The following is a 138761-nucleotide window of genomic DNA, read 5'->3' on the forward strand; positions in this document are numbered from 1 at the left end:
CTGTCACTACTATCCATAAATTGAACACTAGAGTGGCTAGTCTAACCAAGTAAATAGATCAAATAGCTAACCTTCACAACAAGTGTGCACTTGGGGTCAGCTAACAAATTCCGTGTATGGATGGCCAGTGGTAAAAATGAAAATATTGGGTCTGCAAATAAATATAAAGTACATATGACAATATATTGTAATAGACATGAACACAGTCAAATGCTTAAGTAAAAGCACAAATGAAATATTAAAGGGCTAAAAGTCAACCAATATAACAAAACTTCTATACAAAATCATGTGGAAAAGCCGATGACTTACGCCCAGAAGAATCAGGTGCAAAATCTACAAGGGACCCAAATGGATAACCTTCCTGCCGGTGGTGCATTTGAGACATTACAGTGCAAAGATATGCAACTCTGGCCTTAAATGAGAAAGCAAAACATTTTTAAAATTACTTTAAAAAAAAAAGAAATAAAAAGACAAAAGAGCCACTACTAATCAAATACACCAAAGTCAGCTGCTTCAAAAAGTAACACCACACACATTCCAGATGTTCACATACCTGCTCCATCAGATTGCGAACTGCTAAGGCTGGTCGAGGTAAACCATAAGCTGAGGTTGCACTCTGCACACCACCAGATATTGGGGTTCTAAAAAGTCCAGCTCTTGTTCCCCCACCTGTTCCTGTTCCTGTTCCACTTCCAATTCCATGAGGAGAGGGTAGAAGAGGAGCCTCCAACTTTAATATTTTATCAGCATCCTTTTCATTACTATGACAGTGATTTGAATTACCCTTTCAAAAAATGAGAGAGGCCATCACTACCAAGCCATTAGCGATTTGATACAGATATTAACTGTCTATATCATAGGAAAGAAAATATTGCAGGTACAAAATAGGCATACAACAGATCAAGAACATCATCCATGTACGCAACACACACAGCCTCCAAAATCTCTTGCATTCTTGAGAAAAAGATAAATTTCAGAATGTCGTGCAATCTAAAACTTAAAGTTTCCTCAAATGATCTCCAAGTTTCACAGACGATAGAAGCATAGGAGGGAAAGACTAAACAGTTTACGCTAAGACTTCTTCCTCAGTATCTCTATTGGCACCATATGAGCTTATATTCAATGAGGATCTTTATCTATAAACTAAGCTTTCAGACAAGTAGTAAATATAACATAATATCATAGCCAGCTTGACCAAGAAGTCTTTCATTTGAATCCCGTTGTTATATGAATTAAATTATAATAAAGGTGTTTGGTCCATGTGAGGGAGCATATTATAGCTTATGTACTATTTGTTGGGGCATTTTCTATTAACTTAAGCTTTTAGGTCAAGTGATAACTACAAATTTAAAATAATATCAAAAAGTATAGTAAACAAATTATCTTCCGAAATGGTTTCTCTCAATGTTCTTATTTAGGTTTAGAATACTTTATTATTGTGATAGCTGGTATAGAAAGAACATAGCCATCCCCTACCAGAACGTAAACACATGCCCAACAGGCAACAAAAGCAATAAAGTGGCAATGAATCACTTATATTTAGAGCACAGAATCAGATAAAACAAATTATTTGATAGACTAAACACATTCTGGAACAGAAATTCTTCATAGAAACATATCTCTTCATCAAGGAAGCAGATGCAAGAATCTGGAAACAAGGGACTTGAAACACTGAAAGACCAGCAAGGCTTCTAGGTCAAACTAAAAGTGGTCAGGCAAACTACAGATGATGGTACAAACTGAAACACTGAAATGGAATTTAAAATAAAACAAAATCAACAAGGAGAAGAAGCAAATGCTTAAACTATTAATAAATCGTTATAACTGTGAAACCATATGGTCAACAGTAAGCCACCAAGTGAAGTGGGAAACAGCAGCAGATAAAATTATCAATCAATTCATCACCAACATACCATATTGAACCCATTTTACAATTATGTTAATGTCCGTATGACACAACTGTCCCTCCATCATTGAATCTCGCATAACTCTATATCAGAGGACATTACTTTTAAAACAAGAGATTTCTGTCTAATCTGGTTTGTCTCCAGTCAACCAAGTAAATACTATCTTGCAAAGGAACAAGCTTAATAATATGGTTGCTATCATCAACAAATATCAAAATAAACATTGAAAAATGATATAAAACCAACTGCATACCTCTTCCTAATATCCAGCAAATATCAATCATATTTTAATCAGCATTCTTTATAAATAATTTGAGAGCAAGTGATTTCAACTAAAACTGCTTCAATTAAAGCACTTATAAGCATTTTCCAGCAAAAACTTATCTCGTATTTTTCTCACTGAAAAAATGCATTATTAAATAACGCATGTAGAATATGGTTATTCTTAATGATTGAAACTATTTTATAGAGCTTGCTCGTTGCAAGATATGATACCTCCTTATAATACCCAAGAAATTTCAGGCTATTTTAGTACCATGAGGGCTCCTCTGAACTAAAACAGCTTTCTAGAAAGGCACTTAAAAGCATTTTCCAGTAACATACTGTAAAGTACTTTTTCTTGAACATATGCATTCTTAAGGAATGCCTAATAAATTGCCTCGCCACTCCAGAGAGCATTTAATTGACTATTTATCCCAAAAGCACTTCATCCAAACAATACATAATTAATACAAAACGCATGTAATAAGTACTGGAAGACCTTTCAATGGTATCAAAAGCACTCCAAATCCCCAAACACACTATAACTTATTTTTCTAGCAATGAAAAAGTAAACTTTAAACTTCTTCCGCTCCTATGTTAAGAATAAGACAAACATGCAAGTGATGGTTCACACAGAACTGAAACATTAATCCATATCTCAGAGTTCTCCAATTAATTGAAAAAAAATCCCTATATATCACTCTTATTGAAGATTCACTGATCAAAACAATCAAAGAATAGTCAAGTACCTGCGACAAAGAGTCGCTATCTCCAGAAACTAAGCCGAACACATTATTCACAGGCTTCTCGTCTTCACTTTCACCAGGCACTTGACGCGCTAAAGCATGAATGCGGAGCCCAACACCGCCAAAATTAGAGCTACTTTCAGCGAATTTAATATACCCAATTCGCTTATTGGTTGCTAGGTTGGAGAAGGAATAAGCAGAAGAAGGAGGTAAAGCAGTTTTGAGGAGCGAAGTGGAAAGCGACTCCATCGAAATAGGAGGGATTTTTTAACGGATTTTACTGCTAGGTTGAGGTTATTTTCATTCTTTTCTTATCAATATTAATATGGCAGTTAATATAAATAGTAAATAAGAATATACACATTAGGCAATAAAAAGTTATAATTTTGATTTTGTTGATGTTTAATTATTAATTTTTTAAAATAAAAATATTTTAATTTTCAATTAATATAATATATAATATTTCACTATTAAACTTTTGAATCATTCAATTCAACCTTATGAGATTGGTTATTAAATTTATGATTTGATTTATTTAGTATAACCGATTTTGAATAAAAAAAGATAGTATAATTTGAATGAGATTCTTTATTAAAAAATAATATTTAATCAGTTTTAAATAAAATAATATCTTATTATTTTTTATTATATATAAATAAATATAATAATTATTTATAATTATTCATTTTTATCGGATCTAATAATAAATAATACTTATTAATGTTCTAATATAATACCTGAATCAGATGTACCTTTAAGGATTGTTTGTCAATTTTTTTGTTCATTTGATAAATATTTTTAGAATTAAACCGGATATTAACTTAATGAAACGGATAGTTTGATCTAATTAACTATAAGAGAGTTTAATTGATAATAGTTAAAATAATTTTATATAATTAATTATTAAATATATCATTTAAATTATTATATAATAAAAATTAATTTAATTTAATAATATACATATTCAAAATTTACAAATGGGATTTTGGACTTAAATCTTAATAATAATTTTTTTTTTAAATTCAACTTATTGAATCAAACCTACATTTTTATCTAATTCAATTGATTTTACAGTGTATTTGTCTTTCTGGCTTTTTCTTTTTTATACAGAAGAAAAGATTCTTTAAAATTCATATTTATATTTAAAATGTAAGATAATGATAAATAAACTTCTTGTTATTATCTATTTCTCGTGATAGATAGTGTATTCAATTTCCACAGTGATATATCTATTTCTCGTGACTTTCTCGGTGATTTCAATCAATTTTTAGCCATTAAAATGGGGAAAAGTTTAGTACATTGTTGCGTACCACGTTTAACCTTTTTTTTTTTTTAAATATTTCATATGTTTTAAATAACAATCTTTCAATTGAGATTTTGTGTAAACTAGATTGAATCATATGCAATTTTCATGAGATTTGTTAATGATTTTGTATTTAAATCAGTTTAAAATAAATTATTGTTGAAATTATATTTACAAATAAGAGATTTTGAGCGATTTGATAATAAACAAAGATTAAAGGCTTTTTTTATATTTGACAAAAACCCCGTGATCTATATGTGTAGTTATTAAATTTTTTCTATATACAAATCGTTTAATATTCACCATTCTAAAGGGTTTTGATATTCACTACGTGAATCATGCAAGATAAGGATTCTGTTTATTTTACGATACATGTGTTTTATTTAATATAGACAACATGCATAATGGGTTTTTTTTTTTTTTTAACATTAGGGTTATCAATATTTTCTGTTTTTAGGGTAATAGAACTATTGATACCAATTATCTTAGGTTATTGATAATTTTTCAACATGTACTTAAATTCCGTTTTAGAGGAGTTGAAATTCGACGAAATTATGAAAGGTAGTTACAACAAACTTCGATAAAGAGTTATGATTCATGTAAATACAGTTTATTTGACTATATATCCTATATATCATACACGTACTAAGCATATTGAGATAAATTTATATTTCGTTCGAAAAAAGACAATCAATGGTTCTATACATATTTTGCACATTCCCTCTCTAGGTTGCATATACTTTTACTGAAAGTCTTGTTTGTCTCTGGCTTCCATGAATTGCACAACAGGCTTCACTCAAAACCCTTACATTTTGTTTAAACAAGCATTTTAGAGTTATGAGACAGGTTAGAGTTTGACAAATGTACATCTAATATTACTTAATGTGTATCTTGTATTAGTTACGTATACTTAGAAAAACAAGCCATACTTGTACATAACTCTATTATATAAATTATATACACACTCATAGTATAGGGGCAATTATACTTTTGCACCAACTTCCCTTAGAAGAACTCAAAAACTCTTCATCCCAATCAAAATATCGTTACCCTTAGGCCTCCGAGATTTGGCATTTAACGTTAGATTAGCATATGATTATTGATAAAATGGTGAAATTTAAATTATTAAGCCTATGGCTTATGAACCCAATTTATATTTAGTGAAACTATACGTATAAATAATGTGTATAACTTTATTACAAAAAAATGACGTATTATTATATGATTATGTGTTATTTTATTTTTAATTTAAAATTATTTAATCGTATAATAATATATAATTATTTATATATAAAATTATACATATTATTTATATACATGATATCACTTTTTATGATTTCCTTGATTAGGTTTGACTTGGGCATTTACATCCTTGCTTTAACTTACCATTTTGCAGAAATCAAGATGATATATAACTAAGTCATTTTGCATAAATATATTGAGGTCCCGTTTTAATTATGACAAAACATGGAAAATAATAATAATAATAATAAAAAATAAAAATCTTATTTAGATTGTAGAATAATGTGGCTCTAGACCATGGTCCATGGAAACAATATTCAAAATTAGGTAAATAAATTAATATTCTGAAGTCTAGAAGAAGAAATAGTCCAAAATGATTTTTAAAAAAAAAGAAAAAGCAAGGAAAAGTCCTTTAAGCCGGCCATGAAAAGAAGCCTAGGACCCAAGCAAAAAATAAATAAATAAAAATTACAACAACCAATAGAAAAGAGGCAGCTTAAAATTCTTAACCTGTGAAGGTCTCTTTCAAAAGGCCTGCTGTCAACTGCTCAATATTTCTCTGCCTTTATTTTGCTTTGATTTCAAGTTAGCTTGATTTGGTAATTGGTTGGTACCTCCAAATTTCTCCTCACCACCTTTTTCAATTGTCTAGCATCTCTTCTTTTTGCCAGTATTGGGACATCTAAAGTAAGGAGGTAACATATAAGTTTATATTTATCGATAATATTATCTAATATAATAAATTGAAATTAATTATTAAATTTAAAATTTTAATTATTTAATATATTTAGTTTAACCCTAGATAAATGGTAGACATTTAAAAGAAAAAAAAAAAAACCATATCTTGTTTTTATAATTTGGAAGATAAACAAGGGGAATTTTTGAAAGCTCAGGTGCTCTCAATTCAAATGATCTTATTGCATGCATGTATGTATGAAGTTAATTAATGTTGATATGTTCCTGTAGATGGACAGCAACCCAAAAATATTAAATACAATTTTATTTGTATTGTTTAATTCCTTTCCTTTCATATGTTTTTGTCCACCTTGAGCTTCTTTTCTTGACTCTGTTAGTCTGTTATGAAATAAATCTGTTGAACAGTAATCTCCCTCTTCTTCCTCATACAGCTCTCGGCAGTTTCCACTGTGCGTGCTAAATTTTTCCATGATCATCAACACTTGACTTATCAAATGAGGCTGTTCAGAACAAATTCTTCAAAACTTCTTTCTATATCAACTCACCGCTTATGGGTTCTTGTTTTCATAATCACTTTGATTCTTCTTGCAGCTTTGTCAAGATCAAAATTTGGTGACAAATTTGCAGGTTATGGGTTTAAGTCTCAAGCACCAACAAGAGTTCCGTCAAAGAGCATCGGCTATCCTCCGGTTTTTGCGTATTGGATTTGTGGAAGTAAGGGAGATGGGAAGAGGATATTGAGGCTTTTGAAGGCGATTTATCATCCGAGAAATCAGTACTTGCTGCAGCTGGATGCGGGTTCGTCTGAGATTGAGAGGGCGGGGTTGGCCCTGTCTGTGGAATCTGAAAATGTTTTTAAAACTTTTGGGAATGTTGATGTTGTCGGAGAAAGTTATCCCCTTGACAAAATGGGATCTTCTGCTCTTTCTGCGGTTCTTCATGCTGCTGCTTTGCTTCTCAAGATTGGCCCTGATTGGGACTGGTTTATTCCATTGAGTGCTTCTGATTATCCTCTTATAACCCAAGATGGTAATGCTCTTCAATCAAACTACTTGTGTGATTTCATTGTCGGATATTAAAAGTCAAATTGTTTTGATTAATTTGCCTATGATATTTCCAAAAGAGTTGCTTAAATCTTTGGGTTTGTGCCTACTGATTTATCAGTTGCTTGTTTAGAAATCTTACAACTTATTCATCCAAACCAAGTTGAACAATCTTGTAAATTGAGTTTCTGTAAAAGCATCTTGTGTTGGCATTGTGTTGTTTGCTTTGGCATTAGATTTCGCAGGTGTGTTAAACAATGCTAATTTGACAGAAAATGGAAGTAATTTTAGTGATGGATGTGGTATACTAAGTTTTATTAATTGTTGATGATAATGATTGCCTGAAAATGTATGGTGTATTTGCAGATCTACTTCATGCTTTCACTTTCTTGCCGAGGGAGCTCAACTTTATTGATTATGCTTCTAACACTGGCTGGAAGGAGTAAGGAAATTGAACTGTCATTTATGCTTATTATTATTTTCTAACTTCTCTATATTTTCTTGGTCAAATGAAGAGTTAAAGCTGATAGATTAGTCCATCGAGATCATTAAATTATGCAATGCATGCTTTACTTCTCGTAGATGATAGCGAAATCCAATTGGAAACTGGAAAGAGATCTTCACTTGCGAAATTTCAAAGAAGAGACTTTTATGATCAACTTTGAAACATGTGAAATTGATTTGATAGTGAGCTAAACCTTTCTGCATATTTGCAATACAGACTAATCTTATCTCAGTTTTATTGTCACTTCTCTCTGAAACTTAATGACCATGGAACTTATTTCGTTGCAGGCGGCTAAAGATTAACCAAATTGTTATAGATCCCAATTTATATTATCGAGAGAATACTCCACTTATGTATGCAGTTGAAATGCGAACAACCCCAGATGCCTTCAAGATCTTCGGAGGTCAGTCTCCTTTCAATTTTGGATGTTTTTCAATAGCATAATTTCATATGATTCTATACTGAGCATTGGAACTAGTTTCTTTACCATATAAAGTCACACATTTTAATTCTTAGAAGTCATATTTCGTTACAAGTTTGACAATTCACATGAATGGAGCTGGATTTTGAGATTGAGACTCTTGAATGGCACAATGTCAAAATCAACAAGTACAGGTGCTAAAGTATGAAAAATGTAGATATTATTGTGCTCTAGGTAGATTAGGGCAGTTTTAACGATTTCAGTGTGATGTTTCATTTTTCAAACTCTTGATTCAATAATGTTACCCCTATCTAAATCTTCGTTCAATGATGTTCCCCCTATCTGTTGTCATCTAGGTAGATCTATTGTCAATTTTTTTCTTTGGTAGATCTTCTAATTATCTTTCTATGTTTGTCGAAAGGTTCTCCTTGGACAATTCTCACCAGACCTTTCCTAGAGCATTGTGTCCAAGGATGGGAAAATTTCCCAAGAAAGCTGCTAATGTTCTTGACAAATGTACCATTTCCGCTCGAATCTTACTTCCACACAGTCATATGCAACACTCCAGAGTTCCAAAACACCACAGTAAACAATGATCTAAGATTCATGGTCTGGGACAACCCCACACTGACTGGAGAACCCCAAATTCTAAAGCTCCCTCAATATGAGACAATGGTAACAAGTGGAGCAGCCTTTGCTAGACGATTCGAAGAAGGTGATCTGGTGCTTGAAAAGATCGATCAAATCATCCTCAATCGCTCTGCCAATGGAGTTGTTCCTGGAAAATGGTGCTTATCAGGCCCAAGTAAGAATAACACTGATCAGGAAGAATTATGTTCAACCTGGGGAAGTAACATAGATGCTGTGAAGCCAAGGTCTAATGGAATGAAGCTAAGGGCTTTACTTTCGAAACTTGCCATTAATGGAAGTGTAAGAACTAGCCAATGCTTAGAACAGTGACAGAATTGAGATGTTCCTGGAATGAGAGAAAAGTGATTAGGAAATGTTTTGTTTGTAAATTTCAACTTCCACAAATTGAAAGCTCATTTCCGTGGCGAGAAACTTGAGATTGAAGATCTTTGTAGCACACATGTAGGTCTAAATTCATTGACAAAATACACAAAATACATTTGAGAGATTGTGAAAATGCAATTCCATTTTTCTTGTTAATTAATAGAAATATATCATAATTGAAATTTGTTCTCTCATTTTCTCTTTCTCAAACAACTAAAATCAAATACAAAACAAGAAACCCACAATCCAAAAATTAAAAAAGAAAAATCAATAAGTTGAGAAAATTTTATAATGGTCTCTTTGTTTTATATTAGATGATTTCATGAATAAATGCAATAAACCCACAAAATATAATAATTCATAATTTAGAAATAGAGATTTAGCAACTCTCACATAATAATGTCAAGAAAAAAATTGATGCAAGAGAAACATACAATCATAATATTGATCTTATAATAATTAGCTCTCATATGGAAATCTGACAAATAAATTACACTTATTTTAGTCCCATCAAATCAATTAAACCTAAAAATAAGGCAGGAAACATTGTGATAATTCTTCCTGTAAATAGTTTTTTTTCTTTTTTTATAAAAAAATGTTAATTATAATATTGAGATTAAATATTGTGTGGAATAAAAAATTTCCAGCCAACCACCAAAGAAATGAATGAAGCCCAAACACATCACCAAATCCCATCGCCAAGAGTGCACTTCTTGTTAAGCTGCCCTACAAACCCACCAAAATCTGACAATAATAATTAACAATGATGCTCAACCCTTAACAATAATGCATGCATGTGTATAAATCAAGCAACTCTATCAGACAAAAACAGAAAAGCCTATATATATTTGATAGAACGAGCTCTCAGTCACACCAACCACAACCACCTTTTCCCACCCTCCCTCATTAACCTTTTCAATCTTCTATATATGACAAAAGTTACCACTGTAATATTACTATTTTCAGTATGATTACTAGTATTAAGAATGGTTGGGTTTAAATGGCAATTTTTTTTTTAATAAATTCTAACTCCCATTTCTAGAATTGGTAAACACTAAAAAATTTGTCTTCCACAATTTTCACTATAAATAATAAAATAATATCTCAAATTTTACCAATGTTTGTTAAGATAATAAAATTATGTGTACTTATTTTTTATATATAATTTGTGTATACAGATAATATGTTATTATATAATTAAATAATTTTGAATTAAAGATAAAATAACACTTAATCATACATAACAGATCAACTATACATATGAATTATATACTAAAAATAAGTACATATAACATTACTTTTGTTAAAAGGTTCAGGTTCAAAAGAAAAACAAAATAACTTTAAACTAGTTAAAAAAACTAATAGAATATTAAAGTTTTTAATGAAAAAGGTTTGAGTAAATAAAGAAGATTTAAGTTCAAATATCTGTCACTTAAATCAACTTAGTGATTTTTACTATCCATACTATTGTTTGATTTCTTTTTTAATCAAGTTTTGGTTTTTTAAAATAATATGAGGCTTTATATTTATTTGTAATATTTAATTTAAATCTATTTAGTGTTATATCTTCCTATATTTAAACACATATTATTTTATGTTTTATATTTGTAGAGGAAATGGCATAGATTAATTCAGGGATTTAATTTGCTCCCTAGCCTAGGTAGAACAATTTTCCACCCAAGGTTTTTTGCAAATATATTGTTCCACTATAAGTTTAAAAAGTCAAATTTTCACCTATCACCGTATTCTATTAGGGAAGTTTGTAAATTGACAGGCTAGGGTAATTGAAAAGACGAAAATAAATTTTATTATCTTTGGAATTTTTACTTAACAGTTAACATGTATAACAATTTGCCCCCATTTTTTAAAAGTTGTTTTCCACCAATGGTTTATATTATTTTTAGAGTTAATAATTATAAAAAAATTAAATTAAAAATCATAAAAATTCGCAAGCAACTTCCGCGGTTGGCAAACTAGCCAAGTGCAATTCTAACTATGTCACATCCAAGATGATGCAATTTGGTCGAAATCACACTAAAACACACTAAGAAGATGTGACTTGACTTAATTCATATTGTTTCAATTACAATTTTAACATAAATTGCACCGAGATGATGTAATTTGGCTTGAATCTCACAATCTTGAGTGTGATTTTAGCCAAATTGCATTGGAATTATGCAATTCAAGTTTGATTTAGTAGGATAACACTAGGGTTAGATTCGAATCGAGTTCATTCGAACTCAAACTCAAGTTCAGTTCGAATGAACCCGAAACGAGCTAACCCTATTCTAGTTTGGTCAAGCTTGAGTTACTCGCTAAATTTTTCAATTAAAATTTTGATATAAAACAACGTCGTTTTAATAATGAAAAACGAGCTAAATTGAGTTCGAATTTGGTTTTCACGAGCTCGAACAGTTATATATAAATCGGATTGAGTTTGAGCTCGATTCGATTTGAATCTAACCCTAGATAACATCATCTTATAGATAGTTTTGGTCATGTCACCATATTAGGTGCAATTAACTCTCTCTCTCTCTCTCTCTCTCTATATATATATATATATATATATATATATATATGGAGTAATAAAGAACCTTACTTGAATCCAACTGTTTTTAAAGCGAAAACATCGGTAATTAATTATAAAAGCCTAGAATTGATGAATTAATGAGGTATGACTGGTTACTACTACCACTCCTATCTGAATCCTACAAAAGATTCACGAAAAAAATAAGATAGGTATGAGTAATGGTAGCAATTATTTCTCCTACCATCCTTCTTACCTACGATTTTATCATTTTTAAAACAAATTTCAAGCAAAACATTATACTTGCAACTAAAATGCACAATAATGATAAAAAAATTAATGAAAGAACAAAATCAAAATTAGAGTTATTTATAATATGAGCAAATCATGCATAGCTTGTTTATTTTTAAAATTTTGGATTTAATTATTTAAAAATATAGGAAACAACATAATGAAACACTTAGTTATTTGCATTAATATGAATTTATTGATAATTTTTTTTATTTTTAATTGAATTTTAAATGAAATTATGAATGAAGAAGAAAATGTGTGACTAAAATTTATTTAAGGTTTGATGAGGATAAAAAGTGCACTATTTTAATCTTGTTAACTATATTTGTGTAATTTTTAGAGTATTATAAATCGATATAATTAGGTTATTGTAAATAATAAGCAATAAACAATTTTTTTAAATTTATATAAAAATAATATTATATATAAATAAATAATATAAAATTTTATAAATAATTTAATATATTAATATTTAATTAAACTATTTTAAAATAAAATAAAAAATAAATAATTATATCATTTAATAATAAATTATTATTTTATATTATAAATCAATATTTATAAAATAATTTTATTAGAATAAAATTTTGAAGCAAAACCAAGTCAGAAATAATTCCTTTCACAACTTCCTCGTGAAACAAGTCAACAACCACCAGCGCTGGATACTGCGTGGTCTAGTAGAAGCCGTCAGCTCCAACCTCCAAATGTCTGCCACGCGTCAATCAAGCCTTGGTGTTGATTTCTTTTTTAAAATTCTTCTGCCGTTGATCCAGTGTGTGGCTAAAATTTAAAATAATGGTCATATCTGTCGGCATATATTCTGCCACGTCATCGAAAGTGTCGTTTGGCCCCAATATAATGATCATCTCGACTCCCGTGTGAAGGTATGGTTGTTTTTGATCGTTGAAACAGAAACAAGACAAAAGTGAGCTATTTTTAATATACCATAATACCCTCACTTGCTATAAAAAAAAAATAGATTTTAAAGTTTTGTTATTTTTATCTAAAATTTTTAAAAACTTATATTATCATTTCGCAAAATGCATTTTATGAGTAACAATAATTTATATTTTATACGGACAGATTTTTATTAATTGAAAGGAAGACTAATCATAATAAATTGTGAAACAAAAGTAAATCCTTATGAAAAATTTAAATTATTTGAGCTTTAATTTTGAAAATAACAAAATATAACTACCATATTTTGCTTTTCAAACAAAATGGCAGGGTTAATTTGGGAAAACAAGAAAGAGGTTATACGAATCGGTGAAAAACAGTTGTCCCGTATGTCCGAGGCTAGCAACATGACACGGTGTCACGATCTGGAAGTTTGGATGATGGTGACGCGATAAAATTGGCCACCTGTTAGTTTTTAAAAGTCATTTCAAATTCTTGGTCGAGAATCGGGGCAGTGGCTGTGACTATACGGGACTTCATGCAATTGGTAGATGCAGAAGATATTTTGTGAGACTCACCACATATTTATTCTTTAATATTTTATCTTCCAGCTGTTTTGCGCTCTCCCCTTCTTTTTTTTTTTAAAATTTTTAAGTCCCCATTATTTTATCTTTTTAGAAAGTTTATACCCAAGTTAAGTTTTCTTGCATGAAAACCCCTTATTTGAAAGACTTAGAATCTAGTGTAAAAAAATTAAACTAAAATTGTGGAGTGAGTATAGTGATTATTAAAATTCAACTCTAAGAGATGACTGAATCAGTAACATGTTGCATCCGTCCTGCATAAGACTTTCTTTTCTTGATAGTTATTAAACCGTGTATTTATGCATTACATTTGTTTAATATAATCGTTTATCTGATATTTTTTTAGTAAACATGTGGCTCAAAATAAATATAGAAAATAAGAAGGATCATAATGCAAAAGGGGTTGAAGAGAAGAGGATTTAAGAGAATTTCGAGGGAAGCGAGGTTTTTGTGGACAGGCGATGCACATCAGAAAACGAGGCTGAGCATATATAGCCAGCCGATAACTTCCCTCGTTCATTTTCTCCATTTCTTTTCCATCCAAGTCCTCTTAAGTCTGATCAGCCACAAAACTAAATCCCATTTCCTCCCTCTTTTTCTACTTATCCTCTTAACATTTATTAATCCTCAAATCTCTCCCCCTCTCCCTTTCCAAATCTTTTTCTTTCTTCCCATTCATCCACTCCCTATAATACCATAGAATCTCATGACCTCCCTTTGATCTCTCTTCCCTTCATTCTTCCTTCTTCAGTTCTTTCCATCCCATATATTATTATTACTTAACCATACGTTTTTCTGCTCTCTTTTATCCTTTCTAAGAATCAATCAACAATGAAAGAAGCCAAACTAACTCAAAGTTGTGAGCTTTGCCACCAAGAAGCCTCTCTCTACTGCGACTCCGACTCCGCCTTTCTTTGCTCAACATGCGACGCTCGGGTTCATGAAGCTAACTTTCTCGTCGCTCGCCATGTTCGTCAGACTCTGTGCTGCAAATGCCAGTGCTTAACTGGAAACTTCATCTCTGGTGCGAGATCCCGTTCGCCTTTGAACCACATATGCCAATCTTGTTTTCAAGAAAACACATTTCATTCAAAAACGATTACTACTACTTCGTCTTCTTCGTCGGATTGTATCTCTAGCACTGAAAGTTCTGCGAAGAAGATCGAATCCTATCATAAAGTAAAGCGACTTAACAAGATCAGCTCTTCTTCGAGTACTGTATCAGATGTTTCGCGCGAAATTTTCGATTTGCCGGCGAGATTTCTCGGGAAGGAGAGGGAGAGAGATACGTCCAAGGCGAAGGGTATTTTTCTAATATGGTGTAAGTGGCTGGGGCAAAATAGTAATTGCGATGTTGTTTCTTCCGCTTGTCGGGCGTTTGAGTTGTGCTTGGAGACGTTAACGGTGTTGCCGAAAAGGGTGAGCTTAGCAGCGTCGTTTTGGGTAGCGTTGAGAATGTCTGGTGGGAGTAGATCGATGGGCACGTGGCAGAATCTCAGAAGGCTTGAGGAGGTCTCTAAAGTGCCGGCTAATTTGATTGTGGCCGTCGAAAGGAAGCTCGCACGTGTGATGAGAGTAAGGAGGAGAGCAGGGCATGATTTAGAAGAAGGTTGGGCTGAATGCAATGCTTGAGTGGTACGTGGGAAAATTAAGGGCAATTTTCAAAATCCGGTAAAAAATATGATTTTGAAGGATGTGATTTTAACAAAATTGAACATAAAACTTAGTGATGTACTAAATTAATTGAACATTAATGATAGTGGGAGTTATTTTGTTGGATATAGATTAATTATTTTGTCTATATAGTTTTTGTTTTTTTAGTAAATGTATAAAATTATTGTGTCTATATGAGTATTTCTTATTCAATAAAAATATGTTTACTTATTTTTTTATACTATTTAAATATACAAATAAATATTATATAATTAAATAATTTTAAATTAAAAATAAGGTTAAAAGATTTATTTCCACCTAAGATTTGATGAAATTCCAAACTCACACTTTATTAGCTTTTAAAAAGACCCAAATACCCAATTTTTTGGTAAAATTTACTGTTATAATTAAGAAAAAAATTATTATTTAACTAAAAGATAAAAAAAACTGAAACTTTATTATATTTTCTCTTTTTATTTAAAAATTTAATAATTTTATTTCACTCAAATTTTAAAAAATAATCATTTTTTCTTTAAGGTTTATATTTTTTAGATGTATTTTCTCATCCATATCGACATTTTGAAGACATTTTAGATGATAATGAAAAGCCAAATTGACATTTTGAAGACACTTCAAACGTCGATCTTTGATCAGATAAAAATGATCTGATCGAAAAGATAAAGATGATATTTTATCATTTTTGTTGGTGCTTTGTTGTCTTTTGATGAAACCCAAGCAACAATGGTTAATCTTCTTATTCAGGGAACACTTTTTTGTCTTCCAATCTTCGACAACAAGAATGGTGGTTACTAATGTTTAGTTAAGATTTTCTTTTAACAAAATGTTAGGCTATTTAATTAAGTTAATTACTCACATAGATATTCAATTAAAATTAATTTATATTATTTTTTTAATAAAAAAATACATTGAATTAATAATAATGATGATAATTCAAAGGCCAAAAGACTAGTTCCGCCCCAGGTACATTGAAAGCCTAGTGATTATTTTTTATTTTTAAAAATTTAAATATTAATTTATGAGTAAAATTTTATTAAAAAATTTAATTAAAATTAAAGATAAAATTGTTATTTAATAAAAAAAATTTTAAAAATATAAAATTCATTACATTTTCTCTCTAAATTTTAAAAACTAATACTTCACCTCTACATAAAGTTTTTAAACTTCAAAAAATAATATTTTCACCTCTCGAACTTAAGGTTTTTCTCGTCTCTACTCTGACCACCTGTGATGGTATTTTTAATCCTAATCTGTAAAAAAGAGTCTAACTATTTCTCTCTAAGCCACGACACCCCACGATATCGTCTGAATGACACAGGTGTCGTTGTCCAGACAAAGGGTTGATGAGTGACTCTTCGTCTGGATGTCATCGTTAAGATAAAAATTTTTTGGATTTTCAGATTATTTTTATTGATTCGTGGTTGAAGAGGAGAGGGAGAGAGGATGGTTGACTATAAGAGAAAAGAGAAAAAAAAAACTCTGAAAGAGAAATTGTCATTTTTTAAACTTTGAACAAAATTTTGGAAGAAAAATTATGAGAATTTTAATTTAAGGAAGAAAAATTTGATAAAAATTTAATTTATAAATTTTTTTATTAAATAATAATTTTATGACTAACCTAATGAAGATTATTAACAAAAATTATTTTAGGGATAAATATTTGGGTTTTACGAAAACTAAAGATAAAACTTCAAAAGTTTACCATACTTTTGGTGGGAATAAGTCTTTTGGCCTAATTCAAATTACGAAGCTGAATGCGAAAGCGCATCTATTTTTACCTGTCCGTCCAACGGTAAAAATCACGAAGCGGCCCACCCGAGTTCCGCCTCGAAACATTCCAGTCCCCTACTGTGCCCCAAAAATTGTACACGATAGGCACAGCGTGAAGACAAAGTCCGAGTCCAATGGAGAGTGGCCCAACCGAGTTCCGGCTTGTTTGCTCCGCCGCAGTCGCAAGATCGGAGTCCACCATCAGCCGCCTCGAGTCTCAAACGGGAGCCAAAATCCGCGTACTTGACGACCCTTCTCGTGAAGATTGTATAATTGTGATAACTCTGGACCCCGCGGCCAATAAAGATAATCACAATGTTAACAGAGAAGGGGAAGAAGAGTCGTGGACGGCGGAGCAAAGGGCACTCGTGAGGGTGTATGAGAGAATGGTGAAGGGCGAGGTTGGACAGAAGGATGAACAAGTGGAAGAAGTGACTTGTAAGATGATAATGGGAAGAGCGGTTGGTAAAGTTGTGGAGAAGATTGAGATTGAGAGTGGAGGTGCTGTTCACGTTAGGGTTTTAGCTAAAGATCAAATACCCGGTTCGGGTTCGGGAGCTGAAGAATTGATTCAGGTGAATTGGTCAACCTTTAGTATAATAATGCTTCTTTACTTTTAGGCTGCAGTAAAGATTATATTTGTAACATACATTAGGAATTTCATCGCCGTTAGATCAAACATTCAAAGAAAGAAACGGGTATCTTCATAAATACAGAAATTTCGGTTGTTTTAGGAAGTGAAATGAAGATAATATGATTGAGTAATGGGTGGAAAAGTTGAATGGATGGCAATTTAATGAAGCTGAGAAACTATATTTTCCGCCTAACTTATGGATGTATATGAACTTTTCAATTTGTTTCTTGTTAGTTTCAGGCATGTGTTAGGAGGGACAGCTTTGATAGGAGTTCCATCTGTTGACAGAAGGTAGATGTTCGGATAGGTTTGAGGTGATGCTCAGCAACAATTAACAATAAATTCTGTACTAGAAAATTCCTTGTATGGTAGAATGACCTCTAGTTATGGACTTTACAAGGAAAGAGAGAATGGTTAATTGGACTTGCTGCATTGGTATTTTTATGTATTGCTTGATTTGTCATGTTACTTAGTTCTATGTATTTGAAATTTGTAACGTTTTAATTCTCGCCATTAAGGTATAGTTACGTGGACATCTTGTCTTGCAGATAACGGGAAGTTTTCCAGCTGTAAAGAAAGCGCTCTTGTCTGCTTCAAGTTTTGTCCAAGATAGCCTTAGAGTAGATGCAGCCAACACTAATTTAACAAAACCTCCAGGCATGGCCCACCATGGAAATCCTATGGCTGCGCCAGTGGAGCCATTTCATCAGAGAGGTTATGCTCCTGGTTTTCATTCGAGAGGCTATTCTTCCAGTACAGGGCATGAGACTGTTGGAGCACACAACAGAATGTATTTTGAAGAGGATGTTGTCTTTAAGCTGTTGTGCCATCTTGACAAAGTTGGCAGTTTGATAGGGAAAGGTGGCTCTATAGTTCGAACTTTTCAAAATGAAACCGGTGCATCAATCAAGATTGCAGATGTTGTGCCCGATTCCGATGAGCGGGTGGTGTTGATATCTGCACGAGAGGTATGAGAACTTAACTGTTTGGTACGCTGTGGAGAGATGCAATGTGGTTGTATTTTTGCGGATTAGGGAGTTTTTGCATTCTATTACTAATTCAAAAAATTTTGGAACTTTTGGCCGAATTTCTGGTAAAAAAGTGGGAATTCTGTCATAGTCGGAATGATTAGCCATTAATCAAGTCTTCAAAACTGTTCCTGCATGATATCTTTCTTTGTTGCCCTCTGAGTATAACTTTGTTCATTGGTTTAGTCTTTGAGGAATTAGGATGTTATAGTGCCATTGATCTCATTTGGTGGTTTGTAAATCATGTATATGTGATGGGGAGTTGGGATCTAATTAATCATCCAACATATCACACTTAGTTTCTGGATCAGTCCTGATAATGGTACATGGATTTTGCTCTTGGAGCATGCCACCTCTTCTTTCTCTGAGCATCAAATACTTTTCATACAACATCATATCATGATTTTTAAATTGTTGATTTTATAAATGATCAAGATATCTTATGGTATTTCAAATTTTGAATCTAACTATCAATTTTTGTGCACGGTTTCACCTGTTGCAGAATTCAGAGATGAGACACTCTCCTGCTCAGGATGCTGTTATGCGTGTGCATTCTAGAATTGCTGAGATTGGTTTTGAACCTGGTAATGCTGTTGTTGCTCGGCTTCTTGTACACTCACAGCAGATTGGTTGTTTGTTGGGTAGAGGAGGGTACATCATTTCTGAGATGAGGAGAGCTACTGGTGCTAGCATACGTGTATTTACAAGGGAACAAGCTCCAAAATGTGGTTCTCCTAATGATGAAGTTGTTCAGGTGATTAATTTTTAGGGTCATTGCTCTGCTAGCTGTTTAGTTATCAGTTTTTTATGTCTTTAATAGCATAATAAATTCTGAGCTACTGGTTTTCCTTTCCTTTTGATCGTATTACTTCACTTCTACTCGCTCTTCCTGCCTGGTAGTGTTGGGCTAGATTTATGTACAGTTCAATGACCATTTTTGGGAACTAGCTTGTACCTATAGATTTGAAATCAGACTAGCCAGTTGGACCGGTTCAACTGAGACCCAGAGGTAAATATGCTGATGTCAGCATATTTTTTGCAAAAGTTGGGACTGAACCTGAGTCCCAGCATTTGCTAGGCATGGAGCAGCACAGACCACATGTTTCATTTATGATGTATTGCAAATATATATATATATATATATATATATATATACACACACAGTGTTGTGGTGACATCAGCAACATAGTTTTTGCAAATTTTTTTTTTAGAATAGCATTATGTGTACAAACAATGGGAGCAAACTTGTATACAAACGATGATATATAAGTATGTGATTGAATATTATTTTATCTTTAATTCAAAATCACCAAATCACATAGTGACATGCCATTGTTTGTGCATACGTTTGTCTTTATTGTTTGTACACATGGTTTTATTGTTTTCATAAATGCTAACCCAAGTTCCAACATTTGTGGGGTGTGCAGCAGCATCATCAGACCACATTGCTTATACCCTCATAGATTGTGATTGTTTGGCTTTACCCGCTGTTTTATATCACCCCTGGCTGAATGTGAATTATCCTGGATTATAGTCTCATTTTCCTGAAACAGTGCTGTAGTCATATGATTGGGTGAATATATCCGGAGGCTTAATTCTTTCATTTTCACTTTTGTAAATGAACATCTATTTGACAGTGGCCAATGTAGCAGTGTAGTAGATGTCTCACTTGTTAGGTTTGAAAAAAAATCATAGTGTTGTATCATACTTGCTTATATTTTGAAGAATAAGGTATTATAATTGATTTGAGAGAATCATATTGTTTCTTGGAATATTTTGTGTCATCTTATGCTCTATGAACAAAATGTGAAATTTTCATCAACTGATACAATTAAGACTGAATTTGCTCTCCCATTATCCAAAGAGCCTCTGTTAGGATGTTAAAGGATTGTTCTTTTTGTCAGGTTATTGGCAACTTCCATTCAGTGCAGGATGCCTTATTTCACATAACAAGCAGACTGCGGGAGACCATATTCCCTATGAAACCACACTTCCCAAATAATGGCCCACCCTACTTGCCTCCTTTTCCAGAAATGCCTCCTCCATTCAGGCCAAGACATAACCCAGCATCCCCAGGTTCATATCCTTCTCCGGTTGGACCTTTCCATGGCATTGACTGTTCCCAGCCCATGGATTGCCAGCCAGCATTTTCACATGGTATGGATCATATGGGCCCACCTAATTTTGATCGATTTCCCTATCCATATGGCAGTGGGAGAATGGGACACGGTCATACATTTGATAGGCCACCATCACCAAGATCTTGGGGTCCTCAGGTTGACATCTTGAACTTGGGAATTCATAAATTGGTTACTTAAACTTAATTATGCTTCTACTGTTTATTTCGTTTTTCTATTAAAATTATCATCCTAATGATACATACATGGGTTTGTTTCAGGCAGGTAGCAGTGGGAATCATAGAGGAGTTGATGTTGCTTCTGGATATACAGCGAGAAATGTGTCTCACCCAGGGTAATCCTTTCTCCAATCGGATAAGATAATTTCTAACTTTTGCCTTTGCATTATCAACATAATTGATTTGATTTTAACTGTCATCATATGCTTTATCTGCCTATCATCTTATATGCACGCGCGTGCGTGTGTGTACATATACATATACATATACATATACATATACATATACATATACATATACATATACATATACATATACATATACATACATATATATACATATATATACATATACATATACATACATATATATACATATATATACATATACATATACATACATATATATATATATATATATATTTGTAATGCTTTTACGTAATCATGATCATTGGATTGTCATTATGTGCCTATTTTTATGATTTTTGGCTATTTCTATTCATAGTAGTGGAAATCATGCACCAATGTTGACAAGCACTACTGTGGAGGTTGTGATTCCTCAAGCATACATGGCCTATGTTTATGGAGAGAACAACAGTAACCTGGGTCATATAAGGCAGGTTAGTAGACTTGTCGATTTCATTAATTCTGTTCCCCAAAGTTTCAACAAAAATATCAAATCAACTAAATTCTCATTTTGACCCAATACTATGTTTCAGATCTCAAATGCGAATGTAGTTGTTAATGATCCGAAACCCGGGGCTTCAGAAGTTGTGGTTGTAGTGTCTGGGACACCAGACCAAATGCGTGCTGCACAGAGTCTTATTCAAGCCTTCATCCTTTGCGGACTAACATCGTAACAGTTTCATTTGTCAAGGAGCAACCGATATCAAAGCTTGTAACCTTCAATCAGAGAAAAAGAAAAGGTCTATAACACCATCTGTATAACCATCATAAATTTGGTCTTTACTTTGGCTCCGTAGTTTCATAAATTTTGTCTTCATTTTAGTTCTGTAGTCTCAGTATTTTGGTTGGTGTTCACAATTGTTGTTCAGAGGGTTTGTGGTTTTGTGTAAATAGAAATGAGAAAATTAGTCTAAAGAAATTTTATAAGGTTAATAAACAGGCATTAGCGGTTAATAATATAAATATTATTTTTTAAATAAATAAAAAGTTTATTTGTTTATTTATATGGATTTGTGATCATAATAAATTGATCTTTTACATTGACTTATGGAGTTCATGGTTTTCACCATCTTGCATTTCTCATATCATCTAGTCCTCTGAATTCAAAAAGTTTATTTGTTTATTTATATGGATTTGTGATCATAATAAATTGATCTTTTACATTGACTTATAGAGTTCATGGTTTTCACCATCTTGCATTTCTCATATCATCTAGTCCTCTGAATTCAAAATTGCTTCTTGTTAGTTATAGATTACTGAATCATTGTTTACTTGAACAATTGCTTAGAGTTGATCTTGAATAAGACTCTGACCTTATAACATTATAATGATGTGATAGGACTTTGGACTTTTCATTTATTCAGGCAAGATTACCTTTTTTCTTTTAAAACTGATAAAAATAAAGTTATCTTGATTGAATATTTTATTATTTGGAATGATTGGTTGGCGGAAGGATTTATTCTTATTTAAAGATTATTGATCTTTTAAGTTTTTATTTTTTAATTTTAAAAATTTTATTTATTACCTATAAATAATTGAAGTTACAAAAATTTTAACCCTTTAAAATTTTATTTTATTTTTTCTTTAAATTCTAAAAGATAATAAAGCAAATTTAAAAAAATCATATTTTCTTTTTTAGGGGTTATCTTTAATATCTGGTAATTTTCTTCGACGCCATCATTAGTTATCTCTCCTTTCTAACAATTCTCTTTTTTTTAGTTGGTTACTTCAACAAAACTCTAACCTTTTTAATGTTATGTGATATTGTCTAAGAAGATGAATTATTTTTCCAAATAACAAAGACAAAAGTGATGATCTCATCTTTGTTTTGAAAGATGATGAGATTGACGATCTTGTATTCATCATCAAGGAAGACAAGATTGAGGATCTTGTCTTTGTCATCTAGAAAACCTATTCATCTTCTCAAACCAAGTTGTACGATATTAGAGAGGTTAAAGTTTCGTTAAAGCAAACCACTAGAGAAAGGGAAATCATGTGAAGGGGGAAATGACCAGCGTGACGTCGAAGAGAGTGGTCAGATATTGAAGATAACCTTAAAAAGAGAAATGTGATTTTTTAAAATTTAGTTTATAGGAGAAAATTGTTAATATTTAAAATTTAAAGAAAAAAAAGATAAAATTTTAGTTTATTTTTAATATTATATATAAAATGATGATTTTATCTTTAAAATTAGTAAATTTAATAGTTTATAATTAATAAAAAAGATTTTTAAAATTAATATGTAAAAAAGTTAAGAATGGCTCAGAGTAAGCCCATTGGCCTGGTTGTTTTGTTAAATTAACACGGTAGGATTATTTTCACAATAATTTGTGAAATGGATATAATTCGGTTCGGCCAAAATATCCAATGGTGCAGCATTTACCCAACGCTAAGATATTTGCATTGTAGCATTGACTTGACGGCTTAAAAATGGAACAGAAACCGAAAGAAAAACATTGTTGATGATTACATGTCAACTTTTGATTGGCTCGTCGATCTCACCTCTCAACTTGATCCAAGACCAAAACCAAACATTAGTCCCCCGTAAATTTGCGTCGTCTCCGTTTCTTCCTCATATCTGCGCGCTTCAACCGAGCCAACCAACCTAAACGCTGTGTTTCTCCATCCGTACTATGATCATAAGCGCAAAAAATTTCTCCGTTCTTTCATAATTCTTCTTGCAGATCCTACATTTTCTGTTTTGTTTTTGTTTTCTCGGTAGATCCGATCGGATGGCGAGGAGCAGATCATCATCTTCTTCTTCCAAGTGGAGATACTGGAATCCTTCTTATTATCTCAAGAGACCGAAGCGTCTGGCTATGGTTTTGATTATCTTCGTTTCTGCTACTTTATTTGTTTGGGATCGTCAAACTCTTGTGAGAGAACACCAGGTACTTTTTAAGATTTTTTCTATTAAATTATAAGTTGTATTTTAAATTTATATAATGTTTGTTTTTGTGCGACTTGTTGTGGTGCATTTTTGTTTGGGCTTTTGTTAATTACGCAATTTTTATGAATCATGATTCTGATTATGATAATTTGGTAGTAGTTGTCGTTCTTGTCAATGAATTTAGAGTTTTAATTATACTGAAAAGTTTTGACATGTCGCCTAGGATCACGCACAAGTATTATAGACATTGTAGAGAATCTGATTGAAAATTTATAGATGCGATCATGACTGTGAGTGTAATTGTTCCGGGAGTTCACGTTGGTTCCCTGTAGATTCGTAGATTGAACGATCAAATTCCACCACAGTGGCAAATGTGGATTCTCGGAACATTCAATTTGAGATGGGAAGATCAAAATATGCTGAGAACACATTGGATATAGAGGTATCAGAACCTCTTTAGTTTCTTTATAGGAGATATGGACATAAAGGAAACCAAAGTGAGCTATGACTAAAGTGCAATGTTGTAAACACAAGGAGCAACACAAGAGGGGATAAAGGAGGAAAAAAAAAATAGGTAGAATTTTCAACCAAACCTGCAATTTTGTCCCTTGAATGAACTTAAGAAACTGGTAAAAAAAGGATATAAGCTAGAGGGAAACTAACTACCGGAGGATTTTTCTAAAATATCAGTCTTCAGATGCAAAGAAGACACTGAATACCTTTAAAGCTTCAGTTTTCCTCTCTCCTCAAAGTTTACCATCCACTGTGACAATTGTTTTATGCATAATCCAAAAGAGATTGGTGGATTTTGGAGAGATTTGGGAGAAGCAAGATGAAGAGAGAAGAGGGAGGGCGAGATAGAATGAGAAGTCTTTCACTCCACCGTTTTAACTGTCATGTTGATTATATCTTTATTATTATTATTTTTTTTACATTACCATTTTCTAAATATGTGCATCTTCATCAATGCCCTGACGAAGTTAAGACTATATATTCCTTAAAATTTTTAATTTTCTTAATACTATTATTTTTTAAAATGTGAAACAGAAAATATTGGTATTAAGTGAGAAGGATTCAAGAGGTAGTGAACAAACTGACCATAGGCGAACCAAAAAAAAAAATCTTTGCTACCCAACTTAGAGATCTAGATACTTAAACTCTCAAATGTGCAGTTAAGTAAACTTTAGACACATTTTGTTTTAGGGTTACTGGAACAGCAAGTTGAAGACCAGAGTTATAATCTAGAAAATTGCCTTTATTAGAGTTTAGATTTCATCATTGAGTGCTTTCCTTATTGTAATGATTATTCATATGTTGTTAGAACCATGTCAATCAAGGGGTCTTATGCTTGAAATACTCTATTGATTTTGTTTGACTAGGAGCATGCATTGTTTTTGGATCTACTTAACAAGCCTGTTATCATGCATCTGAAAGGGCATTGTAAAATTTGAATACTATTGTTTGATTCTTTCTTAAAAGCTTAAGTTCAATTTAGCAGTAAATTTTTACTCTACAATCTTTTATTTTTCTTCCAGAAGTTTTATTGTTAGTTTACTGTTTAAGTAACAAACTTCTTTCTCACTTGCAGGTTGAAGTTTCAAAGTTAAATGAAGAAGTTACACAATTGCAGAATTTGGTTGGTGATCTTTTTTCATTATCTTACTTAGCATTCTCCATGTGAATTTTCTTCTTAGTGTGGATTATATGATATGTCACACCACATCTTTTGGAAAGGTCATTTGTAGGCGTGAAAACAACTGATTTTTCTCACAGTTATCGCTGGGTATTCTACAACTACTGTTATCTATATATAATGAGTAATATATTTGTTGTAGAGGCCAGTGTTTTCTGTTTGATAAGTTGAAATCTACAATAGAAGGCTCTCTAAAGATGGGCAAGCCTGATTACATTTTACAATGAGAAGCTTTCAAGGTTGCCTAACTGTTGATTGGATGAATTTTTTGTTCTTTCAGCTGGAAGATTTAAAGGATAGTACCGGCAGTGCAGTTGGTAACATTGGGAATAATAAACATGGTAAGAGCCCAGGTGACAAGGTTTTTGAAGATGATCCAACTGATATTCAGCGAAGAGACAAAGTAAAAGAAGCTATGATTCATGCATGGAGTTCATATGAGAAGTATGCATGGGGTCAAGATGAACTTCAGGTATGTTTGAACATATCATATTTTTATATATTCCACTCATCAACATTTTTTTGATTTTTATGTCTTACTACCAGTGATATATGATCCAGATCAACATGGATTATCAGTTTTAAACTTTGTTACTACACAATGTGTCTTTTCTTTCTGAAAATTAGTTGCAATGCTCTTAGCTTTGACTTAATGTTTGACATACCAAGCCTTATTTTTACGGTTTGCAATAAAAAAATAATAGTTTTTAATGAGAAACTCAAAAAAAAATTACTCGACCCAAATGCCTTTGAAACTTTGATTTTGATGAACTATTAGCATTTTAATGGAATCCTGAAAATGACTTCTTGTCAACAAAAATTGGATGGATCCGAGCAGAGCATCTTGACATCAATTTTTTTTTAGTTGGTCCTTTTTTGTATGAGCAATATGATAGTATTATTTGTTTTAAATAGGGAGGAGCACCACTCTAGAAAACTTGCTTTTATGCACAATACTTGTGTGCTTAGATTGAATTTTTCTTTCTAGAATTTGGTCTAGGTGATAGAATTTCTGCTTTGACTTATGCCTGGCTTGATGCATTTGCTTTTGTCTATGGTTGGACCGACCAAATGGACTGAATGTTTGGCTTAGTTCTGTTCTTATAAAACAATCAACTTTTTAATTTATTTCTTTGTTCTATGGTTGTATTCTATGCTTGTTTTGTGATCAAATTTTCTTTAAGGTCAGAGAAATTGAATTTAAAACAAGATACACCCTGTTTTCTGACTAAGCTTAATATTTAAATTTTGGAATTTAGTTCCCCCTTTTTTCTCAGTTAGGAGATGTAACTAGATTGTATTGACATTAGGAAGTAAGAAAGTGCAAAGGTGGATCAGATGCTTATTATAAAGGCTGGATCTCCCTCAAAAGGAGAAAAAAAAGAACTATATCAAAGACCTATGAAAGTGTTGTTGTAATCTGTGCAAAAATAATTTAGGGCGTTGTGATATTCTGATTGACTTATAACCCCTAAAAGAAAGATACAAAATCAGACCTGAATTTATGATAAATAAAGAAAAGAAGTTTTATCCTTAATTTTTTATCTATCAAACTGTACAAGTCCTAATGTATTCTTTTAATTATTATATTATCATGTTAACAGCCACAAACAAAGAATGGTGTCAATAGCTTTGGTGGTCTTGGAGCAACACTTATAGACGCCCTTGATACTCTATATATAATGGGTCTAGATGAACAGTTCCAAAGAGCTAGAGAGTGAGTTTCACTTTCTTTAATTTCTGTTTAATTTCCGTGCATGTATTTTTATTTCTTTCAGTGTTCCCATTGCATTATGCTCCAATTTTTTCAAAATCTTCAAAGCAGTCATGTTTATCTCTGGCTTTCTAAAGTTAAGTTTTTGATGGGATGTACTAAAGTAGTTTTTGCCTTTGCTCCTTTTCAGGGCAATTTTATTTGGTTGTTAATTAAAATTATACTAGTTTACCGTGTGGCTGAAATTATCTCATTTGTATTAGAAAGTAGCAATGTGGTTCAGCCAATGAGAGTCACTGAAAATCACAGCCTCATGAATTTTAACTGTACACTTCAGATTATTCTGGTGAATCAAATTTTCCTTCATATACTTATTCTGAGGCTGATGATTTTGATTAGAAACTGACTAATGATTTCAGCACTGCCTATCATTTACCTTTTTTTTTTTTTTGCTTTTTTTTCCTCTAGAAATCCAGTAAATTGCTAGAAATTTAAGTTTTGCACAATTTAAAACACTGTCTTCTACTTCCATTGTCTTGGTTGAAGGGAATTTCTTACAAACAGTTCCTTGGTTACTTGGGTAAGGGAGCTCATTGTTTTATAAATAATTAAGGGATCCTTGAATCAGTGGATCTGTTTCATTTTGTTAACTCTTTAATTAGATTGTTTCTTCTTCAACCTGGATGCATCCTACATTCTCGCTGTTTAGCTTAATCACTTTTCAGGAGCTTATTGTCCATCTAACATATCAGTGCTCTATTAAACTTGGCATTTTATCATGTCAATTTTTTCATAGGATAGTTGTTTCTTGTCCTCTAGTTGAGATATTTTGCGAGCTACCGCCTATTGTTTCTGTTTTGCATCCTTTATCTTTTCCGCATTTTTTTCTTGTGATTTTTGATAGTGTTTCCTTGCAAGTTCACATGTTTCTGGTCGTTTTATTCCATATTGCGACCAAAAAATCTTAAGAGAAACCATTTTATGAGACATAAATCTATTTAGTGTATACTATGACTGGTATGAGTTTATGAATAAATTGGTTTCACTTTTTCTTTCGCTGGTCTATTTGATGCTATTCCAAATGCAGTTATGAGAGGTTATTATAATTTCTTAAATAGCAATTAATCACCATTAAAGAAATTGGATGGCAAGACCTTGTTGTTCCTAAGGTGTTATATTTTGAATTTATGTGATCTATACTCCGTTTCTATGTTTCTTCCATTTTTTTGGATATTTAATTAATGTTTCTTATATTTGATTTTTGGCTTCACAATTGGTATCATACCTCCAACTCATCTCAGCAGAACACAGTTTCGCTTCCAGCACAACCTGGCTTCTCTTCTTATTAATTTTGATTGTTCAATATCTAATCACTAATTATGTTGGCTTTTTTCTTTTTGATTTTCCTATTCACATTTTCCCCAAAATTTTTCATATTTGTTGATGTATATATAGTGCCATCTAGTTCTGATAACTCTGAATTGTGCATATTGATAAATGAAATCTTATTCAATTTACAATGCCCTTCTTTGCAGTTGGGTTGCAAACTCATTGGACTTTAACAAGGATCATGAAGCTAGTGTTTTTGAGACAACCATAAGGTTGCATTACCAGGTTTAATTCATAGTTGATTTTTGTTGAAACGACTGTTAGGGCTATGTTGCTTCTAGAATTAATCTAGGGAAGAAACTGGTGCTTTCCTTTTACTGACACATTCTTATTCTGGTTATTCCTGATTCAGAGTTGTTGGTGGACTTCTTAGTGCATATGATTTGTCACAGGACAAAGTTTTCCTTGAGAAGGCTAGAGATATTGCAGATAGATTGTTGCCTGCGTGGAATACTCTTTCAGGAATTCCTTATAACATTATTAATTTGGCCCATGGAAATCCACATAACCCTTCATGGACTGGAGTAAGTTGTCAATTTTTAAATTCAACTTATCACTTCATGTTGAACTTGGGATTATAATTTGAGTTGATATGGTTTATCTTTATCTTTTTTGGTAAGTGGTTTATCTTTATCTTCTAGATAAGAGCTTAGTATTGACGCTTCTTTACCCTAAGATACCTTTTTAACTTTATAGCAGTCTATATTTTTCTTGAAACTTTGCAAAAATATTATATTTTGTATGTCACATTTTCAGTTGATTGGTTATCCAGTAAGTAAAATTACTAGACCTGAGACTATTTTCATAATTCACTTCATTGTAACTTACAGAGTTGTCTATATTAGTCTTAAAGTACACCATTCTGTCCTCTGTGGCAGCTCTATTATCTAAGACATGCTTCTATGATTGTTGATTTGACTGTTTATACTTTCTTTCCTTTTCCTTAGGGTGATAGCATTCTAGCAGATTCTGGCACAGAACAGGTGGAATTCATTGCTCTTTCACAAAGGACAGGAGACCCAAAGTATCAGCAGAAGGTATATTCCTCTTTTGCTTATATGAAAATGTGTGATGGGATGTAAAGCTGTTCACATAATGTCTATCATCCAGAAATTATTGTCAATCAATGATGTCCTTAGTTTCCACACAAGGAGTTAGCTTATTGATTGGTTGCCACAAATGTTTCAGGCGGAGAGGGTTATAGAGCAGCTTAGTAAAACCTTCCCTGCTGATGGTTTGCTGCCTATCTATATTGATCCTGAGATGGGAGGTAGATCGCGCTCGACCATAACCTTTGGTGCTATGGGGGATAGGTATTGACCACTTGTTTATATTTTCCTGTGAGATATTTGTTGGGCTCACATTCTATTAACTTTGACCTTCATCTACTCACTATGTTCATAGCTTGATGCAAGCGAATGAGTATAATTTAGCATGTTTGCTTGAATTTGTGGCTAATTGCAGCTTTTATGAATATTTACTCAAAGTTTGGATACAAGGGAACAAAACTTCAGCTGTGAAACCTTACAGGTGAGGAGGTGTAGTGAGCATGTATCTATACATGGTTGGTTCTGCTTATCTGTTATGCGCCAATCTTTTACTGTTTGCATGTTATATCTTAATATGATAGCCAAGAAAGTCACATTCTTGTAAAAATGTCTTGAATAGCTGAATTCAAGAATAATATTGGAAAAAAAAACTAATACATCTTTCTTTCTTCTTCTTCTCCTTCTTCTTTTCTTTTCTTTTCTTTTTTTTTGGATTATAAGAGGCCATGAAACATTCTGGAATTTGTTTGTCTGTGTTTTTTCTTTTTTTAAAACGTTATTGGCCTCATGCTTTGGTAGTTATCACCTTTGATGAAGCCAACATCATCAGGAGTCTATTGAATGCATTATTATTGTGGTGATTTTTGCAATGGTGGCTTCCTCTTTATAATTCTGATATGTTAGTGATAGAATTTCTGAAAAAATTCATACGATAAGTTGGTATACAAGGCAGATATAATAAAGACTTTTCTAGCAAGAAATAGCACAGACTGCTCAAAGAAAGAATGGTAACACTGCAGAATTGATTTTATATGTTAAGATCCAATTTTTTTAGATTCTTCATGTTCTTGAAACTTTAGAATCTTCTCACTCTCTCTATCTCTGAAGTATTCAAAAATTTTATGTTCCTAAATTTCATGGTCTCAAAGTTGTTCTTGTCAAACTTGGATACAGGGACATGTGGGAGACATCAATGAAAGGTCTATTAAGCTTGATCAGGAGAACAACACCATCATCTTTTGCATACATTTGTGAGAAGAACGGGGAGTCATTGACAGATAAGGTAACGTTCATTTCTTATCACTATTGTGGGGCTGTATTATTGTATTACTAAGTAATGCCGAGTGAAGTTGTGATCCTACATATATATGCAGATGGACGAATTAGCATGCTTTGCTCCAGGAATGTTGGCTTTAGGATCATTTGGTTATGGGCCTGGTGAATCTGAGAAGTTTCTTTCACTGGCAGAAGAGGTATTCACAATGTCCCACATAACTTACATCCTAAACTTCTGTCTTTTGATTTTAAGTAAATATATTAAATATCACCAAAAAGACATGGCATAACCCTCTCAAGCAAATAGTGTTATTCCAGGAAAAAAAGCACTTGCAGAAAAGTGGATTGAAAATCTTCAAGTTTGAAAATTCTTTGAAAGAAAAAGAATAAGAAAAAAATTACTTGTTTCTTCAATTCAAATTAGTGGTGATTGAAATAGAATTGTGTTCTCCAAATTTAAGCTCCCTTTTGAGTCTTTGGCTCTATATTTGAAATTTGGTGAACTGATGATCACATATGGTCTCTATTCTGTTTGGGAAGAATCATCCAAGGAGAGCAATTAAGCTACTGATAGTAAATTCGTAAGTTTGTTAAGCATATATGAGCAAGGGTATGTGTAAGTGCTCATGCTTTTGTTTTTTTCATTTTCATTTTTTATTTTTTATTGTGGACAATTCTTCTGTGGAAACCAATATGATTTAATGGGCCTTATATTGGATCGTACATATATAAACTGTCAACTTTAATTTAAATTGTTGGATTTTGACCTGAACCTAAACTTATCTTGAGCATAAAAAATATGCTTTACAGAGATTAGTCTTATTTGAAATGTATTTTTCAGTTCATCTTTCTTTGATTAATTAGATGTGAGAAAACACAGAATCCAAACTCTTGAGTTTAAACCAACTTTAATCTAGATTGCTGAATGACCCAACCTTGAAGTATTGTATAGTTATTTGTACCTTCTTTGGACTGCAGAAACTATGGATGATTCAAGAGATCCAACTAGGCTTTTAACTGGATTTTTCCCCCTTGTTTCCAGCTTGCTTGGACATGTTATAACTTCTACCAATCAACACCAACAAAATTGGCTGGAGAAAATTATTTTTTTCATTCTGGGGAGGTTAGTTATCGCCATTCTCAGATATACAGTGAGTTAAATCCAGATGCCTAACAGTGTTCCATGCATCATGTTTTCAGGACATGACTGTAGGTACATCATGGAACATCTTGAGACCTGAGACGGTTGAATCACTTTTTTACCTGTGGCGTTTAACTGGCAATACAACATACAAAGAGTGGGGTTGGAATATATTTCAAGCATTTGAAAAGAACTCCCGCATAGAATCTGGATATGTTGGATTGAAGGATGTAAGCTTATCTCAACATGCATCATTACATCATATCATAGTTTTCTATATATATATGTGTGTGTCTGTGTCTGTGTGTGTGTGCGTGTGCGCGCTTCACGAAATATCCATTATTAATGTGACAATACGAAAGCTAGTGATGCTCTTTAGAAAATGGGCATTGACCATTCACTTAAGCACCTCGGTACTGCTGGATGTATTTTTTCTTTTGCTTTCATTAGTGGTAAAAAGTGGATTTCACTAATTATCCAGTCCATGTAAGAGGTGGTTATACTATGATTGAGAATTTGTCTTTTTTAGTAACAAGCTAGTGTTAATTGTCTATGGTAGTTTTTTTTTTTTTTTAAAAAACCAGATAACCCTGCCTGACTTCATTGGATAGGTAAACTTCGCAGTAATTGAACTCATAACCACTACATTGGATAATTGGGCAGGAGGATTCTGTCATGTAGTTTTACTTTATTTCCTGATGATTAACTGACCTAATTAAAAGTGACTTTTGTACATTCTTTTCTGCAAGACTTAAGATTTGTCAGAGGTATCGTTCTCAACCCTTTTGCCGTCACACCTAGGATTGCCAATGGGAAATGTGTCCAATTCTCCTACACCGAGTCATAAACCCATTGTTTTCTTGTGACTTGAAATTGTTGGCCCATGACTTGGCATAAAGATTGTGACTGCCATCTAATTGGATTTTGTTGATGGAGATTGAATTTCTCATGCTATATACTGCTAAATATGTTTTTGATTTACCATAATTTTTGTGTTCCCAGGTTAATACTGGAGTCAAAGACAACATGATGCAGAGCTTCTTTCTTGCAGAGACACTAAAATATCTGTATCTTCTTTTCTCACCCCCCACTGTGATACCATTAGATGAGTGGGTTTTTAATACAGAGGCCCACCCAATTAGAATTGTGACCCGGAATGATGGAGAAAGATTTGTAGAGTCGAACATGCAACATAAACCACCGAATTTGAGGCTACAAGGCAGGAAGGAAGGTCGTCGTGGAGACGAATAGGATTTGCTTCCTGTTAAATGTTTTCTGCTGAACTAATTTTATAATTTTACAGTCAGATTACCGGAAAGCAAAAGACTTAGATGTTATCATTTTTGAAGCAGACTGAGAGCCAGAGGAGTCTGCTGTTCTTTTTCTGCAAATAAGATTTAACAACAGATTTCAGCAGAAAATGTTGTATTCTATAGGAAAATATGGTATACGTTGAAGGTGATGGATATGTAGCTTAGGATGTAGATTACTTACAATGGCATATTATTTAACAGGAATTGGGATTTGATCCACCCTGTCAACCACGAGTTGATTAAAAAGTGTAATCTATTTTTGGAAGCACATTTTGATGCCTTAGCTTCAATATTATTTCCTGAAATATGTCTGCTTTTATCTTCTACTAATGAGCACTTGGATCACTTTTCAAGTTTAAGAATATGTCAGCTCTCAGTTCACGCTGTGGTATGGCCGGTCTCTGACCTCTTCATGGATTTCTTTAATGCAACTAACTTCACAGCTGAAATCGGTTTTTGCTGCACAAGATTGTGGACTTTAGTTAGTTTCGGTGTTCTGATTTTCTTGAGGCTGTGTATGAGTAAAAAACATCTAAATCGGATTTTGCTCATACCAGTTTACAGGAATTGGGTTCAAATGTTTGTTTGGCCTGTACATGCTCTGCAAGTTTTCAGGCTCATGCATCAAATTGCTTAAACCGAGATTTCAAGATGAAGTTTTTACCATTCTAATTGTCATTCAAGTGTTTAGGAAATCGTTCAATTTATGATCTTAAAATACCGGTGGAGAATTCTTCTATATATTGAATTTTAATACCAGTTGCGATTCAAACAATAAAAAAGATCTATTTTTGTTTAATTCAATTATCTAAAAGGAAAATCATATACTTTAAACTGCTTTCTATTACATAAAATTAAATTTGAAATCATCGAAAATGTCAAAGGATGGGCTGAATTTAAGAGCAGCCCACACAGAGTCATGATTTTTCAACTCTTGCTCAGTCATGTCGCAGCTCTGACTAGAGTGAATATTCGTTCAACCATTATAATTCTCTTCCTCTTCCGTCCATTTCTCTTTTATTTCAATTCAATTTTCTTTGATGAACTGGAAAATAACATTGGTTCTGATTTGATGCAATCATCTTACCGTCTCGTCTCTCGCCTTCTTCACCATCACTCCAGTAAACGCGGCGTCGTTTTAAGCCCTTCTTTCTCCTTCGATGTCTTGGAAAAACACTCCCTCAACAATGACAACTTTCATTTGTTCAGCCCTGCCACTCTACTCCGAGGTCCTTGCTCCCTTCATTGCTCTAAACGCTTCGTTTTGTTAGGTTTTGTTTCTTTCGAGAATGGTAGTCGTCATTACCGATCACAACGTCAGTATCGTCAGTTCTTTTCTTATCGCAGTAAGTTTGCTACTTTTTTATTTTTTATTTTTTAAAAAAACCATATTTTGAGGACATATTTGATTAGACTGACCGTGTTTGTTATTGGAGATTTTTTTACTAGGGCAAAACAAGTGAAGAAGATCGAGTTTAGTGATGAACACAGGTGTGGCCACTTTATTTGGATTTTTTTAACCTTTACTTAAATTACTTTTTTCTCTTATGTGTTTCCCATCAAATTTTGCTCCTTTTTGCACTCTTGACATGGCTTGAATATGTAAGTTAATGCATTATGTGAAAATGTTAAAACTGGGGATAGAAAAATAAAACCAGGTTTAGGGATGGTAAATGTGGTTTAAATGAGTTCTGAGTATTAGACTAGTGTTTTTGTAACTTATATTAATTGTAATTGAGTGCCTTTAAGCGTTGTAATATTGATTAACACTTGATAGAATAAGAGTTTTGAAGAAGATAGAGTGGTAGACATATTTTTTTTTTAAGAAAAAAGCTCTATCTATTCCAGAAGTGTTAGATGGAAGGTACTCTGCCTGTAGTCCTTGATGAATTGCTGTTTTCGTCAATTAACAAGTAGAATAGTGGGAACTGTGCATGTAATAAATATAATTTCAATCAAACATCAACTTTAAGAGTAAGGACAGAATGCTGAACTTCATCTGTATAATGGGCTGGAAAACAGTTAGTTGCCGTATTTGATATGGCTATAATAACATTAGCAACTCTAACAGGGTAAAATGGTTTGCATTATCAATCTTAGCCAATTGATTCTAGTATAACGCTCTTTCTGAAATATTTTGGGAGAGGCATTTGTACTGACGAATTATGCAAGTCAACTTGTAAGGATAATGGTTTTCGTGGCATTACTTTTTAAGGAAGCCTAGTTAAATAGTATCCTTAAATGGTTTAGTCACATGATAAAGGAAAATATGTTATGGGAGTAGATACTTTTCCTTCAGAACCTAAATCCAATGCAATATAATGCATTTATGCTGACAAATGAGCGAAAGAATCAATCTATACATGTTCTCAGAAAGAACTGAAAAAGAACCACTGTAGTAAGTATAAAGAAGATATGGATTTACTGTCATGAACAAAGTTTTGACCAATCAAATTCTGTGTTATAGTTAAGATCAGAGGTGCTTCTTCTGTGCCTGTGTTAGTTTTTCCTCCATTAAATGTATAGAAGGCTGGTAAATTTAGCATCTCTGTCTCACCATCTGATCCATCCATCATTTTGTTGTCTCCATTAAATTCCATTTCAGTCATAGAGCTGTTAAAACTGCATTGTGGTGCAACTTTCTTGTCTTCTCTCTCAAGTTTGGTGTCTGGCTAACAACCTCTAGCCATGTTATGCTGGCTGAAGTAGTGCACTCAGTTGCAGATTTTGCTAATCAGGTACCTTTGTTCATGGTGGCCAGAAATGGTGAATTTAATTTGCTTTCTTGCTTTAACTTTAGCTGAATATGTCGTTATTTAATGCAGAGAAACTAATTCATTGACATTGTAGGTGCTTCTAGCTTATGGTTTGAATAGCTCAAGGCGTGCACCTGATGCGCTCCATCCGTGAGTTTTCCTTAGCATAGACTTGCTGCACTTCCCATCTTTTCAAGCTTTCAGTCATATGCATCAAATCATTTTTATGTTTCAGATGTACATATTTATATTTTGATTTAAAAAATTTTGTTTAAAAATTACTGAATTTCTGGGAGTCTTTTTGGAAAAGTTTGTTTGTTTCTTGAATCACCTACTTGATATATTCATTGCGTAAACTGGTATTGATTCTAGAACACTCACTTCAGCCGTTTGATTTATTAATTGGCTGCTATTCTAGTAAAGAATGGAAATATGTCTATTGTTGTCATATAATTTGCTATTAGGCAAATTTGTGGACAAATCCAGAAACATTTATGTTCATGGACAATGATTTATGCTTTTCTTGTTGAATTTTTGCACTCTTTAAGTTACATTCATGCTTAGAGTGAAAAATTGGTTCTGTTCTTTTTGTTTTATAGATGCACTGAATTAAAATTTTCTCCTTGTTTTACAGTTATGGCTATTCTAAAGAAAGATTCGTTTGGTCTTTGATATCTGCTGTCGGTATATTTTGTCTGGGTTCCGGTGCTACAATTGTCCATGGAATTCAGAACTTGTGGACCTCACATGTAACTGAACCAAATTACATTATCCAAAATTTTAAATCTTCTTTTCCATATTTGTGATGCTTAGACTGGCCAACTTCAACTGTAATTCTTATATTTGACTGTGTGTGCGTTTTCAGCCCCCTCCAAATATTCAGTATGCAGCTTTGGTGATTGGTGGTTCATTTATCATGGAAGGTATAACCCGTTTTGTTTAGGTTAATAAATTAATCTTAACATATTGTAACTTCAAAGGTTTTATTGCTTTCCTTGTATACATACATCTGGCATTCATACAGGGGCTTCTCTGGTAGTTGCTATACAAGCTGTCAAGAAAGGAGCAGCTGCAGAGGGAATGACAGTGAGAGACTATGTTTGGCGTGGTCATGATCCCACATCTGTTGCTGTCATGACAGAGGTATTGATTGTGCCTTTGGTTGTAGGAACTAGCTAAGTAAATTTGGGATTGAATGTTGAACAATTATGGAAATTCATTAATTTGACTGTTGGTTTGAGTTTCATTGTCTGCCTCCTTCATTATCATTGGCACCATTGCTTGATTTATTAATGCAAGGTGACAGAAAATTAGAGTTGACAGATGGAAAAAAAATTAAGAGAGAGAAAGAAAGAAAATACAAAAAAACATTAAGGGAAGAGATGAGAGTTTTAGTAGAAGCAATTGTAAATTCAATGTTGTTTAATTACTAAACATTGAAAACAAGATGAATTTTAATGGTATGCTCATTGTCATTTGAAAATAAGAAATTATTTAAATCCAAATACAGACAAAATGAATTCAAGGTTGTATTTGAAAAATTAGATGAAAAACACAGAACTCATTTTCCAAACACTAGTTAAATTAAAAAGATAATTTAAAAGATGTGATGTGCACTTATAAAATCTTGGATTTGGAGTACACACAAACTTTCTTTACCTATCCAAAATACTAGTATAGACATGTTTCACAGTTTATTGTTTCCCAATTATGCTACCAGATAAGTTCATCTATTTTTGAAAATGCAAAATTCATCTTAGTATTTTTTTTCTTTAAATTTCTATTTCAGTTGTCTTTCTAAATATTTGGATTAAGATCTCTGTCTTTATTTTATTATTAATTTTCCATCATGATTTAATTCTTGTAAATCTGTGACTAAAAATGTAGTTCTTGCTTCATTACTAATTATATAAAGTTTCTTCCATCTTTAATATCATATGTTTTAGTGATGGTTAGAATTATTTTATTAATTAAGGCCAATTGATATATGCCTAATCAAGTGTTTTTATGATTTGTTATTTTTCATAAAATTGGATATAGTGAATACTAAGAAATTATACCTTAGGCTGAACAGGAAATGACATAAGATTATTAAATTATAAAGTCTAACAAGCTGAGTATTAATTTCCTAATAGTCATCCTAATTAATTAGTAACTAGAATATAAAGAGTTAAAGAAACATAGATTCACTACTCAATCTATTATTAATTTGTTTTTAGTTTATTATTTGTTATTGGATTTTGTTTATTATTAGTTGTCAATTTTTAGTTTTAGTACTTAGATTTAAATTTTGTAAGAGCAATTTATCTTCAATTAAAATTAAGTCTTGTAAATTAGGTTAGTACAAGTTTTTTATATATATTTCCATTGATTAGCAATGACTGTAGGTTCAACCTAGTTTACATCTGATCTGTACTCTAATATAGATTCTTGCACTTGCAAGTTTGTTTAAACCAACAAGAAATTTGTATTCTGATTACCCATCTGAAACTTGACTTCTCCTTTTTTTGGGCTGCTGTATTCCTATGTATTTGACTTGGATTTTCGGCTTTATTCATGCTTCCCAAATCATTTACCTAAACAAAAATAAAGCTTTCATTAAATAACATCATTAACAAATTAAATTTAAGGGTAACAAATATAATATAAAATGTACTCAACAAGAACTCTGAGAGATTTGATATAATTTTATCTTCTTGCTCTCTCTATACTAAGTTTGTGCAAGCATAATCATCTTTCAATTATTTATCTGTGTGAACTGTTTTATCACTGTGGATGCCCTTATGCATTCTATTATTTTTATTGCAATTGCTACATTTTGATTATCTACTGGTGGGGTGCTCTTTATTTATGTACGATTTTATTGTACAGGATGGTGCTGCGGTTACTGGCCTTGTTATAGCAGGAGCATCATTAATTGCAGTTAATACCACAGGAAATGCAATTTATGACCCAATTGGTTCGATCATAGTTGGCAACCTTCTTGGAATGGTACACATTATTTCTTGCCCACCAATTTTAGGCAGGTCTAAGATTACCTTAAGACTTTTTCCAAACAAATAATTTGAATGCTTTTGACCTATTATGATATAAGAGGTCAATATACAGATTATTTGTCTTAATAAATTATGAACACTTGAAGTTGCCATCTCATGCAAAAAAAGAGAGAGTAATTTGGAATGCAGCTTACTATGACTATCCATTGTGCTTGGAGGTTTCAACACTAGTTTATACAAATTTCAGCTCTGATTTACTGCTTTTCATAAAATATAGGAGTTTTTCATGTGATTATAGGCTAATTTTTTGGAAGCACTGGGTGGCAATAGAAGATGAAGATCTATTGTGGTGTTTTTGCTAATTCCTAGATTTTTTATGACAAAGAAATTTGAATTATGGCAAATATCTAAGCATCAAGTAGATGTAAACATTTGGCTATTGTGATAGTAAGTGAACAGTATTTTTATGCAGGTGGCTATATTTCTCATTCAAAGGAATCGGCATGCTTTAATTGGTAGGGCAATGGATGACCATGATATGGAAAAGGTCCTCGATTTCTTGAAAAATGACCCGGTATAATCTTTTAGATGACCCTACATTTTCCTTTTGAGTCCACGATTCCCAAGTTGATGATTCTGGCATGCTGGTAGGTTGTGGATTCTCTATATGATTGCAAAAGCGAGGTGATTGGACCTGGATTCTTTAGATTCAAGGCTGAAATAGGTGACATTCTTGCATATCCTATTCTTCTTGAATCTTTCTTGGGGCTTGGATTAAAATTTCCAAACTAAATTTTGTATAACCATCTATGTTTCTCTTGTTGTGGAAAAGAAAATATTCATCAGCATGTGCGGTTTTCCTGGTGTTAACTTATATATCTACTGAGATTAATTAAGAATCCATTGCTATATTATAAAGACATAACAAATTTCTGAATATCATCAATTCCATATCTTTTCTATTGGATCTGGTCTATTTTCTCCATATTGTGTAGTTTGAGGGTTTGTTTTGTCAAATGTAGTGTGTTGACTCCTAGGTTTCCGAATGAGAATAAAACATTGATCGGTTGCAATGCCGGACTCTTCATAGTGTTGGTTTTTAATTTTGAATGAGTATAATATGCCTTGCTGGTATATTAATTTATGTGATGACTGCTGGCTGGATGAAACAGATTTCAATGGAGTGATTTTGGTACAGAACTATCTAAGTAGGACTGGACGTGAAGAATGGGCCAGACAGGTTAATTATCTTAATCTATACTCTTTTCTTCAATGAAATTTTTGTGATATAATAGATTATTCATCAAATTTACTACCTGCATGTTAGAGATAGATACACAATTCCACACTGTCGTAAGTATTATGATATGAACCTCTAATTGTTGGACATTTTGTGTGTGCATTAATTTATAATTGTATACAGTATACATTTCTGAATATTCATCCATATCTAGCTGATTTGAACTGACGATGCACAGTTTCGCGAAGCTGCTAAGAATAAGGATGATCGTGAGTTGCTTAAAGTCATGTCAAACTATGGTATGCATTACAATGTGTGACTTAAATAGTTTATTTGACTTAAACACATTAAACAACTAGGAGTTCTTGGTACAGGTGAGGAGGTGGTTACAGCTTTAGGTAGTGAAGTTGATAGGCTGGAAAAGGAGATCCAAGAACTTGTTCCTGGTATTCGGCATGTGGATATTGAAGCACACAACCCCGTGGACCTATCTTCATAATATGGTATTCTCTTTGTTTGAGCAGTATATTATGCGGCATTCTTTCTTTGCATAATTAAGGATAATCATCAACTGCTGCAACTTTTTTTTCGCCATTAAGTCTATACCATACGCATGGAAAGGTTGACAGTAGATTCAAAATCTGTACTATGAAAACAACTTTGGTGGGTTTCATATGTTTAGTAGTATTTTCCTGGTCTTGACATTGTTTCAAATTTGGAGAGAAGTTGGGGCAATCAAAATAGATGGATTATTTGCTATATGAACATAAGCTTGATGGCTTTTTAAACATTGCGCCTTGAGATTTGTAGCCATGAGATTGAAAAATAAAAATTCCATGGCTCAAAGATGAACCTCTGATTACTTGATATTCAAGGAAGTCTTGCCTCGGTCTATCATATAATTTCTTCATGGAACACACTTTTCCAGGCTTTAATATTCGTTTACTTGATCTATTCTTGTTTGATTCTTCATAATATATATAAATTTAAGCATTTGGGAAGGGAAGAAGCAAATTACTTGAGCTTTCAGTCTTTAGTTTGACCAGTTCCAGAATTGTTGGACAAGTTATGCTGAAAACCTCAACTTCTTCTGAGCTACATATATAACCTGAAATATTTGCTTCAGAATTTCTTCGTTCAAATTTACAACTATAAACCAATCTTTAACTTGAGCAGAACGAGTCGAAAGAAAAGTCTTTAGTAATTAAGTTAGGCGGTGTGATATTATATATTTATTATTAATAAAATTAGGAATAAAAATAGCAATGTTCCCTGGAAACACCTAACATTAGACAAAATTATAGTGGCCCTTCAATGAAACAACAAGGGTAGTTACTATATACATACATTTGAAAAGTTTTTAGATTTATTTTTCCAAGTCAATAGAGGAAATGTTTCTCTTAAAATCAATCGCGAATTTACTTGATTTTGCTGTGCAAATTGCATTACACTCGGTACAATTTTTGTTGATTCTGAAAAGGTAAAAAGACAATTTTACCCAAGTACTTTATATTGAAACAATTTTATTAAAAAAATAGAAGAAACAATACAAGAAGTGTCGTGTTCCGGGAGTTTACGCGTTGCTTGCTATGTGAAAAAGCTGCCGCAATCGAAATAGTAGTCAGTCAACGCAAAGACTTTTGACCCATTTCCATTCTTCTTCCTTGTAAACTTCGTTGTAATTGTAAACGCATCCGTCTTCCAATTTCTTTCATTTCTAATCAAAATGAGGACCCAGCTGTGCTTATTAACGAAAATCTGAAATTTCAGAGAAGGTGCAACTTTGTATACCATATAAGGGAACATGGTATTTTTGAGACAGAATGCAGAGTTTGGTTTAGAAATAATGAGTGTGTTATCAATTTTTGATCTTCAAGAAAAGGTAATACGAGGAAAAGGAGCAAATGCAGCATGTCCATATTGCGGAGGACCTGTGCTAGCCATGGATTTTGATGCTTATTTAAGGTTTTGTTTTTTCCCCATTTCTCACAAAGTCAAGAGGAAGTTCTACTGCACCATTTGCTCTAGACGTCTCTTCCCTGCACCATGATTATATACATACAAATACATTATTGCCTCTAACGGGGCTTCTAAATTGTCCAAGACATCTATTTCTTTGCATGTTTGATTGTCATTTACTCAACCAATGAGTGTATTACTATTATCAACTTCTGTTTGTACCTGCTCGGGAAATGGATGCAACCACTTAATAAATAAAAAAGGTTATAAATATGATCTTTTTTTTTTTTTGGGATAACTAGATATCTTATTTATAGTAGTTAAATAAATAAATTCAAAATATAGTGATTGAATATACAACTACTGTTTCATTCATCAATGTCTTATTGTTACATATAGTATGCATGTGACTATATCTTATTATTTTAAAATGCATACATTTTTTTTTATAAGATTAGTACCTTATAAATGTGTAAATTTAAACCAAAAATATAAATGGATAAATACTATATAAACTATGAATGTTATTAAACTTGAACTTAATGGATAAATACTAAATATCAAATTCCTAACATATTACAAGTTTTAGTTTCAAGTTGTGACTTCCATACAGCTCCTCTAGGAAGCACAAATCTCAACTCTCACTCGAGCTTAAAGAGAGCTCTTCATCTTTCAATTATTTATAAAATTATCTAGGGTATGTTTTTTGGTGTATAAAGAGTGAGATAGAGACAGTCACATTTAAAAATTAGTATAAGATTATCAGAGTCTTTTAAACTCAAAAATTAAGATTTAAAATCTGGTTGCTAAAGAACCTAAAGGACACTAGAACAAACACCTTAATAACCCTAAATGGCAAGACATGAAAAACGCTAATTCATTCTTCGGATGAGCTCATTGATGTAATTCTCCCTGTTACCAGCATCGCCTCCTTCGACATAGTGGTTCCTCTTCTTCTTCAAACCACCCAAAGGTGCCTTCAGCTTGAATGGCCATAGGAAGTTATTAGCCTCCTTAAAGTGGGATCCAACTGTCATAATCTCATGGATCAGATCCTCCATGCAGATGATTCCATACTTGCCCAGAGCCTGACACATTATAAAATGTCAGTAACAGCCATACATTTGTCACAGTTTGGCACTTAAAATAAAAAAACAAAGAATAACACCACTAGCAACATAAAAAAGCACAAACCTGCTCAACAATTGAGTTATCAGTTAATGCAATCCTTTGCTTGTTCAGCTTACCATATCCCCTCTTGTAAATCAATTCCCTAACACTCTTCAAATTGGGGTATCTAAAACCATGCAGCTCCAATATATTAGACAAAAGGGACAATCCAGTTTTAAAAAAACAAAATTAAATATATACAGACATGTAGACCTGACCATGATTCATGAACCAGCAGTTCCGGTTCGAAACCGCACAGTTTAAAAAAATAGGAACCCAAACTGCAACCGATATTGAACCGTCAATTCCGATTGTTCTAAATCATGGCCCTGATTTATTTTTTTAATTAATAATTATAAATATAAAAAACTTGGACTTAATTTTTCAATTAAACTTCCTAGATATACTCTTGGAGTTTAGAAGAATCAAAGTTTACGTAGTTCTCTTACCTTCACGTATTCGATAGTTGACAATACCCCCTTACCTTATCATTCACCTTCGTTTTCTCGACTATTGATTCTTGTCATCAAACTATCCATAATTAAATTTAGGAGCTCTCCATTAAAGTCCATTGTTATATTTTTGTTGGCATAATTTGGCTTTTGTCCAATCGTCCACGCATATTTAGGTTTCACCTCAGAGCTTGAAATTTATATAATCACTACTTTTGAGTTTAGTGATAACAATGTAGGTAAAAACTTTCCATTTCTAAAATGGTAGAGTTGACATTCAACCACCTTTCCAACATTATCAGCTATTGCTAAGACATCAATTGTTGCAGTGGAACCAACTTTTAGTCAAAGGGCCAATATATTGAACGAGAGACGATCAAGTTTGACTCTCAAATCTATTAAAGCCCAAATATGCGTGAACGATTAGACAATAGTCGAATTCCACCAATAAGATATAAAAATGGACTTCAATAAAAAACCCCTTGATTTAACTACAGATAGTTCAATAATGAAAACCAATAGTCAAGAAAGCAAAGGTAAATGATAAGGTAAGAAAATACTATGTGCTATCGAATACCCGAAAGTAAGAGAACTATGTAAACTTTGATTCTTCTAAATTTCAAGAGGATATATAGGAAGCTTAATTGAAAAATTAAGTCCAAACCTTTTTTTTAAATTCTTTAATTTTTAATTATTACAATTATTAATTAAAAAAATAATAATTGTTGCTAATCTGATTCAAGGGTCAAATTGGCTCGTGGCGAGAACCATAGACATGGAAGACAATTCAATTTTAAAAAACAAAATCATAAAAAAATAAAATCATGAGAAATAAAAGTGTGACATACCCGTAAGTCACGTAAGGTTCAACCCTGTGCAGCATGTTCATTGTTGCTTTGTTCACTTTAAGAAAAACTCCATTGAATATCTGTATCAGGCAAAGAAGACATTTCATTACACTCTGTATAGAAGTTGTGTGTGCTAAACAAGCATATACAACTAAATGACTTATATATCATGGTAAGCCAACATCTAAACCATCAATAATTCAACTAAAGCTTCAGACTAACAGCAAGAAATAAAACTCATCACAAACTAAATGATTTTACATTATTTTATATACTTTATATTCGGTTGTTTATTTGTCTTCTTAAACAAGCACCATACTTGAAATCCATAATCTCAATAACTAATATTATGTTGAGTAAGAATCTGGCAAGCTACCTGTCTCAAACGCAAGAGCTGCAAGATCTTTCTTGTCTTAGGGTGCATGGCATTGATACTGCCAGTTGCAAAAGCATACATATTATACATTAGAAGAAACATAGAGTATCCAAAATTGAAGTACTACAAATAAGAAGCAATATACAACATAACCAAATCAACCCCAACACAAACACTAAAACATACCCACGAATGCGAATTATAAACAGAAGCTTAGCTTCAGGGTCAACATAGAAGCCTCCCTTCAACTTGGCTTCACGCTTCAATTGAATTAGCTCTTTTTCCTGTAAAATCAAAAGAAAATCTTAATTACTAGAAAAATCATCAAAGCAAAGACATACAAATAATAGTTAAGAAGGCCCCAATGAGAACCTGTTCTGCATACTCCTTTGCATAAAGCTTAGCCCTATTAAAGATCAGCTTCCTGTTCTCAGAATTTTTTTTCTTGGTAGCTTCAAGCTCCTGCTTCTTTACAAGAGCCCATTCCTCATTCCTCCTCTGCTTCTTCAATACTGACTCTGGGATCACTACTTTGGCTTCTTCACCCATCTCTGCAAATATAATAGAGATTAATAATTAAGCTCTACATTCACTAAGTAAAACAAATGCAAACCATCTCACACAAAAGTAAGACATATAAACATAGACAAGCAAATAAATTATCATAATATTGATAATCAAATTACCATTATCTCCCACAAAAATGTGAGTTTCTTTTCCCAAGTTTCTTAGCATCTTAACAGAAGACTCTTAGAAACCAGTTATAGAGGACTCGGCAAACATCATACTCATCCAAAATAAAGACAAGCACGCATACGAGAAGAATTAGTCCCACTACTCTGAAGTTGAAAATAACCGATTAAAAAATGAAGATGGATCAGAACATTGGCTTGGATTCTCCGATAGAGAAAAATCGCACATTTTAATCATCGTCGATAATCTGGGGAAAAAATCATCCCTTCCATCTTCACCATAATCTACACCCATCATATTTAGCTATAAAATTTCAATTCAAAAATCACACCAACAAATGACAATAATGCATATATGAAAAATTCGCAATTCATTAACGCAACTACGACTTCAAGAGATAATAATTTTTTTCTTCTTTTTATAAATATATAGGTTCATAGACTACCGCCTTATTTCATGCTAATCTTTACAAACTAACCAAAACAATAAAACCCAGATATAAGTAAACATATTTAAATAACAAATTATAACAACATAATGAGAAATCGAAAAACTCACTAGTTGTTCAGTGTGTAAGCTCAAGGTGGAAACGGATCAAGAGGAAAGGCCGGCCGCAAAAGAGTTATATAAAGGAAGGGCGTGGCATAGGTAGGGTTTTTTTAGGCCAAAAAACTATGTCCCACCAAAAATTTGATGAACTACTGATGTTGATCTTAAAGTTTGAAAAAGCAAATATCCCACCCACCAGGTAAATTTGTTAACAAAATATGTTAAATTTTTATAAAATTACTAGATAAAAACCCTCAAACTAAATAATACTTTGCTACAAAAATTTTTTAATATAATTTTTTAAAATAACAATTGTACTCTTTCAAAACGCAGCAAACTAGTGGTAGAAATATCATATTATCAAATATTGGAGTTATAGTTATATTTTCAAAGTATATAAAGTGAATATGATAATTTTTAAAATAAAATAGAAAAAAAAATTAATTACCTCTCATAAATTTTTCAAAAATTATATTTATAATTTTATAATATTATTCACAATTTAGTTTGATAAGGTGTCATTTTAATATTTTAAATTTTAGATATGAAATAACACTTAATTATATATTTATTATAATATTTTAGATAAATGACATAAATATTTTTGAATTATTAAACTAACGGTTGGATTTGACAAACAGGTGAAAAATTAGTTTTTTCAAATTCAAAAGAGGGGATATCATTTCATCAAATGTTGGGTGGTAAATAAGTATTTGGCAATTTTATTTAGTAGGGTTACTGTTTACATGCAGGGATAGTATTTACCTCTATAACGGGTATTTGATAATATTTTATTACAAAAATAAAAAAATTAGTTTAAAAATATATTAATTAGAAGATTACTGGTATAAATAAATACTATGTTTAATAAAATTTGATAGGTATAAATAATTATTATGTTTGGTTAAAGGTAATAAAAGAATATTAGTAAATTATTTTATTTATATGTCATTGAATATAATTATTTCTAAATATTTTTATATTATTGGTTATATTAATTAAAAATAAATTTATTTTTTCTCAAGAATTAATAAATTATAATATAATTATAATAAAATCAAGATTACCTTGATAATCTTTTAATACCTAAAGTAAATATGATAATTAGATTATTATCTATATTATTTGTCATGTCAACATTAATAATTGAAGATTACCGTAATATTTTATTACTGACAAACCAAACAAGGTAATATAAATAATAAAAGATATATTACTATAGTAATTTTTTAATCTCTGAAACCAAACGACACCTTAGAGTGACTATAATATCATTTAAGTCCTTACCATTTATTTTATTTTTTAAATTTTGTATGAATCCCAGCGGTTTCATAAAAGGAAATATCCCATAAGAGTTCAATACTATCAGAAGTCCCCCTACTTTTTAGTGAGCGGTTGTTGTACTGTTAGAATTGATGACATCATAATACCATATTAAGCTTCTACCATTTTCCCCATTTTAGAAACATTACCATATATTAATAATCTTAATTCCAAAATCATCAATGTGATATCAAGGCTCATTACTCCCTGTTATAAGCAGAGTTATATGTATGAATTTATAGGAGTAACGGATCAAGATAAATAGGAATCATAACAGAAAAAAGAAATTTTAGCATCACAGCAACCATAGATATAATATCTCTATATAGAGAGAGTCTGAAATTGAAGTCGTATTTCCAGAATAATATAAAATTTTTAATTGCATCGCAACTTCCATTGTCTAAGAAAATCAGCATTCAACTCAAAGATGAAGAGATTCAAAATCTGATTGCTTCCGGTCGTACCAGTAATGAAACAAAATAACCTCAAGGAGACTAAAACAAACACCTTAATAACACTAAATGAGAAAATACGAAAAACTCTAATTCATTCTTCGGATGAGCTCATTGATGTAATTCTCCCTGTTACCAGCATCACCTCCTTCAACATAGTGGTTCCTCTTCTTCTTCAAACCACCCAAAGGTGCCTTCAGCTTGAATGGCCATAGGAAGTTATTAGCTTCCTTAAAGTGAGGTCCAACTGTCAAAATCTCATGGATCAGATCTTCCATGCAGATAATTCCATGCTTGCCCAGAGCCTGATACATAATAAAATGTTAGTAAGAGCCATAAAATTGCCACAGATTAAAACTTAAAGAAGGTAAAGAATAGCATCACCAGCAACATAAAAAAGCACAAACCTGCTCGACAATTGTGTTATCAGTCAATGCAATTCTTTGCTTGTTCAGCTTACCATATCCCCTCTTGTAAATCAATTCCCTAACACTCTTCAAATTGGGGTATCTAAAAACACGCAGCTCTAATAAATTAGATAAAGAAGACAATAGTTTTAATGAAACAAACTCAAATATATAAAGGCATGAAAGACAATTCAATTTTAAAAGATCATGAAAGATAAAATAGTGACATACCCATAAGTCACGTAAGGTTCAACCCTGTGCAGCATGTTCATTGTTGCTTTGTTCACTTTTAGAAAAACTCCATTGAATATCTGTATCAGGCAAAGAAGATATTTCATTACAATCCATATAGAATTTATGTGTGTAAACATGTGTATACAACTAAATGACTTATCGATAATTCAACTAAAGCTTCAGACAAACAACAAAAAACAAAACTCATTACATAATAAATGATTTTGCATTATTTTGTATACTTTATATACGGTTGTTTAACAAAGTTTTCTTATCCATTAAATTCAATTATTATACAACCCTAATAAAGTTGCATCTGCGGATATAACAATTCACCTAAAATTGGCTAGCAATAAATTTTTTCAATAAAAATGACAATTTCTCTTCTAGAACAAACACCACACTTGAAATCCATATTCTCCCTACTCCTATTATTTTGAGTGAGAATTTGGCAAGCTACCTGTCTCAATCGCAAGAGCTGCAAGATCTTTCTTGTCTTAGGGTGCATGGCATTGATACTGCAAGTTGCAAAAGCATACACATTATACATTAGAAGAAACATAGAGTATCCAAAATTGAAGTATTACAAATAAGAAGCAATATACAACATAACCAAATCAACCCCAACACAAACACTAAAACATACCCACGAATGCGAATGATAAACAGAAGCTTAGCTTCAGGGTCAACATAGAAGCCTCCCTTCAACTTGGCTTCACGCTTCAATTGAATTAGCTCTTTTTCCTGTAAAATCAAAAGAAAATCTTAATTACTAGAAAAATCATCAAAGGAAAGACATACAAATAATAGTTAAGAAGGGCCCAATGAGAACCTGTTCTGCATACTCCTTTGCGTAAAGCTTGGCCCTATTAAAGATCAGCTTCCTGTTCTCACAATTTTTTTTCTTGGTAGCTTCAAGCTCCTGCTTCTTTACAAGAGCCCATTCCTCATTCCTCTTCTGCTTCTTCAATACTGACTCTGGGATCACTACTTTGGCTTCTTCACTCATCTCTGCAACTATAATAGAGATTAATAATTAAGCTCTACATTCACTAAGTAAAACAAATGCAAACCATCTCAGACAAAAGTAAGACATAGAAACATAGACAAGGAAATAAATTATCATTATCTCCCACAAAAATGTGAGTTATTTTTCCCATGTTTCTTAGCATCTTAACAGAAGACTCTTAGAAACCAGTTATAGAGGACTCAGCAAATATCATACTCATCAAAAATAAAGACAAGCACGCATACGAGAAGAATTAGTCCCACTACTCTTAAGTTGAAAATAACCGATTAAAAAATGAAGATGGATCAGAACATTGGCTCGGATTCTCCAATAGAGAAAAATCGCACATTTTAATCATCTTCGATAATCTGGGGAAAAAATCATCCCTTCCATCTTCACCATAGTCTTCCTCCATCATATTTAGCCATAGAATTTGGATTCAAAAAGCACACTAACAAATGACAATAATGCATATGAGAAAATTCCTCAATTCATAAACATAACTACTCCGATATAAATAAGTTCATAGACAACCGCTTTACTTTCATGCTAATCTTTACAAACTACCGAAAACAATCGCCGTATTTCAAAAAACAAAAAACACCCAGATTTAAATATAACTATTAAAAGGCATTGAAAACATATTAAAAACAACAAATTATAACAACAAAGTGTTGTATGACTCACTGGTTGTTCAAAGTGTGAGCCAAGGGTGGAAACGAAGCACGAGGGAACGCCGACTGAAAAAGAGTCAGATAATGAAGGGAATAACAGTAATAGGGTTTTATGAAGTAGGGTTTCCGTGTAGGTAACGGCTGCGATTTACTCTCTCAGTTACAGTAGATCTGGACCGTTCATTTGAGTGTTCACTGTGAGTATAATATAATTTCAGCTTTTTTTTTTAATTCTCAAAATTATTTCGCAACCCCTAAGGTTTCGTAATAGGAAAAATACCCTAAGAGTTCAAAAATATCATAAGTCCCCCGGTTGTTAGTGAGCCGTTATTCGATTATGATAGCATCATATTCCCATATTAACCTTCTACCATTCACCCCATTTTAGAAATATTCCCACATGTATTCACCCTTACTTTGGCGATGATGCAGCTTGCATTAGTTCATGTTATAGGCGAGTTGCATGTATGACCACCATATGAGAGGGTGATTGAACAATATTACGTCGTGGCATCAAGTTATTGAACAAAAAATATTTATTTATTATTTGAAGAATTCATTACCGTAACGTGAATTATTAGTATAAACTACGATGATGAGTGGTACATGTTAAAAACGACATACCACTATATCTATAAGCACAAATTTGGTTAAATATTAAATTTATTTTTTTATCATTTAAACTACTCTTAGAGATAGTTTTATTAAAAATTTTTTTTATTATAGATCTTAAAATGTTGGAAGAATAACAACCAATACTAAGAATTAGGAAACCAGGAAAGCTCAAGATTAGCACTTAGTGGGCTTTTTAGACGAACAGACTAACTAAATCAGACTAAGCCCATTCTTGCTTGAAATATCCATAACTTGATTGATCCAAACCTATGGCATATAAGAGAAATTCCCCTCTTACCTTCAAATTTTTTCACTGTTAAAAGTGGACCAATATTTTCAAATAATTTTTATGAAAATATTAAAATACCCTTATTAAGCTAGGGATAAAAAGATTGAAACACCATTGATTTAAGATAAAAGAGCAAACAGAACAATAAAACATATTTGTTATTTTCTCTTATCGATATGATTTATTGTAATAAAGTAGAGGATGAAATTTTTTCATGTTGCGTATTTGCAAACTTTTAAGCCCTAAAATGATAATTTGAGTAGTAAAAGAGAATATTTCATATATAAAAAAATATGAGTTTAAATATTATCTTAAAATATATCTAAATCAAATTTTTAATTTAAAATTTACTTTACTTGGAATGGTTGGTTTTACTCTGAAAAGATGATTCGATTTGAGCAAAATTTCTCATTACAAAAAAAAAAAATTCACGTTTTTTTGTGAGATTCTTTTTTTCTATTTTAAAAGGCAAAATTGATAAATCAACAATAATTGACTTAAAAAAATATATAATATGTGCAATCTTATTAGATTGCTTAATATATATTTTCTCTTTTTTTAAAGTTTTGATGCAAAATAAAATTTTGGAAAGTGTTATGCAATGTTTTTAAAAATTTTGTGCAGTATTTTTTAAAATTTTAATATGACCTTTAATAGTATTAAAAATGACAAGTTACATTCTAAAAAAACTAAATACATTCAAAATTTTAAAGTTAGTTAAAGTTTGGTTATTTTTTAAATGTCTAAGCGATAAATTCGTAATCTGAAAATAATATATTAGTAATTTAACATGTATATTAAGTGTTAATGGTAGTTTTAGAATTTCAATATAATAGCAAAATAATTATTTTTATGAAAACTAAACAAAATTTACTAACAAAAATGAATAATGTGTAAAAATTTGATTTTGCAAAACTTAAAAAATAAAAAATTATTATTTCATCGAACCTTGGGCAAAAAAAACTCATTTGGCCTTATAGTTTATACTTTATCCCACCAATTAATACATTATTATCATCTCTTTTTTTTTTTTTTAAACACAATGAACCACATTCATGATTCATGATAAATATATTGATGAAAGAAATTATTTATAAATGGTATATATAAATAATGAAAAAATTATGACCTTACTCTCTTTAAAAACGAGATAAAAATTCCCATGAATTACATGCTATACCCATTTTCATAATATTTGTGTTAAAGCAAAGAATTTCATGAAATATTGATAATATAAGTTTAAGAGTGCCTTAAAAATTAGTAAAAGAATTGATAAAATTATTTAAATTTATTATTTATATCAAATTAGTTATGAAATTGATAAATATTTATTTATTAATAAAAAGATGTCATGAATAAGACTTATCTGCTAGAGTTTTATAGAATCGAGAAGAAACTGTAAAAGCAAAACCAGGCTTTTATGATAGCAGTTAGGGCTAGATTCGAACCAAACCTATTTGAATTCGAATTTGAGCTTGACTCGAACGAACTCGAAACGAGCCAATCTTATACAAGCTCGAGCTATACGTCAAATTTTTTAATTAAAATTTTTGATACAAAATGATATCGTTTTGATCAATATGTATTAAAACGATATCATTTTAATAACGAAAAATGAATCAAACTGAATTCAAACTGAGTTTGAGTTTGGCTTTCACGAGCTTGAGTTCGAACTTAAGCTTAGCTATATGTAAACCAAATTGAATTTGAGTTCAATTCTGTTTGAATCTAACCCTAATAACAACTTTGAGTTATAATGGATATTGACAGTAGAAATCAAGATTAAACGGTCACTAGATTTGTTTCATACAACTCTAATATAATTTAAATTCAGATAATTTTGTTTTATTTTCAAAAGTTTAATTTTGTTTCAAGTATTTCTTTACTTTTATTTCATTCATAAAAAATCTGGTGTTATTATTCAGTATATTTTTATCTTGATTATTATCTTAAATAATAAATGGATAAATACTAAAAAACGAATAAATAAAATTCTTTTAATAAAGTATTCAACTTTAAATAATTATCCATGCGAAAAGAATTAATTGATTTTGAATATCTTCTATTAAGCATATATGAAGGCAATCATAGGCACCTTTGACAAAAAAATTCTTTTTTTTTTTCATTCTTATTTTAATATTTTAAATATATGTCTATATGGGGCAAAATTGATTGAATAATATATGGTTTATCTTAACAGTTCTATACATTGATAAAGGATTGGGTTATTTCTATTAATGAGTTCTTAATTATACTTATTTTGAAGTTGGAATGATTTTTTTATTCTAAGTTACATTTTGCACAACAACGATCGAGTAATGAATTATCCAGAAAATTCACATTTTGATAGAAAGAAAAAACCACAAATTTATTAAAATTTTAGAATTACCCGATTTAGAATATTAATTTATTCATATATAGAAGTTGAGATTCAAATTATATGATCCAAAATATGGTCAATTTAGGGCTACTATAAAACAAAGTGCAATGCTATGTATATGTTTATACAATTTTATATATATATATATATATATATATATATATATATATATATATATATATATGATGTGTTCTTATGTGATTAGTGTTACTTTATTTTTAATTTAGAATTATCAAATTATATGATGATATATTATTTATATTTTTAATTATATACATTTTTAATTATATACTCAAATTTCAAAAGTAAAATAAGTATTACTTGACTGCAACTATAGTCCGCCCAAGTCATTTTTAATATTAGATTTTGATGTGTTTTGAACGTAAATTGAGTTTCAAGAAATGTAGGTGTCTTAATATTTTTAAAACATGTATTACACTAGCCCTTTTTTTTTTTTTTTTTTTAGTAAATGAAAGGATCATAAAACAAATATAAGATTGGTTACTATAATATTTACAAGTCCTTAGCCAACATGACCAAAGTTATGTTTAATGTCAACAAATAATTATAGAGAATATGACTTAAATAGTAAGTGGAAACTATTATATGCGTCATCAAGGGTTGAAAATTATTTTTGAATCAAAACTTAGGTAAGAAAATGCAATTCACTCTCTAATAACATAACAAAAATGTACTAGTATGGTTGTGCAATCATTTTTTTTTTTTTCTGGTAACAAGAAAACTCATTTGAACTAGATTATCATATTAGGTCAAAACCAACTATACTAAGTAAAACAAACCTCTAAGTCTAGTAACAGACTTTACAACCATTGAATCATATAAGTTAAAAGTTTAATCTTCATTTATCAAGAGAGGAGACTTAAACTGATTTTTAAAGGTGGTAATTGGGTCAAGTTGAATGGAGGCCCGACCCAAAGTATGAGAAATGGGGCTGACCCAACACTGTAACATGTTGGGTCTAGCCTATGGGCCTTCCAAGCCAAGTCATAGGTCTGGGTGTTAGGCCGATGGGCTAACCCAATGCATACCATTGATAATATTTAAAAAAATTATAAATGTTTATAAGAAATAAAAATTGTAGACTTAAAAAATATATGTTTGAGTTCTTTGATCAATCTCACATGTATGATATAACCAAAATTTTACTTTAGTTGAAATACGTTGTTTAACTTTTATTTATAGTAGGTGAAGGAAGTTAAAGATTTTATTCTTTTAGATGTGAAACTCTTTACAAAGTATAAAAGTGTACATGTAAAAGTCTCACATTTAAAAAAAATACAATTTCTCAGTCCATTCATGCACTATATATAAAGGTTAAGTAAAGTAAAAAGTTCAACAAAATTCATGTTTTAGATTTCATATTTGTGAAATTGATTACAAGAACTCAAATCACGTATTATAAATAAATTTGTTTTTTTTTTAATTACAATATAATTTCCTAACATATTTTTTGATCAAAGAAAATATAATTAAAATTTTTTTTATTAAAATTAATGGGACTAGCCGGGGGTCAAATATCGTTTAAGGCCTGACCTATTTTCTATAGGGTCGAGCCTTGGGCTTTAAAATTTTCATAGGTTGGCCCACCTAAAGGCCCTTCACTGTTAAGGTCAAAGGCCCGACCTGACTTATCGCTGTCTCTATTCATACTATTTTATGCATGAAATCTTCTCTTTTACTATTCAAACTATCTCTTTGAGATATTTGAATTCATATTATTTTATATATAAAACTTTTTCTTTTACCGCTTAAGCTACCAATCGAGAGATCAAATCTATATGTTTTAACATACTTAGAGTGACTTTAGGGTTTTAAGTCATTCTTTTTTATTGTGTCAAGTCTTAGAGAATCATAATATTGATTGCATCTTTGATAACCCTGGTAGCTTAACAGTCTTAAAACCAATTATTTCTTTTAAACAAAAAGAAGACAGGTAATATTAATTATTTGTTGGTGTTCCACTCTAGATATATATATTGAAACTTTATAAAACTTAGTGTTCAAGTTTGAAATCAATTTACTCTTTCGTGATTAGTTTGAAGAATTAAGTCGTACTATGTTTTCATAAACTATGAGGTTTGAATTATCTCATGAATACTTACATAAACAAAAAATTGTAAAGTTTCATAGTCTATCCTACTTTTTAGAAGCTTCTTAGAAATTAAAAAATTCGATTCAAATTTATTAAACTAGGTTATAATTAAAGTTTGACGTCTTAACATTTACCTAGGCTGGCGGTGGGTGGGAACAAGTTAAAAGTTTTGACCATTTCATTTAGAATATTTGTAAAATTTTCTCAATCAATCAATCAATTAGGGTTTGATTTTTTTAACCAATCAGAGAAAAAATTGAAAACTTTGATACTAAATTCCAATTCAATATGTTTTTAGACCAATTCAAAGCCGACAAGATGATTAAATCCCTGGATTAGCCACTAGTTTTAATGTTTTGTATGAAAAAGAAATGACATGATAAAAGGACTTCATGCTTTCCTGGTATGCCAATTTTATCCTGTTCTGTGGAAAAAACAGGCATTATACAGAATATGAGTGACACACAGTAAAAATTTCAGAAGTAAAATTATAAAGAAGCCTGAACGACCAATTTCTAACGCCATTAATGGGCAGCGTGTTGCATATTCCACAAGACACTACTCAACCAACTGTGTACTAGTCAAACAGCAAATCTTTATCGTTTCAGATTTTTCTCACAATTCTGTCAGATTTTGCTTAAATGCTGGTAGATGTCGGTCCAAATGAATTATGAGACACAAATTAAATTATTGTATGGCCAAAGGACAATTTTCCACCCAAGCTATACCGCATTTTCAAGTTTTTTTTTTTTTTTAATTTTGATAATCTCAAATATCCACTTATAAGTAGTTAAAATTAATAAAACTTTAATCTCTTGAAATTTTATCTTTTTTTATCTCCCTAAACTTTAAAAACTAAAAGTTTCTTTCAATTTAATTTTAAAAAAATGACAGTTTTACCCCAAAAATGACGTTGGAGATTTCAAAACGAAACCCTAGAGTGAAACTGTTATTTTTAAAACTTAGATTGGAGGAAGCTTTTAGTTTTTAAAGTTTAGAGAGGTAAAAAGAGAATATATTTTAGTTTATTTTTAATATTATAAAAAAAATAACAATTTTATCCTTATTATCATTAATTTTAACTGTTTATGGATGGATGTTTGAGATTATCAAAGTTAAAAAGAGAAAACTTGAGATTGTAACATATCTTGAGTGGAAAATAGTCCTTTGGCCTTATTGTATTAATACAATGAGTTTTTCTAAGTTTATTGTTGAATGTTAGAAATTTTATCTTGGCCTGGCCTTTTTGTCAATGAGGTGGAAAAAAAATGCGTTTGAATGTTGAATTTTATTATACTTCATTTTTTTTTTCCAGGGAATCAGCAGAAAAGAGGTGTCGTTTATGAATTAGTTTCTTGTTCTCCAGGTTGGAATTACCTGAAACTACGGTAGAGATTATTGAGATATATTAATTTAACGTAAATGTTTAATCTGTTTAATTACTTTATAAATTAATTAGCAAATTAGCATAAAAATAGGAAAAATTTCAAAATTGAGTTTGATTGTACCTTTTATTTAAGGCTTAAAGTAGTGCCTTTTTATTATTATTTTTGCTTTTTATATATTCTTTATGTTGATTTTTTTTAAGTAAAAATTTATATTTTGAAAACATTTAATAATTTTCTCCGATTAAAATTCTCTTGGAAAAGAATTAGTCTTATAACAATTTTTATTTAAGATGTTAAACGCTGTAATGTCTTCTCTAATTAGGTGACAATATTTTAACCCTAAACCTAATGTTTTCATCGATTTAGTTATAACATTTTGACCTATTTTACCCTCAATCTTGAACATCATTCTCGATTAGGGTATAAGATTTTTATTCAAAACCCTAATATAAGAGATCCTTTTATGGCAAAAATATCTCGATATAATTAATATATATATTTTTTTGGAGGTTATCCTTGAGAAAGTCGAGAAATTGATTGTGAAAATGTAATGTAATCACATGAGTTGTGATGCATGTTTTCAGCTTTAAATGAAAAGTGGTTGTGTTCTTTAATGCGAGGCTGAAAAGTAAGAGGCATCTAACACTATGAAATCGATGCAGCCAAAAAATCTATGCCCATGCATAGGTTTAAACTTATAAATCAAGTATCTTCTTTGCGTGAAAGAAACCCTAATTTTGTCTCACCAAAATATAAAAATACATAAATAGAAGAATAAAAGAAAGCATATGCTAATCTGTGAATTAAAACTCAGCCAAATCTATTAAAAACTCCAAAAATTAAACTTCCCCTATAAGACCTTAGGTTACGATTTTGGGTCGGTTTGTTCAATAATTGAATAATTATTATTCATTGGACAAATATTAATTTTCTCCGAGAAATTTCCCCCACCTCATGTAGAAATGTTAACTTCTGGATAAGGACATGCTGTTGAATGGAAACATTGCTCTTATCTAATTAATTTGCTCAGACCCCCACTGGATTGACTGGATTATATCGAGGCGAACGGACTATTTCTCACCCAATTATTGATGCATACACAATTCTTTATTTATTAATTATCAAAAATTTAAATAGTTATTCATCTGTTAAATTTTATTGTTAATATTAAAGATAAAATTGTTATTTAATAAAAATATTTAAAAAAACTATAAGATCATTATATTTATCTTAAGTTTAAAAATTAATAATTTTTCTTCATCTTTCTCCACTCAAAATTTAAAAAATTAATATTTTTCTCATAGAATTTTTTTTTATCTTATTTTGTTTGATAGATATATATTATTAAAAAAAAAAAGAAAGGAGAGAAAGAGAGAGAAAATTTGTCTATATCGTATCATTAAAGTTAAAAGAAAAAAATTTCCACAAACAGTAGGTCCATTTTGGTGGGACGGAAAGCTAAAGATGGAAAAGTCTCAACCAAATAAGGGAAAAAGACTATTTTCCACCCAATTTTTAACCTGATTTCAAAAATATATCTATGTCTGATAAAAAATTCAAATACTCACTTATCTCTAAATCACCGTTAAGTTCTCCATTAAATAGAGGGATAAAATCATCATTTTACTATTTACAATTTAGTTATATAATTTCATTGCATTTTTCCTTTCCGATTTTAAAAATTAACTTTTACCCTCATCCCTGAACTTTGAAAGGTGACTTTTACCCCCCCCCCCCCCCCCAAATCCTTAATTTTTTTTCACTTTCCCTCCGGCCACCGATGACGATGTGGCTAGAGAGAGAATGACGAGCGTCGTCTAAATCTGGACAACGCTCGTTGACCTTCACTGGACGACGCTCGTCGTCCATTCTGGATGACCCTCGTTGTCCATTCTCTGGACGACGCTTGTCGTCTAGAATGGACAACGAAACATCGTCTAGAATGGACGACGAAACGTCGTCCGATGCTTCATTGCCCAGAATGGACGATGCTTCTTCATCCAAAGATCTGGACGACGATCGTCGTCCAGAGGTGGAGGAAAACTTCTCCGCCATCACCGGAAAAAAGTGGCTACATTTCAGGGGAAAAAAATGAATTTTTTAAAACTTAATTCATGGGACAAATGTTAGTTTTTCAAATTAAAGAAAGAAAAATGAGATAAAATTTTGATTATTTAATATTATTGATAAAATAACAAATTTACCCCTTAACCCTAACAGAAAATATATGGATGAGTCTAAATAGATTTAACTTTGAGTGGGTATGAATTTTTCATCAAAGATAGGTATACTTTTGAAAGAAGGCTAAAACTTGGGTGGGACATAGTGGTTTTCCCACCAAACAATAGCCCAGTTTTGGTGCAATGTCACCCTTAAGGTCCACTATGCTCAGCTAATAATTGATTTAAGATAAAGTATGATATGATATCTAATGAAACTGTTACGAAAACTGAGACCTTATTCAAAAAGAAAGATATCCAATATTTAAAGTTTTTTTAAATATATTTTATAGATGATCTGATCTGTAATGATCATGATTGGAAATTATTTAATCATCTTTATCTGAATAAGAGGCGAAACATCGTAAACTAAAACTTGGGATAGCTATTTGAAATCTTAGCGAAAAACTGAATTTGTTATCTCATGTTTACTTTTCGTGAACAGAACGTAAATTGAAGTGGAGGGTTTTTTTCTGCAACCGAGCATTGGATTATCGGATTAGAATCTGGCGAAGAAAACAAATATGTATGAAATGTTGTGTCTTATTGTTTGTCTTCGCCACCGCAAGTCAAATGAAACTCACGTAAAAATTTATTTTCTTGGCATTACTAGGCTATGCATGTTTATCGTTAATTCTTTGAATTGAAGCCCGCTAGAAAAGTGACGGAACACGTGAACAAATTTAACACGTGAACAAATTTAATACGTGTCAAATGTAACAAAAAGAGGTTCACATGTTTTGAAATAGATTACTTACATTCTGGAAATTATTTTTCTTTTATTTTGAGGTAGTGACCGACTTAAAGATATAATATTGATGGATCAAAATTAAATAAAAATAAAAATATAATAAATTAATTTTAAAATTTTAAAAAATAAATATAAAATTTTAAAAATTATTTTAAAATTTTAAATATATTAAATTAACAATTTTTTAAGATTAAAAGAGTTTTAAAATTATCATTTTTTATACAAAGAAAGTAACACAAATATTTCGAACTTAGAAGAAGAGGTTTGATGACCTCATTGACCCCTTCTGCGTCTCCCCTTTCTAGGTGTAAAAGCCTAAAAATCTTTAAAATATAAATATAAAATTTGAAGTATGACTCAATCCTGGGAAATTATATTTATGATTTTATTAGTGTAATTCTGTTATATTTGTATTGTAGTTTTCAAAAGCTACGTATGATTTTTAATTTGGAGTATTCATTATTTTTATTGGATATCTTAAATTTTATACATCACTCATGCATAAATCAACAATTCATGTGTTGACAAGATATAGATATATGCATATTGCCCTATTACACATCATATAATCGAATCGTGTATTGAATATCGTATCATATGATACGATTTTTAAGAAATAAAACATTAATAAAATAATAAAAATATAATTGATATGTTATCATTTATATACATATTATATTATTATTTTTTATAAAAAAATGTATTGATCTGTATCGATAATATGTATTATATTATATTAATTATGATATACTTCATAATATGTATCATTTTCTATTTATATCGTATCATATCATATCATATCATATAAAATATATCATGTATTATATAGAATATTGATACCTTGTTAGACATGCAAAGCAACCATTGTATAAAAATTGCTCAATCACTAGTCACTACAATTTGGTGTCTGTGAGGGGAATATAACACTTTTCTCGTAATTGGTCTTACTGATAATTTATATAATAAGGTAAGGATTCTTTGACGTAATCTTTGCGCATTACGTTATAAACGACATTCTGCTTTGATAATCTCTTCAATCTTCGACCTTAAATACCCTTGTTATATTAGTCAATTGTGTTAGGTTTAAAAAATGTAAATTATAATATACTGACCCATCCTGATTAATTTTACTGCTTTTGTCGCTAGATAGATGTTGACTTTAAATCATTTATAAAATATATAAATATCATAGAATTAATGTAATAAATATTCTTAAAATATAAACAAATCATTTTTTTAATTTACTTAAAATTTTAATTTTAATTTTAAAATTAAAATTCTTAAGTGACTGGTATACAGCTAAAAGCAGGACATAATTGTTATTTTTATATTTTAGTGGATCTAAAAAAACCAGTCCTAAGAGAACCAAAGTACTTAAACTAGCTGGTTTTATCAAACGGTCGTGACGTCGTACAGCACAACCATGTTTCCTAGTGACTCGCATATTGAGAAACTTCCTGGAAATTTCGAGTGGCTACATTGTAATCAAGCTAAAATTAGAAAATTAAAAAAAAATGGAAAAAAATAGTTGAGCACAGTTTCACACACCAGATGGATGGACCATGATTATATTCCAAGAGTGTTTTCGTCCACATGGCTTTTCTCTTTTCTCTCTCCGTCGATTGAGCTCGCTCTACAACTTGCATGTCTGATTCATTTAATCTTTCTGTTACGGTAGAACTAACTTTTGTTGATTATATTGTTTTTAACAATTTTACCAATTCCAATTTTTTTCTATTTTTCTGTTTTCTGCGTTTTCCATTAACTTACCATGTTTTGCAGTATTCTGTCCTCAGTGTTTTTCGATTTTGAGTACTTTTTGCATTGTTTTTTTTTTTTGGTGCGGCTGTGACAGTGAGACAGTTGTGGTCAAAAGGAGGTAAATGACGACGAGTTCGTCGCACAATGGATCGTTTCCAACGGAAGATGTCGAGGCCGGTCCTTCGAAGAGAGATGTTGGCAGTGGTGAAGACGATGACCCTCTTTCTGATCCTTTCGATATTTCCCAGACCAAACACGTGTCTATCAAGGCTCTCAAAAGATGGAGAGTATGTTACTGACACTTAAACAAATCAAAGATTAGCTCTCTTTTTAAATTTCAATTTCACGAAGTTAGTTTTGTGTTTGGAGATTGTTTGTATTATAGTAAACTGGGATTTGTGATTGATAGCAAGCGGCCCTAGTGTTAAATGCTTCTCGTCGATTTCGGTACACGTTGGACTTGAAGAGGGAGGTAGAAAAGGAGAAAAGAAGACGGATGATTAGATCCCATTTTCAAGTTATAAGAGTAATGCTGCTTTTAACTTTTCATCTATGCAAATAAAAAACAATAAAACTATGTGTATCCATTTTGGTACATAATTTATGTACACAGATGAGATGTTATCATATGATTAGATGTTTCTTTATCATATGATAACACATGTTTTAAAATCACATAATTATATTATGAATTATGTACAAAAAAATGAGTATACATAACATTACTTAATAGAAAATTTGTATCTGAAATTTGTGATTATTATTCTTTTTTACACTTCTTGTGTTAGGCCGCATTACTTTTCAAGTTGGCAGCGGAGCAAGATATCGGTATGTTAATCAGTGAGGTTTTCTTTCTTTCTTTCCTTTTTTTTTTTTTCAATATGAAATGAATTCCGGAAAGTTGGACCAGTAGTCCACTAGAAAATAGAGATCCAATATGGATGCAAAGAAAATTTAAACGCTAAATCATCCCAATTTTCTTGAATGGAAAAAGAATGGAATGCCGTTGAGTTCTTTAGAGAATGAAGCTGAAAACGTAGGAAATAGACCTAGTCCTCCACAGCCCCATTAAGATATGATAATTCTGAGACCGAATTATTGACTTCTCCCCGTCATTGCTTATCGTTACTCGGATCATGATGTAAAAATAGAAAACGGTTCAGAAATCGCTTACAATATCAAAGGATAAAGCAAATAGTTACACAATAGTGGGAAAGGAGCATGATCTATTTTGGTTCACCCAAAGTAAGTTCTATTCCATGCTTTCTCATCCCTTTTGTTACAATAGATGTATTTGTTATAGAATTGTTATAACTTTTGTATAAAAATAATATGTTTATATATATTAGTATTATGGGAAATTATAAAAAATGGCCAAAATACCCTCTCATTAAGCAAAAATGTCCAAATTTATTATTCCTAAACAAAAATGCTCATGACTTTTTCTAAAATACCAAAATTACCCTTTTCCTCATTTATGTAAACCCTCCTCACTCACTATGAGGGGTTAAAAATTTTTTTATTAAAATTAAGGGGATATTTTGATATTAAACATTATAAGAGCATTACAAATTTCTCAATAAAATTTTAGGAATAGATAATTGAGGGGTTAAATGAAATGTTATTAAAGTTGGGGGCATTTTGATATTAAACATTGTAGGAGCATTATAAATGAAATTTTACGTTTTTTAGAATTTCACCGTTTTACGATATATCGACTCATATTTTCCATATTTTTGAAGAATTTTTTGATTGTTACCATTCTAGGGTATTTTTACTTTTAGAATTTGAATTTCAGTTTCGTTTTTTCGAATTTTATCGTTTTAGGATATATAAACTCATATTTTCCAGATTTCTAAAAAAATTTTCGATTGCTGTCATTCTAGAGTATTTCAACTTTTAGAATTCGAATTTCAGTTTCGTTTTTTCGAATTTCACAGTTTTAAGATATATAGACTCGTATTTTTCATATTTCTGAAGAATTTTTTGATTGTTGCCATTCTAGAGTATTTCAACTTTTAGAATTCGAATTTCAGTTTTGTTTTTTTGAATTTCACCGTTTTACGATATATCGACTTATATTTTTCAGATTTCTGAAGAATTTTTCGATTGTTGCCATTCTAAGGTATTTCAACTCGTATTTGAGTTTTTGGGGGCCATATTGAGATGACTTTTATTGAGTATTTCAGACATACCTTAGAATGACAACAATCGAAAAGTTCTTCGAAAATCTGAAAAATACGAGTCGATATATCCTAAAAAGGTGAAATTCGAATTCTAAACGTTGAAAAACCCTAAAATGGCAACAATCAAAAATTTTTTCGGAAATTAAAAAAATACGAGTCGATATATCCTAAAACGGTAAAAAAAACATCTCGTAAAATATGCTGAAAAACATAAAATTCAAAAAACCGAATTTCAAACTCGAAAACTACATATGGAAAAACCCTAAATCAGAAAAACAGATATAAATTTCGAAAACTACACGTTGAAAAACCCTAGATAAGAAAAAATTCAATTTACCCCCTAAAAAAATTCCTATTACAAACAGGTTCAATATTTATCCCTAGCCCCTCAATAATTTTTTAGTCTTTTAGCGCCCCTGCAGTTTCAAAAAAACAAATTCCCCCCCCCCCCCCCCCCCCCCCCCACGATCAATCTTTGCTGACCGTGGGAGAATTCGTTTCACCGAGGGAAACACTATTCCCATGGTCGGACTGCAGGTCGCTTCGGACGCCATTTTCTACCAAAAATTCGTTGTTTTGGCCTCCGATTTCAACATAAATCAAATCTATATAGGCTATAACACAAAACCCCTCAATCAATTCAACGAAAATAACCAAGAATCAAAACATTTTAAGTATTGTTCAAAATCGAAACCCTAAAATTTCAAACCGTAAAATCTCAATAATTTGAACAATAACTTGATTCAAATAAGATGACGGAAGATATGCTAACGTTCTATGCCGTTTTCGGTTGCAAGAAGCGACAAAAATCGTCAGAAATCTCGCCGACAGTGGGATGACCGTGGGACAGGGGAAAATTTCAAATTTTCCACGGTCATTGAACAGCGAATTGCCCAAAAATCACCGTGGGTACCGGGGAAATTTGCTGTGTTTATATATGGGCAATTTTGACATTTCACAAAAGTTGTGCATTTTTGCTTGAATCTGAATTTTTTGGGCATTTTTGCTTAAACCCCCTTACTTTTGCCTATTTTTTATAATTTCCCTAGTATTATCATCCCCATACAAAACCTTATTAGGATTTTAAAATCAAATCCTCTTATATTTCTTAATCTTAAAATGACCTTTTATGAGATATATTCAAATTACGGGTAGCATCTATCGAATATCATTTTATTCGCCACATGATAAAGAGTGGGTAATGGGTAGTGAAACACCGTTTACAAGTTCGGGGGAGTTGTCTATTGCAACTTGCAACCTCGTTGAATGATTAGGCAAGGGAACTTGTATGCGTTAGCGTGGCATTTTATAGGTGGGATGTTTGATAATTCCAATCGTAAATCTAGGGTTAGATTTAAGTCAAATTGGCTTAAGTTTGATTGCCAACTCAACTCAATTTATTTTGAAACAAGTTACCCTTATGTGAGCTCGAGCCTGAGGGTGCGGTATTATATAGTTTGAGATCTAATTTAGAGGTGTTCAGTTTACTTACGTTTTTACTCTTACAACTAACAAATATTTTAATAAAAATTGAATGATAGGTGGGTATTTAGGTTTTCTAAAGTTAATGAGTGGGAGTTTGACAAGAAACTAAACCTTGGGTGGGAATAAGTCTTTTGGCCAAAATAATATAATGATTACAGAAGTGAAAAATTAACTCAAAGTGCTGAAGTGGCAATCTTTCATGTTAAATATTCAGGGAAATTTCACCTAGCATCACTCTTTCCTGTCCTTCTCTATTGCGATTTTATGGGAAGACCTCTTACACATAAACCCATCAATCTTTCGGACCAACATGAGATTTTTTCCCATTGCTTAACAATTAAATCCATTTTCCCTCCGATATTTCACAATTAAACCAATTCAATTCAATTTCATTTTAATTTTCCACCCAAAACGTAACTCATTTCAATTTGTTTTTCCTCTTAAATTTCTAAACCTAATTACACAAACCTATTAACCTAACCCAATTCTTAAAATACCCAATAAAATATGTTTAATGTTATGTACACATATAATGAGTATTAATTTGAATATTAATGTAATGTGTTACCAATCATTATATTATTAGATGTTATTTTATATTTAATTTAAAATTTTTTTAATCATACGATAATATATTATTATTTGTATCCAAATTAATACTTATTATAAGTGCAAAAGGTTTTATTGATTAAATAAATCCAATTGCAAATATCTCATATTGAAAAGGTCCTCCTTAGCCATTAATTTTATCCATTATAAATATATCACTCTTTTACCTTTATCTACATTATTGAACTTTTCTCAAATGTTTTATGTCATTAGTCATTAGTGAACATAAATTAAAAAAATAATCATTGATATATTCAAAATATTAAAGATATCAATTAAAAAATATATAGAAAATTTAAAAAAAATAATCCAAATCGAGCTCAAGCTCAACTCCTCTTAAGCCAAGTCGAATTCAAGCTAACCCAAACACGAGCTTGCCTTGACTCAAATCTATTTCTAAGTAAATCATTGTCTTCCATAGGTAATCATATAGACCAAAACTAAGAATTAAGGATTCTTTTTGCATCACTTAACAAGCTTGAAATTTTGTTTGTTGTTTCTTGTTCAAAGTTTCATACATTTCTATCTGCAGCAGAATTTTGAGCAAAGGAGAACTAAGGTTGATAATTTTGATAGCAGGGTGTTTCAATTGAGGAATAACTAATTGAAAATAATAAAGCACAAATAGGCATAGAGAAAAAATAATAATAAAAATTCAAAAGGGGCAACACTGATTTACGGGGTTCAGCCAATTTGGCCTACGTCCACGGGTGAGATTTCTACTGTTATTTTATTGATTTTGAATAGGTATATAGGAGAACAAATTACTTAAGAGATTACGCTGGATACACACTTCAAATAGGATACCTATATTTATATAGGAGTATGTCAGATAAATATGAAGATAATCAGAATGTGGCTTCACTTCTTTATGAAATTTCTCAGCAACTAATTCCTGAGGTGGTCTTGAAGTATCTCACCACTTTTCCTTGCAAAATCTCAGCAATTAATGGATGAAGTATTCCTAAAATATCTCTCTACTTTTGCCACAGTATCTTGGTAATTCTCCCACTTGAAGACACATTCTCAATCAACAAATAAACAAGAAATTTTCATCATCTAATAACTTGTTACTTTGCTTTAAGTCCAAGGGAAGTGCAACACCAGATGAACTTCTCTTTTGGTACTGGTTTTGTTCACATATCAACATGATTCAATTTTATGTTGATTTTATACAACAAAACTTGTCTATCTTGAGTCACTTTTCAAATAAAATGATAACAAAGATCAATATGTTTTGTTCGAGAGTGAAAAACTAAATTCCTTGCTAGGTGCAAAACACTTTGGCTATCACAATATAGAGAAATTTGGTCTTGATTTATCTTGAACTCACCAATTATTCTCTTCAACCAGATTGCTTCTTTACAAGCATGAGTGGTAGCAATATATTCAACCTAGGTGGTTGATAATGCCACTATAGACTGTAATTTTTATCCCCAACTTATAGCACCACTTACCATGGAAAATACATAACTTCAAGTAGACCTTCTTTTGTCCAAATCTCTTGCGAAGTTTGAATCCACATAACCAATACAATTTATGTTTACATAGCTATAACATAAAGCAAAATCTGAAGTGCCCCTTAGTTATCTAAGGATCCATTTTACGGCTTTCCAATGATCACAGCCTGGATTTGTCATGTACTTACTAACAACTCCCATTGCTTATGCGATGTCAGGTCTTATGGAAACCATGGCAAATATAATACTTCTTACTGCTGATTGATATGGAATTTGAGACATGGTTGCCTTCTCTTCCTCAGTGCTAGGAGATTGACTTGAAGGCAACTTTAAATGAACAGGAAATGGAGTACACATTGGTTTGGCTTTTTGCATATTGAAACGTTGCAAAATCTTCTCTACATAATGTTTTTGTGACAACTACACTTTTTTGTCCTTTCTCTCCCTAATCACCTTCTGAATCCTTTTTAATTTTGTTAACCTAGCGACTTCCAATTGCTATTCGTTGTTTTGGTAATTCAACTTGCTCCCAAGTATTGTTTTTATGCAATGATTCCATTTTCTCTTCCATGACACATCTCCATTAATCTAAATTTATAGACTCACAAGCCTCTCTAAAAGAAATCGGTTCATGCTCATCTTCATCATTAGGATTATGAGAACCAACATGATAATCATCAACTTCATAAGAATCAAATTTGGAATCACTTTCATTATTGTGAGTTTCATCATTGTTAGACTCATCAAGACCATCACCAAGTACCTGCTCAACTGAAACATTAGTTGTTCCTTACTTTTTAGCTGCACCCAATAAAGAATTTTCATTAAATATTACATCTCGACTAATAATAATTTTATAGGTAGAAGATCTCATAACTTGTACCCTTTTACACCTATTGCATAGTCAAGAAAAATACATCTCTTTGAATTCATATCAAGTTTAATCTTCTTATCTTTTGGAACCTAAGCATAAGCATTACAACCAAGCTCACTAAGGAATGAGTAATTAACAAGTTTTCCAAACCAAATTTCTTCTAGAGTTTTCAAATCAAGAGAATTGGTAGGTGATCTATTTATTAAATAACATGTAATATTCACCCCAAAAATTCTTTTCTAATTTTACAAAACTCAACATACTCCTAACATGTTCCATGAGAATATTGTTATTCTCTCTGCAACACTATTTTGTTATGGTGTTGCAAGAACTATTAATTGTCTTTTTATGTCATGTTCATTATAAAAACTGTCAAACTTTTTTGAACAAAACCCTTTTCCATTATCAGTTTAGAAACACTTGATTTTCATACCTTTCTGATTCTCCACTCATGCTTTGAAAACTTTAAAATTCTCAAAAGCATCAAATTTTCTTTTCAATAAATAAACTCATTCTTTAAAAGAAAAATCATCTTTGAATGAAACAAAGTATGAGCAACCACCCAAAGAAACTGCAGATGCTTCACATGTATCAGCATGTATCAAATTAAGAAAATTATGACTTTTAAAAGTAGACAAAGAAAATGATACGCTATGTTGTTTACCAAAAACACAATCTTTACAAAATTCCAATGATACAAACTTAAGATAAGGAAGAAGATTTATATTACATAATACTTGCAGTCCACGCTCACCCATATGTCTCAAACGTTTATGCCAAAACATTGAAGATTCCAAATTTGTGCTAGCTACAATAGCCTCTTCGACTAGAGTCTCACCAATCAACCTGTAGAGATTGCCAACTAGTTCATCTTTTGTTATTGTCATAATGCCTTTGATTAACTTTAATTGACCATTCCCATCAATAAATTTCAAACCGTGTTCATCGAACTTTCCCATGGACAAAAGACTTTTTCAAAGTGTTGGAACATGTTTAACATCAGAAATCTTGCGAACACACCCATCAAACGTTTTGATTCTCACATCTCCAACTCCCACAACATGACATTCTCCATTATCACTCATGTAAACAATACCGCCATTACAAGACCGATAACTGTGAAACCATTCTTTGTGATGAGTCATGTGAAAGGATGCTCCAGAATAAAAAATCCATTGGTTTGAATTTTCTACTCTTTTTGATGCAGGCAAAACATCTCTATATTCTAAAACATTACATGATTATACAATATTTCCATGAAAATTAGTATCAATTTTAGAATCCTCACTAGAAGCCTTTTTAGCTCTGTAGTCCTTCTTTAGGGGTCTTGTTTTGCCACAACCACAACATTTCACTTTTCTCTTCCCTTGGATTTTGATCTTGATTTTCTTCTGTCACCATTATCTTGATCAATAAGTCTACCTCTCACAACCATAGCATCACCATGAGAGTTCAAACTGTTCTTCCTTCTAAGCTCTTCAGTCAAGAGTGATACTGCCACAATATTTATATCAGGAGACTTTACATGGCTTAAATTCATGATCAGATTATCCCAAGACTTCAGCATAGAACAAAGTAAGAGGTTATCTTTTTCTTAATCATCAATTTTAACATGAAGAGCCATAAGTTTGCTGATAAGTGAACTGAATAGGTTGAGATGCTCTTGGACTGATGTTCCATCCTTCATCTTCAAAGTGTAAAGCTGTCGTCGCAAGAAAATCTTGTTTGTCAAAGATTTTTCTTCATAAATATTTTTCAATTTATCCCACAACCTTTTCGCAGTTGATTCAGCTTTAACATTGAATAATACTATGTCTTCTAAAGCAAGAACAAGATTTGCCAAAGTCATCTCATCTTTCTTTGTAAACGTCGTCTGTCATCCTTCTAGTTTGCTTTCCTTCCCCAAGAGTCCAATTGCACAACCATCTTTAACTAGTACAACATGCATCTTCAATTTCTAGAGTGCAAAATTTGCACCATCAAAGCGTGGAATTTCAAACTTAGCTATATTTTTTATAACAATAGTTGTGAATGAATTCAAAGACTCAACTCACTAAAGATTGTTTTGATACCAAAATGATAATAGGGTGTTTCAATTAAGGAATAACAAATAGAAAATATATCGATCCACTTGATCAATTGGGCATGCCTAAAAGGCATTTTGATGTAGAATTGGGTATCATCTATTTTTCTTGGTCATTGACTAATGTGCTGTTGGGTGTATTGCGTAAGATTCTTTAGCTATAATAGTTTTCTTTGTTGTACTACTCTATATGTCATCCTAGTTATTGGATGGATGTTCTTCTTAAAAATCAAATTCCTTTTTTATTTGAAAAAAAAATTATTCTTTTAATATGAGATGTGGATAAAAAATGTACAACTATAGAAAATAATGAAATAAACCTAAAACAATACAAATATATTTTTTTTTGGCAATAATTAGAGCACAAGGTGAGAGCTCTGGCTTGCATGGTTTTAGTGTGAACCTGTGAAATCTATGACAATTGAGATTGATGTAATGGTCGTCAATTAACTTATCATTGTTAGATGTTATAATGGTTATAGTCAGCAGTGTGAGAGGTGACAACATGTTGTGGTAGCACGTTTGATTACTTGTAATGCCTTCCAATGATTCAGCTAATATTTAGTAGATAGCAAAACCATTTATTTTTAAAGCTTATGGTCATTATAATAACATTGCACCCATTTCATTTCTTAACATAGAAAAAATTGAGATCTTTTTGATTGATCTTATATGGTCAAATTAGTTCCATGCTATAGCCTGCCAAGTTGGCCTTTTAAGCAATCTCTTAGTCTTTTTAATATTCAGAAACTTATGTTGATCGGAAGGGTGGTGTTGATGGACTATTAAATGGTAAGTAGATCTAGTTGTGCATCAATTGATGGGCTAATTGAAGGCTTTCAAAAGCTTTGAATAAATGGGGGATCGAGAGAGAGGGATAAGAATAGCATAATTTAGAAGAAAAGAGGCAAGACATTTGAAATGATTTAAATTGAGATAATCATCTTAAGAACTAGATGAATCTAGTTTTCAATTTAGCTAACGATAATTAGCACTTGCCTAAGAGGATTATTGTTATTTATATTGGCCAAATCCTTGAAAAATCTTAAAAGTTTTTATTCTCAAAAAAATCTTGAAATAGTATTTCCTAAATAATTTAAATCCCACATTATTTCTACATAATGTACAATGTGTTAATTGTGATAATAATACTTCTATTTTGTATATCGTCGTTGATGTTGCATAAATTGAATTTTCACCTCTTATATGTTGAGGACTTATTTGATCTTAGGTAATATTGCTTTGCCACCAACATCTGGTGGTGATTATGGAATCGGACTTGAACAACTTGCTTCAATGACCAGAGATCATAATTTTGCAGCTTTAGAGCTATATGGTGGGGTGAGTTATTATGAGTGCATTTTCCCTGTTTTACAATGTGCCTATTTCTATACTCACATAATGTTTGGTTGTTTCCTATGTTAGGTTAAAGGGTTATCAAATTTGTTAAAAACAAACATAGAGTTTGGAATTAACGGCGATGATATTGATTTGTTAGAGCGAAGGAATTCATTTGGATCAAATACATATCCTTTGAAGAAAAGACGAAATTTCTTGGTATTATTCGATATTGTATTCTCATTCATTTTGTCTATTTTTGTACAAAATGCTTAACACTATTTATTTGTGTGCATATCTTTCAGAGTTTTCTTTGGGAAGCTTGGCAAGATTTAACCCTTATCATCTTGATTGTAGCCGCCATAGCTTCATTAGCATTGGGAATAAAGACAGAGGTATGCTAATTATTTATTTTAAATGTTATGTTAGTAATGATATAATTTTCTTAATTGCCTCAAAGATTATACCTACGAAAAAACTACCTATAATAATTAGAGTTTTGCATCAATACTTTGTCAATTTAGAAGAATGTTTCTTGGATGGTGTAGAATTTAGTTGTATCAAGAAGACAGTGGAAGCAAATACGAGTTTGTCATTGTGAAGAAGTCAACCAACCATATAGAGGAAAAAACAAACGCTAGTGAAGATTGCGTACAAAGTGGCAATTAATGTCATTGTCCTTACCATGATTATGAGAATTAAAATTTGGGGCAACTGGAATATAATATTTGTTGTCATAACACAAAAGAGTAGTTCAAAAAAAAAAAAAAAAGGAAACAATTATACAAAGAAGAAAGGAAAACATTCCCACATCAGAAAGCCTTTAAACCTTAAAGAAACTATGTAAACTATGCTATCTCACTTGTTGTAGTATTTACAAGTAACATCGAAAGAATCTTATGGGTCTTGAGTGAAAAGAAGAATAAAACTCTATAGCAAGTAACAATTCGGCCTTTTACCTTTCCAAGAAATTAGGCACTCCCAAAAACAAAAATGAGGTATTGGAGATAGTGTTAGTGGTACTGCAGTCAACATTGGTATAATCTTTTGAGTCTTGAGTGAAAAGAAGAATAAACTCTATTCTAAGAGGCTTAAGAGATTCCTAGAATACAAAATAAAAAATGCATCTTCATGAATAATCAATTGGAGAAGGGATCATTTAACTCACAATGTGAATTGCATAAAAATGTTTGGGCAAATTATATTGATTTAAACTAAATTATTGACAACAAGGGTCAGTTCAAAGGCAATGGAAGTAACATGTATGTTTAACTATATTGGAATCTATTACGTACCTGCAAAGATTACTCAAGAACTTCCTAACTTCCACAACAAACCAACAACAAATTCAAATGTAACTGAATTTGTAAATGCAGAGATATATGCTTTAAAAAAGAAGATAATCTTTTGTGTTGAGTGTTAGGAGAAGAAGCAAAAAGGTCCGATAGTGAAATGCTACTACTTTTTGTTTTGTTCTTATATTTTTTTTATTTTTCTCTTTCTGTTTTTATACATTTGGTTATATTTTTAATTTGAAATCATTTTGTCCTTTATTTTTTTTATATTTATCCTAGGGTGTGGAAGAAGGATGGTATGACGGGGCTAGCATTGCCTTTGCTGTTATTCTTGTTATAGTTGTTACAGGTAGAGCAAAAATTTCTTACAACTTCAATATTTGGTATTATAAACTTAAAATGGTATATCTAAGACCTCACGTGATATTTTGAACCCCTTGAATCCAAAAGAAGAAAAAGGCACACCAATTTACCCCACAGGCAATACATAAAATTGAATTGCTCTTAATATGGGTTGGCGCTTACAATCAAATTTAGGGTAAACTTCACTGGCTATATGGTTTGTTGGGTCTTTGCTGCTTGTTTATGTTATTCCAATTGTAAATGTAATTTAGTTTTGTGATATAGCTTTCTAGGATAAACATATATCCAAGTTTGTATTGTTTTTATTTGAGAAGTGTTTATTTACGTTGAAAGGTTTTTTACCAGTTTGGACGGTGGGTTTGTTTGAATCTAATACCGCCTCAAGCTGTACCAATGTTTGTTCATTGAACACATAAAATAATAGAAAGTAACTATTAGTATTATTGTTTTAAGTTCTAACACTCCCTTTCATTTGCAAGGTTTGTTGATCGAACGCAAAACAACAACATTAACAAACACATAGAACTTATATTAATTTAATTAATCCAATAGGGAGGTTTAAATAAAATAGCACTTGGTCAACTTGATTCTGCCATAATCATAATTGCCAATAAGCCAAAGAATTTATTTTATAGGTAATGGCTTAACAATAGTATTGAAACTCAAACAATTCACTTTTCTAGCACAGTATAACTCTCAAGAAGCCACATGCTTCTTTTGCCTTACTAATTATCTTTTATTTCTCATTTTTTTCTTGTTACTAGCTACTAGTGATTATCGGCAATCGCTTCAGTTTCAAATTTTGAACAATGAGAAGAGAAACATACAAATAGAGGTGTGTACTCATAATTTATACCTTGCTGTTTCTTCTTTTGCTTTTGTATTGATTTTATTGGAAAATCTCTACAGGTCATGAGGGGTGGTAAAGCAGTGAAAATTTTGATATTTGATGTAGTCGTTGGAGATATTTTACCTCTTCGAATAGGTGATCAGGTGGGTGTACTTTAGCACATATTTTCTTGTCAGGTGCTCTTAAATATCTTTATAATCAGTTTAACTGCTTTACTTAGGTCCCAGCTGATGGAGTCTTGGTTACTGGTCATTCTCTTGCCATTGATGAATCTAGCATGACTGGTGAAAGCAAGATAGTGAGTTAATTCTACTTGTGAGTAATGTGACCTCTGATGGTTAAACTTTACTGCTCTTAAGCACAGTGTATGTTGTAGGTTCGCAAGGATCAGAAATCTCCATTTCTGATGTCTGGATGCAAAGTAGCAGATGGTGTTGGTACAATGATGGTAATTTGAAATGCTATTTTCTTTGGCTTGTTGTGTTTATAATCTAATGGAATCTGATTTATTATTTTGTTCCTTCCATTTTCAATTTATTTGATTTTGGGAATCATTGAAAAACTGTTGACTTGTTATTGAACTGTGATTTATTTTTTGGTTTTGGTGCATCACGTGTGATTGTATTTATTCTTGATATATTTGTGTTTGGTGATGCTTAGAAGCTTAGAAGATTTTTGTTTGTATACTGCATCAAGTATGCTCCTTTAATTAAATATATCATATTTAATTGATATGATATATTTAATTGTAATATTGTGATACCTTGTTCTAGTTTGAAACAAACTAACTGCTTTAACCAATGTAGACAATATGAAACTTGAAAACTATTGAACCTTGGAATGTCATGTTCTGCTTAGCCCTCATATATATAGTTACTGAAGCAAATTTATGACTGCACAGAAAAATTATATGCTGTAAAATCATGACCTACATATGTGCAGTGTCTTTCTTTTTGCTAGGATTGACTAAAATTTCTTTGATTAATTGTAGGCAGAGATAGGATGAAGTAGAGTTGGACAATGTTATTGATCATACATTTTTTCTGCATGGATGCTTCTTTCTTCTTTGTAGAAGGTTATGTTTGTTTTACTTATTTTAAAATCTACAGGTAACAGGTGTTGGAATCAATACTGAATGGGGACTGTTGATGGCTAGTATTTCAGAGGATATTGGTGAAGAGACCCCCTTGCAGGTTTCATTTCAATTATTTCTCCATTAGATGTATGTTGTAATTTCGTGATACACTTCATAGGTGCCTTTACAATGCTCTCTAAACTCTAACAGGTACGCTTGAATGGTGTTGCAACTTTAATTGGCCTAGTTGGGCTCACTGTAGCTTGCTTGGTACTGGCTGTCCTTTTAGGCAGGTAAGTTGAAAGAAGATAACTACTTTATTTTCTGTTAAATGCATTGTTTCGCTTGCCATCTCCTTACTTATCATTCATTTTGGATCTCTTAGATTCTTTACGGGACATAGTACAAACTCAGATGGAAGCCGTCAATTTGTCAAAGGTCAGACTGGTGCTACTGATGCTGTGAATGGAGTTATAAAAATTATTACAATTGCGGTAACTATAGTCTCTTGTTATTTTACATGTTTAATAAACATATTTATTTCTTGACTAATATGAGAGCCATTCAGGTTACCATTGTAGTTGTTGCGGTGCCTGAAGGGCTTCCTTTGGCTGTTACATTGACGTAAGCATATGTCAGCCCTTTTGTTTTACAGAAAAACAATGATGGAGCTAATGCAAATCTACTTTTTTTTTTTACCTCTCTCATGTTCTCTTTAATTTCGTTTTTACTTTGATTCTCTGACAGCCTAGCATACTCAATGCGGAAAATGATGGCAGATAAAGCCTTGGCAAGTATCTAACTGTTCTTGTTTACAAATCTCCTTCCTTCTATGATTGCTTCTGTTTCAAATTTTTGTTTTGTAACTTCTCTGTCTAACTGCATTATGCAGGTGCGTAGACTTTCAGCGTGTGAAACTATGGGTTCTGCAACAACAATATGCAGTGATAAGACTGGGACATTGACCTTGAATCAGGTGGGTTCTACACCTTCAAGCAACACCACAGCAGAACGTATTGAGTATTGATCTAGCATGCAATTTCCAGATTTGAAAAACAGAATTGATTTTAATTGTGTCATATGCCACATGTACTATCTTTGTGTAAACTACAGAGAAATTTTAATTTTATAAAACCAAAGTTTGGGCCAAATAGAAAGACATTTGTATTATTTTCTTTATTGAGGAGTGAGGAATGTGGTAGATTCAGATTTAGGAGATCGAAACATAATGTAACTGATATAACCTTTTGAACCTTTACACCCAAAGCTTTAGGAAGGACAGTGAATTTAGCTTAAACTTTAAAGGTGGTACATTTTAGCATAAATTTTAAGATTTTTTTTTTGTTCCATCCAAATGCTACTTAAGAGTTGTGTTATGGGTTGCAAAGCCTTGGGTGTTCTAATTCTCTTTTGTGTTGTTTTTATTTTTGTCAACTTTCAAGCATCATTTTTCGGTAAACAGTATATTTTGAGTTAGAAAATTGTAACAATATATAATATTAATTAATGCACAATTTTGCTATTATATTTGATTTATTTTGTTCTCCTTGCTCTTAATTTGTATCCTACTTTTTACTTTGTTTTTTCAATATTTAGTATTCATGCCAATGTAGTTGCTTGTTTTGGGTTCTATTTTTTGTATTACTTGTTAGCTTTTTATTATCCTATGGTGCTTTTACATTCTATATGCAATCTCTACAATTTCAAATTTCTTGTCAAATTGTTTTGTTTTTGAAGCTCGTTTGGTAGTGGCTTAGACATTTTGTCTTGTTTGTGTGTTTATACTTTCTTTCTAGGTAATCCTCAGGTATAAGGGTTTGATTGGTGGCAACTTTTGTTCTATTACAGATGACAGTGGTTGAGGCTTATGCTGGGAGAAAAAAATTAGATCCACCAGATGACAGCACACAAATTCACCCAATGGTTGTCTCTTTGTTAAGTGAGGGTGCCGCACAAAACACTACAGGCAATGTCTTTGTGCCAAAGGTATAGGCCACATGTTGGGGGGAAACAATTTTTTTTACATTTTCAATTTGTTGGGTGGGTTTGATTCGGTGGAAATTATTTTTAATGATTTTCTTATCTCTACTCCTCCTCTTGAATGGCTTGAACTTTGACTATGCTTTCAATTTTTTTTCCTCAGTATCCAAGAGTATATTTTTCCATTTTTTCTATGCTGAAAACTTTGTCATTTATGAGTCAATTCCCTAATTCTTACCGTGTAAAGAAGCACCTTTTATATATTTGCTTTGCTAGGATGGTGGAGAAGTAGAGGTTACTGGGTCTCCCACAGAAAAGGCTATTCTTGCATGGGCAGTCAAGGTATCCTTCCAACTACATGTCAGAGTCTGCTTTACATATGTTTTTTTGTTTCATCATCACTGGGGTAGTAGGTTTTCTTTGGATCAGGTATTATTATTTTTGTTGTCGGTAAGATGCAACAAGCTGAGTTGATTAACTCTAACCCAAAGCTATTCTACAAAAATTCTTTCAACTTAACTATTCTTGACCTGTATTATCATAATATAAGTTTTAAGTTTCAACTGCAGTGTTGATTTTAGTATTCAAATCTTTGTTGCAGTTGGGGATGAAGTTTGATGTTGCCAGATCAGAGACCACAGTCCTCCAAGTTCTTCCTTTCAACTCAGAGAAAAAGCGAGGTGGTGTTGCATTAAAGCGGGTAGTGACTTTTGTTCTAATTCTTCTTGGTTATGTATTTGGTGATGGAGAGGTCAAACTGTTAATTTCTTTAGTAGTTAATCTATAATTCAGCAGTAAAATGCTGATCCAGTGATTTATTTATTTATTCTATAATGATAGCTGCTGAGCGGTAAAGGGATTGTCTTAGGTACTTGAATTGAAACTTGCTGCTCTATGATCTTTTGAGTCACACGAGTTGCAATTTTATCTGACTAGACAAAAGCATCAATTCTTTTCTCTGAAAGACCATCAACTCAATTTGAAGAACTTAAATTTAATTGATGGTTAGAAAGTACATTGAGCGTAAAAGTAACCCTAAAAAGAAGAGGTTGGTAATAATGAATGCCCTAAAACCATATAATAAACTGTGTCCACAGTATTAGAGAGCCTCCATTTGTAGCATCGTTAACCGTGATTTTCGTTGAGTGTCTTGTAGTTCATTGATGCTTCACCACTATATGAAAATTTGCAGTTAGGCTTAGCCGTATTACAGTCTCTTCTTAGTGTCTTATTAAATGGCATATTCAGGCATGTTATTTATTACAAGAATTTTTTATATGTGCAGCATTTGAGTGGAAGAACTGATTATTCATGCATTATCTGCTAACAGCATTTCATTATGTGATTATTACAGAAGGACTCTGAAGTTCATATACATTGGAAAGGAGCTGCTGAAATAGTTCTAGCCTCATGTACAACATATCTTGACTCAAACGGACATCTGCAATCAATTAAAGAAGATGAGGTGGAAATGATTATTACTAATATTATTACTATTGTTCATTTTATTACATCAAAAGCAAAGGAATATTCCAGTTTTGGTAGGCAAAGAGAGATTAACATTCTACCTAGATTTGATGGTAGAAATTTTCAAGTAAATTTTAAAAGGAGTCATCGATGGGTTACCATTTCCATTATTCTGTGTTTAAGACTTATCGTCATTAGTATTAGTTTTTCCATGAATTTGATGGGTTTCTACTGCTATAATTACTTTGAATTATCAGCCACTAATAAGCAAAAATCAACTGGTAAAAGATTTAGAACAATTTCTAAATGTTAAATGCTAGTTTCTTAGAATTTTCATATCAGATGGTTTGTCATGATATCTAGTGGCACTTGGACATTTATATGTATCAATATCAATGTGGTGTACAACAATTTGATGTGTATAGGTATCAACATAACATACTGTGATAATCTGAGGGTTCTTTTATTCAATTTTAGTTTTTATATTATTAAAATACTTATGCTAGTTATTACTTTTTATTTGTGTGTTCCAAAAAGTTTGTGTACTAAAAACAATTTTAATACAATTTTTTTTGTGAATCAGTATAAACAGATACATAAATCATGATTATAACAATATCGTGATTTTCAGATTGTTTAAAACTTTTAAAATAAGCTTTTGGAAGATGATTCGGCTTCTTAAATTCTTTGCAGGATTTTTTCAAATTAGCTATTGATGAAATGGCAGCGAGAAGCCTGCGATGTGTTGCCATTGCATACAGGTCATGTAAAATTGACAAAGTTCCTTCTGATGAGGAGAGCTTAGACCAATGGGTTTTACCAGAAGATGATCTTGTTTTGCTTGCCATTGTTGGTATTAAGGTATGCCTGATGAATTACCATTATACCGCATTTTTTTTTCTTGGTGTTTAATGGTCTGCATCCCCATGATCTCAATATGGATTTTTTTTTTAAAAGATGACTTTCATGTAGCATATAGCAATTTCTTGTGCTTGGCATCTTTATCTGTATGTCTCATACTTATATTGTTTCTGATTTTGCTCTGAATGATATGAATCATCTCTTTATCTTATTGAAAAATATTTCATAAGATGTGATCTGTAAACTCCAGTCAATTTTGTATATCCTTTGGATGGCTCTTAATAGAAACATAGTTCAAGTTCTCTTTTTTTTTTTGTAATTTGAAGGGGCCTTCACCATGTGCTTGCTTTGTCCCTGTGTTACTTGTGTCTGCACTGCCTAATATGGTATTTATCTGTAGGACCCTTGCCGCCCAGGTGTCAAAGATGCAGTTAGAGTTTGCAAAGAAGCTGGGGTAAAGGTAGCTTGTTAAACCTCTAAAATATATGCTTTAGAATTTAAATTATGTGAATAATCATTCCATCATCTGTCTATGGATTTTTATAGATCTGAATATCTAAACTGCCAATTGCTTGTTCCTGTTTTATTCTTTTTTTTGGGTCCAGTGTTAAGTTTATTGACCGTGATGCAGTTGAATATAAAACTGAATTTGATACAGGAATGACTAAACAAAAAATGTCTCCTGGCGCTCATGTTTTTGAATCCTCAGGTTCGCATGGTCACTGGAGACAATCTTGGAACAGCAAAAGCAATAGCTCTTGAGTGCAGAATACTTGGTTCTGCACCAGATGCTATTGGGCATACTATCATTGAAGGAAAAGTATTCCGAGAGTTTTCAGAAAAAGAAAGGGAGCAAGTCGCCCAAGAAATAATAGTATGTCCTGAACTGTGTGAATTTCCTCAATCATGTGTATTAAAAATATATTCTGACGAAGCCTAAGTTTCCTTCATTTTCTGATAATTATGTTCTCAATATGACGTCACATATTTTTGGTTGGGTATTCAAGATGAATCAACAATTAATTTGAGTTTTGTATAGGTGATGGGGAGGTCTTCTCCCAATGACAAGCTTTTGCTTGTTCAAGCACTGCGTAAGGGAGGGGAGGTTGTTGCTGTGACTGGAGATGGAACTAATGACGCTCCTGCACTTCACGAGGTTTGTTGTCTTTATGTCTTTTGGTTTCATGAGTTTGGCATAGCTGTGGCTTCTTTATTATATTAAAACTGGTACAAGCATGCATCGAGTAGAATTGTCAAGTGATGTAGGACCAAAAAAAGAAAAATTAATACCAGACAAGATAAAAAAGGAGAGAAATAAAATTAAAAAAAATAGTTGAAATCATTTAGAGAAGAAAGTCAGGATTAATTTTTTGTGACAGTGCAGCTTAGTTATCAAGCCTTTTCCCTGCTCCTTGTACTGCGTGTTTTCCTGTGGTGCTGCCTTCCATTTCTTTAGTGTGCTCAACTTTTATATTATATATTATATAATGTCTCCCTTTCAAAGTTTATTGCATTTTTACCATCCTTTTTTTAGGCAGATATTGGTCTTGCTATGGGCATTCAAGGAACTGAAGTTGCAAAAGAAAATTCAGATATAATTATCTTGGATGATAACTTTGCTTCAGTTGTAAAGGTTAGTATGCATTTAAAAGTTTTGTGACTGGGGAATGTTTGTTATACTTTTCCTTTACTACTGTTGAATGGCAGTGTTTTCTTTAGCAACTTTTTAGTAGAATAACATGTTTTCCACTTCACTGTGAAGTCATTATGTTTCTTATATGTGGTTTGGTTTCTTAGCTTTAGAATGAGTGTGAAATATATATTCTGTGGTCTATAAATATTTTTATGGTGGAGACCTCAACTCCAGCCGCTATGCAAGTAAGTTGGATACGTGAGGGGCAGAGTCTTAAGGTTCACTTGTTGATTTATAATCTTGCCTTATACCATGAAAAGGCATTTTATGCTTAAAGCAAATATGTAATGTATGCTATAAATTCAGTCTCCAAAGCTTTCATGTTTAATATTTAAGGTGTTTTGTAATTTATATTATTAAAAAAGTCCAAAAAAAAGGAAAAAAAAAGAGATATAATATATAGAAAAAGGCAATAAAAATAACCGGCAGAAAAAAATTAAAATAATATCATATATATATATATATAGATTGATCCGAAATCGGATTCAAATCCAATATATATATATATATGTAAAAAGAATTCTAATTTTCCACCTTAAGGATAAAATGGTGTTTAAAAGGGTGGATAATGTTAGGATAAGGGGAACACTTAGTTTTATTCTATAAGTTAAATTTTACTATATAATAGAGTAGTTAGAGTTATCAAAAGAGAGGAAGAGGTATTAGGGAATTTAAGACAATCGTAAGATTGATTGTGAAAGATCTCTAATGACTCAAGTGGTCAAAAATAAAGGGCCTTGGCTTTTCGAATTATTTGGTTTATCCATATAAATACCTTTTATGAATAAAAGGATTTCTGTTTGTGTTTTTGGTAAAATTGGGAATAATGGTTTGGACCTTAACAGTATGCTATAAATTCAGTCTCCAAAGGCTTCTCATGGTTAATATTTGAGATGTTTTAGCATTGCTTGTGGGTTTATAGGCACACTATCTTATATTTTTGTATGTTGGACAAGTAGAAAGACACATCGGTTTATGGAGGTTAATATGGCTTATTTTTCACATGTTTCATTTTCTTTAGTTTTCTTGTTGAATCTAGGGAAGTGGCTTGTATAAAAATTTCACATATTAAAAATTTTGTATCTCAGGACTCTTTCTTTGTAGGTTGTTCGCTGGGGCCGTTCTGTATTTGCCAATATTCAAAAATTTATACAATTTCAGCTTACCGTTAATGTTGCAGCTCTCATCATTAATGTTGTTGCAGCAGTCTCTTCTGGCAGTGTTCCTTTAAATACAGTACAGGTGATTAGTCTTTATTTTCTCTTCCTCTCTAGGCTCTTTTTCATTTTATTCTTTGATATGTCAATTCCACAAAATTAAATTAGTTTTTAGGATTTTGTTTTAAAGAATGCCCAATTAATAAATTGGAAAAATGATTAAAATGTTGAAAAATTGTGACTTTAAGACATTGGCACACGAGTTTATGGTTGAATCTGTATATGTACACTGGATGATATCTAAAACATTCCTGCTTTCCAAATTTGTTTTCTTTCATTTGATTTTATTTTGCCTGTACATTGATATGGCAGTCTGTGTTTTACGGTTCTTTTATGACTCACTGTCCAATTTGTCAGCTAAAGATGTTTATTCTACAGCTGCTGTTTTAATCTGTAAAATTAGAGCAAGCAGTAAATGGTTCATCTGTTTCTTTTACTACAAGATACTTTTAGTGCATTGAAGTTCTGGAAGCAGGAAGAAAATGGGACTTGAATTTTATACTTATCTTGATTTTTGTAGATATATCTTATCTTATGTGTGCCTTGTTTTGAACCTTGAATTGTTCTCTGAATCTACTTTTTATGTCTTTATCTTAACAAAGGTAAATTCTAGGTCTCTTATCATTTTTAGATAAATAGTGAAATCAATTACAGGACAGTTTAGCATCTGGATATGAAAAGGTCCAGTGTTTGTGGCTATATATATGTGGATTCAGGTGAAAAAATTGCATTTAAATATCCATTTATTTTGACCCAAATTTTTCACATTTCTTGGTACAGTTATTATGGGTTAACCTTATAATGGATACACTTGGAGCTCTAGCATTGGCCACTGAACCACCCACTGACCAACTTATGCATAGAATGCCAGTTGGCCGAAGGTTTGAACTAGTGGTTGTTACTGAAAGTGCATTAACTTTATTATATCATATGCTTTTCGGTTTCCATGTCATGTAATTTTCAGTTATTGTTGATATATCTCACTGTGCCCTCACATACATCAATTTGCTTGATTTTAGATGCCAATATATGTTTGGCTTTTAAACTTTAGGCAAAGCTTGAACTCCAGTATATGCTTACTGAAATTTTTCTGGAGTGATGACGGATTGCGTTTATTCATATTCATTAATTGTTATTTACCAACAGAGTGGCTGTTTTTTGCCTCTTATGTCTGCATAATGTTCATTTGTGCTTCTTAACTTCTACATCAGATGTTTTTTACTGCCAAGTTCACAAAGTTAGTATATTGATAGAAAACTGGACCACCTGTTTTTGACTGCATCTGATAGATTTGGGAAATTTTAGTTCTATCACCAGAGTAGTTTGTAACGTAGGGCTCAGATAACATGGCATGGATCAAATGTGCTTTTTGTGTGCAACATAGATGCATGCAATTTGACTAGAGAAAGGGAACCTTTTTCTGGATAGGAAACTCGAATATATGATTAAAAAGAATTACAATAGCGTACCAAATGTCCACAATAGCAAAGTAATTCTTATAATATGGAAGCTGTACAATATAGATTTGGATCAATCTATATAAAAAATGCCAAGGCAATATTAATTGATAACCACATTCTGTTTGAGATGGATTAAAAAAGTGAGGAATCCTGAAAATCCTTATAGATCAAGACCCAAAGATATGCTCATCCCACAGGTCTCAAACCTAACTTATTCATTCTTCAAAAATGTGAGCTTTTCTGTCTAGACTCAAAGGATTAGCAGTAACAACACAACTCTGAAGGGTCTTGGCTTTCTCTTCTCTTCGGAAGGCAAAAGCCTGCTCCATAAGCTGCAGCCTCTGGGGATAACCCAGATAATTTTGGCTTTCCTAAATATATTAATCCGTAAACTTATTGCCACTTTTCAATGCAAAAATAAGTGATAAACTGTCTTGGGGCTTTTCTTTGCACTGCACATACAAACATGGAGACTGGTGAAAGTTAGACATCTTTCTTTGCATAAAATCAGCTGTATTTTCTCCACCATGAGCCAAAGTCCAAGCAAAAATTGAATTTTAGGAGGAACTGTAGCCTTTCAAATCAAAATGAACTGCTTTAAAGGTTCATAATGACTAGTTAAAATTCTTGTGTATGATTTAAGTGAATAGATCCCATTACTTTGTAGGTTACATACTCTTCTATCTTTGTTTCATCAATGAATATGTTAAAAGAATTTGCGTCATTCTGGAAACTTTTCTAGGTTTTCAGTCATCAAGGATTATTTCAAAGATGAATTTCCAATCCCAACTACAATTAGAGGAGGATGAATCACTAAATTCTTTAACTGAAGCATTCTTCCTTTTAGACATTCATGATAATTGGGTTTCAAAAGTTCTCAAAATGGTTTTATTTTTCATTCATTTGTCCTCCCAGGATAGTCTTCTCATTACCCACTCTAAGCTTAATGTGTTAAATGAAAAAAGAGAATGGGAGGTTCTCACATATGTTTTTGAAGAACTGAGGGATTTATGGGACACTCAAGGAGTTTGGAGGAAAGGAGGAGGAGGAGGTGCTATGTTACATTCTTATTTTGTCATTACTTCCTGTTTCTTCATCATTGCTAAAGCATGTTTAGGAAAAATGGACCTCTTTCATTCATGATAAGCAATGAGGACCGTGGATCTCTTGCAGCTGATTTTATCAATGGGCATGATTTTACCACAATGATTTCACTTTTGGAAGTCTTTTTGTAAATGCTAGATGTATTGTTTGATTGGATCTCTTTCTTGTTTTCGTAGGGAACCTCTTATAACAAATATCATGTGGAGGAATCTATTTATACAGGTAAGTGATTTCTTTACTTTATGTGTATGTTGGTTGATTTTGGTAAATCACATTGTAAGACGGGTTTTACATATTTCTGTGTGACCCCTTGTCTTATTTCTTGTATTTTAGGCCTTTTATCAAGTTGCTGTCCTCCTTGTGCTCAACTTTTGGGGCACCAGTATTCTTCGATTACAGAATAAAACCAGGGAACATGCTAATGACGTGAAGAATACTATGATATTCAACACATTTGTCTTCTGTCAAGTAAGTTCTAGTTAGTTTTTAATGGAAATAAATTTTATATATTGTGTAAACTGCATTTTGAATCAATGTTCCTGTTTTACTTATATGGTAGATTATAGATAAAATGCCACTATACACTCTTATTTGTTCATTGTATCTGATGGGAAGGAAAAGTAAACCAATGCTTTTAACAAGCCAAATGTACGTTGTGTATATCTATTTATGTTTGTTCTAGTTATCATTGAAAGCCTTGATTCGCTGCCATTGAAAATACAGATATTCAATGAGTTCAATGCTCGGAAGCCCGATGAAATCAATGTCTTCAGTGGAATGACTAAAAACTACCTCTTCTTGGGAATAATTGGAATGACCTGTGTTCTTCAAGTGAGCATGATAATACATTAATATTTTTGTATTTTTTGTTTGAGCCTTTTAAGTAACCTATATATGTGTTCTGTAAGATTGCCACTCATAAATGTTAAAAACAGATCATCATCATTGAGTTTCTCGGAAAGTTTACCTCGACTCGGAGGCTCAGCTGGAAGCTGTGGCTTGTGTCTGTAGCAATCGCCATTGTCAGGTGGGTTCAATCACTGGTATATGAAACTGTGTATGCTCTCCATTTGAAATATATTTCTGGCACATTAACTTCATGATTTTTATGCTAGTGAATGAAATGGCTTTACAAGCTAATTTATCCATATTGACCACAGTATATAATGTTTGTATCTTGGCAGCTGGCCGCTAGCAATTGTTGGAAAAATGATTCCAGTTCCGAAGACTCCTCTTTCCTTGAGGCCAATTCAGCAATTGCGAAATCATGGTTGAGCAAAATCATGAAGCATTTACTGATTATATAACCCATTATGGTAGTAGCCAAGCCGAAGTTGCAGTTTCTGAAAGATCTACAAATAATCAGGTTGAAAGGTTAAAAAACTAACCTTTATTGGGATCTCCTGAGAAAACTAATATCAGTAAATATGTATTGTTATTCATTCTTATAATTTTTTTCTCTTTATTTTCAAGTGAAAACAAGATCATAAACCATATAAAAATGGAAGACAATTGTGACTTTATTACATGATTAGAGGTGATAATTAAATTTTGATTTGTTAGTATCAATACCATAATTATATATGTATTGTGAATTATGATCACACATTACAAGTATACATATGTTTTATTTCAGGTTTTACATTCAATATTAGAACATTTTTTACTTAGGGAAATCTAATTTCAATAGTTTATTCATCTTTGCAGGTAAGTCACATAATTTAGGGCAATTATCATTTATAGATATCAAGGTTCATATTTAATATATGAGTGTCAAAAGATGAAGTTGTTAAAAAGAGTTTTTTTGTGGGAGCTTGACCATTTCCCACCTGTTTTAAAGAAATTTTTATATTCTTTTCAAAACTTTGGGAAGATGAAAAGACTACTAAGAATTAATGGTGTTAAGTTTTGAATAGAAAAATACAATTTATACATTTAATAGGTCAAAAAATGTTTTCGAGTTAATCTAAGATTAACATATAACAAGAGAAGGATGACACAAGTTTATAATTTTTTTTTTAAATAATTTAAATTGAGATTTTATAAGTGTGACGGAGGATTGAATTTAATTTATCTCTTAAAAATTTTAATATTCAATTAGTTTTACTAAACACCGATTATAAAACAAGTTTATAATACTCCTACATAGTCATATAGCTGTAATAATAATAATAATAATAATCTAAATTGTTTAAATTAAAACTTAAAAAATATCTAATTAAATCTCATTAAATTTCTAAATTAAATAACCCTTATTATTATTTCTCAAATTTACCCCCCAATAATAATAATGAGAACAGCCAAAGGCTGATAATCTTAATAAACAAAGTCCAAGATATGATAAAAAAATAAATAAATAAAAGCCAGTGACCCAAAATTGTAGAACTTATTAAGGCATGCATCTCAAATCCTTAATGGTTGGACAATTAATTTTAGTCTCAATCTAAAGAACAAACATATTTATATTAAAGAAAAAAACCATTATTTTTTCAAAATCAAATAAAGAGTTTAAGTAAGATTAAATTCAACAAGAAGCTCTGCAATTGGACTTGGCTCGTTACTTTCACATAAAAAAATAAGAACACATTACTGTTTTTATTTTTATTAATAATTATTATTAGTTCTTTCTCATATTCTTCAAACTCAAATTACAACTCAATCTTCATGACTTGAAGTCACTAAAAAATGAATCTTGGTGTTGCTGCTCAGCATTTATCTGGCTTTGCTGCAAGTGTTGGTGTTGAAATTGGGCACTGTAAAAGGCAATTTCTCCTTGTATCTTTATTATCTCTTTTTGAGCTTCAATTATTTCTTGTTGCAGTTGATGAATTATCCCAACACTTCCATAAACTGGATTTTGAACTCTTGAATATGCTTCCATCACCATGCAATCTGCTGCCTGCCCTCTTAATTCCACTGGAAGTTGCTGCTTTAATTTCAAAATCAAATTCTTATTAATCAAACAGAGCTACATAAATATTATATAACTTAAATTTGAATATTTTTTTTACTTACCTGGAGCATTTTTGTAATGTTGCTGGCACCAAAGATCTTATGAACCCACAAAAATCTCTGAGGATTATTGGAAGGGAAATATGGAGCTAAAATACAATCTTGAGGGCATCTTCTTCTTAAAGATTTGCAGGCTGCACATCTGGTAGAATTCGACATTTTAGATTCCTCAAAATCTCTGATATATATTTTCTTTTTACATCTTTCTGAATTCCTCTTTCAAATATATTTGAATTGTATCTTGTCAAAGATTTAATTTGTGATATATATTCTTGACTTGCTTAGAATTCTAATATTGGAAAGAGAATAACGGCTAGTACTACAACAAAAATAAGGAAATTTATTTATGTCAAATTTCTGTAATTGTATGAGGATAATTTTGATATTAATTAGAGTATTTAATCACCCATAAACTCTTATTCTAATTCCAATCAAACTGTGCTACCATATTTTTAAAAAGATTCTAATAAAAAAGATAAATACTATGTAGATGCGTTTTTAATATACAGATAATATATCATTATATGATTAAGAGTTATTTGATTTTTAATTCAAAATTATCAATTACATGATGAAATATTATTTATATATCCAAATTGTATATCAAAAATTTTTTGATTAAAAAAATAAAAAACCTTAAATATCTTTTCAAACATACAAACTTCAAAAATTGACCCCCCAAAATATTTAACAAAATCCAGCCTTATATAACTGCTTGAGGCTGAGAACAGCCTTTTGAAGCCGAAGAGGAGCCTTTCAAAGCCGTAAGGAGGCCATTTTCCGGTGATCAAGTAATAGGATAAATTGATTGCCTTCCAACGTGGATTGTTTGACTTATCTGAGAAGATATATTTAGTAGTATACTATTGATTAATATTCCTTAACAATTAATTAACTTTATTAAATTGTAGTTCATAGAACTAATTAGGTTGATTATATTTATCTATGTGGGATTTTTAATAATTTAAGAGGGTATTTAATAATTTTAGAGGAAAACCAAATCCTCTAATCTTACAAGTTTAGTCTTGGTTAACATTAAAATTTTGTAATCCCATTGTTTGGTAGGGGCACTGCCTCACCTTCATCATTATTAATTTCTTTATTAAGTATAACATCGTCAATACAATAAGCTACCTGGATCATTACTCTTTTTTATTTCTCTAAGAGAACTTTACCTCATATATCTCAATATTTTGGCCTTCTTGTTTATTGATATCCCCATTATTAATCACACAAAGTGCTCAATCATAACATACAATCTTTGATTTTTCCAAGAATTTTTTTTAAGAAAAGGTCATGTCTTGATTATGATTGGTTATCTATTCTGACTTAGACATTAAATATAATGGACATACAAAAAAATATTTATGTTCGTCCTATTACCTCTCTTGTTGGCCGGTATTCTTTTTCTTTCAATATCCTCTTTCTCTAGTCCAGTCTCTCTTTTTAATCAATCAAAAAACATAATATTGTCAATCGAAATGAAAAATAAAAAATTAGAAGCCAATCAACCACTTAGATACAAAAAATATAACAACCCTTTGTTCATGGTTTTAAATTTATTGTAATATTTTTTTATATAAAAGCATGGATGATGAATTAATTCATCTTTCCCTTACTTGCTTCTAATAAAAAAAAGTAATTTTCTTATTTACGAATAGAAGATATTGAGACATACGGTATTGAAAAAAAAGTATCATAATACGTTATGACACTAAACATATTTTACCCACAATTGTAAAGAAGAAAAATAGAGCAAACTACAATTGGACCAAGTTTCGCCCCTCTCCCCTACTCCCTCACCCACAACCACCGTGCCTTCCACCATCTGCCTTCATCTCCCACAATAAGCTTGATCCAAAAGCCAAAAGGAAAGTGTGAGCATGTCGGCAGAGCCATAGACTTGGACAATGGGGACTAATAGCAGCACTTTCTGTACACTAGAATAGAGTCTAAAAATCAGTTCAATTCACTACTGTTTAGGCAAAGTTGAAGGTATCTATCATATATCTCTTAGAGGCCTCAAAAGTGGGTAATCCTCTTATAGTTGCCTATTTGTCTGGGGACCATAACACTTCAGTTGCTTGCATGACAATCAAAGATATTTTAGAAATGAAATCAACAAAATCTACATGGCAAAATTCACAAACTACATTTATTGCCATTATTTTGCTCTGGGAAAGGGAGCCAGGCTTTTGCGAAGCTTGTTTTAAGTCCCTACTGCCATTGATGATGCTAGGCAGTTTTTGCACTCCTTCAGTAGCCTCTAAGATTGTGATCTGATCTGGGACATTAAGAGTCGGCTTTTGCTCACAAATTTAGGTTTTGAGTAAAAAAATGTGATTTATGTTAAAAGGAGTTGATTTTTTTTTTAATTAAGTGGGAAAGTATAATTGACTTCATATAAATATAGCACCAGTATAATGCCAAAACCAACAAATATAAAAAAAGCATGTGATAAATGAATATAGACATTGGGATTGGAAAATAGAAATACAAGCACATGCAACTCTAAGGAGAATCAGGCTGTGGACAAATCATTGAAACCCAACATACAAAATACACTTCTGTTTCTCTGGACGGTGGGACATTTCAGCTCTCATGTATAAATATAGTCTTCAGTTTTATGACAATGGGGTCGTTGAGGTCTTAAACCTTTAATCATCACGTTCCAATGAAGGCAGAGTCACATGCTGCTTCTATCGGACCCTTGGTTAAATATCCTTTTATTCTGTCTACATGGTTTAGCTAAATTTCAGATCAATAAAATTACGTATGTCTATTTTAAATATATAAATAAATATATATTTATATGTATCATTAACTCATTCTCATATTGATATTGTTATTTCTAACTTATTCCGTATCAATAAACTTTTGGCAATCTATCTCATTGTATTAATTTATCATTTTCAAATTCATTTGACATCAATTGCGACTTTCAATAACTCATCCCAGTGATATCCTTTCTCGCTCTTTTGGATGTCGATTTTATTATTTATTACCCTCACCATAGAATAAAAGTCAAGCCACTTTTGCAATTTCCCTCCACATTCTAGCTCAATTTCTCTCTAGTCTTTGTTACACTTCATCTTATTATCGCACATCTTTACCATTCATGACAACCTTTGTACCGTAGTAAGATTGATAATAATGAAATTATAAGTTTTCATGCTTGTAAAAAAAAATTAAAATCTAATGTTTAAAACATTAAAATGATAGTTTAAACATTTTTAAAATGTTTAGATAATAAAATGAGTATCTTGTGTGTATCATTCTAACCTCTAAGGACTCATCTATGGTGATAATTCAATTTTCACATCTACTCTTAGCATAAATCATATCATCTATGACTTATTTTTACATTGATAAAACCTTCAGTAGCATATCCCATGTATTGATCTCCCATTATCAAGTTCATTTGACATCAATTGTGATTTCCAATAACTCATCCCATTGATATCATTTCTCACTCCATTTGATGTCGACTTTATTATCTATCACTCTTATCATTGAATAAAGATCAACCCACATTTGCGATTCCCCTCCATGTTATAGCTCAATTTTTTTCTAATCTTTGTCACATTTCATTTCATTTCGTTATTGCATGTATTTATAGTTTTTGACAACCTTTATATCGTGATAAGATTGATAATAATGAAATTGTAAGTTTTCATACTTAAAAAAAAAATTAAAATCTCATGTTTGAAACATTAAACCAATATTTTAAATATTTTCAAAATGTTTAGATAATAAATTGGCTATCTTATGTGTATCATTCTAACCTCTAAAAACTCATCTGCGGTAATAATTCAATTTTCACACCTACTTCTAGCATAGATCATACCATCTATGACTCATTCTCACATTGATATTATTGTTTCTAACTTATTTTACACCTATAAAACCTTCGGCAGTCTATCCGATGTAATAATCTTCATTTGACATCGATTATAACTTCCAATAAGTCATCGCATCGATATTTTTTCTTGCTTCATTCGATATCAACTTTACTATCTATTATCCTTATCATTGAACAAAGATCAAACCACTCTTGCAATCCCCTTCCACATTATAGTTTAATTTTTTTTTAGTTTTTGTCATATTTTATCTCATTATTGTATGTTTTATCGTTCTTGATAAGACAATTTTTATAATATGATAAGACTGATAATAATGAAATTGTAAGTTTTTATACTTATAAAAAATTAAAATCTCATATTTAAAATGTTAAAATGAGATTTTAAATCTTTTTAAAATGTTTATATAATGAAATGTCTATCTTATGTGTGTATCATTAGTTTTTTTTAAATTAAGTTTGATTTTAAAAGAAAAGATACCAGGCATAAAAGCATTTTTGGGTCAAACCTTCCATTGGAAAATATGATTTATTCTTTTTTTGATTGACAAATCTTATTAAAAGAGACAAAGAAAAAAAAAAAAGGCTTTGACGAGTAGAAAAAGGTTGGTAAGCAGTCGTCCTCCCAATTCCCAAGATCAATTCAAACCTAATTTTTTTTTTAATAAATTAATTAACAAAATTCTATAGATAATTACAAATAAACTAACCATATCTAATTTCTTCACGTTATTGAAACTTTCATAAAAAGTTTAACCCTTATTCAAAATTCCTTCCTAATTAACAAATTGACAAGAAACTTTAGTAAATAAATTTCTAAAAAAGGTTAAAATGCTTGAGATTAATCAAATATTAATGTCCCAAATACAAATGAAATTAACTTTTCTTTTGTTTTTTTACCGAAACCTCATTCCTATTCATTCATCAAAAGGCCATAAAAATAAGTGTCTTTCAAAGCAATTTTCAGTAGTTTGAAGAACAAAAATCTTTGCAGTATTATTATAGGTATTGATGGGAACTATATAACTCCTCTTAAATAAATAAATAAAAAATTGAGACAAATTATCTCTGTTTTCATCTGAAAATCCATAATTACATTAGGTGGGAAAGCACCATTAAGAAACCAACTTGTTATTGTTGTATTATTAAATTTGTTGCCCAAGAAAATTAATTAATAAGAAAATAATTTTTTATTACTTTAATAAAGTATGGTAAGGGGGTGATGCCTCCAAGCCACCCAATTCAAATTCAACTGTCTTTGCATAAAATTCATTGACTCATCAGCCATCGGCATGTCAATGTCAGATTTTGTCACTATAACTTCCCTTTAATCACGCCTATTTTGAGAATTTTATTCACAAAAATTAAGCCGGAAATTAGTGCATTTAGACAGAAGTATACGACAAAATAGAATTTCATTACTTATTTCTCTTTTGCCTTTTTCGCCAAATAACAAATTTCCACCCAAGGTTTTATGTAAACTACTTTTCACCCGTTAGTTATCAAAAATCAAATACCCACCTATTTGATAAATTTTATTGTTAATATTAGAAATAAAATAGTTATTGATTAAAATATTTAAAAAACAAAAAATTTATCACATCCCCCCCCCCCAAAAAAAATTAAAAATCTAACAAATATTCTCCTATCGAAAGTTTAAAAAATAAATATTTTTCTTTGCGTTTTTCCAACCACCAGTACCTACAGTCAAAGATGGGACGAAGGCGTTCTCCCTCTCTCTTGGTTTCTCTCTCACTCTCCCTCCATTTTTCTACTGTCACTGATCAACAAAATCGACACATTGTAATGACAATTCGTTGTCTTTGTCGATAGACGAAGAAACGTTTTTGTCTCCAATTTTCGCAGTTTGAGATTGGTTGAGAATGAAATGGAACGAGATTGACAGAGAAACCAGGAGAGAGAGAGAGAGAGAGAGAGAGAACACTGTTTTTGCCATTGTCTTCGATCACTAGCAATGTGCTAGAAAAACTCTAGAGAGAAAATATAAGTTTTTCAAATTTTAGGTGTGAGAATTTGTTAGTTTTTAAATCTAATAGTGGAAATATGATAAATTTTTAGTTTTAAAAATATTTTAATAAATGACAATTTTTTTTAATAGTATCAATAAAATTTAATAAATTTGTGGATATTTAGATTTTTGATAATTAACAGATAGAAAATTGAGTTTGTATCAAACCTCGGGTGGCACTAGTTATTTGGCCTTTCCTTTTTTTATTTTTTTTCAAGGCGTCAATTAATGACATGAAACTTTAGGCGTTTTATATAAAAATTGCACAAATTAAGATCAAAATTTGCTTTTGCATGAATTTAAATGATATAGACCTAACTTGTATGATTTATTATTAATTGAAAAAAAAAAAAAGTATCATGACTTAATATAATACATATTTTTCAAAGTTTATGTCACTGTAGGTCAAGAAAATAATTGATTATTCAAAATAGACAAATTTATACATGTTATTAATTACACATATACATGGATATTAATAGATTGCGTTTGGTTTTCTAGTGAGCACTTGTTGGTTTTGAAGAATTCAAACTGAACTAAATTTAAACAAGGTAAAACTCATTTTCAAAGATTTAACTCAGGTTCGTTAACTTTAGAGAATAATTAATTCATATTCGATTTAAATTCAAATTCATATATGTTAGACTCGAGTTTGGATTCATTCGAACAAAACTCATATCAAACTTGAATAAGCTCGCTTAGAGTCCAACTTTAATCCCATGTGTTCACCTTTTTTTAGTAAGTACTTGCTGGTTTAAAATTTTTCATCAATTAAACCTTCAAATTAATTAACAATAATCACCAATTATGCCTATAAAAATATGTTAGTCCCTTAACATTATTGAAAATTTGATAATAACGTCATTTTCTTCAAATTCAAACAGAATCATGGTTGTTTTAAAAAGTCAAACAAATAGGAAGAACAAGAAATCTATTAATAAAAAGTTACCATTTTTTCCAACTTAATATATCTATGAGCATAAAGTCATCAATACATGAAAAATAATTAAATTTCAAAAATACCCTTTTGATTATTAGGTTAAAATAATAATTACATCTTTTAAATGTTCTCTAGATTATATTAATTACATCTTTTATACATAAAGTATTAGGGATACCTTTGTACTTTGGATATTAGGTGTTGATTAGAAAAATACTGTCCAAAAGGAAAAGTGATTAAAAATAAATAAGTGGTGTAATGTTTACCTCAATCAAACTTTTCTTTTCAGACTCAATACCTCCCCTTTCTTCTTTCAAACTACCATTATTATTTTAACTATGATTCCATTGACTAATCATCACTTAATTATGGGATTAATTTTATTTTTTTTCAGAGATTTTTTTTATATTTTCAATAAAACTTTTAATAATTTTTGATAATGGGTAAACTTGTGTGAAACTTATATTAAAAAAATGATTAAAAAAAAAACAAAAATAAGAACAAGGGTGAAAGTTTCTGTTTGTAAATTTTGAACTTGCTTTAAATCAAAGCAAACAAAAGAGTACTTGCAAAGAATGAGAGGGAACAATTATGACATCAAACATTTAAAAAAATAAAAAATAAAAAATTTATTGATTTAATGAAACAACTACTTGAAGAAGAAATATTGAAAAAAATAATAACTAAATTTGAAATATCTTATTCAAAATTTGAACATTTAAACAAATATAAGGTTGTGGTTGTTATATATGATATTTATTGCCATCACATTTCCAATATTATAATATTATATTATTTTTTATTATAAATATATTTATATATATATAAAATTTTATTACATGTGCCACCATTTAAAGAAGATTTTAGTAGGACCATTGGTCCCATTCTTGAATCTTGAATGATAATGAATGGACAATATCCAAAATTAGAAATAAAAAAAAAGTGCACTAAATTATGATTCTAAAAATAATTGTTGTTTGCTTGCTTTACTTTACTTTATTATTGCTAATTAAAATTTCAATAAATGAATAATTCCACATCTCTCAATATCATTCACCAAGCATTTGTGCTTCAATTTTATATATATATATATATATATATATATATATATATATTATATAATCATACAATGGAGTTAAAAAAATATCATATTATTATATTTTTTTCTATTGAAAAGATTTTTTTTATTGAAGAGATTAAATTTTTTATTTTTTTAAAGAAATCAATTTTTTAAATTTTATTATAAAAAAACTAAATTTTCATTATTTTTTACTGAAAATATCAAATTAATAACCTTTTTTTTAAACAAAATAAAATAGACAATTCAGTATTTTAATAATAAATATTGAAACTTTAATATTTTTATAAGATAAAAATCAAAGTTCAATTATTTAATTAAAAAAATTTGATAATTCAGTCTTTTGAGTAAAAAACAAAATTAGATTTTTGATTAAAAAAAGTGAAAATTAAATAATACTATTTTTACGCATAAAACAGATTTAATAAATAAAAACCAATAAAATGTGATAAAATAATTATTATGATCAAATGAAAGTCATAGATGAGATGAGATGGGTTTCCGAAGAAATTTGTTGTAAATATTTTTTTCAAGAAATATATTTTGGCCAATTTTTAAATACGTTTAACTCATTGAAACACTTTAGAGAGAGAAGCTTGTGTATCATTTTTAATCTGAGCAAATTACGACTGTCGGTGGTGTGTAAGAAGCGACCTTACTCTCAGCAAGTTGAGCTCTCTCTCTCTCTCTCCCTCAATCTTTTATTACCCAAAAATGCTTTAAAGTTTTCAGCTTTAACCACTTCGCTTCATATATAACATTTCTCTTTATAACTCCTTCATTATCCTCTCAGCAAACCCACCAAACTTTTTCCAAGATGGGTGTTGATTTGAGGCAAGTGGTGGCTGGTGTCTTGACACTCACCATGTTTGTTATGCTTGGTAACATGATTAAAAGAGACCACTTTGATTCCATCACTGTAAGTTTTTACTCTCTGTTGGATCTCTTTTGCATTTATGGCTTCTCCATATCTCTTTTTTGTTTGTTTATGTTTAAATCTTTAGTTTTTTGCTTGTTTGATCTGTTTTGTTTTATGTTTTATGGCTTTTTGCTCGGGGGATTTTCTTTTCTTCATGGATTTATGGACTAGTTGCCTTAACTTTCATTTTTGGTTTTGTTGGAAATGGACAGAATTCGCAATGAAATGTTAAATCTTGAAACTGTTTAGTATTGTGAAGATTTGAAAACTTCTTATTTCATTTATTCTTTTTTTTTTTTGTTGGGAAAAAAAAAAAGGAAAAGCTTCCAGGTGATGTACAGGATGTTGCAAAGGTTGCAGAGCAGGGGCTTTATACAATTGCTAAGATGGGTAAAGGGCCTTGGTTGGAGGATGGCCAAGAATTACAACCTTGTTGGTCCAAGTCAAATTTTGGTAGATTAACCCTTTACTCTTTAAAACTTCAGCAAATTTTATGTCTTGTTGTATGTATGCCTAGATTTATGCACACATGCTAGCACACATATTTCTATGGAAGATGCATCTCTTTGATTCATTGATTTTGCGTTTGATAGATGAGCTGTCCCAATCAAAAGGATATGTTACATTCTCATTGACTAATGGCCCTGAATACCATGTCTCACAGGTATCCTTTACAGCCATTTGAGTTTTACTTGTTATACCTCTGTATTTACTCATATAACTTAACTGAGAGCATCTTCGAAGCACGAATATGGTTTCAAATGAATTAGTAAGCTCATTGGTCCTTTTCTTGATTCTTTAATCATGTAATGCACTTTTTTTTTTTAATTTATGAATAATACTATTTACTTTGGATACTTAAGTTCATTAACTGAACAGTCTACCAGTCTGTGTTAAATGGCTAGAGCTGAAGAACTCTTTTCCATAGTCACTTTAAAGACTTGGGGATGTACTTGTGAATATTTGTTATTATCTGTTTGAATTTAGTCTTTTCTTTTGTTCATTGCAGTGTTTTTCTTGAGTTTCTTCCATCCAGGATAGTAGTAGTAATGAAGATTATGAACTGCATTAAAAAGAAGTTTCCTTTTCAATAAGAAGTTTATTGAACTTCTGTTTTATCTGTTATACATTAAGTGATGAATGGACATTTTGCAGTTAATGTTGTTCACAGGTTCAACGTTGTTGTTATATTTGAGCTCTATCTTCATTATGTCAACTGCATTTATATCTTTGGACTATTGTCTTGATGTTACACATTTATCTTTTAATCAAGGTTAAAGAGAAATGGACAAAGATTATTTTCTTTTGTTTTTGCTCTATTTTTTATATCCATTTGTGGGTAAATGCATTTTTCAGATTGCTGATGCGGTGGTTGTAGCACGTGTCCTGCAAGCAACACTTGTTATCCCTGACATTAGAGGAAGCAAACCAGGTGATGAAAGGTAAGTGCTTTTGATGCCTTTTTTAATTTTTACACATCAGTATATTCTGTGACAAGTATATGTTCTACTGTTTCTGATGCAACATTATTTATTATCACCATCACATCATCAAAGAGGTCATTTTGTTGGCTTTTAATGAACAATAAAATGAACTTTCTGCATTGTGTTAATTTTTTATGTGTTCACTGTTTATTTTATTTTTTGTTTTTGGGCTGTCTTGATGTGTGCATGTATAGGTATACTGTGCACAACTTGTTCATTTCTATGTATTGCTTTCTTCAATTCAATATAAACTGCCTTGAGTTTCATATTTATATATATATATATATATATAAAATCTCACAGACCTTAGCATGCTTGCTTTTTCTGTCCTGGCAACTTGTAGCCAACTATTTAGTCAACAAGATCACATTTATTATCTTGCCCCGGAGATAGTTACATAATGAGTAAATGGAACACATGTAAAGCATTAATTTCATGTTCAACTCTATTAATGCAGAATTGTCATGCATGGCTGAGAAGTATGCATTGTCCTTAACAAAGTTATTTTGCGGGTAATAATAGAATTTAAAATTTACAGGAAATTTGAGGATATTTACAATGTTGAGAAGTTTATAGGAAGCCTGGATGGGGTGGTCAGATTAGTAAAAGAACTGCCTGATGAAATATCGATCCGAAATCTTGCAGTCGTGAAGGTTCCTAATCGAGTCACGGAAGACCATGTCATGGAAAATGTTTTTCCAATCTTTAAAGCAAAAGGCAACATAAGGCTGGCAACTTACTTCCCTTCAGTAAATATGAGAAAGGCCACAGAGAAAAGTAATACTGATTCAGTCGCATGTTTGGGAATGTTTGGAAGTTTGGGGCTCCAACCGGAGATTAATGAAGTTGTTGACTCTATGGTTGAACGATTGAGAGCTTTGAGTCGAAAGTCAGATGGGCGGTTTGTAGCAGTGGACTTGAGGGTTAATCTACTGGATGATAAGGGTTGTCATGAAAGTGTTGCTGCTGGGAGAAAAAGTTGTTACAGTGCACATGAGATTGCCATATTTTTGAGGAAGATTGGATATGACAAGGATACCACCATCTACTTAACTCAGTCAAGATGGGATAGCAGTCTTACGGTGCTGAAGGATATCTTTCCTAAAATGTACACCAAGGTAAGGTTTTTTCCTTTGTGCTTTGGATTAAACTTCAAATTGAGTTGTTCGTTTGTTTGAATTTAGGAAACTGTCCCATGTCATCCATGAAAATGAGTCCTATAACTTTCTATCTTGATTTTGTCTTTGAATCCTGCGAAAATTTACTATCATATTGAAATCCTCTTTTTGTCTGCATACTATTACAGGAGAGCATAATGCCTGCAGATAAGAAGGATAAGTTCCTAGAGTCAAAAGATTCGGAATACGAAAAGGTTATTGACTTTTACATATGTTCTCAGAGTGATGTTTTTGTACCAGCCATCTCCGGTCTGTTTTATGCCAATGTAGCAGGAAAAAGAATAGCCTCCGGTAAGACTCAGATCCTTGTTCCGGCTGATATTTCTGGTTCCTCTGCACCCGCTACGGATTTCATCTCCCCCTATGTTCTGAAAAAGAACCACTTCGCCCATTCATGTTTTTGTTAAAGCAACCTAAAAAGGTGGTAAGTTTTCACAATAGTTGTACTCAAGCATACCTGTCAAACCTTTCAAGTAAGCTGATGGACTTGTCCATTATATTGTTCATACTTCATTTAGGTCTGAAACTGAAAGCATCTTAAATGGAAGTTTTGTTGTTAAGATAATTTTTCTAGAACTTCTTCAATCATTGAAGTTTCCTGTTCTTATTGTCAAGACGCTGTTTGATGTCTCTTGCAGAGCTTTATCATGTATTTCTTTATTGTAATCTATGTATGTATCACAGAATTTAGTACTCTGAATTGTTTGGTGAAAAATTGATCGCCAATGGTTCATTTCTTACTATGGTAACAGTGAAGTAATGTTATGATGATAGATCCTTTTCAAGTTTACGTGTTATTGGTGTGACGAATTATGTTATAAAAAACTCGGTCTGGCTTTTGATACAGTATAACATACTGGTCTGGCTTTTGATACACTGTATAACATACTAATCCAATAATTGAAAAATAAAAACAGATTGATATTGAAGATAAAAAGGATATGAGTTGTAAATTTGCGTTAGAAACATTGATTGATTCTAAGATAAGAAATATTGGTGTCTGCAGAGTAATGTAACTATCATTTTTCCCAAATGGAAGACATCTAGGGAAGCAGAAATTAACTTACAAACTACATCATTCTTCTAAGATGTTTTGAGAGTTTTAGGAAAGCAGAAATTGAGAAGCCACGGAATTTTTTCTGGTATGAAAGGTAAATGAATTGTGGGGTAATTGCTAACTTTGATGGTAACAACTCCAGTCTAGACTTTATACCTTTGTGTTTTTTTTAGGAACAATGACAATTTTCCCACTCAAGGTTTGTAGCATTTACTTTTTTTTCACCCACAAAATTTGAAAAAAAAAATCTACCCACAGTTAAAAATTTCTATTGCCAATGATAATCCAATTGCCGTATTGAAAATGGGTAGAAATATTACCATAGCTGTAAGGAATAATATATATAATAAGAATTTGGTGTTAAAGTAGCAACACCTAACCGATGAGAACTCAACCAGGAAATATTTTCTTGGGCCTCAAATACTATGGCAGCATTACAAGAAAAAAAACAGTCCATCACAATCTCCTCTATGTAATTTGCTTCAATTGTTTCACCTTAAAATCTGGGGCTTGATAATTTTTTTCCACCTCCCAAGCTTGTTGTGACATGCAATTAAGTGAGGACTTCACGCCCTTCTCATTGGTCACTTCGTGAGGGAAAGGAATGCGGACATCAAATATATTGTTTTGAGTTGAGCAGAGACGTATGTCAAAACCTAACCGATCAACCCATATCATCTTTGCTTCTGACACCTGACAATCCAATTGGCATTTGATGAGAAAATAAAACTAACCTCGGAAAATCTATTTTTCTATTATCATATGGCTCCAATAGTTTATGACATGGAATCAAATATGGTCATGATATAAATTTGAAAAGGCACATCAGAGAAATAAAAACATGAAACCTGAATGAGAGCATGCAAAGATTGTTGCAGTCATGAGTTTGAGAGACAAGAAGAAAGAAAACACAATCATAATAATTATAATTATAGATACTCAGATCACTCAAACATACAGAGACAAATGCATATAGTACAGCCTATATCATGAGTCGGTAACACAGATTTATCAGTTTTTTTCTTCTGCTAAATCAAAGTCAGAGGATACATTGTTAAAAACGCAGGCAGTATTAACCGTGATGGGCTGTGTATGCCACCTTCTGCATAACAGATTAAAAGAAAATTGATTTTCCATGTTATTATGCCTAAAACTAAATTAAGACCTTAAATTTTGTCTCTGGTTGGCTAGATTATGATTTTCACAAGAGTTTGAGATTTGCAATCCAGCAATTAGACATAAATTTTAGAAATATCACAGTAGACAGGTGTGGGGTTGGCTGCAAACCTGAAAGTCCAGATCAACATATACATTGCAAAAGCGATAAACATCTTCAATATTATTGGCATTAATCTCAGTGACAAGTTTTTCTGCAAAATCTCTAAGTGGATCCGGGCTAGCATTTGTATAATCTGAAGAAGAGATCCAAATGCCATCCTGGAATGGTTCCAAACATCAGATTTACTCTTGAATTAAATCCTTTAACATGCTCCAAAATGAAATGTATCGGTAGGCAATAAAGGAAGATATATATTACAGGAATTGACATAAAAATATAAACAAGGTAAATTAAATGCCATAATACCTCCTGGAAGTCTTCCATCTGAAGTACCCTTTCCACAGCAATGACATGTATAAGGTTCTCATCAACTTCTTCTCCAAACTGCTTTTTCCACAATGCATGAAGCCGCTGTAAAGAGAATGGACTAGTTAAATAAATATGTTTAACTACGTGGTGATTGGCAGGAAAAAGAAATTGGCATTCAATTGCTTATACACAATATGGACACCAACGGCCCAAATGCAACAAATTACTCTCCGAAATTTAGGAATGCCTAACCAGATGATCCAAGATCTTCATGACCATGACACAGAAGAGAACAGAAAAATAAACCAATAACTTTTCATCAACATATACTCCATTCACCAGCTCTAATACTTGATGTTAATATTACACCATTTCAAACAAAATGAACCAGAAATGGCTAGTAAATCACTATATGAAAGAACCTTCTATTATTTTCTGAAACAATGAAAATTTTCCATAATGTAGGGTAATTTTGACAGGTCGACATACAATAACAAACAACAGAAAATACTTTTGGCCCAAGTTGAAAGCAAATGGGCAATGAAAGCATAATATGCCAATCAATCACATTATAGAATACAAAGATTTTGAAGCAAGTCATTGATTTAGAGGCAATATGAAAACTAAAAGATGATACCTATATATATATATATATATATATATATATCAATAAAACAATATGCACACACTTTTGAGTATACAATTAGGTATGCAAATGATGTGTTATCATATGATTGGGTGATATTGAATTAAAGATAAAATAACACTCAATCACATAATGACATATCATCTGTATACCCGATTGTGTACTCAACAGTGTATACACATAACATTGCTCTATATGTATTGTTAGGATCTTGAGCAGGTTAAAGCAAAACTATCTATGCCACACAACTAGTACAACCTGAAAATAGATATATAAATAAGATCATTTACCATCATCCAATTATAAATATTAGCTTATGATTGACCCTTCAAAAACACTTAAAACAACATTAAGTTATCACTAGCATACTGCTACACTAAACACCTCAATGAAAGGAATTGCCACTTTTATGCAAGGGATATTAAATTTTACAAATATTTCTCATAATGAAATCTTTTACAATTTCAAGGTAATTGTAAAATCAATTTAAATAATAATATACATTCATACATTTGTACATCCAGATAATTTAAGTCCTATGTGCTCAGAATGGTGTATAGTGCTCACTTTATGTGTTTTTTTTCCTTCTTAGCCTCCAAATTTCATTTAAAGATCAACCACAAAGCAAATCTCCAGTGTCTTAATTCAAATGAGGCTTCATTAGCAACCAAAAAGGAGCTTTGGCCAAAAATCATGTCTAAAACCCCAAAGAAATAAACTATTCTAGTCATGTACTTTAGGGGCAACTTCCCTCGTAAGCCACTGTACTGATGAGTGTGGCAAAGATGGAAGTTTTGAAGAGAAAACTCAGTCTGAAAGATACAAAAAGGAAAAGCAGAGAAACATCCCTAGGTACTACTAATAATCAATATCTAGCGACTTATGGTGCCAGCAAGATGCTTTAAAATTCTTATTTTACCCTATAGGCTTATGGCCATAGCTTTCATGAAATTTAACTTTCACATGTTCAAGCAAAATAACTTCGAATTTTCAGCACCAATGCAAATAAATATAACTTGCTCAATTGATATAGGAATCTCAAAATCCCATAACATCATAAAAATGAAAATACCTTCAAAATGTTTAAATCTTTTGGTTTGTCAAGGCTTCCTTGAATTGTGCACTGTGGAGTCCTCAATCCACACTGCCCCAACTGATGCAACCAAAATCACACACATTCATCAATAGAACCTCCACATATATCTACATACAGAAAACTTACTACAGCATCAGACCAGTAGCGTTACCTCTTACACAACTAACAACATATTGCAAGTTCTGCACTCTATATTACAAGTATATCTTTTGCACTACAACAATCTTTGTCTAAAAGTTTGAGCTTCAATGTCATAAATTCAATGCTTTACATAAGAGAAAATTTTAAATCTTGTTAAATTACCTGAATTACTTCTTGCTTTTAAGCATAGCTATGTTTTGATTTATATTAACAGATTTTCAATCATCAAATATATAATTAACTCATATACAAAGATTACAAAGATCAAAACATAGTCATTTGGAATCAAAATGTAGCCCGGTAATGTTGCTGAACCAATCTCATAACAAATCCCATCCAATATTGTACAGTTACTATTACTAAAGCTATAAGTAGTTTCGAAATTTTTTCAGACAATTTGGTTGCATTTTAGAATTTTAAATAAGCTATTTCCCATAAGCTTTTTTAGAGTTCATTTAAAAGTACTGAGATCTAACAAAACATCCCTTTTCAATTTTATGGATTTCACTTGATCTATTCTTATATATAAAAGCTCTTTTTCAGTAGATTATTAATAGAAAAACGCTTTTACAATTTTCCAAACCAAACAACCCACAAAATTTTCACAAAAGCTGCACTCTTGTAAGTTCTTCTAATCTTTCTTCCACTGGCTCTATTCCAACAAGCTATGTCAAATGAATCCTTACACTCAAAATAATATAATTTTGTTGACTACAATAATAACTTATACCTTACTACCACTATAATAGAGCGGATCCCAACTAGCTTACCTGAACATGAAGACTGGAATTCTTATCAACACTAAGCTCTTTACAAAATTGGTTCAAGCACAAAACCGGAGTCCCTTCATTGTCAACGGTGAATCTCACACCAACGCCCAAAGGCCAGCCGTTAGAAGTCAACACTGAGAGAGTGCCAACGGACGACAACTCCATGATGGTCCTGGACATCTCAGCAGGAAACGGCTTATCGTTTGAAACGCCCACTAGGGTACTTACTGCCGTCGCGTCGGAAACCACGGAGAGCGAGCAGTTGAGAGAGAATTTGCGAGGTGGGGTTTGGTTGAAATGGATGAATTGGGGTTTGGCGATGGTTTTGAAGGCAATTAAAGGAGGCAGGAAATGGGGTGATGTCAAAGATTGAACTTGGAGAAGCATTTGGGTTAGTATTTTATCTCGTCAGAGATTATGACGAAGATAGTGAGAACTGAAAAATGGGTTTTATCGTCAGAAAATAATGTTTGTCTGATGGTAATAAGACGACAGTGGATGTTTTGTTATAGGTAAGGGGAGATGATGATGAGGGGGGTGATCCCCTACAGTAAGATGTAAGATATTAAGATCAAAAAATTGCTTCGCCATTTCAAAAGAAAATCCAAAATTTAACTTGAGAAATTGGTAACTAATAACTCTACGAAAAAAAAAAAAAAATGATCACCTGCCTTCTCTTTCTCCCTCTCCCAATCATTCTCTGTAAAGACTCATATTCATTCCATTATTATTTTCTTAATTTAATTACAATCAATCCATTTCTAGATCTAACTCTTCTCAGGCCGACCAACGAAATCAACGGCAACAACAGCAATGAGTGTCATTACAGTATGCGACAGCACCCATGGTAATGGAAGGCTCAAATTTCTTTATGACTATTTCTCCACATCAAACTGCCGCCACCACCACACCACCTTGCCGCGATCAACAAATGATCTCCCTTCTATTTGATATAGTTGGCTTCTATTTGCCCTTTATGACCTCTTAGTCGTGGACATGGATGGGCGACAATTTTGGTGAGGGTCATAATTTGAACCATTGATAATCGTATTTAATAAATGACGAAATAAAAAAGAGATTTGTTTTAATAAATTAAGACCAGTTTGTACAAACACCTCAAGACAAATTCAAAGAAATCCTTGATCACTACAGAAGTTCTGAACAGCTTGGAAAACAGCAACAAATGTAATATACAATGGTTAACACCACTTCTTCACTTTGTTTCTGCATTTGCAGAATGATCTTTCACCATTAAAATCTCACCGCATAACTTTTGTGGTATTTGTTGTAGTTCTTTCCCTTCTTGCCATGCTTGACCTACTAAGACTCCCGGACCAATATGACGTATATATATGACAACCTGATCGTTGAAAGGATAAGGATGTTTTACTGCAAGAGTACAGAAGATCCATATATTGGTAAGACTGATTTTTTTTTTTTTTCCAGCCAAAAAGAAACCATAAAACGATTGATAAGAATAATGGCAATCACTGCTGCCTACCGATTTATATACGAGACAAACAAGTACTAACATGCATTTCCGAATTTAACATTGGTACAATGAGACTCCAGGCTTCTCCAGCATAGGTGATACCAATTTCAAGAATATTTAAACAATCCTCCACCTATATAGTTTTTCCCAGAAAAGTTTTTACTATATATATTTGTGATCCTACAAAAAGAAATGTTTACTTGGGTTCAAAATTTGGAATATTTCTGTGACGGCTAGATTCACAATAGTAAGATGAAATGGGAAAACTTCTGATGATTTATCCGTCTAATGTTCCCGACAAGGAACCAGCAGGGCATTCACTAAGCCAATAATATTAAAGTACTGCACCTTTCTAATAGCAATGATGGCCAAATCTTTGAAGAAAATACGGTAAATATGATGGCAGCAAAAAATTAGGACTTGATTAATTTTATAAACAACATGAGATGTTACGAATAAAATTTCATACCTGGTTTTGGGAAGCCTTGTGGGAAATGTTGGAGACCCAAAAGTCCATCCCCAAATTCATATGCCAAATCACAGGGCTGTTCTGTTGACATTACTTCCCTGAGTTGTCTGACTTCGAAGTACAGTGGACTAAACAAATTTGCTAATTGAGCCACCACAGATTCACCTGAGAAATCTTACATTTGGTAAATGGATGACAAATACATAAAAAAAAAATGAAGCTCTCAAGGATTTTAATACAGAAGACCAAACCATGAAGAAAAACAAACAACCAAGAGGAGTTATGAAATCAAATTTACAAAGCTGTTCATCCAAATTGCCAACTTAAAATCAATAAGAGATGACAAAAGAAATCCTAACAAAGAGCCAGATTATTCATCTTCTGGCAGTTTATTAGTCACCTGCTACTATACCTTAAAGTGTTATAAACTTTCTCTAATTCAAATACCCTAAAAGTTGGTATATTTGGGACCCCATTTTACCCCATCAGACCAATACAAGATTAAGAAGGGTGTAAGAAGATATCACAAAACAGTACAAGTAGAGTTTAGATCTTTCTACAGGGACTTAAATAAATGTTATTTCAGCAAACTTAATCTTACAACAATTCACATGCAAAATGGAAGAAAACGTTAATAAAAAAATTTTTACCAACAGCAAAAACTCTCACCAACAAGTGAAAAATAAACTAAGCCAGTTTAAATACTGAGTGTTTTCAACTAAATTGAGACATTCTAGATAAAGAATGATTGTGTGAAAACTTCAAAGCATATCTGTGAGGGTTGGTGAAGAATCATTGTGTAACACTCAAAGTAGACAATATCTATCTGTTAGGATAGGGCTGTTAAAATTTAAGACATCAATGCAAAGCTACAACTCAGAGATGTGGAATGATAATAACATGGAAGGAAGGTCCAAGGTGGAAATTTCATTACAGCCCACAACATTAGTGAACAAAAACCTAGACTATTTTATTATACAAAAATCAAATTCACAAAAAGGTCATTCAATAATTTGCAACCTTGTGATTCATCCAGTTACTAACAATGAAGATCCAGATTGCATATAAAGTTAGGACAGACAATTAAGTACATATATAGACAAATCATAATTGGTGGTAGTGTCCAAGCTTCAAACATCAATCCAACTAGGCTCCACTATTTTTCACGATGCTTGCTCTTTTTTCCCACAACTCTTGCCTTCAAAAAGCAAAGCTACTCTACCCATCTTCAACCCTTGGACATTAAAATTGTAATGAATAAAAAGCACCATTATATGTCCTAGCACAAAATTTTGAATATTCAATGTCACAATCAATCATTCATTGTATTCACCACCTAGATTAGGATTGAGATAAGCATATGAAAGAATAAATGCTACAAAGACTTGTGAGATAATCATATGTTCATAAGAATGATAGATTTTTAAAATGATTTGACATATTGAAGAATGCAGGTGTATCAATCAGAGATAAACATCTTTACCCATAAACCGCCCATATGTGTTCCCATCATCACAGCGAAATATAGCCTGAGACGGTCACATCTGACAGCAATTATTACATAAAATTAAAGAATGAAAGAGAAACTTCAGCATAAAAAAATGAAAGAAAAGCAAAGACAGTCATGGCTTTAATACACAAGACTTGGAACAAACCTTCTTAAAGAAATTGAGCCAAGCGATGGGCCATGGACCTAGTTAACAGTTTTTAAAATCAAGATTACAAAATGTTTGGAAATATTAACAATAAAACTACAACAAAATTAAGAAAATAGGGTAACAGAATGACAACTTAAAACAAACAGGATGGTGAAGGCACAGAAGAAATGATGATAGTAAAAATCTACCAAGATACACATGACTAGAGACAAACCTGTGAAGAATTACGGAAACAGGAAAAGAATAAAAGATAAGGAGCAAGATTTTCCTCAAAAGCAGTTTTGATTATTACATTGTATATTTCTTCAGCTCCAGAAAGCAGTTTCTATATATTTCTTTCTTTTACATCCACAACAATGTAAATATTTTTCATAGAAACAACAATAAAAGATACTTTGCATTGTAAAAAAATGTAACCACTGCTAATTTAAGATCAGTTAGTTCCAAAGACAAAGACTATGTATTTCATCAGCTCAAAATTTTGTATCATCAGCATGCACGATTGATGTAGGAAAAATATGATTAGCTTTAGGATCTTGATTTCTAAAAATCTATTTTAGTTAGGTGTCTTTTGTTTCAATGTTTTATTGTAATATTAAAATTATAATTTCATTTTTTATCATCATTTTAGAATTAAAAATTACGTAATTTTCTGTTGTTAATAACTTGGTTAATTCTTATTTTATGTTTTAGGAGTATTTTTTAAAGTGGTGCAATGAGTTTACCTCCACTTGTTCGGCAATGGTAAAACTCAAGTGGCATTTCACCATGATCGTTAGATGGCAAGTTTGAAGCACTTTTCTCTGCCAACTTAGGGTCATCATATCTTGTGCCAGCTATCTCCCAAGCTCTTGAAATAAGCCTGCAATACATTTTTACTATCTTATTGTAGATTTGCATCAAGACCAGTATCAAATATAATTCACATAGCCTAATTCATGTGCACAGGTTAAAATGCTCATAAAAATTAGCTGGAAATATGAGCGTTGATATTAGAGAGGTACAGCTCTAATCATCATGTTTCTGTGTCAATGATTTGAAAAGCTTCAGGGAGATGACCTTGGTTTTAGCAACTGCAGCAACCGCTGACGCCTTTCTTCTGGTATGTCTTCAATTTTTTTCCTAATAATAAAAAAATACATAATGAGAAAGTAAAAAAATTAACAGCAAAGGCATATAGTTTAATAGAAAATGTTAAAAGGAAAAAAATATATGCATAGTAAAAAAAATAAACATCCAGTGTCAATCAGGAACCTGAAGTAAAACAGATTTAGCGAACAATTCTAACCAATGAAATCCCATTACAACTCATTACGAAATTTAGACATGGCCTAGCAAATAGATAATCTTACAAAGCAATCATTTCTACAATGCCTCAGACATTTATATGTCGCCATTCATCAATATGTCCACTTTAATATAAGCTTATAATTTCTTCAATCTGCATAATCATTATACGAGCCAAATCCTTCAATGTTTCAACAAATATATGCATTTCTCACACAGCCGAAAAGCATAACACATTGATTCTACATCATCAAGCACGGATGAATCTAAATCACCAAATATAATTCGCTTGAAAGAGTTCTGAGTACTAAATTCATTAATACTAACCAAAGATAAGCAGCTGGATTGTATGAAGCCGGGTCAAGAGGGATCAACTCCTTAGGAGGATCAAGGAATGAAACTACATCTTCTTCATCCAAGTAACTTATTTTCCCACCTGGGAGAATCTCATATGGTTTCTCATCCCAAGCTGACAATTGTGCTTTTACACCAACAAAGAGTTGAGAACCTGGAAAAAATCACATAAACAAACAAATTGGTTAGTTTTATTAAAGTTCATTCTTGAATAACAAAAGAGAGGAGTTTGGGTGCCTGTTGAGATTGTGAGACGGAGACCGCAGCGCCGACTGCAGGGGAAGTGTGTTTTCCGGGAAAAGGAAGAACAGAGCGGCAGCGGTGGTGGGTGAAGAATGTGAGAGGTACTCATAACGATCATCCTCCAAAGACATCATTTCCACCAGGAGGGTTTAGTGGGTTTTCAGTTTGGGGTTTTGGGTTAAAATGGAATTATTTATACTGTGAGGGTGATCAAAAAAATAAAATAGGGAATCCAGGTCACACTTTAATTTCTAAACAAATTTGAGGGTTTCCATTTGGGCTAAATAAGCCCGGCCCAAGGCCATAACAGTAATATTAGAGTTGAAGCTCAGGTTAATGCCAAGACTTAAACACCGCTGGTGGTGGTGGCTGGGTTGCACTTTCAATCATCGGTTTGAGTACCGAAACTCTCATACAGAGTGGGATGGCGTCAAATGCAGCAGTGCCGTTTTGGAGAGCAGCGGGGATGACATACGTAACATACTCTAACATCTGTGCGAATCTGGTGAGGAACTGCCTTAAGGAACCACATAAGAGCGAAGCCATCACTCGCGAGAAGGTTCACTTTTCAATCTCAAAGTGGGAAGACGGAAAACCCCAGAAGCCCAGTACGTTATTTTCTCAACCCGATCCATATTTTTTAATTGTTTTTTCCATTTGGGTTCTTTGGTTTTTGTTTGTTTTTCGATGTACTGAGCTCCATTACTGAATTGAAAGTGATCATTTAAGAACAACCCCGTCTGTATTTAATTATATGGGTCGTTTTCTATTCTGGGCTTTTGATTTTTTTTTTTTTTTTGGTATTTGAAGTCGAAAAACCTAGACTTTGGTTGATAAAAATTGGAACTTTTAGAGATTCCAATCTTTTATATTGTGATTTGCTTTTTTATATTTATTAATTTTGTTTTTTTTTGAAATTATGGGTTGTTGATCTTTCTCTGTTTGAAATTTGAGAAACCGATTCTTCGTTTCATAAAATGAATTTTTGAATACGAACTCAGGACATGAGATAGTAATGGTGATTGTTGTTGCCTTGTTGATTTGGCCTAATTTTTTTATTTTTTAACTATTGATTGGTGAATTGTTTAGGAATTACAATAAATGGCTTATAAGCTGTTGTGGAGGATTGTCCGCATTTAATTTTGAATTTTAAAGACAAATGAGAGTTATTTTCGATTAACTTCAGTTAGTGATAGCTACTAGAGGATGAACCTTTGTCTTTTGTGTCACGTCTTATATACCCCTTTTCTTTCTGTTGTAATGTTGTTGCATATTAGATTTGCTACCTACGATAAGCGCAAATTATGGTATGTATTCAATGGTTTTGAAGCAGACTTGTAATGTGATGGCTTGTATATGCACCTTAGATTATGGTTCATGATTTTGGAGACTGGCAGTTTCTCTTTCATTACAGCCTTTATTTTGTGGTTTTCCACTACCACTAGTTCTAGCCATGACCTAACCTTATGGCTGTTGATTCTTGCCCTTTTTCCTCCTATTTTCTTTGGCTTTTATCTGATTTCAGCTAGCATCTCCTTTCTTTGTATTGACTGTATATATTCTCATGGATGATTGGTGTGGTATGTAGGGCTTAACATTTCTCAACCAAATTGCAGTTTATTATATCATACCCAACTTTCCGTCTTGAGAGATCCAGTTAGTTTGTAGACCATTTAACCTTTAAGCTTCTTCCATGATTAATTTTTGCCAACTTGAGAGAATGATTGGGCCAATTCAAATGGAATTGCTTGTCTCTTAACCCATTTAAATCTCTTGCTGGAACATCCCTTATGGATAGACATCAGTTCATTTTATTTATATTCATGTATGCTTTTACATGGCTGGATGATAGATTCACTGGTTGGCTATGACTAGTGGAGCCACCATTTGTAGGAAATAAAAAGGCTAAGCTTTCATTATTAGATAAGCCTAGATTTCAGAGGATTTATGGAAGACAAAGGAAAGTAAATTATGGAGAAAAACATATGTTCACATATATGTATTATTGGTTGACAATCACTGTGCGTGCAACGTGGGTGAAGGTGCTTTGGCCTTGTGAAGATATTAGGTTTTGGCTGTTTCTTTGGCTAATAGGTATCAAGGAGATAGAGTACTTTTTAAGACTTCGGTGATAATGGTTGGTTTCTTGTGAGATATACCCCTAATCCTTGCATCTTAATGGGTTTTGGTTTCCTAACAATTTCAAGATGGTTCTTCTTTATACTCTTGTTTTTCAGATAATTGAAATCAACTTCTAGCTGTTATGTGTTTTTCATTAGTGGTGAGATATTGGTCATTAGTGTTTGATTATCTGTCATTATCATCATTACTTTGGTTTTTTGCTAATCAATGTTCTTAGTTGTTTCTGATGAAAAATATTCATATGAAGGATCAACATAATTACCTCAGCAAGCAATTTCTTCTTTTATCTCAGTGTTACCTACATACATATATATATATTACAGTGGCTCTTGCATAGTGGCTCACTTTATATAAATACTATATATGTTTATATATTAAACCAATTTTCTCTAGACAAGTAGTCTGATGACTTTTTGGTTATTGTTATCAGCTATTCGATCTGATTCACCTGAAGAATGAGTCAGGATGGAAAATCGCTCTTTGAATGTCAGCATGGAGTGATGCATCATTTACTCGGGAAGCTTCATTTCATTATGTCATTTTGGTAGATTTAATTTTATCAAGCTTGGACCTCTCAAATCAAACAAGATTTGGATTTCTGGTTCTGCAGGTTAATGCACATGTAATAATGTTATTGGCATCTGCTCTTTGAAATATACTTGTTACATCAATCCTTTTATGGAAATTGATGGGGTACACTATTTTCCGTATTACACCTGCAATGTTTACCTGTAGTATGACACTGAACTTGATAAATTTGAGCTCCTCTGAGATTAATAAGATCTGGCTATATTTATGCCAAACACCAACAGAGTAAAAGGAAATTTTCTTCTTTTTTCATTTTAATAACAAGTCTGGCAACTCTTTTTCAATCTCTGCAAGATCTTTGCAAAACCTATATTGTGGCTTGTTGAAGCTTTTATAAATAACAAAGCTTCCATATTTTAATCGATGCTATAGAATTTTGCTTCAGTAGGAGATGGTGTACAAGATGTAGAAATAAAGAAGCAAATGAAAAAGGAATGCGGACCAATCAATTCATGTGCTTGATCCTTTCCACTTGGAACAAGAATTTGTTGGGGGTAGTTATAATGGCATATTTCTGTACAAGCACAATTAACAGTAAGCACCTAACTTTACGGAATGTATTAACTATAGAGATAACAGTTGTTCCAAAACGTACACGCTATTACAAAATTTCATGGGATTGAGTCCTAATTTGGTCATAGATGATGGCGTCATTGGTACCAAATGAGAGTACTTACATTAAGGCCCTGTGGCCAAAACACTTAAAGCTAACTAGCCAACATTATAGAACCAAAAAATCTTGGAGAAGCGTGACTTATTATAATATTTTTACAAACGGTTACCTATTTCCACCAAGATTTGGTATGAAAAATGTAGCCCCATCAAAGTGAAGCTATGACAATAATCAATAAATAAATAAGGGGTAAATTACTATTTTCCAAACAAGATTTGGTGGTATTGCCCATCACTAAAAACGTGCTAGGCGCATTTTGATAATATTTTGGGTGAATAAAATTTGCATTCTGGGTATCAGCCAATGCTTGGTAGCAAGTAAATTGACAGTCAACCAAACAGAGAGCTCAACCATTTGGTCCCTAAGATATGACCTACCTCGATAAAAGCCAGTACAGTCTGATTCTAACATTTAGGTCCTTTTGGTCCCTAAGGTATGGTCTTAGATTTTTTTTTTTTTTTAAATCTTAAATACCCTTCATATGCAAATTTTTTATTTTCTTTATAGATGGAATTGTACCAGAATTTTCTATCAGCACCAGTATTGTTTTTAATTTCATTTAAAAAATAAAATAAAATAGGAGTACCTTATTGAACTTTGAAGGTAACAATTATAATAAATAGTCTCTTCCACCTTATACATTATAATTAATCTTAATTTTATTTAAAACTTTACATTTATTCAAAATTTTTATATAATTAAATATCAACTAAATCTAAAAGTATATTGTGATTATTTTGCCAATCCTATACAATTTTGAGGACAACAATAAACTTATACTCAATTAAAATTAGGGAAATTATTAAAAATGTCCAAAATAGCCTCCCAATAAGCAAAAATGCCCAAAGCCACTATTTTCAAGCAAAAAAGCCCAAATTCACTATTCCTAAGCAAAAATGCCCATGGTTTTTTCTAAAATACCAAAATTACCCTTCCCCTCATTTATATAAACCCCCTCACTTTCACTCTCATTACATACATCTCTTATATCCCTTAAATACTTACTTTCACTCTAATTTTTATTTAATATCAATTACTACGGGTTCATTCGAAAAGAAAAAATTCGTATTTTTGAATTCGAATCGAAAAAATCAATTCGTGAAAACTATATTAAAAATAACATGTTATGAATAAATAAATATATTGAAATACCCTAGAATATCAATAATAAAAAAATTACTCGAAAATCTAAAAAACATATCTAAATTTCGAAAACTACACGTTCAAATAGCTTATGAACGAGAAAACATAAAAATAGATCAAAAATTTCGTAATTACATCATAAAACGTGACTAAAAAACACATCATAATTACAAATATCAAATTTGAAAATTACATATGAAAAAAGTCTAGTCCGGTCACAAATAAACTCAAAATCATAAAAACCGAAAATCCTAAATTTGATAAAATAAAAAAACTACATAATACATATTAAAACAGTTTTATTTTAGTCTCCAAATTCGGTGCAACCGGCAAAGCTGGTTGTTGTTATAGAGCTCGAAAAGAGCTTCGCGTTGATATATTACAAGCGTCGTAACTCCTCCTAGATCAAAAATTATGGTCGTTCAAAGTTTATCCATATAAACCTTATAGTTTTAAAAAAGTTTATTTTCACCCAACCCATGGTTCAGTGTAACACATGGACCCCCATGGATCTCCCACTGTTCCCCCTCCCCCTAAAAGTGTGCAAAACGTTAAATTTCCCCCAATCTCACGATAGCGTCGACAGATTTAATCCATTTTCTGGTCAAAAATCATCATTTCAACCTCTAATTTCAACACAATCAAATCTATATATAACACAAAACCCCTAAAACAATTCACACAAAACAACCAAAAATCAAAACATTTCAAGCATTGTTCAAAATCAAAACCCTAAATCTTAAACCGCAAAATCTCATTCAATTGTCAATAATATGAACAATAACTTGATTCAAACAAGATGGCGAAAGATATTCTAATGTGTTGTGCCATTTTTGATTGCCGAAAACCACAAAAATCGCCTGAAATCCGACCGACAATGGGATGACAGTGGGACAAGGGAAAATTTTGAATTTTCCCCTGTTTTGAATAGTGATTTCACTGTGGGAACCAGAGAAATTTGTTGGGTTTATATATGGGCAGTTTTGACATTTCACAAAAATTGGGCATTTTTGCTTTAATCTAAATTTTTTGGACAATTTCGCTTAAACCTCCTTACTTTTGCCTATTTTTTATAATTTCTTTTAAAATTACAAGTCATCCAACCAGACCACAATCGACCACTACCCACTACTCCTATCAACACCATTAACAAAATATTGCCACCACTTAAGCAACCACCACCCATTACCAAAAACACTTTGGATTTAGACAAGATGGAATCGAGATTGATTAATATAAAATATTTCTTGTTCAATTTATCAATATCTTAAATTCACCTTAATATTTCCAATCAAGATAAAACATGACAAACGAGTCAAGATTGACCAACTGCTTATTAAAGTGATATTCCTATAATACCGACCAAGTTGTCATTACACACACTTTAAACTTTTCATTTAATCTCTATATTTCGATTTACTATAGTTTCTACATTGTCATTTCTCATTTAACCCTCATCTTTGATTTGTTGTAATTTTCTCTTATTCTTCACACTTTGATTTAGTTTTAAATAGGGATACATTTCAATAAAATTATATCTCAATTATTACTAAACATATTGATAATTTATAACTAATAATATTTCAAATAATTTATTTTTATGATAATATTTTATATTTTTAATAAAGAATTATTCAAATAAAAAGTGTATCTTAAGTGTTATTTAGGGTAGATTTGAGACAAGTCACACTTGAGCTTAACAATTTTTATAAACATTAGCTCGAACTCAATATGACAAGTGGTGCTAGAACTTGCCTATTATAAACTCAATATTGTGAATACAAGCTTAAGTTCATGTAAGCAAAGCTTAAGTTTAACAAACTTAAAACAAAATAACATTATTTTAAATCTAAGCATACGATAAAACAACGTCATTTCATATTATTTCTATAATGTAACACTAGAGTAAAAATGTTATTTCAAATTAGTTAAAATAACATTATTTTATCTACATACATGATTCACTTGTAGGCATATCAGCTAAACACCCAATTACTGGATCTCATCAGTATTGTATACCCATGACTTGAGCTCGGCATATAACCACTCATTTTAAGCGCATACCTGGTGAATTAGTAGTTGAGCTTAAACGAGGACAACTTGAATCCATCCCTCAGTGTCACTGGATCTTTGTGCTTAGGCTAAACCTCAAGGACCAAAAATGTATTTATGTCACCAAACCAAATGAATCCGAGCACGCTCGAGTAAATCCAGCGAGGAAAGAAAAGAAAATTCAAAAGAAAATAAAATTATCGGAGGCAAAGAGAGTCGTGCTGTGCTGGCTTTCGCCACCAACTGCTCGGTTCTTTTCACCAACATCAAAGCCACCACCACCTCTTTCTCAGATCTAACTTTGATTCCGATCTTCATATTCGCCTGATCCGCCGATATATTTCATTACAACATGTCAGCAACCAAGACGGCTCGGTCTCGGGCAGCGCCGGCTAAGGAAAACGGCGCCGCCAAAGTTGAGGAAGGTTTGAACTTGTTCAAGTCAGACAAATTCGACGCCGATGTCTATGTCAAGTCCAAGTGCTCTCTTAACGAAAAGGTTCGTCTTTCTCTTTGTTATATGTATCGAAATGATGTTAACTTGGCTAACAATAATCATTTACTTTTGTCGTGGAACTGCGTGAATTGTTAATTTTTTTATTTGTTTATGCGTTATAGCGAGTTTAGAAATGAGAATTTGTATTTGTTTTACTTTGAAATAGGAATTAAAGCAGTTATGTTCGTATCTTCTGGATTTGAAGAAAGCTTCTGCTGAAGAAATGCGTAGAAGTGTGTATGCTAATTATGCGGCCTTCATTCGGTTAGTGTTGATATATTATTATATTTACTCTTGAAATTAGTGGGAAATTATTTTTTTGTTCTGTTCGAGTTATGTTTGTGCATTGAGTGTACTCCTAAGTGGTGAATTCTCAAGTATTATTAGACCGGTAAGATCTTATAACTTTTCAAGAACAGATGAATCTCTGAGGACGTGATTTTTTTTAAAACATTTTAGAGCGGTTATTGAGTGGCTGACTAGTTTGTCACAGTTTAACGGCCTGATAAGCATCTCAATTATGTGTGTTTTTAGAACACTGATTTTATCTTTATGGCATGTTTAGATAATGTTTGGAAGTGGTGGGGATATGATTAATTCATTTCTGTTTTCTGATTTCAAGAGTTATGTTTATATTACAGAACTTCAAAAGAGATATCAGATTTAGAGGGGGAACTTTCGTCCATCAGAAACCTGTTATCTACTCAAGCTGCTTTAATTCATGGTTTAGCTGAGGGAGTTCACATTGATTCCTCTTCTGTCAAAGTTTCTGACGTCTCTGATTCAAATGGTGATTCATTAAATCTTGAAAATAGAGGATCTTCTGACATAGAAAAATGGTCAGTAGAATTCCCTGATCTCCTTGACGTATTGTTAGCTGAGAGGAGAGTTGATGAAGCTCTTGCAGCTTTTGATGAAGGAGAAAGATTAGTTGCTGAAGCGAAGCAAAATAAAACTTTGGACCCTGCTGTCATTCAGTCTTTACAGAGTGTAGAGAATGCCATCATTGAACGCAGGCAAAGGTTAGCTGATCAGCTTGCTGAAGCTGCTTGCCAACCTTCCACTCGTGGTGCTGAGCTTCGTGCAGCCATATCAGCTCTTAAAAAACTTGGTGATGGCCCTCGTGCTCATAGTTTATTACTCAATGCACATTACCAGAGATATCAGTATAACATGCAAAGCCTTCGTCCATCAAGCACCTCATATGGAGGAGCATATACTGCTGCCCTCTCACAGTTGGTGTTCTCTTCTATTGCTCAAGCTGCTAGTGATTCATTGGCTATATTTGGTAGGGAGCGTGTTTATACGTCTGAGCTTGTGATGTGGGCTACAAAACAGACAGAAGCTTTTGCTCTTCTTGTAAAAAGACATGCCTTAGCTTCTTCGGCGGCTGCTGGTGGATTAAGAGCTGCTGCAGAGTGTGTTCAGATAGCTCTAGGTCATTGTTCTTTGTTGGAAGCTCGTGGCTTGGCACTTTGTCCGGTGCTCTTAAAACTCTTTAGGCCTAGTGTTGAACAAGCACTAGATGCTAATCTAAGACGAATTGAGGAGAGCACTGCTGCTTTGGTAGCTGCTGATGATTGGGTGCTTACCTTGCATCCAACAGGTACCCGTCAATCTGGAAGGTCTACCACTGCATCCCTTGGTAGTGCAGTGCAACATAAACTTACAAGTAGTGCTCATCGGTTCGCTTTGATGGTCCAGGTCAGCAATTTGTTTACAACATCTATTTGACTAAAACAAAGCATCACGGCTCCCACACATCCTTCCTTTTCCTCTCTGTTTGTCATTTTATCTTACTTCACATGGACACAATATGGACATCATGTATGTCTTGTTAGTTCTTAGGCATATACTAGGTATGATATATGAGTAGATGTATTAGGATATTGATAGAATGAATTTTCTCATATTCTTTCTTAGCGTGGCATTCGAAACTGCCCTGTTTAAGTGACTGACTTTTAGTTGAGAGTTAGTTGTTGAGATGATGGACTAGTTACTTTACTAATTATATGTATTTATTAGTTCCTCCCAATTTCCCCATTTTATTTTCTACTTGCTTCTTTTTTGTTCTCTTCTTACAGTCCTTGAACTTGTAAGGATAAGAAGATTTGTTATTTACATGATGCATGCATTATGCCTGAAGTTGTACCTTGGTATACCAGAAGCAGATATTCATGTAAAATCAGCTGTCTTCTTTTATGAGAATTGATTGCCACCAGTTTATTCATTGTTAATCTCTTTGATTTTTGGATGTTGTAGCCCAAATTGTTGAAGGTCATATATTTCTCAAATTTTTTTTGATTGGTTGATTGATGTTTTCCAGATTTTCTTCTCATTTGACTTCTCCATTATTGGTTGTCTAATTTTATGTTTGCTTGATGCCTGTATCATTTGCTATTACAGGATTTCTTTGAGGATGTTGGACCACTTTTAAGTATGCAGTTGGGAGGTCAAACATTGGAAGGCTTATTCCAGGTATTTAACTCGTATGTTGGCATTCTTATTAAGGCATTACCTGGATCAATGGAAGAAGAAGAAAGTTTTGAAGGTTCAGGAAACAAAATTGTGCGAATGGCTGAAACAGAAGCTCAGCAGATTTCATTATATGCCAATGCATCAGTACTAGCAGATGAACTATTACCACGTGCAGCCATGAAACTCTCTCCTATGAATCAAGCAAATTACCGGGATGATACTCAAAGAAGGACTCCAGATAGGCAAAATCGTCACCCTGAGCAACGAGAATGGAAGAGGCGACTTGTGAACTCAGTGGATAGATTAAAAGATGCTTTCTGTCGACAGCATGCTCTAGATCTCATTTTTACTGAAGATGGTGATAGCCATCTCAGTGCTGACATGTATATAAACATGGATGGAAATGTGGATGAGTTGGAATGGTTTCCATCTTCAATATTCCAGGTAAAATTTTAATTACATTGAGGTTCTCTCGCAATATTTTGCCTGCCTCATTTGTTGCTAGTCTTCTAAAGTAAAGGCTTCTGGGATATTTATTTTGACTTTTACATTTCATATTTATATAATATTATAAAATAAATAAGTTTTTTATGTCCTGGAATCATTCTTTCCATTGACAAAGTGTTTTCTGTTCTATATGTAAATCCTTTACAAGATATTAAATGCTCTTTTATTTATAAAGTTTGAGTTCACTATGCATAATGACATAATGACCCATTTAATTGAATAATGACTTAGCTAAATTAAGATTTATTATACAAAATAGGAACTTTAAAAGAATTATAACAGGCTTCAACTATTTTTTTGTTCCATGTGTTCAATTCCTATCTAAATTCTATTTTAATCGAAATTTAGTCATAGAATTCTATTTTGCATCAAATTTTCCCAGGAAAGAAAAATTATACTGAACTGCTAAGATCACTGAGTTTTCTCTTTAAAGTATTGATCTTTTGAAATTTGCATCTTTTGCCCCAGTAGTAAATATTATTCTTACAATATCTTGATATAGCTGTACTTATTATTGGGATTAAACTGTGCTATTAAATAAAATCTCTCCCTGTGCGCTTTCAAAACATGTATGCATATCTATGTATGTACTTCTTATTGGGGTTGAACTGAGCTGTTAGATAAAACTGTCCTTCTCCCTTCCCCTCCCTCCCCACCCAGAAGTCTACTCACTCAATCAATTAAGTATGTTTGTTTATATGCAGGAATCTTTTTGTATGACTCAGGACTGTATTCTTAAAGTTTTGCTCATTGTAAAATTATTCTCCCTCCAACTGGTTTGAAATCCAATATGCATGTGTTTAGTATCTATGCATTTATGGGAGTGATAAATATATCTGTAATACTTCTCGGTTCTAAAGCTTCTTTAAAAATTAACTTTTTTGTTACCTCTTGGTTGTCTGTGCAGTCATATCCTCTTAAGCTTCTAAAGCTCTAGAATTTACATGTTTTGGTGGTATTTGACGGTTTGGTTGACATACTTTTTGATTGGCCCTTTTGAGTGGTTTTAGTAGTCATTAAGTGGTTTTTGGGTAAAACTAACTTGATTGGAAAATAATCGTGGTTGTGTAAAGTGGTTATCTTCATTTTTGAGATAAGTTTGGTGCTACTAAACCGCTAGCCTTGAATTTCTGGCGGTCAGCTGAAGAAATTGTTGGAGAAGCTTCTGAATTGTCATCATTTGTGAAGTATAAACAGGAAATCATGTACAACTTTTATATATCTGCTTCAAATTTTGTGTAATATGATACACATTCATATTTTGTTCTTGATTTTATATTTTTGTTTGCAGTTCTGAGTTTTTTTTCTATGATGCAGGAACTTTATGTAAAACTAAACAGGATGGCTAGTATAGCGGCAGATATGTTTGTAGGAAGGGAAAGATTTGCGACACTACTATTGATGAGACTGACAGACACTGTCATTTTATGGCTTTCAAATGACCAAAGCTTTTGGGATGATATTGAGGATGGGCCCAGGCCTTTAGGACCTCTTGGTCTTCAACAAGTATGGAAATCTGGCATCCATCTATTTGTTATTTTTTTGGCACTACTGAGTTTTTGTAATAAACTATTTATTTATTGTTGCATGTGCAGTTCTGTCTTGATATGAAGTTTGTCATATGCTTTGCTTCTCAAGGTCGCTACTTGTCACGGAATTTGCATAGAGTTGTCAATGAGATCATATCTAAAGCCATTGCAGCATTTGCTGCTACAGGCATGGATCCCTATAGGTAAATGATGTAGTTTTTTTTGGAAATCAGTTTCATTTTTTTAAATAATCCTAAATTATTATCCATTTGGATACATTTATAGTGATGCATTATATTATGCATGTATATTTCCAAAGTTCGATTTTAAACTTTTTCCTCAGAGGTACAAAGTAATTGATATGCAATGTTTATTCATCCTCTTACTGTATGCATATCTCAACCTCAAAATAATTACAAGTTGAAAAATTGGACTCTGGAATAAATTCAAAAGTGATAGTCAGCAAACATTGAGTTTGCACTTCGTGAGAACTCTTTGATCAGCAATTTGCTTTTTTGAAGAGGTTTCTCTTGATATGGTGTTTGGTGTTCTTTAGGATTAGGTTGTCTTGATTTAGTTATCCCTATGAAAAACTGTTACATGATACTAGGAATGCAAATGGCTGGTTTATTTCCATTTGTTGTCCTTTTTATCACTTGAGTATTATCAAAATGATGATGTCAGGAGGGAAGAAAATGGGAAGTTTGGATGTCTTTCTGATATTTTAATTTTATTGGAGGGACTGCTCGGTGAAATATTTAATTCCTCAGTTATGAGGATATTAGTTATATTAATTGGGGTTAATAGCTCCTATCTATTTCATACATCTAGTCCTGTAGTTGAGTCATATCTTAGAATTTGAAAATCCTGTTGTTAGATATCTCTTATTTTGAATAAGAACTGCAATTTGTCTAAGCTTCCTTTTTTTTTCTTTTTTTGGTTCTTAGAGTAGGTTGGTGAAGTGACCAATCTAGAACAGATCTCTCTCTGTTTATATCTCTTTTTGGTCACACTTAATGAAGACAGCAAAATGTCAAAATAACTGTACTGGAGGAACTACTTCAACTGACAGTAGATTCTTTCAAAATTAGCAGTATACTTTGAAACTGGTGAGAACCTGGTAAATGTTACCCAGCAAGTGGTTAATTCACTGCTGAAATTAAATGATGTGATGAAGTCTCCAGCCCTGAGTTTAATGAAGAGAAAAACAAGTATAGAAGTGAAGAGGCTTAGATTTGAGAATAAAGATTGTGTAAGAAGATTCTGGGTTTGAATTTTGACATGGAGATATTTGGGAAAAAGATGGTTTAGAAAATACAGAGTTGTCAATAGAAAGACAGGATTGATATAGGTTAAAAGAAGCAAAGAGTAATTTACATGGGTGTGGCAGCTATACGGATTTGCTTGGATGGAGTTTGTTTCTGTTTGTTTATATTACAAAATTTTAGATGATATCAGTAGTTATCCCTGACAGTCTTCTGCCTTTTCCCCTTCTGCCCAGATTAACAAAGACCTCAAAAGATTTTATTTCTCTTGCTTCCATTGAAGTTCTTCTATTGTTTTCCTGACATTTCTTCCCTCACTTTTCTGAGAACACCTAGGGGATAAAGTGACAGAAGCTTCATGTAATTGGGAATTCAGAATATCTAAAGTTTTTCTAAACACTTTTTAGCTCCTATATGAGCTAGTCTGTTCTTCTTTTCTGAACAACTTTTAAAATCTAAAGGAAATCTTTGGAGCAAGATGAAATTTAACTTCAATTAGCTCTGTATGGGTCTTTTAATTTATCGTATACATAATTGCTTTGCTTTTTGATTTGCCCATTTAACTTTCCTTGAAACATCTATGTTTATCTCTTTCCCAAACCTAAATTATCTACCTTTATAACTCTTCATCTCCCATGATGTTACCTTTGGAAGTCACCCCTTAGCAGTTAGCTTTGAGGGCTTTAAGGTGTCTCCTGCATTTTAATTATTCCAAATTGGTGACCAAGCTCTTTGCCTTTTAGATTTTTTTTTTCTAGTTACAAATAAGCATTATGAATTGTATGTAGATTTTAAATGTTTTTCTCTGACCATGTTATAGTTGTGACATCAATATTAGCAATAAATTGACTGCATCTTGTGAAATTACTGAGCTTGGTCAAAGATTCCTCCTCAATCTATGCATTGTTGGAAGTTACAACCTGTGTTTCTTTTGACCTTTGATTATGGCTATCTTTGATCAAGGATCACATGCTTCTATAAATTATTGTCAAATTGACTTGGTTGTCCATGTTGTGCTGTTCCAAATTGCAAGTCATCAATGAGTTATTTATTATTATGTCAGATACCTCCATCTTTTTCAACATAGATTTGGAAAAAGACTTGTCTAAAGCTTAATTTTTGAACAACTTCCTTTGATGCAATATAGCATGAACGTTGATTTTGCCTCATAATATTACCATTAATTCTTTTGTTCGTTTTCCTTTTGGATTTGATATTATCAAAAGAAAAGAAATTGGTTTGCATTGGCATTTTGGTATTTTGAGATGTAGCTTTCATAAAATATCCTACTCATTTAGGCTGAGATTTTATTTTATTCTGTTATCAGTGTGCTGCCAGAGGATGATTGGTTTAATGACATTTGCCAAGAAGCAATGGAAAGATTAAGTGGGAAGCCTAAGGAACTTAACAGCCCAACTGCCTCTGTCTCAGCACAGTCAATTTCTTCTGTAAGATCCCATGGGAGTTCATAATTGATGTATATTTCTCTGTATATTAGACAGCCAACAGTGTGCCATTAATTTGCAGGTGAGTGATTGTGTTCATAATTAGACACCATTTTTCTTTCTTCTTCTCTTTTTCCTTTCCTTTAGGTTTCAAATTTCTTGCTTTTATTTTTCCTACATTTTTCAAATTTTGCTGCATCACCCAAAACTGTATAGGTTGATGCTTGTATGATACCTAAAATTAGGAGTTCGTTTTTTGTTTATGGTTAAGCAAGTATTTTCTGTTTGTAAATGGTGATCTCTTTATTTCAAAATTTATACTATTCTTTGACAATGGTGGATGCAGTCTGTGGTATTCTTCTAAGCATCAAATCCAGATTTATGACATTCTGTGAAGTAAAATAGAGGGAGAGAAATTTATTTATTTTCTATCAAATCTTAAGTAGACAGTTATGATTACAACATTTAGAGGCTGTAAACATACAAGGAATAAGGTAAACTGAATTAGGCTAGGTTACTGGTAACAAAACTGCGAAATTGTCAAGACCTAGCTTCATTTGCTTGTCAGGGGTGTTCACATATGATAGTCGTTTGATGACTTCTCTCGTGTCAGGCCTGTTGTTTGGCTCCTTGGTGCAAGTCTGCAGAAAGCACTCCAATTACTTGTTTCGGGATATTTGAATCCAGAAATTCCTCCTTTCAACATGATTGGTTTATACATTGGTTTCCTTCTTGCTATTAGAGAACCCATTAACTATATATAAATCAGACTACTTGTTCTTTGCTGAAAATGCATTTTCTGTTAATGGGGATCATAAAAGACTTTTTGGTTAAGAGATTTGAGTGCAGGATAACTCCAGACGTAGAATGAATAGAGAAGTGCCTGGCGCCGTGTAATCAATTGTACCTGGAATTAAGATTGAAGATTTTGTAACAGGAGACTGGTACAGGAGCTTAGCAATTCCAAAGCCAGATATATAAGACTCCGTCTCAGAAGTCTATATATTCCAACCGTTACCACAAGATTTTATAGGAAAATAGCACATCTTACATATTCGTCAGACTAATTATCGTCTTTATTCGCCTGAAACTCCTTTTATAAAATAGTTTCTTCATATAGAGGCTTTTATCCTTTTCAGCTTTTTGAGTGATTTTCTTCAACAGCCTGAATAAATGTGCTTCTTCATCTAATATTCGTTATCTATGCTACTTCATTGCCATTTTAAAAGGAAATGCGTTGACTGTTTGATTATGATATAGTCCTTATTGCAGAAAATGGGCAATGGTTCTTTTTGAACTTACTAGTTTTAATTTTACGACCCAGATACTCCAACCCCACGGAGCATACGTTGAATCATGTCCACTATATGCAGTGTCCGTAAAATAGAAATACTCCTTACCCAAAAAAGGTAGACAATCTTGTTACTAAACAACCATACTACTAAAAGCTAAGAGAAATGATAACCTCTCTGAAATATAAGATTTATGGTAAACTTTATTCTTTTCACATTCTATCACTCTTCTTCACAGTACAAGACGATGTTTCATGTCAGCAATATCACTTGTTTTTTTTTTTTTTAAACCCTCTCTTTATACTGTCGGCAAGAGTCAACAAGAAATGTGAAAAGAGAATATTACTAACATCAAGTCAAAGATGAAGTTTCCTCGGACACCATAATATATCCTTCCCACCTCAAATTAATAATTTAAATACCTCAAGAAACACTACAAAAACCAAAGATGATATAATATGCTGCAGTTGAACACCTGAAATAACATGGTCCACAAAAAGAGAGACAGAGAGAGAGAGAGCAGGGCAAGGATTGAGAAAGCCCATGCAGTATTAGATTCTTTAATCAAAGGAAAACCACCATTAAACTCTCCATTTCTATCTTTCATTTATTCTCGCCCTATAAATACTTTCTGTCACAGATTTACCAAACATGCATCATGGAACGTAAACAAGCACCCAAGAAGTCCTCCAAAATCACAGCATGCAGACACCATTAACTATAAAATCAGAGTTAGAAACTTGCAGAAAAGCTTCCTTGTTGATGACTAGTCCCCGGCTCAACATTTTGTCTCAAATCAGCATCTGGTGAAACTTAACATCTTAAGTCCTAGGAGCAGTCAGTTTTAACATCCAGATAGGGATGTTTGAACGGCTTTGTTGACAAATAAAGAGCACAATTACCTGAAACAAAGAGCATCTGCAGAACCTGATCTCAAACATGGAAGCTTGGTCATTTAATACAGAAATCCTGCATATAAAATCACAGCATAATACATTTTCTGACACTTCTCAGTGTATTATGCTTTGAAGACTCTGAATGTAAAAGAACCCACTTCAGCTCTTTGCTTAACTGATGGACTTAATTCCCTAAATACCCCTATTGAGAAAGTGGAGATGGATGGCAATGTCAATTGTAAGTAATTTTCAGAAAAAAAATGATTGATGGTGTGATTTCCTAGCTCTCTGGTACCATAACAAACTCATGCCATGAAATGAAACTAAGGATCACTCTCAGATGTAATGTTAGGTAATGTAATGTAATTAAACCTTTCACCAAAAAAACTCACATCAACTTCCCATGTCGTGTTGAGCAATGTAATGTAGTTGAACCTAATAATATAGAAAAATAAGTAGTAGAGGACAGCATTCGCTTAAACTAGGACTTAATTTTGATGTGCAATATGATCAATGAAGTGGTAAAGCACATAAAATCTTAAAAACTGCAACCCATGCACCAGTTCTACAAATTTAACAACATCCAAACCCCTATTAATATATCTGCAAATTAACACATGCGGCTCATAAATGCATGCTATAGGTAATTAGTGTAACATGACAATGGTATGGTCATGACACCACTATGTGCATTCTTTCATATGAGAAAAGATGCTAATGCTGATGTTGACAATGAAATGGATGCATGCAACGGCAGCAAGATGCATCCTATCATGTAGTTGAATTTTCCCGAGCATAAAGAACAGAGTACATTCCCTTCAAGCTACCGGTAGGTCAGAACTGGTGGAACTCCATTTGCTGCTGGAGAAGTAATAGTGTGGCCCCCATCCTTTCTTTTTCCAAAAGGATTCTTTGAATATGTACTCTTAAGTCAAGGGAAACAAATAGTGGTGCTCAATGTACTCAACATTTGGATGATTAAAGAAAACAAAGAAAAATCACAACAAAAGAGCTAAAAGGATATTGTATCCGCATGCCGACAGAACCAGAACTAGGTATAACAGCACCCTGCAAATTATGATGCACATTGGTTGCACTGTTCACATCCTGCGTGTTGTTTGCATAAACTTTAGGCACAATTGATCAATGAAACCTAGGCATGTGAATATGAATAATATTGATTGAAACAACTAGATCAAACCAAATGTGAAAGGGAATAAATGAAACCTACTTCAAACTCGATAAAGCAAACAGTATGTCTTTCTTGTCTCAAGACCTTCATTTGCTTAAAACCAGGTTGCCTGCACCAAAAATTAGAAAATGAAACATCAGACAATACTGTCATACAAAGAAATAATAAAGCTCAAATAATAGCCAGGAAAAAGACATCCTTACACACTGAATAGGCCCCTTAGCTCTTCCTCATTTATGTTCTCTCCAAGGTTACCAATGAACAAGGTATTGCAAGGAGGGTTATCTTTTGTATTCTGTAAGAAATTGACATATAAATTTAAAACCAAAACTATTGAGTGAAGAACATATATAAACTAACTCATGAAAAACACACAAACAAAAACAAAGGAAAAAGGTTTAAACTCCTCAGAAAGCTTGAAGTACACATGAAAATCACAATAAAAAAATAAGCAACACAAGTTACCAAGAGTGGTATTAAGCACTGTAAGATAAAATGCCATCAATACAACTAAATCATTCGATGCACCATCTAGACACAGGTGGCAATGTCATAGTTAACAAATGGAAGGATAAAAAAAGAGTTGATAATACCAATTAATTTTCTTCTTTCTTGTATGATCTAAGAAATGAAAATCCACATAATGTACATCTTTTTCGTTAATAGCATCAGTAGCATCCATCTTATATATTATGATATATGGGCCAAAAACCTTAGATGTTGGTTTTACTATAGAATACATCTAACACAAGCATTTCAAAAGGTTGAGGTTTGTGACTACATATAAAAAAGTTGCAGTTCCCACTAGAAACAAAGAATATGAAAAAGTAAACCTTAACACGTGCTCAAACCTCTAGAACATTATTGCATCAAATAGAATTAAGTGATAAAAATAACAATGGCTAGTTAACAGTCAGTAAATTAACAAAATTAACAAAAAAGAATTATAATGCCTGTTCAAATAATTACATAGAACCAGTAATCCAAAGCAATATTTTAAATCTCAAAATACCTTCTCAAACACAACCCCCTGGCCCACCTGTGTCCTCTTTCTTTGTAATACACAATGGCAGGTTTTCAGTAATTTATTTGAAGAGTAAGCTTTGAGAAACAAATGTTATGGTTAGAGGAATTTGTAAGGGATCCAGAATAAGCCCAAGCTTTTTTCCCAGTTGAAATAAATCAAGACTCAAGCTTCCCCAAAAATATTGTAGTATCTTGCTCTATAGTAAGTGATTCGTACCAAGATATGGAACTAACGTCATATGATTCTATGTGTCATTTCGTCCTAGTCATTTCATAAGAATCTACCAATGTTCAAAGCCCTTATTTAACATGGATAAAGACAAATCAATTTTATAATAATTGAGTAACAAGTTCTACAAGTGAGATAGACAATAGGAGATTGAAAGACTATCCAAGTGCCAATCGTAAACAACTAGCAGGCCACCAAATAGACCTTACAACAAGCAACAGTACCGGAATACTCAAAACCTTGAGCAGATGTAATAACTTCTCGACAAGCTCTAACTGATCACAAGATTGTTTGCAGGATATACAAGTTACATGCACATGGCAAAATAAGATTTTTAACTTGAGCAGAGCTTGGTAAAAGTGTCAAGGATAGGACACAAAAGCAGGATTTCTTAATAATGAAAAGGAGTGAGCAAAGGACAAAAAGACCACGGTTAACAGGCTATTTCTAGGTACTTTTAAATCAAAGGTACCTATGAAAAGAGATGATTGGAGAATATTTTCATGTATTGATTCAAAGAAAAGAACAACATTATATAAAAAGTGTATCCAACTAATTTAGGAAAGCTATTAACCATATCTATCTAACTTAGAAAAGATATCTTCACATTCCTATTTTACATGATATATTCCCTATCTACATGATATTACAACAAATATTTCAACAGTACCCAAAAAAAAAGAGCATTAATAACATTCGTTAAAGCTTTGTTTCAGATTGGATGGAGATGACTTGATACAAAACTTTAAGTAAAAGTAAACAAGGAATAAACAATGACCTTCAGAATACTAAATAAATTTAATGCTAAGAAAACTGCTCCGCAATATTGTAAAGTGTAACAGGTATATTTTTGGTAAAGAGCATCTCAGCCATTATACTAAAACAAAACAAAAGTAGTAAGCATGTAGGACTCTCAAAAGAACTCATCAGAGTGTGAAAAAGCTTTGTCTGGAATAATGCTGGATAAGATTACATTTGAAAGCACAATGGAGCTCAAGACATCAAAGGAAGCAAAGGGAAAGGAACTAATGCAGAAACACAGCCTAGTTCTAGATTAGAATATTAAAGAAACAGCAGGGAACTTCCAGAAACCCAGACACAAGCAACAGACATGGCAATTGATCATCACCTGAATAGGAACATAACTGCTAGGAGCTGGTACAGGAGCAGGAGTAGGCATTGGTACTGGAGGAACAGGATAACCTCCATATGGGTCATACGGAGGAGGAGCAGGAGCCATATACCTAAACCATGTATAGATGTGTGAATCAGAGGAACAGCAACTCATTAACAAATAAATACTGTGGATTTATCCTACTGACTTGCTGGTGTCTAAATTACCTTCCCCATCAAGGTAAGCAAACTATGTAACTAAAGAAGATTTTCATGATGACGGAATAGTTTCTTACCCATGTGGACCCCAAACAGGAGCAGAAGGAGGGTGAAATGGAGATGGAGCTGTATAACCAGCATGTGAATAGTCACCACCAGTCCGCAAACGTTTACTTTGATCGTATGCATTAGAATCTGCAACTATTCCTAAAAAAGCAAGGAAACCATTAGCATATTGCAATAGCTTAACAAGATACTGCTTGATTAAAAACCGCCAAGGCTTTGAAGCATGATATAAGACAAGTTGAAAAAAATGAGAAGAGAGCTCTAGAAAAGCAAAGGGTGTTCAAAATTCAAATTCAGCCATGAAACTTATTCTTTTTTTTTTTTTAATAGAATTTGAGGAGTATCAAATTATATCAGAGCCAAAAGTTAAAAAACAAAAAAAAAACCTTATCCACCTAGTTTGGTTGGTGAAGTTCATTGTAAAGATTTGCCAAAACTGAGGATATCATTTAAAAAGGTATACCGTTTTTATTCACATTAAAAGATTTGCTTCTGTTCATAATTCATTTGGAATGTATTTAGTCCTTAGAATTTTCAAATTGAATTAGATTACTTTGAATTCAGCTTGTTATTGGTTTGATTTGGTTATTGAAAAGCCCATTTGCATCCAAATGATGAAAATTCCAAATGCCAACCTAATCATGTCTCTAAAGAGGTTTTAGTGTGGCTTTGATCTAAGTCCTTATATTCCCAAACTTCTAAAACTAGGAATTTGCTTCACAATTTAGAAAAGAGTTTAATCCTGATCACTGGCAGCACTGGATCTGGATTAAAATAGAAAGCTGTACCTTCCTAGCACAAGAAAAATTATCCTCTGAGATGCTTCCACAAGAAAACCATTCTTAAAAAACTGAACCATGAAGTTAATGACTTTCTTTTTAACATTTCCGAATGATAATCACTTTCAAGAACTTTCTACTAAAACTCAATTGACAATAGAGCATATAAGTCATAAGAAAGCAAAAAATACATCTATATAATCCTACTATATTGAACAAATTTTATTCCTGTACCATCTAGCTGTACACACACTATTAACTGTTCTCTACTTTGAAAGGGAACCTACAGAATAATGAAAATAGATTTTTAACCTCCTAAATACGATGAAACAGCAAAATTGAAGGTATCAATGTCAATGCAAAATTATCTCCAAAGAGTCACACAAATTTAAATGTTATTCTCTCTTCCTACATTTCCTAAGTAATCCAACAATTAAAAACACAAAATCTAATAAAAAGAAAACAAGCACCTAAGAAGTACAATTGTATAAAACTCACCTCTCTTAACAAACAGATTTTTCTTGGCCATTTCAGTGTGCAGCACAGATTTAGTCTCTGCATCAAATACCATTTCCTAGAACCCCCAAAGAAAAAAAAAAACTATTATTTTTTCAGAAAAAAAATATATTAGTAATGAAAGTAGTGAGTCAAAAAAGTCCAAAGCAAAAACCTGAAGTGCATCTTTCGCAGCAACTGCAAACTGGGCTGTCGAGAAGAGAGCAAAACCCATCGGTTTTTCTCCCTTGTAGTTCACTTGTGACGCCTCGTAGCCAGGCAGCCATCTCAGTAGGTTCTGTAGCTCTCTCTCCTTAACGTCTTCAGGCAGCCCGGTTATGAAAATTGTGCGAACCTAGTACAGAGCAATACTTTCTCATCGTTTCAAACAATTCATTAAAAGATTGAACAATTCATCAATTGCATTCTCTTGGAAGAGGAGAGTTTCTAAAAGCCTAATATTCGTCATCAAATCAAAGATTCTATATTAATTCAAAAACCAAATCTTTAAAGAGAGTCAATGTAACCCCAAAATAATACACCAGAGCCATTTCGATTCCTAGGTTTTCCATGCCAATTGAGGAAACAGAAAGAAAGACAATAATACCTCATCACGAACAGGTCGGCTAGTGTTGTCGTAAGGGACGGGAGGAGGAGGAGACGGTGCAGCGGCCTGTGGAGAGGGTGGAGCTGGTGCCGGCGGCCATTGCTGGTGGTATGGGTGGATTCCAGCGCCCGCCATGACAACCAAATCTTAAAAAAAACCCAAACAATCTAAGATTTCTGATTATTACGAGACTTTGTTTCTAATTCTGTTTCGCAAGTTTTTGCTTATTTACACGTGGCCCGGGTAATTCGTTTTTTCTTTTTAACCCCAACAACTTCTCCATTTATCATTTTTACTACTTCTAATCTTCTATATGCATTTTATTTTGGAAGTTTCTACTTCTATCTCATTTAATTTAATTATCTAAAAAAAAAAATGATAATAAATCAAGCATAGTCATGATTAGAGATTTTATACCCAAATTTTTATAATGGTTGTGACATAATTAGAAGTAAGATGTCTCCTTTGCAAGATTGCCAAGTTACAACGAAGCCTTCTTATACATATTGCTCACAAATGATTTTAAATGCATCTCCCATCAAGGATTGCCCCAATCCAAAACCAAGTCCAATAAGGTGAGAGTGTACCATGCCCAATAAGGTTAGAGTCCAATCAGGTTAAAAGTCCCACACATTTCTCAGGGTAAAATGGTCAATTAGACATGTATCGGGTTTAGGGTTTGCACTTGCAGCGTTCCGGTTTCACTCCACACTTCGCCTAACCATTTGTGAACGAAGAAGAACAAAGGAACAAGTTTTTCCAGTAAAGGCGCAGCAGCAACCATGGCCAGCACGAAAGTCCAGAGGATTATGACCCAACCCATTGTAATACTGCTTATTTTCTTCATTATTTACCCACAAAGTTGTAGTAGTTTTATTATTTCACATGTAATTAACTTTCTTGTGCTCATGTCTTGTTGTTGCAGAACCTGATTTTCAGGTTTCTCCAAAGCGTAAGTGTCAAATTTCATGTTTTTCTCTTTGTTTCTTTTTATATAAGTCGTTATCTTCGTTCGCGCTTTGATTTCTTGTTGGTTTTAATTTTTTGCAGAAAGCACGCATTCAGATTTGGCTGTTTGAGCAGAAAGATCTGAGAATCGAAGGCCGAATCATTGTATGTTTCCTTTCCCTTTTCTTTTGTTTTAAAATGTCATTGCTGGCTTAAACTATACCTGTGTTGAAAGTTTTCACTTAAAAATATATCTTTTAGCTTGAAATTGTGACTTAATTTTCAACCATTTCTGTTGCTGACTTTACAGTATTAAATGCCACTTTTTTACTTCGAATATTAACCATTGGGTTACATTGAATGGATGGTTGAGAACCTGTGTTTCATTTTATGTTAAAAAGATCCTAATCCTTTATTATTGATACTTAATGTTTTAATGTTTTATTTTATTTTATTAAGCAGTCCAGCACGAAACTTTTACACATCTTATATAGACTGCAAATAATTTCTTGATTTTGTCTTCATCATTCGGTGAAATTAAATATTTACTGGAGTTGGCATCTGAATCAGTTGTGTCTCAAGACCTTGAGTTGTTATTACTTCTGTTTCTAGTCTATTATAGCATAACTTATCAGTCCTACATTCATACGTCTTTATGTGATAAATTCTATATGGGTTTTTAGAAAAGATGAAACATTTGTGAATTGTTCTTGGTCAATTGCAGTAAATTTCCCTCAACCCGAATGCCTTTTTCCACCAAGCTTCTTACATTGACTGGGCATTAGTGACAAATACCTTGTTTGATTACACTAATTACGTTGGAAGTATTAACTAATTCTGTTTTTTCTCTTCTTTTATATTTGCTCTTCAGTTTTGTTATTGTGAGTGTACTCTGAAATTCTTCGTTAAGAATTTTTTTCTTTTTGTTTTTGATAATTTGTCTGAGGTGTTTCATATTGTAGGTCTAGGAAACACATCTACCTATAATGGTAATGCAATCTGTTCCTACTTAAAGAAGTAACAAAAAATTTTGGCACAGAAATAATTAGTATGATATATATGTATGTATGTATGTTGTTGAGGAGGCTTTTTCTCATATAAGGAAAAACTATGTTCTGAACAATAACGTTTAAATTCTGGTACATCGTTTGTTTCAGGGATTTGATGAGTACATGAATTTGGTTTTGGATGATGCTGAAGAAGTCAGTGTAAAGAAGAAGACCAGGAAGTCACTGGGTGAGTTGCATAGATAATTTTGTTAAGAAAAAGGGACTTACGAATGACTACTTGTATTATCTGCAAGAGTTTTTATTATTTCACTATGTTAGCTAATTATTAATGTTATAGGGAGGATACTCTTGAAGGGAGACAATATTACTCTGATGATGAATACGTATGTTCCCTATCCCTCAAATTCACGCTCACATGCACACACAAAGTTTATATTCCATATCTTTTTTCCTGCGTGAACTATTTTTCTTGTAAAAATTAACTGTCTCATGAAAAAGATTTTCTGTGTCCAGGGGAAAATGATAATTGAGTTGATTGATGGTGGCTTGTGATTTTACGAAGTTGCTCTTTCTTCCTTTGTGGTCAATCTTCTTCCTCGAATTCACTCTAGGCAATCAATCAAGCAGAATATTGTATTTCACTGCTAAGCTTTCAGTACACCGTCTGCTGTAACAATGAATCTGGAGACTGACTATCGATGTACTGCTATTTTTATGATATTCTGTTTGCAAAATTTATCCCCATTTTATAATTACAGAAGACCCTTTTCCATGGTTTCCCCAAACTTAAGATTTCACTGGTTATTCCAATGGGAAAATGATTACTCTTCAGCCTTGTTTGAATAGAAGGAAATATTTATTTAGGCAAAGTTATGAATGTGGTATCAGTTCTGCAGAGAGTTTGGTGTTTAAAAGCTGTGAATTATGAAACCGCTCTGGTTTGGCATAATTCCTAGTTTAAAACTGAATAAACTGAATCCAATATCCACACAACCATTAAACACAGTAATGGTCTACGGAAGCACATTTAAGGGCTATTACTATGACAAGCTGGAAATCTTTCCGGTTTCTGTTTGCCTTGATACGGGAAAGACATCCCTCATACACATCTTCATTAAAACTTGAGAGCTACTTCTAATACAACCACCACCAACTTAAAAAAAACAATCAGTGATTACTACTACTACTACAACAACAGTTTTGACTTCATAGAAATCAAAATATCACCAGCTCACTATAGACATAGATACCGCTACCTTCTGTTTTATTGATATGTAGCTATTATTGTCGGTTTACTAATTGCATAACCATTAGGTTGCCATAAAAATGCAGTCTGATTGCCAGTTTGAGCAAGTTCAGAGATTTTTCTCTCTACAACTCAAGCAGCACAAACTCTTCAATGGCAGGCACATTGCCTAATTCCTTGAGAGCCTCTTTGCTTGGTTCTTCATCAGTTCCAATTGCCATGACAGCTTGTTTTCTCCTGTAAGTTCTCCCTACACTCATGAAGTTGACATTCACATTGTGCTTTGCAAGTATGTTACCAACCTTGCCAATCACTCCAGGTTGATCCATCTGCCTGCAGAGAAGCAAGTTCCCTTCCAGGCTCACGTCCACGGCAAATGATCCGATACATGTCAAGTGAGGTAACCTATTTTTCACTTTACCCTCAATGCTTATATCTCCATTGTCTAAAACAGAGCTAGCAAACTTAGAATCAACACTGGATACATGCACCTGGATTGAATCTATGGGGAACTCTTGGGATGAATCCACAACCACACGTTCTTCACTAATGCGGAGACCTTTCTGCTTAGCTGTGAAGTCTGCGTTTACCAGATTGATAAATGAGGATGATATCGGTTCAATGATGCCTTTTGTGATCATGGCTCGTAGAATTCTTGTGTCCAAGTCATCTGGGTTTCGAGATGATCTATAGGTCACCTTTACAGTTTTGATTCCACTCCCACCAGACACCAACTGCACAGCTAGCCTACCAAGCTTCTCAGCTAGCAAAACATATGGAGCCAACTCCGACAATACTTCAGCAGGAACCATTGGAGCATTGACGGCAGTAGCAGAAAGTTCCCCGTTCAACGCTCCAACTACAGCCTCTGCTATCTCAATAGCAACTCCTTCCTGATATACAGGATACATACACATCGATACATTAGCAAAAAATAAATTAAGATCCCATTTTTCACAAGAGCTAGCTGAAACATCATACCTGTGCTTCCTTGGTACTAGCTCCAAGATGAGGTGTGACAGTAACATTCTCATGATGCACTAGCTTACTCTCTTTTTCCGGAGGCTCTTGACAGAATACATCAAGTGCTGCCTGTTTCATCAACATTAGGTAAAAAAATTTCACGCATCTCATCTGTTAACATAATATGATTCTATCTGCATAATTTTAAGAATCATACCTGGGCAACTGTTCCATTATCAAGAGCTCTGACTAATGCATCTTCATCAATAACGCCACCTCTTGCTACATTGATGATGCGAACTCCCTTCTTCATTTTAGAAAAAGTTTGGTCGTTGAAAATGTTAGCAGTGGTGGGAGTGAGAGGCATATGGAGGGAGAAGAAATCTGCAGTAGCAAGAGCCTGATCAAAAGAGACCAAATCAACACCAACAGCACGGGCTCTGTCAGCTGGGCAATATGGGTCATAAGCAATAACATTCATGCCCAAACCCCTTGCTCGTCTTGCAACTTCTGACCCAACTTTCCCAAATCCCATCACTGCCAATGTCTTTCCAACCAAGGACACTCCCACATACTTGTTCCTCTGCCATTTTCCTGTCACATTTCACCATTCATAAATGTTTTAAATGAGGACAATTGCATTTGTTTTTGAAAGGTCACAAGTAACTCAAGAAAATCAAGGAAGATCCAGAGTTTCAACGTGAATTTGGTGGGCTGTCGCTCACTCTCCATAAATTTTAGAGCAATTCTGTAAGGAAGCACTAGATTAGTATGGATTGAAAAACAGGGTTCTATTAACAACAAATTGTAAAAAGTATAAATGTTCTAATAATTGCAGTTAATTTTGGCTCGGTATTTTACCAATTCTCTTGTTTCACCTTAAAATATGTGTGGGTAGAAAGCATTTTCAGATATTTCCAATTGTTTATGAAAGCGACCAGGCTAAATGCCAAAATAAAGGGAATAAAATAAAACCAAAGTATATAAGTGAAAATTCAACCGTTAATCATTCTCCCTTAAGCATGAAGCAAGCTTTTAACTTCATTATGTTTAAAACAGAAGATTATTAGATAATGTCAAAGATTATTAAAATTCCAAAATTTGTACCTAATTATTGCATCTAGAGTAAAAATAAATAAATAAAAAAAGATCTGAATTTATTATAAGAGCCCATGATAAATAATATTATATATAAACTAAACTGTTTAGATCTTGTATTAAAATATATGATATAAAGGCCAAGGGACTATTCCCTCCCCTCACCGCCCACCCCCCAAAGTATGTTGTCATCTCAAGTTTTTTTTCGTTAACTTTGAAAATCTTATTTACCTACCCATAAACAGTTAAAATTAATAGTTTAAAGGGTAAAATCCTTATTTTATCTATAATATTAAAAATAAATTAAAATTTTAGCTCTTTTCCCCCCTAACCCCTAAAAACTAACCATTTTCCCTTAGGTCAAG

General features: G+C 32.1%; 18 protein-coding genes and 2 non-coding genes across 36 annotated transcripts in view; 10 read left to right on the top strand and 10 right to left on the bottom strand.

Annotated features, from left to right (window-relative positions):
- Window positions 1–3199, bottom strand: part of LOC123211532 — a 5567-nt gene extending 2368 nt beyond the window's left edge. Inside the window, exons 1-4 of the mRNA XM_044630319.1 lie at window positions 2918–3199; window positions 554–784; window positions 310–412; window positions 72–151 (exon numbers count right to left, since the gene is read on the bottom strand). Coding sequence (XP_044486254.1) covers window positions 72–151; window positions 310–412; window positions 554–784; window positions 2918–3163 — 660 coding nt within the window. The 5' untranslated portion in view covers window positions 3164–3199. The remainder of the gene's footprint in view (window positions 1–71; window positions 152–309; window positions 413–553; window positions 785–2917) is intronic.
- A 3264-nt stretch (window positions 3200–6463) lies between these two features.
- On the top strand, window positions 6464–9271 carry LOC123212185 (beta-glucuronosyltransferase GlcAT14C-like). Its single transcript, XM_044631250.1, has 4 exons — window positions 6464–7184; window positions 7565–7640; window positions 7991–8106; window positions 8546–9271. The coding sequence occupies exons 1-4, from the start codon at window positions 6650–6652 to the stop codon at window positions 9082–9084; spliced, it is 1266 nt and encodes a 421-aa protein (XP_044487185.1). The 5' UTR covers window positions 6464–6649; the 3' UTR covers window positions 9085–9271.
- Window positions 9272–13781: 4510 nt separating this feature from the next.
- On the top strand, window positions 13782–15226 carry LOC123210431 (B-box zinc finger protein 32-like). The gene has a single exon (XM_044628780.1). It carries the CDS (start codon window positions 14269–14271, stop codon window positions 15067–15069), a length of 801 nt encoding a protein of 266 aa, XP_044484715.1. The 5' UTR covers window positions 13782–14268; the 3' UTR covers window positions 15070–15226.
- Window positions 15227–16740: 1514 nt separating this feature from the next.
- Window positions 16741–22085, top strand: LOC123212544 (KH domain-containing protein HEN4). Of its 2 annotated transcripts, none has more exons than XM_044631721.1 (7): window positions 16741–17453; window positions 18061–18480; window positions 19043–19294; window positions 20445–20816; window positions 20939–21012; window positions 21404–21515; window positions 21615–22085. In XM_044631721.1, the coding sequence occupies exons 1-7, from the start codon at window positions 17013–17015 to the stop codon at window positions 21753–21755; spliced, it is 1812 nt and encodes a 603-aa protein (XP_044487656.1). In that variant the 5' UTR covers window positions 16741–17012; the 3' UTR covers window positions 21756–22085. The 2 variants fall into 2 exon arrangements, with proteins under 2 accessions (XP_044487656.1, XP_044487655.1); XM_044631720.1 differs by having other exon boundaries at window positions 16745–17453; window positions 21401–21515.
- Window positions 22086–23530: 1445 nt separating this feature from the next.
- LOC123211185 (mannosyl-oligosaccharide 1,2-alpha-mannosidase MNS1-like) lies at window positions 23531–33871 on the top strand. Its single transcript, XM_044629739.1, has 14 exons — window positions 23531–23972; window positions 25560–25607; window positions 25945–26136; window positions 27269–27381; window positions 28914–28979; window positions 29120–29291; window positions 29715–29804; window positions 29956–30080; window positions 30232–30297; window positions 30990–31098; window positions 31190–31288; window positions 32134–32214; window positions 32292–32462; window positions 33235–33871. The coding sequence occupies exons 1-14, from the start codon at window positions 23814–23816 to the stop codon at window positions 33481–33483; spliced, it is 1740 nt and encodes a 579-aa protein (XP_044485674.1). The 5' UTR covers window positions 23531–23813; the 3' UTR covers window positions 33484–33871.
- A 486-nt stretch (window positions 33872–34357) lies between these two features.
- LOC123211186 (metal tolerance protein C4) lies at window positions 34358–41452 on the top strand. Its single transcript, XM_044629740.1, has 13 exons — window positions 34358–34891; window positions 34982–35036; window positions 36151–36283; window positions 36396–36451; window positions 36936–37050; window positions 37167–37224; window positions 37326–37444; window positions 39173–39292; window positions 39770–39871; window positions 39949–40021; window positions 40470–40537; window positions 40776–40836; window positions 40912–41452. Exons 1-13 carry the CDS (start codon window positions 34465–34467, stop codon window positions 41034–41036), a joined length of 1512 nt encoding a protein of 503 aa, XP_044485675.1. The 5' UTR covers window positions 34358–34464; the 3' UTR covers window positions 41037–41452.
- A 1548-nt stretch (window positions 41453–43000) lies between these two features.
- On the bottom strand, window positions 43001–46704 carry LOC123211692 (60S ribosomal protein L7-2-like). 3 transcript variants are annotated; one of them, XM_044630523.1, is made up of 7 exons: window positions 46594–46704; window positions 45715–45893; window positions 45529–45626; window positions 45343–45400; window positions 44967–45046; window positions 43691–43793; window positions 43001–43584 (listed from the first exon to the last, which is right to left on the bottom strand). In XM_044630523.1, exons 2-7 carry the CDS (start codon window positions 45889–45891, stop codon window positions 43369–43371), a joined length of 732 nt encoding a protein of 243 aa, XP_044486458.1. In that variant the 5' UTR covers window positions 45892–45893; window positions 46594–46704; the 3' UTR covers window positions 43001–43368. The 3 variants fall into 3 exon arrangements, with proteins under 3 accessions (XP_044486458.1, XP_044486457.1, XP_044486456.1); XM_044630522.1 differs by having other exon boundaries at window positions 45715–45899; window positions 46594–46683; XM_044630521.1 differs by lacking the exon at window positions 46594–46704 and adding an exon at window positions 46029–46092.
- LOC123212625 lies at window positions 46215–46307 on the bottom strand. The gene has a single exon (XR_006501584.1). It is a non-coding gene; the product is annotated as a small nucleolar RNA Z103 (small nucleolar RNA).
- A 1556-nt stretch (window positions 46705–48260) lies between the features above and the next one.
- LOC123211693 (60S ribosomal protein L7-2) lies at window positions 48261–50847 on the bottom strand. Its single transcript, XM_044630524.1, has 7 exons — window positions 50697–50847; window positions 49833–50017; window positions 49647–49744; window positions 49461–49518; window positions 48998–49077; window positions 48767–48869; window positions 48261–48664 (listed from the first exon to the last, which is right to left on the bottom strand). Exons 2-7 carry the CDS (start codon window positions 50007–50009, stop codon window positions 48449–48451), a joined length of 732 nt encoding a protein of 243 aa, XP_044486459.1. The 5' UTR covers window positions 50010–50017; window positions 50697–50847; the 3' UTR covers window positions 48261–48448.
- On the bottom strand, window positions 50310–50402 carry LOC123212626. Its single transcript, XR_006501585.1, has one exon. It is a non-coding gene; the product is annotated as a small nucleolar RNA Z103 (small nucleolar RNA).
- Window positions 50848–61867: 11020 nt separating the features above from the next.
- On the top strand, window positions 61868–87168 carry LOC123211721 (calcium-transporting ATPase 9, plasma membrane-type). Of its 9 annotated transcripts, none has more exons than XR_006501461.1 (34): window positions 61870–62112; window positions 62294–62486; window positions 62609–62725; window positions 62988–63039; window positions 72128–72237; window positions 72322–72453; window positions 72540–72629; window positions 73809–73878; window positions 74657–74727; window positions 74802–74885; window positions 74963–75040; window positions 75119–75190; window positions 75852–75935; window positions 76028–76110; window positions 76203–76311; window positions 76386–76441; window positions 76565–76607; window positions 76710–76793; window positions 77666–77803; window positions 78074–78139; window positions 78396–78497; window positions 79152–79262; window positions 79958–80125; window positions 80526–80585; window positions 80835–80999; window positions 81165–81281; window positions 81660–81758; window positions 82923–83060; window positions 83816–83929; window positions 85776–85821; window positions 85933–86067; window positions 86323–86430; window positions 86535–86626; window positions 86784–87168. XR_006501461.1 is itself a non-coding variant. In XM_044630568.1 (34 exons), exons 2-34 carry the CDS (start codon window positions 62322–62324, stop codon window positions 86872–86874), a joined length of 3237 nt encoding a protein of 1078 aa, XP_044486503.1. In that variant the 5' UTR covers window positions 61874–62112; window positions 62294–62321; the 3' UTR covers window positions 86875–87168. The 9 variants fall into 9 exon arrangements, 7 of the variants coding, with proteins under 7 accessions (XP_044486503.1, XP_044486504.1, XP_044486505.1 ...); XM_044630568.1 differs by having other exon boundaries at window positions 61874–62112; window positions 83816–83916; XM_044630569.1 differs by having other exon boundaries at window positions 61874–62084; window positions 83816–83916.
- Window positions 87169–88227: 1059 nt separating this feature from the next.
- Window positions 88228–88818, bottom strand: LOC123211722 (LOB domain-containing protein 23-like). Its single transcript, XM_044630575.1, has 2 exons — window positions 88615–88818; window positions 88228–88525 (listed from the first exon to the last, which is right to left on the bottom strand). The coding sequence occupies exons 1-2, from the start codon at window positions 88768–88770 to the stop codon at window positions 88262–88264; spliced, it is 420 nt and encodes a 139-aa protein (XP_044486510.1). The 5' UTR covers window positions 88771–88818; the 3' UTR covers window positions 88228–88261.
- Window positions 88819–97166: 8348 nt separating this feature from the next.
- On the top strand, window positions 97167–100883 carry LOC123211726 (protein MANNAN SYNTHESIS-RELATED 2-like). Its single transcript, XM_044630578.1, has 7 exons — window positions 97167–97185; window positions 97311–97436; window positions 97754–97889; window positions 98030–98100; window positions 98793–98878; window positions 99459–100038; window positions 100227–100883. The coding sequence occupies exons 2-7, from the start codon at window positions 97335–97337 to the stop codon at window positions 100503–100505; spliced, it is 1254 nt and encodes a 417-aa protein (XP_044486513.1). The 5' UTR covers window positions 97167–97185; window positions 97311–97334; the 3' UTR covers window positions 100506–100883.
- Window positions 100884–101477: 594 nt separating this feature from the next.
- On the bottom strand, window positions 101478–106314 carry LOC123211728 (glutamyl-tRNA reductase-binding protein, chloroplastic). 3 transcript variants are annotated; one of them, XM_044630581.1, is made up of 6 exons: window positions 106064–106314; window positions 105397–105941; window positions 104462–104542; window positions 102741–102845; window positions 102443–102592; window positions 101478–101848 (listed from the first exon to the last, which is right to left on the bottom strand). In XM_044630581.1, exons 2-6 carry the CDS (start codon window positions 105781–105783, stop codon window positions 101624–101626), a joined length of 948 nt encoding a protein of 315 aa, XP_044486516.1. In that variant the 5' UTR covers window positions 105784–105941; window positions 106064–106314; the 3' UTR covers window positions 101478–101623. The 3 variants fall into 3 exon arrangements, with proteins under 3 accessions (XP_044486516.1, XP_044486518.1, XP_044486517.1); XM_044630583.1 differs by lacking the exon at window positions 102443–102592; XM_044630582.1 differs by lacking the exon at window positions 106064–106314 and having other exon boundaries at window positions 105397–106007.
- Window positions 106315–106463: 149 nt separating this feature from the next.
- On the bottom strand, window positions 106464–111051 carry LOC123211729. 2 transcript variants are annotated; one of them, XM_044630584.1, is made up of 8 exons: window positions 110894–111042; window positions 110630–110810; window positions 110075–110137; window positions 109741–109877; window positions 109013–109050; window positions 108841–108886; window positions 107358–107522; window positions 106464–106785 (listed from the first exon to the last, which is right to left on the bottom strand). In XM_044630584.1, exons 1-8 carry the CDS (start codon window positions 111015–111017, stop codon window positions 106610–106612), a joined length of 930 nt encoding a protein of 309 aa, XP_044486519.1. In that variant the 5' UTR covers window positions 111018–111042; the 3' UTR covers window positions 106464–106609. The 2 variants fall into 2 exon arrangements, with proteins under 2 accessions (XP_044486519.1, XP_044486520.1); XM_044630585.1 differs by lacking the exons at window positions 106464–106785; window positions 107358–107522 and adding an exon at window positions 108248–108636 and having other exon boundaries at window positions 110894–111051.
- A 186-nt stretch (window positions 111052–111237) lies between these two features.
- Window positions 111238–113844, top strand: LOC123211732 (ATP synthase subunit epsilon, mitochondrial). Its single transcript, XM_044630587.1, has 2 exons — window positions 111238–111507; window positions 113472–113844. Exons 1-2 carry the CDS (start codon window positions 111324–111326, stop codon window positions 113498–113500), a joined length of 213 nt encoding a protein of 70 aa, XP_044486522.1. The 5' UTR covers window positions 111238–111323; the 3' UTR covers window positions 113501–113844.
- Window positions 113845–117578: 3734 nt separating this feature from the next.
- LOC123211724 (exocyst complex component EXO84B-like) lies at window positions 117579–125509 on the top strand. The gene is made up of 7 exons (XM_044630576.1): window positions 117579–117996; window positions 118160–118257; window positions 118635–119697; window positions 120400–120915; window positions 122296–122484; window positions 122574–122710; window positions 125100–125509. The coding sequence occupies exons 1-7, from the start codon at window positions 117850–117852 to the stop codon at window positions 125242–125244; spliced, it is 2295 nt and encodes a 764-aa protein (XP_044486511.1). The 5' UTR covers window positions 117579–117849; the 3' UTR covers window positions 125245–125509.
- A 1581-nt stretch (window positions 125510–127090) lies between these two features.
- Window positions 127091–133321, bottom strand: LOC123211727 (RNA-binding protein with multiple splicing 2-like). Of its 3 annotated transcripts, none has more exons than XR_006501463.1 (10): window positions 133132–133321; window positions 132700–132879; window positions 132528–132603; window positions 131262–131391; window positions 130982–131096; window positions 128801–128892; window positions 128637–128706; window positions 128430–128512; window positions 127412–128325; window positions 127091–127312 (listed from the first exon to the last, which is right to left on the bottom strand). XR_006501463.1 is itself a non-coding variant. In XM_044630580.1 (9 exons), exons 1-9 carry the CDS (start codon window positions 133264–133266, stop codon window positions 128229–128231), a joined length of 978 nt encoding a protein of 325 aa, XP_044486515.1. In that variant the 5' UTR covers window positions 133267–133321; the 3' UTR covers window positions 127091–128228. The 3 variants fall into 3 exon arrangements, 1 of the variants encoding a protein (XP_044486515.1); XR_006501464.1 differs by having other exon boundaries at window positions 127091–127329; XM_044630580.1 differs by having other exon boundaries at window positions 127091–128325.
- A 401-nt stretch (window positions 133322–133722) lies between these two features.
- LOC123211730 (small nuclear ribonucleoprotein E-like) lies at window positions 133723–135920 on the top strand. Its single transcript, XM_044630586.1, has 6 exons — window positions 133723–133955; window positions 134057–134083; window positions 134182–134244; window positions 135237–135315; window positions 135427–135472; window positions 135603–135920. The coding sequence occupies exons 1-6, from the start codon at window positions 133914–133916 to the stop codon at window positions 135610–135612; spliced, it is 267 nt and encodes an 88-aa protein (XP_044486521.1). The 5' UTR covers window positions 133723–133913; the 3' UTR covers window positions 135613–135920.
- Window positions 135921–136062: 142 nt separating this feature from the next.
- The window catches only part of LOC123211725 (D-3-phosphoglycerate dehydrogenase 2, chloroplastic-like), a 3885-nt gene continuing 1186 nt past the window's right edge, over window positions 136063–138761 (bottom strand). The window contains exons 2-4 of the mRNA XM_044630577.1: window positions 137516–137892; window positions 137317–137427; window positions 136063–137228 (exon numbers count right to left, since the gene is read on the bottom strand). Of these exons, the coding sequence (XP_044486512.1) occupies window positions 136461–137228; window positions 137317–137427; window positions 137516–137892 (1256 nt within the window). The 3' untranslated portion in view covers window positions 136063–136460. The remainder of the gene's footprint in view (window positions 137229–137316; window positions 137428–137515; window positions 137893–138761) is intronic.

The sequence above is a fragment of the Mangifera indica genome, chromosome 3 (genome assembly GCF_011075055.1).
Source record: "Mangifera indica cultivar Alphonso chromosome 3, CATAS_Mindica_2.1, whole genome shotgun sequence".
NCBI classification, from domain to species: Eukaryota; Viridiplantae; Streptophyta; class Magnoliopsida; order Sapindales; family Anacardiaceae; genus Mangifera; species Mangifera indica.

What these genes read in the sequence shown, in the direction of transcription:
- LOC123212185 (XM_044631250.1), top strand. Translation starts at nt 6,650, where the DNA reads ATGAGGCTGTTCAGAACAAATTCTTCAAAACTTCTTTCTATATCAACT. An exon ending in TCCTCTTATAACCCAAGATG is followed by an intron (nt 7,185 to 7,564) that starts GTAATGCTCTTC and finishes GTGTATTTGCAG; the next exon opens with ATCTACTTCATGCTTTCACT. An exon ending in TCTAACACTGGCTGGAAGGA is followed by an intron (nt 7,641 to 7,990) that starts GTAAGGAAATTG and finishes ATTTCGTTGCAG; the next exon opens with GCGGCTAAAGATTAACCAAA.
- LOC123210431 (XM_044628780.1), top strand. Translation starts at nt 14,269, where the DNA reads ATGAAAGAAGCCAAACTAACTCAAAGTTGTGAGCTTTGCCACCAAGAA.
- LOC123212544 (XM_044631720.1), top strand. Translation starts at nt 17,013, where the DNA reads ATGGAGAGTGGCCCAACCGAGTTCCGGCTTGTTTGCTCCGCCGCAGTC. An exon ending in TGTTGATATCTGCACGAGAG is followed by an intron (nt 18,481 to 19,042) that starts GTATGAGAACTT and finishes CACCTGTTGCAG; the next exon opens with AATTCAGAGATGAGACACTC. An exon ending in AGAAATGTGTCTCACCCAGG is followed by an intron (nt 21,013 to 21,400) that starts GTAATCCTTTCT and finishes TTCTATTCATAG; the next exon opens with TAGTGGAAATCATGCACCAA.
- LOC123211185 (XM_044629739.1), top strand. Translation starts at nt 23,814, where the DNA reads ATGGCGAGGAGCAGATCATCATCTTCTTCTTCCAAGTGGAGATACTGG. An exon ending in CTCTTGTGAGAGAACACCAG is followed by an intron (nt 23,973 to 25,559) that starts GTACTTTTTAAG and finishes TCTCACTTGCAG; the next exon opens with GTTGAAGTTTCAAAGTTAAA. An exon ending in TTCTTTCACTGGCAGAAGAG is followed by an intron (nt 31,289 to 32,133) that starts GTATTCACAATG and finishes CCTTGTTTCCAG; the next exon opens with CTTGCTTGGACATGTTATAA.
- LOC123211186 (XM_044629740.1), top strand. Translation starts at nt 34,465, where the DNA reads ATGATTTTTCAACTCTTGCTCAGTCATGTCGCAGCTCTGACTAGAGTG. An exon ending in GCACCTGATGCGCTCCATCC is followed by an intron (nt 36,452 to 36,935) that starts GTGAGTTTTCCT and finishes CTTGTTTTACAG; the next exon opens with TTATGGCTATTCTAAAGAAA. An exon ending in ATTTCTTGAAAAATGACCCG is followed by an intron (nt 39,872 to 39,948) that starts GTATAATCTTTT and finishes GCATGCTGGTAG; the next exon opens with GTTGTGGATTCTCTATATGA.
- LOC123211692 (XM_044630521.1), bottom strand. Translation starts at nt 46,077, where the DNA reads ATGCTAAGAAACTTGGGAAAAGAAACTCACATTTTTGTGGGAGATAAT. An exon ending in TTTATAATTCGCATTCGTGG is followed by an intron (nt 45,401 to 45,528) that starts GTATGTTTTAGT and finishes TGCAACTGGCAG; the next exon opens with TATCAATGCCATGCACCCTA. An exon ending in GAACCTTACGTGACTTACGG is followed by an intron (nt 43,794 to 44,966) that starts GTATGTCACACT and finishes GCATGGTTTTAG; the next exon opens with ATACCCCAATTTGAAGAGTG.
- LOC123211693 (XM_044630524.1), bottom strand. Translation starts at nt 50,009, where the DNA reads ATGAGTGAAGAAGCCAAAGTAGTGATCCCAGAGTCAGTATTGAAGAAG. An exon ending in CAAAGGAGTATGCAGAACAG is followed by an intron (nt 49,745 to 49,832) that starts GTTCTCATTGGG and finishes TTGATTTTACAG; the next exon opens with GAAAAAGAGCTAATTCAATT. An exon ending in ATAACACAATTGTCGAGCAG is followed by an intron (nt 48,665 to 48,766) that starts GTTTGTGCTTTT and finishes ATTATGTATCAG; the next exon opens with GCTCTGGGCAAGCATGGAAT.
- LOC123211721 (XM_044630568.1), top strand. Translation starts at nt 62,322, where the DNA reads ATGACGACGAGTTCGTCGCACAATGGATCGTTTCCAACGGAAGATGTC. An exon ending in GTGAAGAGACCCCCTTGCAG is followed by an intron (nt 75,936 to 76,027) that starts GTTTCATTTCAA and finishes AAACTCTAACAG; the next exon opens with GTACGCTTGAATGGTGTTGC. An exon ending in CTGGCTGTCCTTTTAGGCAG is followed by an intron (nt 76,111 to 76,202) that starts GTAAGTTGAAAG and finishes TGGATCTCTTAG; the next exon opens with ATTCTTTACGGGACATAGTA.
- LOC123211722 (XM_044630575.1), bottom strand. Translation starts at nt 88,770, where the DNA reads ATGTCGAATTCTACCAGATGTGCAGCCTGCAAATCTTTAAGAAGAAGA. An exon ending in ACATTACAAAAATGCTCCAG is followed by an intron (nt 88,526 to 88,614) that starts GTAAGTAAAAAA and finishes AAATTAAAGCAG; the next exon opens with CAACTTCCAGTGGAATTAAG.
- LOC123211726 (XM_044630578.1), top strand. Translation starts at nt 97,335, where the DNA reads ATGGGTGTTGATTTGAGGCAAGTGGTGGCTGGTGTCTTGACACTCACC. An exon ending in TTGGTCCAAGTCAAATTTTG is followed by an intron (nt 97,890 to 98,029) that starts GTAGATTAACCC and finishes TGCGTTTGATAG; the next exon opens with ATGAGCTGTCCCAATCAAAA. An exon ending in TTCCTAAAATGTACACCAAG is followed by an intron (nt 100,039 to 100,226) that starts GTAAGGTTTTTT and finishes ATACTATTACAG; the next exon opens with GAGAGCATAATGCCTGCAGA.
- LOC123211728 (XM_044630581.1), bottom strand. Translation starts at nt 105,783, where the DNA reads ATGCTTCTCCAAGTTCAATCTTTGACATCACCCCATTTCCTGCCTCCT. An exon ending in ATTCCAGTCTTCATGTTCAG is followed by an intron (nt 104,543 to 105,396) that starts GTAAGCTAGTTG and finishes TGGTTGCATCAG; the next exon opens with TTGGGGCAGTGTGGATTGAG. An exon ending in AAGATTTAAACATTTTGAAG is followed by an intron (nt 102,846 to 104,461) that starts GTATTTTCATTT and finishes TTCTCTTTACAG; the next exon opens with CGGCTTCATGCATTGTGGAA.
- LOC123211729 (XM_044630584.1), bottom strand. Translation starts at nt 111,017, where the DNA reads ATGATCGTTATGAGTACCTCTCACATTCTTCACCCACCACCGCTGCCG. An exon ending in CCGTCTCACAATCTCAACAG is followed by an intron (nt 110,811 to 110,893) that starts GCACCCAAACTC and finishes GATTTTTTCCAG; the next exon opens with GTTCTCAACTCTTTGTTGGT. An exon ending in ACAAGGCTTCCCAAAACCAG is followed by an intron (nt 106,786 to 107,357) that starts GTATGAAATTTT and finishes GTACTCTTGCAG; the next exon opens with TAAAACATCCTTATCCTTTC.
- LOC123211732 (XM_044630587.1), top strand. Translation starts at nt 111,324, where the DNA reads ATGGCGTCAAATGCAGCAGTGCCGTTTTGGAGAGCAGCGGGGATGACA. An exon ending in CGGAAAACCCCAGAAGCCCA is followed by an intron (nt 111,508 to 113,471) that starts GTACGTTATTTT and finishes TATTGTTATCAG; the next exon opens with CTATTCGATCTGATTCACCT.
- LOC123211724 (XM_044630576.1), top strand. Translation starts at nt 117,850, where the DNA reads ATGTCAGCAACCAAGACGGCTCGGTCTCGGGCAGCGCCGGCTAAGGAA. An exon ending in TTCCATCTTCAATATTCCAG is followed by an intron (nt 120,916 to 122,295) that starts GTAAAATTTTAA and finishes TCTATGATGCAG; the next exon opens with GAACTTTATGTAAAACTAAA. An exon ending in GACCTCTTGGTCTTCAACAA is followed by an intron (nt 122,485 to 122,573) that starts GTATGGAAATCT and finishes TTGCATGTGCAG; the next exon opens with TTCTGTCTTGATATGAAGTT.
- LOC123211727 (XM_044630580.1), bottom strand. Translation starts at nt 133,266, where the DNA reads ATGGCGGGCGCTGGAATCCACCCATACCACCAGCAATGGCCGCCGGCA. An exon ending in AAATCTGTTTGTTAAGAGAG is followed by an intron (nt 131,392 to 132,527) that starts GTGAGTTTTATA and finishes TTGCTTTTTTAG; the next exon opens with GAATAGTTGCAGATTCTAAT. An exon ending in CTAAGGGGCCTATTCAGTGT is followed by an intron (nt 128,707 to 128,800) that starts GTAAGGATGTCT and finishes TTTTTGGTGCAG; the next exon opens with GCAACCTGGTTTTAAGCAAA.
- LOC123211730 (XM_044630586.1), top strand. Translation starts at nt 133,914, where the DNA reads ATGGCCAGCACGAAAGTCCAGAGGATTATGACCCAACCCATT. An exon ending in GGATTATGACCCAACCCATT is followed by an intron (nt 133,956 to 134,056) that starts GTAATACTGCTT and finishes TTGTTGTTGCAG; the next exon opens with AACCTGATTTTCAGGTTTCT. An exon ending in TTTTCAGGTTTCTCCAAAGC is followed by an intron (nt 134,084 to 134,181) that starts GTAAGTGTCAAA and finishes AATTTTTTGCAG; the next exon opens with AAAGCACGCATTCAGATTTG.